Source organism: Molothrus ater, chromosome 6, assembly GCF_012460135.2.
Source record: "Molothrus ater isolate BHLD 08-10-18 breed brown headed cowbird chromosome 6, BPBGC_Mater_1.1, whole genome shotgun sequence".
In the NCBI taxonomy this organism is placed as follows: domain Eukaryota; kingdom Metazoa; phylum Chordata; class Aves; order Passeriformes; family Icteridae; genus Molothrus; species Molothrus ater.
In genome coordinates, this window is record NC_050483.2 from 57,305,304 (window position 1) to 57,427,199 (window position 121,896).

Sequence of the window (121,896 nt, forward strand, 5' to 3'; positions counted from 1 at the left end):
TCTCAACAGAGAAAACATTTGCTTGTAATTGAGATTGACTACATAACGAAAATGATGTTCTTTTTTAAATTCAGCTTGTTGAGGCCATGCTTTTTGTCTCCTGGCTCTCAAAACCCATCCCTGCTGGGAAAAGGGGCAAACATTGTACAAACTCAAACCTGTGGGTTTTTTTCCCTTCTTTTCACTGGGAGCACACACGCGCATGCATGCACGCACACGCATTCTGTGCCTAAATGGGCAAGATGGGCTCCTGAAGACTTAAACAAGTTTAAAAAAAAATGAGGAGACAAATAAGAAAATTGTGGAGTGTTTCTGTGTTGAAGGGAAGCTCCTTACTTCTGAATGGAGGCTGAGGTATGGAGGGCAGAATGTATTTTATAATTGTTCTGGCTGATAAAGGAGCAGCACTGTCTGAGGAAATGAGTTGTTTTATTCCCAAATCCACACAGTAAGTTATCAGCAAACTCAAGTATCACAGAAGGGTCTGGGTTTGAGGGCATCTCAAGGATCGTTTCTTTCCAAACCCCCTGCCAAGGGCAGAGATGTCACCCACTAATTCAGGTTGCTCCAAGCCCCATCCAGGTTGGCCTGGAACTATCCCAGGGATGGGGCAGCCACAGCTTCTGTGGGCAGCTTTTGCCAGTGCCTCACCACCCGTCACCGTCAAGAACTTCTTCCTCATATCCAAGGTAAACCTGCTCTGGCTCCCTGATTGCATTCCCAGACACACACATCCCTACACCTGCATCCAAGTCAGGACTGTGTTCTGAGGTAACAATTATCTAAATACCAAGAATAAAAAAGGGACTGAGTTTAAAAGATCTGAATTTTGACACGATGAACTCTACTATGGCCCATGGCAGAAGTTTTCTTGAGTGTTCCTCACAGAATGGCTGCTCCAGCAGGAGAGCTGAGGGAGCTGGACCAGCAGTGCCTTCCTAAGACTAATTGTTGGGTCTCATCTGAGTCCAGAAGGAAGCAAATGAGAGAAGGTAATGGCAGAGAAGCTAAAGCCCCATGCAGCTCACACAGAAGCCCACAGGAAACTCAGCAGAAGAAAACAAGCCCCTGGAGAGGGGTCTGGGTCCCATTGGGCTCTCAGCTGTTTGGGGTGGGAGTGGGTGCACCTTACTACAGCCAAGCATCAGCATCCTGGGAGCTCCACAAGTGCAGAAAATGGCAATAAATCGTGTCAAACTCTTCTGCTGACATCAACCAGCTGAGTCTGCAACTGTGCAGCTCCAGATGAACCAGTGGCAATGCCCAAAATCATCTGGAGTTCTTCCGCCTCCCACCAGACCAGGTGGCTCTGAACCACATCCAACCTGGCCTTGAACACTTCCAGGGATGGGGCATCCACAGCTTCTCTGAGCAGCCTGTGCCAGTGTTTTACCATCCTCATTGTAAAAACTTCTTCCTTACATCCAATCTCACTTGACCCTCTTTTAGTTTAAAACCACCACTGCTAAAAATTTTGTCACCATCCTTTGGTTCACAGTATCAAAAAAAGAGAGGTGGCTGTGCACCAGGAAATGCAGCAGTGCAATTTCTCCTCTGAAAAGCCACACAAAAGACTGAAAAAACACCTTGGTGCTCCAACTGAGAGAAAATGGAAAGGTGATTGTATGATTCATGACATGAAGCTCACAGAGCAGCATCACTTGGAGATTGTAGCTGGCCAGGGTGAGGCTGGTGGGTAAAAAACTTCATCCCAGGAAAACAAACCCACTTGGAATTTGCTCAAGCTCAGAAGTTTCCACCCGCAGCTCTCCTAGGAAGGGATGAAGGGCAAAGATCATCATTTACCCTATAAATTACATATTTCCAGGGATGGTAAAACACATTCCCCATTTGTATCTATAACCCCCTGAATATAACACAGAATATAACAAAGTTTGTTCAGGTTAAAGGATTGGGAAGGGCTGACATGAATATGTTATGCAGACACAACCAAGAAAAAATAGACTCTTATTTTTTAAGTTCTCTCTCTCTTAAAAGAGAACTTTTGTTCCTTTGGAACAATCAAATTGTTTTCAATAATTTTTCTCCCCTTTTAAACAACACAAAAAATTATTTTCAGTCAGAAAATATAAATTATACAAGAATTTATTTCAGCTGATAAATACAAACTTAAGGGAGGTCTTCAGGAACTGGGAATGTTCAGAAAGTAATGAGCAGCAGTGGGAAAGGAGGCTTTGTGAACCCCCTCAAGAGACACTGAAAATAAAAATCAGAAATAGCAGAAGGTTTAGAGGAATGCAATAGGGAAAAAAAGAAGATGTGAATAATTGTGGTGCAGGGGAAATACGTCTTGTTTTCTTCATAAACAATATAGTGTTGCTTACCATAGAATTTAAGACTCTCTGTCATTCAGAGAGTTCTTCAGACAGATTTCATAGACGTGACAAAGAAAATTCCCTGTTTGGGAGCTGGATCAATCCTAGAATATGCAGGAGTTCCAAACTACTGAAAAAGAAAAGAAAGGAAAAAACAATCTAAGCAGTAACTCCTAGTAATAAATAATTAAAAGAACACACAAAAAAAGTATTCCAACCAGTTTCTGGAGCTTTTAAATATAGTCTGCAGGGAAATCTGTTGAAATGCTCCTCCAGTAACAACCAGCGTAAATCTTGCCCTGGCTTAGCCCTGGGTAGCCCAAGCACACAAGCTGCAAAGGGGATCTTGTCTCCTAAAAGCAGGATTTCTGCTAAGCAGCATATGAATTTTCAGGTATAGTTTTTAGAGAAGTTTTCTCTCAGAAAAGCTAAAATTAAAGTGGACACTGGGGTCAACCCGGAATAGTTGGATCACGTCCTACCAAAAATAGGAATGGCGAGGGATTCTCCTGTTGATATTTTAAACTTTTGTTCATGCAAGTTTTAATCAATTAAAATGTATTATCTACCCTCTTAACTTTCTCAGAGAGGATTATCTGACATTTACTATTCACCAGTTTTGCTGAAAAGGTTAATAGTTCACGGGCTGGAGTTGGGGGTAAACAGAATTGATCATTCCTAATGCCCTGGCTGGAACGGAGGGGCTTTGTGTTGACAGGCTGGGAGATGTAATGAGCCTCTAGTACATTCTTAAGGCTTGTTTCATTTGCTCTGTGAATGGGGAAAGTAAAATTATAGTCTATAGGTGTTTTCCATGGTCCTTTCATAAGCAGGCCTCCTGACACCAATTAAAGAGATTATGTCATCAACTGAAAAGAAAGCTATAACCTTGTATGTTAATGCCGTGATTACTTAAGACAGGGTCACTGGACCCAATAGAACAGGGAATGACCTTGGTGAAATTAACTTCAGAGCTCAATTCCTAATTAACTGTTTTCAATGAAAGAATGTGTGATTTCAGGCTATTGGTTAAAATAGTCACTTTTTTCTGTACAAGGACTTTGCCACCAGAAATTGGTCTCCAGCAGCATTAAAAAAAAAAAAGAAAAAGAAAAAAAAATAGGAATAAGATTAGGAGATGGCAAACAGCATGTTCAGAGCTTTATGAAAGCAGATATTGTCCCCTGGATATTTTGCCTGAAAAACCTTTTTCTTTTGAGGCTTCTTTGCCCACAGTGCAAAATTTACCATCCTCGGGAGGAAATGACACATTTGAACACACATCCAGGGCAGGAGAAATTGAAAAAAAAATATTGAAAACACAGCACTACTAAAAAGTAACCATGTATAAAATACAAGCCTGTATTTGTAGCATTTTAAATTTAACGTTTTAAATAGAATTGCAGCATATATAAAACTTTGGCCAGGAAAGCTGTATTTTGTAGCATTGAAGGAATATAAAAAGAAGGCAGGGAAGGGTTTTAAGCAGCTGTCTCTCAGGGAAGGGTGGTAGTGAGGTTCCAGAAGGATGGCAGATTGCCAGGGCACCCAGGACTTTGAGCTCTATTGGAGATGCTCACTCAGAGATGCACTCTCAGTCCTGGTGAAGGCACTGGCAGGGGCTGCCCCTTGAAACCCTTTTTTGGCTCTGAACCCACCTTGGATCTCTGGCCTGCTTAACTTTCCCAGGAAGAAATACACACCTGAAAACATTTTCAACATTAATATCCAGCTGATCTGGTGGTAAAAAATAAGTTTAACCTGTCAGCTTTTTTCTACTTTCTTAAATAACTTTTTTAGGTGTAGTCCAAGTCATACTCAGACTGGGAGCACAAGTCCTGAAGGTGTTGCTAATCCAACACTCCAGCAAACAGCAAATTCCCTCTCAAAATGGTTCAAAGTTAATGGCAATTGCTTCATGTGTAGAAACACTTCAGACCTGAGCTACCCCTCTGAACAGGTTCCACTCCCAAAAGGTTTCACAGAATCATCGAATTGTTGGGGCTGGAAGGGACCTGGAAAGGCCCAATCCCCCTCCTCAGCTGTGGCTTACAGGGCTCCTTGTTATCTCTGAACAGGGCAGAGGTTCCTGCCTCTGAAGGCCCTGAGCAAGGCAAGCAGAGAGGATGTCCAGGATGTCACACACTGTCCATGGTGTCACACACTGTCCATGGTGTCACACTGTCCATGGTGTCCCTCTGTCCAGGGTGTCACACTGTCCATGGTGTCACCCTGTCCATGGTGTCACACACTGTCCATGGTGTCCCTCTGTCCAGGGTGTCACACTGTCCATGGTGTCACACACTGTCCATGGTGTCACACACTGTCCATGGTGTCACCCTGTCCATGGTGTCACTCTGTCCATGGTGTCCCTCTGTCCCCCTGTCCATGGTGTCACTCTGTCCATGGTGTCCCTCTGTCCAGGGTGTCACACTGTCCATGGTGTCACACACTGTCCATGGTGTCACACACTGTCCATGGTGTCCCTCTGTCCAGGGTGTCACACTGTCCATGGTGTCACACACTGTCCATGGTGTCACACTGTCCATGGTGTCCCTCTGTCCATGGTGTCACACACTGTCCAGGGTGTCACACACTGTCCATGGTGTCCCTCTGTCCATGGTATCACTCTGTCCAGGGTGTCACCCTGTCCATGGTGTCCCTCTGTCCAGGGTGTCACTCTGTCCATGGTGTCACACACTGTCCAGGGTGTCACACAGTGTCCATGGTGTCACACTGTCCATGGTGTCACACTGTCCATGGTATCACTCTGTCCAGGCTGTCACACACTGTCCATGGTGTCACTCTGTCCATGGTGTCACCCTGTCCATGGTGTCACTCTGTCCATGGTGTCACACTGTCCAGGATGTCACACACTGTCCATGGTGTCACCCTGTCCATGGTGTCCCTCTGTCCATGGTGTCACACTGTCTAGGGTGTCACTCTGTCCAGGCTGTCACACTGTCCCCACCCCAGGACAAGCCGTGGTGCCCTGGATGTGCTCCTGCTGCAGAACTGGCGGATGGAGCTCTCTCCCCTCTGCTGTCTGTGGTGGGGTGAACATTGAAGGGGAAGCAGGAACCTCTCCCATCTTCCCACATCTTATTCTAAAGAAGTGGTGCCACAAAATGTCCCAGAGAAGGTGGGAGTACCTGGTGCTCAGGCACAGCAGAGGAACCTCTGTGCCATGGGCAAGCCCCCAAAGGGAGCCTGCAGCAAAGCCAAGGATGAACCAGCTTCCTGAAACTCCACCTCTGTTCCCAATCCACATCTGTGCCAGCCACAGAGCATCACTGACTGACCCTGGGCCAGCTGCTCCTCTCCTCACGTGGAGCCAGAATCTGCCTGGGCTTGGGCACAGACATCCCTGTTCACGGGAGCACTCTGAATTATCAGAGTGCAAAAAAGACTTCTCCCACAGTGCCCAGGTCATCCAGCAGCCTGTTCCAGTGGGGACCCAGCTCTAGGGGACAGCTAAAGGGACTGACTGGCACTGGGAACAACTCTGCTGTGACCACTGATACCTGCCTGGAGATGTGGCCTCGGATGGGAAGGCGTCAATTAAACATAAAGGTCTGTGACCTTGTATTGCAGGCACAAAACACTCAATTCCCTTCAAACCCAACCAAATATGGGCAGCTGCTTTCTCTAAGAACCAAGAAAACAAAACCTCATAGGGCTTCCTGGCTTTATTTTCCTTCCAGGGCTAAAGCCTCCCCCTTAGACAGGGCATGGATGTAATCAAACAAGCCCCAGGGTTGGGTATCACCACCCTCCCAGAGCACACTTTGCATAACCACCCTTCACACCCCAGCCCCTGGCAAATAAATGGCAAAGGAGCAGTTGGTAAATTTGCTGAAAGGTGCAATTAAAAGCAAATAGAGACATTGTGCCTGCTGAAGGCAGTGTGTTCTTTGCTGCTTGTTTGTGGAGGAGGGAAAAGAAAAAGAAAGGAAAAGATTCCTCCCTTCCCTGTGGACCACCCATGGAACTTATTTGTCCCCTAATTCTGACACCAGAAGAAAAAGAGGTACTTGTTGCTCACAGCTCCCAAGCACACCCCTCCCAATACAGTAAGACTTTGGGAAGTTAATTGCATTAATGTGTTCCCTGAGTAAAAACAGGTGTTGTAACACCTGCATTTTCTAAAGCTGGATTTCCCTAAGAATGTGAATTTCCAGAGGGTTGGAGCATGTGGTTTATACAGAGGTGATATTTAAGGGACTTGGGACTGCACAGAACCACTGAATTGCAAAGGTTCCCAAATAATCCCCCAAATTATTGATGACCAGAGCTAAGCCTGGACAATTCCATCTCTCTGCAGGAATTCAGCATGGGCATGATTTTCAGGGAGTGGCCCTGTGTGTGATTCCCTTTTTGGCCAGTGCTTTAGCCCCTGCCTGGACCTGACAAAGAAATTCAGCACTTCACAGGATGCAGCTCCTCGGACAAAGCCCCTGAGCCCATGGGACTGAAACCTGCAGGCTCTGTGCCACACCTCCATTGAAGAGCCAGGCCAGAGTGCATGGGATGAGGCAGCTTTTAGGGAATAATATTATAGTAAAGAACATGTCAGCAACACCACTATGGCTGGAAAGCCTCCTGGCACCGAGGATTTTCTAGGAATAGGGAGCAGCTTAGAGGCTGCAAGGGCTGAGGTGGAAGATCTGCTTACTCACGTGAGTAAGGGCTGCCAGCAGCAGGAAGGATTGCAAGATTAAGCTCTTAAGGAATGAAGTGCTAATGGCTGTGACGGTGAAGTGGCTCTGCAGCTGCTCACACAGCTGAGGAGATGGCCTGTGACACAACAGGCTCAGCCATGCAAGCTCCATGTGTACATGTCCATGTCATATAACACCAGCAACCTGCTAAGTGCCCGCCACCACCCCTCCCAGCAGAGACACGGGGCTCGCCTCCTTGTAAAAAGCATGTTAAAATCCTGACAATGCCCACTGCCTCGTGCCAACACTCATCTGTACATTGAGTCATGTCAGGGGGATGCAGCTGGGGTGAGAAGCCCTTCCCTCAGCCCTCCCCCCCCACTTCGCTGGGTTTTTCTGTGAATTAAAGGTTCACAGCCACAGGAGAGGGTTTGGGAAGCTCTGGTAAGGGCAGGAAGATGATTCCTGCAGTGGAGACAGCAGGAGGTGGCTGAGATTTCACCTTCCAGGGACAAGTTCTGGTGCTGAGGGTGTGCAGAATCCAGACCATAAAGAGGCAAGGCACAGAACAAAGCTGAGTGATAATTAAGACAACTTAGGGAGATCATTCAAACACAAGTGGAACTGGGGCTTTCCTCGTGGTTGAGAATATTCAGAAAGCATTTAAAATCTGTGTTGCCTCAAATGTAACAGTGAGCATGAGTCCAGCTCTGTGTCCTTCTAATTACCATGGCCATATTTCATGCAGTGCTTCAAATTAATAATTAATACCTATTACTATTAGGTATATTAGTATTATTATTATTACTACTAATACTACTATTATTATTTTATTATCATCCTTGCTCACATCCAGCCTTATCATACTCTCATGATCTATAAATAAAGTGCTGCATGATTTCATTCCAACTCATTACAGTTTTTAGCCCAGTCAAACCTTTTGTAGAAAACTCTCAGTTGCCAGCAAACACAGAGGGAAATTCTGCTTTTTCCCCCACTGGGTGCACTGGGTTTTCTGGCTGGAATGCAGGACTTCCATGGGATGTTTGTTGTCCTGGACACACAGGCTAGAAACACACCACAAGGGAATTAGTTTAAATGCTGGTATCAGTCAAAACATTTAGTTCAAATGCTTTAGAGCACAGGAAATCAGTGGAAGGCTCTAAATATCTCCTCCAGAAAGCAGATTTACCTTGTAATGAATGTGGAATAAAATTTTCCAGGGGGAAATGAGAGATGAGCAGCAGAAATGACTGACATCCGTTTCCTTCCTTCTGTTGTGGGCTATTTTCAGTCATGGGTGACGATGTCTTTCCTTGCTTCCTCTGAAGTCCACTCTAGGAAATTCAGAATCACAGAACAGCAGAATTGTTTTGGTTGGACACAGCTCTAAGAGCACTGAGCCCAGCCATTAACCTGGCATTGCCAAGGCCAGCACCAACCCAAGCCCCCAAGTGCCACAGCCACACAAGTTTTAAATCCCTCCAGGGATGGTGACTCCACCACTTCCCTGGGCAGCTGTGCCAGTCATTGACAAACCCTTCAGTGAAAAATTACTCCTAATACCCAAAGTAAAACTATCCTGGCACAACTTGAGGCTGTTTTCTCTTGTCCTGTTGTTTGTACCCTGGGAGCAGAACCTGGCTCCACTCTCATGTCAGGGAGTTGTAGAGGGTGAGAAGGTGCCCCCTGAGCCTCCTTTTCTCCAGGCTGAGCTCCCTCACATCCCTCAGCCTCTCCTGGTGCTCCAGACCCTTCCCCAGCTCCCTTTCCTTCTCTGGACAGCTCCAGCCCCTCAATGTCCTTCTGAGGAGCCCAGAGCTGTCCCCAGGGACATTTTGAGGTGCAGCCTCAGCAGTGCCCAGCACAGGCACAGTGCCACAGCCCAGGTCCCAGTGGCTTCTCACACACCTGGGCTCACCCTCAGCCCCTGCTGAGCAGCACCCCAGTTTGACTGAGGGATTCTGTGTCTTCCTGAGCTGGCAACCCTGTCCCAGAGAGCCCCAAAGTCCCCTGCTGTCCTTTGGGGCAGCGCTGCTGGCAGCACACCCAGACCTGGGGCTGGGGAGGACACGGGGCTGGGTCAGGCTGGGGGCAGCCTCTGCTGACCTCTGAGATGCTGGAGCACAAACCCTGAGGCTCTCACACGATTTTATTCAGTCTCACAGAGGCTCCCACGCTGTGCTTGCTCCAGGTGTTCCCCTCCATCCCCTGGGCAGCCGGGCACAGACACGGTGTGAAAAACGCCAATCACTTGTTTTTAAAATGTTAAAAGTTTCATAGCAATAAAATGGTTATAAAAATAAGAATATGATTAGACTAATAATAATTTGGACAATTTGGATTAGGACAATATGAGACAGTAAGAATGAAGAGTTACAGACAGTCCGGGTACCTCTTTCTGGGCAAAATAAGCCTGAAAAAGGACCCACGTTAACAGAGGATTAACCCTGTTAAAAGCAATAACCTGTTGCATATTCATACATCTCATCCATGATGCATAAATTCCATTCAAACACAGGATTCTGTCTGGTCAGTGTCAGCTTCTTCCTCTGAATCCTGACAGCATCTTCAAGAATGAGCGAGGCAGGAAGAAGTTCATTTCTTCTGATAATGGAGCAATAAATTCTATTTCTCGGAGATTCAGGTGAAGATTCAGAGATTTATTCAAAGATTTAGGTGTCCTGTGGCTGCTATCTCACTGCAAGTACTTTCTTTAGAAAAAAAAGTATCCTACATAGCATAGTTTCTATTTTAACATTTTGTTATAATCTAAAACTATATTTAACACATTACTTCAGAAAATTAATACAGCATCACTTTCTAACATAACACATCTAATATTCATTTTAATATTTGCGAAAAGCCAATAATAAAATACACATTTTTTCACACACGGCATCTCCTGCCAGCTCTGTCAGTCCCAGCAAGGGCTGTTCCTCTCAGCCTCGCTGCTCTCTTCCCACTGATTTTTATTTATTTTTTTTTTTTTCCCCCTGACAAAAGGAGCTGGAGCCCTCTTGTGTTGAGTTCTGCGGCTTGCAAGGATCCCTTCGGAAATCCCTTCGGATGAAGGCACCGCAGCTTCACCGGGATGCTGCAGGCAAGCTGCTATTAATAGGAACCCATCTGCACTGCTTGTCTGTGCTTCTGTAGCAACGTTGCACATAATAATGGCAGGAAATGGATTTCAGCTTCCAAAGCCACGTGTTTAATTATGAAGAGACAAATAAAAATCCTGTGGTTTGAAGCCCTCCTACTCTAATCTAATCTTTTGAAAAAATGTGGCTTTTTCATAGACTCAGAGAATCACAGAATTGTTTGGGTTGGAAGAAACATTAAACATCATCCAGTTCCACCCTGAAGGTGTTCAGGAACTGGATGATGTTCCACTATCCCAGGTTGCTCCAAGTCTCATGCAATGTGGCCTTGAACACTTTCAGGGATGGAACAACCACAGCTCCTCTGAGCAATCTGTGCCAGAGCTTCACCACCCTCACAGAAAAGAATTTCTTCCTAAAATCTGACCTAACCCTGCCCTCTATCAGTGTGAAGCTATTCCCCCTTGTCCAAAGTCTCTCCAGCTCTCCTGGAGCGCCTTTAGGCCCTGGAAGGAGCTTTAAGGTCTCCCCAGAGCCTTCTCTTCCCCAGGTGAACACCCCCAGCTCCCTGCAGAGCAGCTCCAGCCCCCTGTGCATCCTCATGGCCTCTGGATTTGCTCCAACAGATCCATTTTTTAATCCCTGCTGTTTAATTAATAGGGTACAGTATGTACCAGATAGGTAGGAAGCCTGTGCTAGAAAGGTGACTGCAGGATTTGCAATTTCACTCGAATTTCAAAGGGGCATGAGATAATTCAATCTGCTCACGCCTGCCACAGAGCTGTGCCAAATGTCTGATTTCCACAGATTTCCTCTGATTTCCACTCAGTTTGCCTAAACCTGATCTTCCAGTTTGTGGCTATGGTAGGATAGCACACACATTTGGGAAGGGGCAGCACCTTAATGGCAGGGAATTCCTGAGATTATTGGTAACTGATGGAAATTTGGTGTTGCTTTTCATTATTTTTATGCATAAATAATGCATTTAGTAATATCAGCTTGACAGTGAAAGCTGATATTGAAACCACTTCAAATAGAAGCATCAGGATTTGATTTTGAGAAGTTATTACTTAAGCAACCACAATCATTAATTTGTTCAAAGTTGGGCAAAACCTGGGATGATTTTTGCTTTAGGTTTGTATGTTTGGAGATACTTATATTTGTTGTAATACACTTCTGACAAAAGATTCTCTGCAGCACTTGGAGCTTTCTGAGCTGATAGAACAAAAAAGGAATGTGGCTTTCTACGACCACCCCTCCCAAAATTCTTTTTAAGAATTTTAAATTTTTAAAGAATTTTAAATTTAAATTTTTAAGAAATTTAAAAATTCCTTTTAAGATACTTCTGGTTGTTTATTGGTGAAAAAAATATAAAAACTCCCCCAAACATTAATCACTAAAACAAAATCTGTCTACATTTGGTAGGAAATATAAATTCAGTACAGGTGAAGGTCATGTTTGATCTTTCTCTATTTTGCCTCCTGGTTCTCACCTCATGTCAAAGCCCTTGATTATAATCTGCCACAAAAGCATTTTTGGCAGGTGATGCATTTCCTCTGCTTGTGGTTAAGCACAACACCTACAGGCAAAATGATCTTTTTGTGGTTCAGGACTGCTGTGGAACACCTGGAAGAGGGGACTGGTTTGTATTTCAGCTTTTGTGCTCTGGGTTCCAGAGCCATCAGGGCCTGAACTGCAGTGAGCAGTGCCTGAGTCCCACCCCAGCACAGCTGAAATGGAAATAATTGATGCTGATGGTACCTTTAAGTGAGAGTCCTTAATCCCTCCTGCCAGCAGCAGCTGAGTGTCTGAGCCAGAGCAAGGAGGGAGGGCTCTGACAGAAGACATTATGGTAATGTACTCTAATGGGACTTGCTGATTTGAATAAAGTAGCATGTTAAACACTCCACAGCCTCCTTGCTGTGTGCCATGACCCTATTTACAACTCCATATTTAAGATATTTGCACTCAATACAATTTGAGACAAGCCAACACGCCCACTTTACAGTATTTTTCCATTTGTTTTATTCTTAAAAATTTAAAAAGGGTGCATAGAAACTTTGTCCCTTGGTGGAAACCTGACAGCTCAGAACAAGCTTTGCAGCAGCATTCCCATCATTTACCTCTTGGATGCATCTTTGGCAGTGAAATGCTTGTCCCAAGCCCAAGGTCAGCACAAAGTCACCTGTCACTTGTAGGCAGCACTACTGATCTCAGGAAAGAGCTAACACTTGGGTTTGTAGTTGTTAGAGCAATAAACATGCTTTATTACCCACTCCTAATGGAAAAGAAGAGCTAATATTAATAACTGTACATGCTGGTGGCTGCAGAGCACCGTAACCTGTGTTCACACAGGCCCTGGAGAGCATTGTGTTCCAGCTGAGTCAGAGCAGCCCAGGATGGGTGTGATGAAAATAATGATTAAATCACTAAAGATTACACTCTGCTGCTCCCCTGACCTGTGCAGGGCTTTGTTCTCCAAACACCCTTTGCAATGCAGCCTCTCCTTCCACATCCAGAGGGGAGCATCCGTTCTTCCTTCTCCTGCTGCACAGCCCCTGTCCCAAACACCTCCCTCCACCACCTTCACCTTCTGAAATCATGGCTGGCTTCATCACCAGAGGGGCAGGGGCTCTGGGTCCTGTCCTGTGATGGAGCTCCTCCTGCTCAGCCCCTGCACTGCTGGTCTTGGACCAGAGGAGAATTAGAGCCTGATCTTCTTCCCAGAGGAAAATTAGGGCCTGATCCTCTTCCCATCCCCTCCATCCCCTCAGATTGCAGCCTGCATTTATAAAAAGCCAGGTTTCATTAAGCTGCAAATGTCATTTGTAGTCTTAATTTAATCTTGTGTTTAACTTGAAATGGGAATCCTTTATTTTCCTCAAAGTTCCTTGACGCAACTCTCCTTAAAAATAAGGGATCTTAAAATGAAAAATTCTCATAGAAATAAAAAAGTTTAATATTACTACTGGCAAAATGGCTTTTATGAACAGCTTAATTGCATCAATATGATTTACAGCTTTCAGAAATATTTCAACCAGTGATTATTTGTTTACTCATTAGATACCCATCTTGGCCAAGACATTTTGAAGCTGAATCTTTCTCCCTCTTTTTCCTGGGGAGGCTGCTGAGCTCTCGTGCTCAGAGCTGTGTGTCACACAGGGATAGAATGGTTTGGGTTGGAAGGAACCTTAAAGATCATCTCATTCCAACCCCTGTCAAGGGCAGGGACGCCGTCCACCACCAGGCTGTCCACAGAAGTTGTGGCTGCTCCATTCCTGGGAGCCTTCAAGGCCAGCTTGGATGGGACCTGGAACCACCTGGGACAGTGAAGGATGTCCCTGCCCTTGGCATGGGGGTTGGAACAAGGTGATCCTTAAAGTCCTTTCCAACCCAAACCCTTTGATTTTGTGATTCCAGTTTGATGGCTGAGGGTTGTCTCTGGTGGCTGCAAATGGGTAACTTTAATCTTGAGAAGATCAGTGCTGATGAACAGGTTGCTGAAACCTGCTGAGCATGGCCAGCTGGGGAGCTCTGTGTGCAATTTCTCTGCTCTTTCTGAGAGGTGCAGATGGTTATGAGCTGACACCATCCACCACAGGATGCCATGGGATGTGCAGCTGAACAGGACAACCACCCCCAGAGCCTGTGGTGGGGCAGTGCCCAGCTTCTCCCACCTCCTGCTGCTCGAGGAACCTTCTGCAATGCAAGTGCTGGGATGGGAAGGCAGAGGGGAGCTCTGGGATGGAAGGCAGGCAGGGGCTGGCATGGGGGCAGGGGCAGCAGTGACACTGCACTGCAATGTCACAGGCTGCTGTTGCTGCTGCTGCTCCTGGGGCCCTGGAGAATTCATGAGAATTGACAGTGAGGTCAGGGAGATAATCTGAAGGAGCTAAAGCAGCTGGAAACCTGGAGAGAAAAATGACAAGTTCTTTTGCACTTTTTGAAGCTGAACCTTGTTTACTTCTGGGGACAGATGGTCAGATGGACTGATGCACACCAGGGGCTAAGGTGGAAATTCCAGGAGAGTAAGAGAGCATCCCTTTAGAAACAGTTGGGTTAGCAGAGGAAAATAGGCAAAGATAATTTTGGATCTGAGATCAATGCTACTGGAATTTTTCTTTTGATATAAGAAAATTTGCAGAAGATATCTCACTGTTCAGAAACCCCAAGCACACACCCAGATGCACTCAAGCATGGCTAGATCTGAAGTGTAATTCTCTCAGTGACACGAGCATCAACCTGGGCTTTTTTAGCAAATATGGGGCAGGAAGCAGACAGCAGGGAGGAAGAAGCTTCCCTGAAAAGGCAAATCTTTCATTTTGCATAAACCTAAGGTAATTCCATTCTTGTCACTGAATTCCTGGCTCATAGCCCTCTGTGAGCAGGTTTTTAGGGCACAGGTTTGTTCAACACAGAGAGGACTTGCTGAGTGCCCCAAGTTTAAGTGCATCACCTTTTGGGTTCTGTAAATACAGGAATACAAACTGGCCAACAAACTTTTGTGAATTGGACCATGAGTCATGATTAATTTATCAAGCTGTTCTAAATGCATCGACTGAAATAACAGAAATATAAACAGAAGTTATGTAATTCCTCCTTGCCTGTGCTTGGGCCTTGCCTGTGATGGTGGAAATATAAACTGAACTAGAGGGTTTTAAAACATTTCCAAGAAAAAGCCTTTGTTTAATGTTCCTATGCATCAGATATCCCACTTGCCTCCCAGACACATATATTCCAAATCATGCTTTTGCTGTCCACAGAAAATTCCCCCATCTATTTATACTTTCAAATCCATGATCTTATACATTAATAAATAGTAATGAAGTCCCCAAGTAAATACCAATGTGACTGTTTCACTGGAGATCTTGCTGACATTTATAAATATCTGCAGCTTTCATGGTTCAGGACACTGGCAGAGCTCACAGATTCTGTTAAACTTTATCATATAATTGTACATATGGTCCCTCTTTTGAAAGTATAATGCACAGGGCTGATGGAATATTTCTGTTAGGCAGCACTGCCTGTGTTTGCATGCTTTATGAAAAGCCATGTTCCTGTGCAGATGTATTTTAGCTAAACCCACCATTTTTCATCTCAGCTGACACCAAACAGCCCACACAGCCTGGACTTCCCCAAGCTATGGAAATGCTGCTATCTTGTGCTTACTCACTGCTCTGACTGAGTCATCCATTTCTATGTCTGTGCATTTATACTCCAGGAGATAATCCAACAGGACTAAAAGCCACTGCACTCCTTGTGTGTGCCCTTGTGTGTCAAAGGGATTACAGGGCTTGGGTCCCCATGGTGGAAAGTTCAGCTCAGTGACCCAAGAAACACTTTCCAATTGAATTCTGTCATTGCCCTGCTCCAAAAGGTAAGACAGAGGAATTTCACAGGACAGCCCAGGACTGAACCTTGCATGGGGCAATCCTGGGCCAGGGATTTTGTTGCTGGGATAAGCCAAGGTAAAGAGCTGCAAAGTAGCAATGGGTTTGAGTCCAGCTTTTCCAGGTATTTAGGTGACCAAGAACAAAGGACTTGAGATGGAAATTCAATTCAGCCTCACATTCAGGGGTGGCACAGGGATTTCTGAGCCAGTTTCTTGCTGGAAACATTCAGTACTGCCTAACTGTGCAAAAAGACAAATTTCTCAACAGAAAGAGCCCTACATAGTGTATGGGGAGGTGGGGAAGTGGGAGGGAATTCTCCACTCCAGAGAACTCTGACAAAGTAGGACTTTGCTCCTCATGCCAGCAGGGAAGGTCCTCACTGGCTTTAGTCTCCCAAAGCTCCTGTCATCTGAGCAGGAATCCAATAGTTGCCATCCCTGATGTCTGCTACAACTGGCAGGAAATGGATAACTTCCAGATAAAATAATGGCTAAAACTCCCTTTTTGTAAAATTTTCACACTCTGAGGGAGTTCTGTGCTCAGTCATCCCTCACCTGACATTTGGTGGAGGCCTTGGGACATCCAGAACAGAGGAACTGCTCAGAAAAAACTCCTCAGTTTGTGTGCAGATGAGACACAGACAGAGCTGCTCCCAGGAACTCTGGGATGGTGAAAGGAACTTCCATCTCCTCCTAGATGGATTCTGCCAGCACTTCTGGAGCCCCAGCACTGCTCACATTTAAGGTCAGTTTAAAGTGTTATGTGCCATCTCTCTGGGAAACTCCTTAAAAATGAACCTCTGGGAAGAGCTACTTTAATCCTCTGTCACTAGGGACATGAGACCTGTGGCAAGTCACTGCTGCTGCTGAGGGTGAGACTGGAAGAGAGCAGCCAAGGCAAATGGGGTGGGCTGCTGCTGAAGTAAACACTGAACCCCAGATCTGGTGGGATTTCTGCTTGCAGGCTGCAGGATGGAGGCTCACTGCACAAACCCAGCTTTTGCAAACAATGCACAAAGCACCTTTAGACTCTCTCCAGATTGCCAGAGATGTATTTATACTGGCCTAAACCAAATGTAACACAGAGGAAGGGAGAAGGGCTTGTGCATATGCCACAATACAGATCAAGTCAAGCGAAAAAGCCAGTGTTGGTGGCACATGAAAAATTAGATCCCTGGAGCAAAGTAGGCAACAACTTATTTATGCTGGCTGGAAAAACTGCTTGTTCTACACACTTGTTTTCCTCTTACCTACAGCTCTCCCCAGGTAAGGGTAACCAGCCTGGTAATTTTGCATGTCACATCTTTACATGCTGGTAATGTTTGCAGGCGCTGGATGTGCGACTTAAGCAGTGATTCACTGCCAAGTGATTTAAGACATGTAACCCATCCCCAGTTATCATTCTGATAAAGGGAGGAAAAGCAGTGATGAAAGTGTGTGCCTAAATGTCAGGATCTCTCGCTGGTCAGAGGGACCCCGAGAAGAGTTTGAAAGTCTCTTTTCCCAGCCTGGTGCTTGAAGAAGGAGCCAGGGCTCTTCATTTCTTGGTCTCAAGGTTGTTTATTGTATCTTATCTATAAAATATTTTCTCCTGTCCAGCCAAGGTCTGCTCAGCAGGGCAGTTCCAGGCACTCTGCCTGCCCCAGGGGCAGTGTTATGTCTTTATACCAAAAACTATGTGTACAATGTTTACAATTACTTTCCAATACCTATCACCTATGTTAGACAGTGAGCTTCTACTCTAAACCAATCTAAAAGTGCCAACATCACAGCAGAAGATGGAGGCCAAGAAGAAGAAGAAGGAGAAAGGCTGGACATGCCCAGATCCCTCCATCTTGCCCCCCTGAATCCCCATTCTAAAAACCCCAAAATCTGCTTTTTCACCTTGTGATAAATTCACTGTCATTCTACTTAATTTGTCATGGCTTGCAGATCTTCATCTAAGGTTGGTAACTTGCTCCAGGGGTCATAATCAAAACCACAGGGGCATCTTGGGCTCTGTGCCGGGGTCTCTGAGCCCCCTGGCAGGGGTCCTGGCTGCTCAGGACAGCCAGAGGGATGTCCTGGGTCCTGACACCTAAAAAAGCTTGTGAAGTCTTGTTCTGATCCATATCTCACAGAGTCACAGAATCAGAGTATCCTGAATTGGAAGGGGCCCACAAGGATCACCAAAGTCCAGCTCCTGGCCTTGCCTCTGCTTTGCCTCCTCTGTGGCTGAAGATTTTGTTCAGTTTGTAGACACGTGTGTGACCCCAACAAATGCTTCGTGTCACCATTTGAGACCCAGGGGCTGTGCAGGGCAGCTGGTTGGTACAACCTGCAGAACTGAAGTGTAGGATAACCTGGGGCAGGAGGGAAGGGTGAGGGCAGCTGGATGTGCCACCTCTGTATCCTACTGAGGGAAAGGTAACCAGGGGCAGGAGGGGTGGAAGGAGCCTCAGCTTGCACCAGGGGAGGTTTGAGATATATATTAGGAAAAAAATTCAGGACTGAAAAGGAAGCTGGGCATTGGAACAGGCTTCTCAGGACTGTGGTAGAATCACCATCCCTGGAAGGGCTCAAAAATGTGTGGATGTGGCACTTGGGGACACCATGGTTTTGTGGTCAACATGGTGGTGCTGTGTTAATGGTTGGACTCAGTACTTTAATTACTCCACGATTCTATGAATGCTGCTAAACATGACCACTGGAAAAATGAAGTTTAAACATGCTTAGGTGAACTCACCACATTAGTGCCCTGGTTCCCTCATTGCACTTTCTCAAGCTGTTCTCTTGCTAGCATGGATAATTACTCCCAGCTCAGAGAAGCCCAAAGGTACCAAAATAACATCCTTCCCACAATATATTTTTTTTTATATTTTGATTCTCCAAAGACGAGGTCTTTTAAAGGTCATATCTTGACAGAATTCCCCTTCCCACCCCCCTGTTGTGCTAAAGCAGATCAGTGTTATTGACCTTGACAACAATGCCTGAAAGGTTTAGTGACAATCCATTCTGTATCAGCGAGCACACAAAACTGCTGTTTATGGGCTGGGGCGCTCTCCCCGCGCAGAGATCGGCTTCTCCTGACAAGGCAGGGAGTAAAAAGATTTAATGTATCCATCTGAACGTGAATTGGATCGTACCCTCCTGACATGAGATCCCCAGCCCCGGGGAGAGCCCTGCCCGGGCTGTGGGGCCGCATTAGCGGCTCGAAATGGCCACGAGAAGAAACAGAGCATGACAAGAGGTAAAGAACATCAGAGCAGGGAATGGCCAGGGTTCCCCAGCCCCTCTGCTCCCCCAGACTTTTTAAAACCTGGAAAGCAATGAAATGCAACTAAAGGGGGTTTATTTTGCCTTTGAAACAGCTCTTTTTTTTTTTTTTTTTGAAATAAGCATTGTGGAGGTGGATGAAAAAAAGGATCCATGCACGGCTCGTGTTCAGCTGCTCTCCTGTGAAAAACACCAATCACCTGTTTTTAAAATGTTAAAAGTTTAATAATAATAATAAAATGTTTATAAAATAGCAATATAATTAGAGTAATAATAATTTGGACAATTTGGATTAGGACAATATGAGACAATAGAAACAAAGAGTTACAGACTGTCTGGGTACCTTTTCTGGGCAAAATAAGCCTGAAAAAGGACCTACGTCAACAGAGGATTAACCCTTAAAAACAACAGCCTGTTGCATATTCATACACCTCATCCATGATGCACAAATTCTATTTAAACATAGGATTCTGTCTGGTCAGTGTCAGCTTCTTCCTCTTAAGCCTGATGGCATCTTCAGGCCTGAGCAGAGACAGGAAATTTGGTTTTTTTTTGATACGAGAGCAATAAATTCTCTTTCTCTGAAAGATTCAGGTGTCCTGTGGCTGCTATCTTGGTGTGAGTCCTTTTTTTTCTTTAAAAAAAAGTATCCTACATAGCATAGTTTCTATTTTAACCTTATGTTATAACCTAAAACTATATTTAACACACTACTTAAGAAAATGAATACAGCATAACTTTCTAACATAACACATCTAATATTCATTTTAATATTTGTGAAAAGCCAATCATAAAATACACATTTTTCACATCTCCCACCCTTAACTCCAGCCCTCAGCCTGTGTGTGCTCTTACACCTGCTCTGGGGCAAGAGGTCCCTGTTAATGGAATTCTTCTTTTCCTCTTTTCTTCCTTGATGGCCTCTCCAAAATGATCAACAAAAATAAGAGTTGGATCTCTGGCCTCAACAAGGACAAATTGAATGTGCCCCTGGTGTCAGTGGGGGCAGGATTTCACTTGTTCAGTCAGAAACAGGTTCTGCCAGAATCCTGACTCTTTCCCCTCGAGTTATGGTGATTACTGGGGGAGAGGGGAAGGGGGAAGGGAGAGGGAAGAGCTATAATAGATAAAGAGGTGGATAAAACAAACAAAAAAAACCCACATACAGTGGTAAAATGTTCACTGACTATTGTTATTCTGGTGGTTTATAATAAAATTTGGAAAATGAAGCACATGAAGAAAAGAATACAAAATAAAAATTACGGGGTTTGTTTCAGAGTTTACCTTTCTCTGGTTTAAGGAGTTATAAATAATCTCTCCTAAAGGGCTGGGTTACCTCCCATCATCAGTCTTATCTCCACAATGCCTGTTCCATCATGTTCATTTCAGGGTCCAAAAATCCACCTTGAAAAGCCAGCAACACCCAGCAGATTTCCCTGAGATCCATGCAGGGAGACTTTTTGCCAGCCCTTCCACTATTCCAGCACTGGGAAACCAACCCAGGATTTGTGTGTTTGGCCTCAGGGTGCCTTTCCCTGGATCATTGTGGCTGGAAGCAGCATGGAAGCAAACTAACAGCTCTTCATGGTCTCTTCTGGAGATGCAGGATTGCTGCCCAAGGATTCTTCTCTTTTAATCCATATATTATTGAATTGGTATGATTTGAAACAACATTTGGGAAGAAGAAGGGTCACTCACTGCAGCACAAGTCCCAGGACTGGAGAACAGTGAGCACAGGGACATCATTGTCCAGGGAGGCTACAAAGGGGATCCAAGGGCTGGAGCCCCTGTGCTCTGGAGACAGGCTGAGAGAGCTGGGGCTGGTCAGCCTGGAGAAGAAAAGGTTCCAGGGAGACCTTAGAGCCCCTTCCAGGGCCTCAACTGGCCCCAGGAGAGCTGGAGAGGGAATGCTTGCAAAGGCATGGAGGGGTGGGACAAGGGGCAATGGCTTCAAACTGACAGAAGACAGTGCTGGATGGAATGTTGGGAAAAAATTCTTCCCTGTGAGGGTGGGGAGGCCCTGGCACAGGGTGCCCAGAGAAGCTGTGGCTGCTCCATCCCTGGAAGTGTCCAAGGCCATGTTGGACATTGGGGCTTGGAGCAACCTGGGATGGTGGAAGGTGTCCCTGCCATGGCAGGGGTGGCACTGGGTGGTTTTTAGGGTCCCTTCCAACCCAACCTAACCTGGCCTGGGACTCTCCCAGGGATGGGGCAGCCACAGCTTCCCTGGCAACCTGTGCCAGGGCATCTTTAAGGTTCCTTCCAGCCCAAACCATTCCCTGATTCTTCCCACCCGTATGGGGATGAGAGACTAAACTTGGATGAACGTTTGTTTGCATACACATTTCCAAGCCCCAGTGTTTATGCAGAGACCCCTAGAAATCCCACCCTCCTTTCTCAAAAGGAAGAGCACAAAAGGAAAATCCCTGCTTTCCCTTCACAAAAGGAGGAGCACAGTGTTACTCTCCCAGTTAAAGATGTTTCTCTACTTCATATTTCAGCCACATGAGCTCGTTTGATCCTGCAGTGGCAGAAAGTACAATGAATTGCCAAAAAAGAGCTTTGACCACAGTGAGCTCAGCAGCACTGCACATCCCTGGCAAGCAGAGAATCACCACCATCACTTACAGCATTAATTTAGTGCCACACAACTGCTGCAGGTCCAAGAAATCCAGCTTGGGTGGCTGGAGAAGCAAATTCCTGCTTCAGTCATTCAGCCAGTTTGCAGATCAAAGGGGTCCTGGTGAAAACTAAGGCACAGGTTATTTGAAATTCAATCTCAGCTGGAATAAGCCACTGTAGGGTTTCCTACCTCCAGTTGTTGCTCTGAGAATGAAAACGAAAAGGGGAGGTAGCAGAGGATGAACAAAACCTCCCAAAAGTCAAGGAAAGAAGGAGGAGGAAAAGAGAAAAGATGAATTATTCCATCAGCAGCAGACTCCTGGGCGGTCCATTTGTTCTTCCAGCAGGAAAAGTCCTTGCTTTGCCATCCACAGCAACCACCTGGCCTCTGGCTTGCCTTCAGCCCTTTCCCCACATTTCAAGCTGTAATTACCGGCTCCAGGTGCATCCTCCAGCCCATCCCTGGTGCATTCACAGGGAGGGATTGCAATTCCCTGGCCTCCCCCAGGGCTTTGTCCCGCCCGGCTGTAGCGCTGCATTGACCTGGGGCTCGGCACAAAGGGGAGGGAAATGGAATTTCCCGAGGGAACAAAGGGAATTAGAGGTCCACACTCCTGCCAGGTGACCCTGCAGAGCTGCCTGCGGGATCTCTGGGGAGGGACAAGGCTCAGGGCAGGGAAAATCTGAGCAGGGCAGGCAGGCTGTCCTAGGGTGGCGTTATGATGCTTGTACCCCCATTTGTGTGCTCTGTTTATGTTGGATATCATGTTCTGTACCTTCAAGACTGGCTCTGAAGAGTGAAAGTTTTGTTTGGGTTTTGTTATCAGCCGCTCCCCCTCGGCTGGCAGGACACAGGGCAGTACATGGTGCTGCTTTTGCTTTTTGCTTGGCTTTTCATTTGCTCTTGCTCTTGCTTCTGCTTTGCTTCTGCTCTTTGCTTCTGCTCGTTAGCTAGTTTAGCTAAACAGTCTGAATTTTTCCCTGGACTGTTTTCTCCTTTCCCTTTTTTGGACCCACTCGAGCCTGCTCCGGGCTGGGGCCTGGCAAACACCGAGAGTTTGCTCCTTGTGGCCGAGCGGGGCCTACTCTGGGCAGCAGCTGCCCCAGCGCCGGAGGGACTGAGAACAGAGCGAGCACCCCCAGAGAGACTTTCTGAATTTGTCATCTTTTTCAGAGCAGTGACAGAGTGGTGTCACCCAGTATTGTTCATTCTGTGTGCTGGGGGGTGCTGTGCCTGTTAAATAAACAGGTTCTTTCCACTTCTCTCTGAGGAATCCTTCCCGAACCTGTTGGGGGCAGGAGCTGTGTGGGTTTGCTTTCTGGAGGGGCCCCCTTTGGAGGCTTTCCCCCAAATTTGCCCACTCTGGAAAGAGTCACGAGTTTTCATAATTATCTTTTTAGCTTTCTCTAAGTATCCTTTCTGTAAGTATCCTTTCTGTAAGTATCCTTTCTGTATTCTTTAGTATAGTATAGTTTAGTATCCTTCAATATAATATATTATCATAAAGTAATAAATGAGCCTTCTGAGAAGATGGAGTCAGATTCATCATTCCTCCCTTTGTCTGGGGGGAACCCAAATACAATACTCCCCTGTTAGCCCTGGCTTTGTGGCACACATAGGATCATGAGTGGTTTATGTTGAAAGGACCTTAAGGATCATCTCCAATCCCTGCCAAAGGCAGGGACATCTTCCACTAGACCAGGCTGCCCAGGGCTCCACCCAGCCTGGCCATTCCACTGCATGAGAGATTTCTTGCAAGATTCTTACAATCTCTTTGCACCTACCTGAATCAAAGGTATGTCCTGTCTTTCCTGTTGGAAAAATCCCAACAAAAATCCCAATGGCCTTAAGCTGAAAGTCAGTAGGTTTACATGGGATATTAGGAAGGAATTCTTCCCTGTGAGGGTGGGGAGGCCCTGGCAGATGGTGCCCAGAGAAGCTGTGGATGCCCCTGGAAGTGTCCAAGGCCGGGTTGGACAGGGCTTGGAGCAGCCTGGGACAGTGGAAGGTGTCCCTGCCATGGCAGGAGGGTCAGAACGAGATCATCTTTAAGGTCCCTTCCAAGCCAAACCATCTGATAGTTCCTTGGTTCTGTGATCCAGGGGAGGGCAGCAGTGCTGAAGTTGCTTTCTCTGAATGTCCCCAAGGCAGCAGCTCACAGCAGATGAGGAGAGCAGCTCTGGGCTCTGCTGAGCTGAGCACAACCTCCCCCTAAACCCCTGAGCCAGCCCTGCCAGAGCTCTGCTCCCCCTGCCAGGAGCGTGCCCGCTGCTGGCTCGGGAAAACTCAGCTCAGGCACCTTCCTGCTCTTCCTGCAGATGCTTCTGACTCATGCTGATCTCCCAAAGATTAGGGAATCCAGCTTTTGAAGTGCTCTGAAACATGTGTTATAAAAGAAAATAAATTAATTGAAGCAAGATTGGTCTGAGCCCTATCAAGGCTGAAATCAGCCAGAGGCAGGAGGAATGTCCTTTTTTCCATGGCTCCCTCTGACCCATGGGCTGGAGGAGGAAGTGGGCAGATATTTTTAACAGAGACATTACATCACCATTTTTTTTATATTCTCCATCTGTATGAACTGTAGGACAAAGTGGAGCCAAGTGTAATTATTCCTAAAGAAATGGAGGCATGAGCACATGCCCAGCATCAAGGTGGAGACCCCAATATGGGAATCTTCTCCAGTTTGGGCCAAATGAAGATCTGTCCCTCCTTCCTCCACCTCCACCTCCTCCCTACAAACCTGCAGCTACCTGCAGAGCTCCCAGGACCATCTGTGCACTCACTGAGACTGGTGTGACTCAAAACCAGGAGTCACTGGGAAATCAATCTCTTGAGGGACACTCCTTTTCTTGGGTATTTGAAACAGCAGTCTCAGCCTTGCTATTTGGTGCAGTAAATACTTCTCCAATTAACAAGTTATTCAAAATTGGAAATTAACAGCATAAAAAAAGTAATAAAACCTGTCTCCGAGTTGGATTTGATGCCAAGCACTGTAGGAAATGGGCTCACCAGTGGGATGAGGATCTTATTCCATGTGAAGCCCTCACCAGGTTTTTGCCTGTTTCTCCAGGGTTTGCCCAGCTCACCCCACAATGACCCTTAGAGATTTTCCTCAGCTGCTGAAAGAGGAGCACAGAAGTGGGAAAGAGGCTGCACTGCAGCATTCTTGGAGTTTTCAGGTTCACCTGGATCCCAGACATGACAACAGCCTGTCTGCTTGTCCCTCCCCACTGCCTCACTCTGCCTGGCTCTCCCAGAAGAGGATTTTTCCAGCCCAGGAGCAGAACTGGAGACATCATTCCCATGGAAAGGCTTTGACATCTCTGCAAAAAGGAATTTGCTCAGTAAGAAGCACTGCAGACCACAGGTGTGGGTTTACCAGATTGCAACAGCCTGATTTTCTGAGCACACTGAAAATGCAAGGGTTTTTTTATCAGAGACTATGGGTTTAGCCTGTATGAATATAGGAGACCACCAGCTTTGGATTGTCTATTAATTTTCTATTTATTACATTTTATTTTCTATTAACTTTTTGTTAATTCTGTTTTTCTATAATCTTTCTATTAGTTTTTTCTATTTTGATTTTCTGTTTCATTTCCTCTGCTACTTTTTCATCATTCTGCTTTATAATCAGCTGAGATGAACAGACAGTTCTGGCCTCTTCCCATTGATTACATGGGACTGTTTTGGTTTCCATTACCTTTTTTCTCTCTTTTTGTCCTGGAAATCATACCCTGTCTGCAAAGAGAAAGAGAAGGCAAGAAGAGCATTTTGACCCTCAGATTTCTCTCCAGTTTTCTAGTGCTGAGATGTCTGGACCTTGTCTTCACATCAGCTGCTTTTCCCACTGCTCAGCTCAGCAGCAGCCAGACCTTGTGGCAGCATCCCAGGTTCAGCATTCCCCACTAAGCAGGAGAACGAGGCCATCCTCTTCTAGGACACCTCCCTGAGAACGCACAGACAATTATTTGAAGCACAGGAGGGAAAGGGGTGAGAAAACTTCAGCAGTGGGAGAGTGGCTGTTCCACAAGCATTTACAAGTCTCATTTATAAACAGGAGATTACTGCAGGGAAGTTCAGAGCTGGCTGGAAAAACCCCTCAAATATAGTTTCCTTTGACTCTCCCTTCTGCAACAGTTGAGACTCAGTCTGAAATTCAAATTAACTTTCATACAATTCCATTTTGTGCCCCAAAGCAAAATCTCCTGCATAATTGTGTGTATTTAGGTCACTTCTCCATTGTTTGCTTCTGCAAAGAAAATCGCTGATTTGCCAGTGGACAAAATTCCTAATACAGTTTTCCAAAGCACTTCTGCAATTAGAGATTGTGCTCCTAAATGAGACTGGAACATAGGCATGGATTTGCTTGGGTAATGTCTTGAGACTTTTTATGTCTGTTTTTGACAGCAGTGACTTCATTTAAACACAGACTGTATTTGACATTTATACAGGGCTGAGCTTGTTTGCCAAACTTTATTAAAAAGAAGTATTTATCCTACTTTCATACTTTAATCAAATATTAGCCATAAGTTTGCAATATTTGCAAATATTAATCTAACTAATTAACATTTAATCTAGAGAAATAACATCATCTTTTGCTGTTCTAAGGTGTTTTTCACCACAAATTTTCCCCTACACTTAATGTTGAGTGAAGTTCTTTTGTTTCTAAATTTCTGCTGGGGTTGGTATCTCCTGTTTATGCCTGACTGTACAGCACCAGCCACATGTATGGGCAGATCCATATAAACATTTTAACTGCTCCAGGTATCAAATTAAAATATTCTGAGCTGACTGCAATGACAAAGAAAGCTCTCCTGGAGGCTCAGTTAATTGGCTGAGACCAAGGATCTACACAAAGCAAAGCTGTATCTCTGGCTCTTGCAATGAACAAAGGAGCATGACTCAAAATTTATTTTTTTTTACATCTTAGAAACCCATGGCTTGTGGCTTCATAAATATATTTTGTGAATGTGCTCCAGAGCAGGCCCAGACATTGAGCAAAAGGCCCCACCAGGGCTGCACTTCAGGGCAATGACACCAAAGGTTGGGCGGTGGAAAGTCAGAAGCTGATGCTGCATGTACATTTCTGGACATTAATTAAAAAATCAAATCAAATCACTGCCACCCCACCCCCTCCAGACGCGTGCTAGGGACAACAAAGCAAGGCAGATCCACCTCAGGATGCTGGGAGAGAGGGGAAAAAGAATCAGGTCAGAGCACACAATGTACAAATCCTTGTGGTGCCGTAGGGCACAGCATGCAACGACCTCAGACTGTTCTGAAAATCGATTACAGAAGGCCTTCAGCTGAATGGAGTCAATGACCCTCTCCCTGCACAGCAACAGAAAACAGCCACATCTTCCCTGAGCTCATCCACAGAGGGGTCCCAGCCCAAGATCCTCGTGGTGGCAAGGAAAAGGGGATAATGATGGGAACAGCCCCTCCCAGCTACTCCTCCTCAGAGCAGGAGATGAAAATATGGGCTTTCTTTGCAAAAAGATTTGATTTCCATGAGATCAAAGTAGCTGAACCCCAGTTTTCCTCTTCCCCCATGGAAAAACATCACCAGCTGTGCTGGGGGTCAGGATGTAATAGCCAAAGAACGTGTTTAATTCAGGAACTACAACTGCCTAGTGAAATACATGTCAAAAGAGACAGCTGGCCTGAAGGCTTGGGCTGCCCTGTGCCTTTGTCTTAAGGTTGTCTCTGGCTATAAGTACAGGAGGGACTGGTGAAATGGGGAAGTTTCACAGGGTATGTCCAATTGCCAGTGTCAGCTTTTCTGCACTTACAGGATTTGTAACTCCTGCTCAGTTACAGCTGCTCTGCTCAGCCAGTGAGAGCTGTGACCAACACACAGTGATGAGGTTTGGTGCCAGGGAGCAGAACAGTCAGACACAGGAGAAACCCACTGAATCATTCTCTGGGGAGGATAGATTGGTGATTTGGGTAGCAAAGAAGTGGCAGTCCTCAGACTCTCAATGCTCCCAACAGACACAGAAAAATGAGTTTGGCTGTGTTACTGGTGGGCAGACACTCTGCTTCTGATAATTGTTTCCATCATCCTCATTAGAGTAGAACTGGTGAAGTTTTTGGTTCAGTGCCAAGCATTGAGGCTGCTCTCTCCATCAGGGCTGCACCTCAAATCCTTGGGTCAGTTCTGGGCCCCTCAGGACAAGAAGGACATTGAGGGGCTGGAGTTTGTCCAGGGAAGGGCAACAGAGCTGGGGAAAGGTCTGGAACACAAATCTGATGAGGAGCAGCTGAGGGAGCTGGGGGGGCTCAGCCTGGAGAAAAGGAGGCTCAGGGGGGACCTTCTGGCTCTGCACAGCTCCTGCCAGGAGGGTAGAGCAGCCAAGTGGGGCTCAGGCTCTGCTCCCAGGGAACAAGGGACAGGACAAGGGGAAAGGGCCTCGAGTTGTGCAAGGTGAGATTTAGATTGGGTTTTAGGGAAAAATTTCATCAGAAGGGTTGTCAAGCATTGGAACAGGGAAGTGATGGAGTCACCCACACTGGGGGTGTTTAAAAGATGTCTGAATGTGGCACTTGGGGACATGGGTTAGTGGTGGCCTGGCAGGGCTGGGTTAACAGCTGGACTTGGTGATCTTAGAGATCTTTTCCAATGCAAATGATTCTATGATCCAATGAACTGAGAATCGGGTTGGAGAGCATTACTTCCACAGAACTCGTAAACTGGAGCACAGGGATTACATCACTTAAAACCACACACTCTTCAAACACTGAGAACATGATACAGCAGCACCAGTTCACCAGACAAACATTTTCCAGGAAATTGTGCAAAAAACTTTTGAAGTCAACCAGTACTGAAATTAAAAAAAAAAAAAAATCAAAAAGGGTCAGAAGCAGCTCCATTAATCTTTTTTGCGTCAGCTAACACAGACTGTGCAACTGTGTCTTCTGTTGTTTCTCTTTCTTCTCTCAGAAAATCCCCCAGAGCAGCAGAAGCAGCAGAGGAAATGAGTTGTGAGCTCTGTGGCACACAAACATCTGAAGGGTTTTACTCTGAGCACGCGAGGAGCTGCCTGGCCCCAGCTGGGGACGGATGCTCAGCACATGCTGCAGGGATGCAGCCATGGCAATGGGCACAGCCTGCCCAGAAGGGCTGGGAGGGGGGCTCACACCATGCTGTGTGAGTTACCTGCCTGCAGCAAACTCACTTTGGCTTTTTAGCAGTGCCTCAAAGCCTGGGAGAGGGTCCAGCCTGCAGAGAATAGAGGAGAACCTCACCACTCTGCACAGCTACTGAGGGAGGGTGCAGCCAGGTAGGGCCATGGAGAATGACACTTGTCACTGACATATTTTATGAAAAATCCTTTTGTTAGGATTTTTTCTCCTGAGAAGCTGAGAGGCCTCAGAAACTAAATGTAAACAATAATTATCTGCTGCTGTGGAATGCAACAGGTGCATCTTTAATTGGTCTCATGTGGTTGTTTTTAATTAATGGCCAATTACAGTCCAGCTGTCTCGGACTCTTTGGTCAGACACAAGATTTTATTATCATTCCATTCTTTCTATTCCTTGCTAGCCTTCTGATGAAATCCTTTCTTCTATTCTTTTAGTATAGTTTTAATATATCATTTTCTTTTAATATAATATATATCATAAAATAATAAATCAGCCTTCTGAAACATGGAGTCAAGATTCTCATCTCTTCCCTCATCCTGGGACCCCTGCAAACACCACCACAGATACTATTCCTAGAACTATTTCTATTCCTAGAAAATGCAGAGAAGATGCAAGAGGGAACAAAGTTCCCAACACTGAGGGGACTTTCAGCCTTTTACAGAATAGTCTGGCAGCTTCAGGCCATAAAGAGATGGACAAGGGAGAAGAATCAAAGGGATCAGGTGCACAGGAGAGGTGGCAGGGGGAAGGTGCTTCACTGCATGCAGGGCAAGAGGCAGGCACAGGACAAGACCCAGCTGATCCCTGGGTAAAGGGAATATAAAAATCAGGCTAAAGGCTACAGTCTATCTAGAAACCAGGTGATAAGGTGAGTACACTCCTTATCAAGTGCCAATATGAAAGCTCAGTATTGGCTATTTGACAATAAAAGCTGGGCTGTGGCCTGGGGCAGGTTTATTGTGGCACTGAACCCATGCCCATGCTGAGGTTTTTGGGTGCAGGCAAACTGAGAACCTCAGCCTAATATCTGAAACAGAGCCCCTTGGGCTGGCACCTATCAATATTTCCTTCCAGAACAATAAAGTTTTCACACTGAAATTCCCATGAGCTTTAAGAGTGTAAAAGCATTAAGTTAATATATTTTTGCAATTAAATATTTACATTATTTTAATTCATGCTGCACATTTCATTGATATTACTATCACTAAAAGCCTTCTAAATCAGCCTTCTGCTTTGCTTTTATTTTCTCCCTGGAACTGATTCTTGACATCTGACCAGTGTCCAGCTCTTTACTGGGAGTTAACAACAACCAGCTGGGGGGGTGACTTCACTTGCTCTCCTATTCCAGTTACATATAGTTTGCTAAGACAGCTGTAGGTGAGCATTAAAATCCCAGAAATGAAAAAAAACACCAACTTTGTAACAACTGCAAATACAAAGATCCAAAAACCACTCTGAAGTGCACACTTCCAGATACTTACAACATGAGCTAAAACATTCTCAGGATTAAGACTGATTTAAGCTGACGGTGTCACTTCATATTCTTCAGGTAAAGACTCCTCCTGTAGCCCTGACAGGGATGATCACCAGAAGAATAAATTACTCTTCTAAAATAATACTTCAAAAGGCTTCTGGCATTTCGGAAAAGGTAATTTGGATAAGAGGGAAATGCAGGGAAAAAAAACCAACCCACAGCTTAACAGACTTGGAGGATAGGCTTGTTCAAATAATCCTATTCCTCTTGGCCCAGAAACTCCACAGGTTGTTTTCAAAACAGACCAGAAAATGTTTTGTTTCCTTTAAAGCCTTTAAAAAAAGTTTTATTGCATGCTTGTAATATACCCTGAATTGTCTTGCTACCTTCTTATAGTATGGGAGAGGAGTCAAATTTCAGAGGAAGGTGAGTGTTCTCACTGAGTTCCACTTGGTGCTCACGAGCCAGAACAAACTCTGGTGCTCTGCTCAGAGTAAGAGGGAAGAGCCATGGTGCAGCTCCAGCAAGGTGATACCTGCTAAAGAGATCAGCAGGACACTTGTGACACAGTGTCACAAACACTTCTATTGCTAAGGAGCAGAGGTAAAGACAAGAAAACACAGAGTTAATTGTATTTTCTTCATATCTGCTCTACTGTTCAAATAAACTCCCTGTTTCAAATGTCTGTTCAGCAAACCCTTCATTCCAGACAAGTCTAAGTTGTAGGACACAGAGTTTTCAGTCCTGTTTAATAGGATTAAAAACCTGTAGTAAGCATTTTCTTCAAGTAGAGCACATACCCCAGAAAAAGCTGCTAATTGGGAAAAGAGAATAAATCTCTCCCACAGCTGGGGCTAAGTAGGACCTTTGAAGGGCTGCAGATAATTTTAAACTCTCCCACTTCCAGTAAAAACACAGGAAAGTTTGCACTAAAATTGGTATGTACAAATTAACTTCATCAGTATAGGAAGTCTCATTATATTACATATATTATATATATATTATTATATATGTTATATATTATATAATAGATATTATATCCAGCCCTGCAAGCTCACAAATGAGAGCCAAGCACCATGTTCACCCAAGAACATGTCCCAGAGCCTCTCCTGGGTATGTGTATTTGCAGGGATAATTGTCTTAGTTATTTCTATCACAGAATCATGAAGGCTGGAAAAGACTCTGAGATTGAGTCAAACCTTCAGTAAATTTAAGATCTTTCTATTTTTTGCCAAATTCTCCTCTGTTCCTTCAGAAGTTGTTAGAGTAAAAATTGCTGAAGACTAAAACTGAGTGAAATGACTTAACCAGGCTTCAGGGTTCTGCCTCTTTTAAATTAGCTCACATAAATGCAGCCTCATGAAATTCAGCCACAATGAACATCTGCAGTTGGCCTAATATTCCTATCTAAACAGCTTGGATGGCAGTCAAATTTATTATTACATGTAAGGATTAAAAAAACCCATTTAAACAAACCAACAATGCCATTCAGAGGTATATTATTCTTTGGCTTTGAGGAAAAATACATTAAAATGCATACTTTCAGTTAGATAGGATAAACCAGTCCTTTTATACACTCTGAGCTGGAAAACACAGGGATATATTTTGTCTCCCATGTCTGCTCCATTCATGTGAACCAAGGCTAATAGTCAATCTTATCATAGCAATTCCATTTTTTTTAATCCACAGAAAATACTCTTTTCTTTTGCAAGACAATTCAGTGGCTCTGAGTTTTAATCCTTAAAGGGATGGGGCTGAATCTTTAAGTTCCTTTAATAGACAAGTTTGCTCCAGGTCTCAGGTGACAGCAGAATCCCCTCCTGCCCCCTCCCCAGATTTAATTCATTTAATCCATGTCAGAATCCTTCCAGTTCTGTCTATAAAGATTTCCACAGATGACAAATGTGAGCTGGTTACACCCAGGCTCATTATTCCTTCAAATCATAAAGGCTAAAACCATGTTTATTTTAGCCTTTAGCATCCTTAAATTCTTAGAAATTATATTACAAAGGTCTAGCTTTTTTTTTACAGTACTGAATCCAAATCAGGGCAAAAGATACAAATGTATTTTGCTCCTGTGTGATGAAGTATTCCAGAAGTTGGGCATCCTAATCCATCTCTAGTTCTCTTGGAAGCCCCAGACCAGGCAGCTCTGGGGAATGCTGGGGCTAGAGCCAAGCACATGCAGCTTTATCTTGGAATTTCAACATGAAAGGGAAAAAACAGCAAAAAGGAGGGAGTTTAATAATTGTAACTAAAAAGTGATCACGATAAGCCCTCAGTATTTCATTTTAATCTAACTCCCTTGAGCCAGAAAACTGAAGGAGGCCTGGAAAGTTTGTAAATCAGGGACAATAAGAGAGATGTGAGGATGGTTTGTGTAGCACTCAAATACACACACACGATGTAATTGCCTGTTTTATTTAGTGGAATCACTTTTGTAGATTAGAAATATTTCCAATTCCCGTTTTACTCCAATGCAAGCCTCCACCATCGACAGGCGTAACGCAGTTTGTTCAACTGATTCCAAACCAAAAAAAGAAAAATAAAGGAAAAAAAAAAAAAAGAAAAAAAAAAGTACAATCTCAAAAGTTAAGTTAGAAACTAAGTTCACACATTTTCTTTGGGACCAGGAATCTGTACATAGTACAAAATATACATTTATTGAACTTTCTGTAAACACACAGTTTGAATTGTGTAAAACTGTAAATAGTGGGTGAACTACGTGGAGAATAATTTATTATATATTGTTATACATTCTACTTAAGGAAAATAGTTATGCTCTTGTATATTACTCTGTTAAATTTATAAATTCCATAATGAAGCTGTGTAATCTGCAAACATGCTTTTCAAGCTTAAATCTCTCCATTCGTAACACACATTTATACAGGTCATCAATGAAAAAAGTTACACTTTCCACAAAATAGATATAAAGAGGTCATGATTTTCTAAAAAGACAGGCACAGCATGTCACTACAAACGAGACTCTTATGGTGTGGAGTCAATTCTGTGAGAAGACAGGTGAAAACTCTCTAATTCAGCATGTTTGTACGTGGTCTTAGGAACAAGACAGATGCTAGAACCCAAAATCTCTGCTTATAAAGATTTATCAAACAGCTGGTCCTGGAAGTCAAAGCTCACACTTTTCAGATATGCAGCACTCCCTGGCTGGGAGAACCTCAGCTTTTGTCTCCTATCAACTCTTGGTCACCAGTAATTGAGTTTTCCAAGCAGTGAAATACCCAGCACCATTTGCCAAGAACATTTGCATAATTCAGCACTTACTCCAAAAAGTGGATTCCTGGCACCGAAGAGTTAGATGTGGTTAATAAATACAATTTAACTCTTGGTGCCCAAGGTCATCAGCAAAACCAGGCTGGGAAACCCCAACTCCCATGGGCTGCAGGCCATTAACCCATGGAACGTGGGGTAACAGCATCCCAGCACTGGGGACTCTGCTGTGCAATGCCCAGTTTCCAATTTAAGGGGCTGGAAATTCCAAATTGCAGCAGCCTTCTCAGTCTGGCATCACTCAGCAAGAATAAAACGTTCTCCTATAAACATTGTCAAAGATCTTTTTACAGAATGGTCCATAGAATGGCTGGGTTGGAAGAGCCTAAAAGATGATCTAGTTCCAACCTCTCAGGAGTCCATCACTGGACATGGATGTAATTCTATGTAAATTCAGCACATTTATTCCTACATTTTCAAGGTTTCATTGTCTTTCCATCCTGGATACCTAATTTTGGATTTCATTTATTTGCAGCTAAAAGCACTGCATCAATGATCAAAACTCTTAAACTGTGCTCTTCTGAGGTTTTAAAAGCAAAAAAAATCTTAGACATTTAAAGAATTAAGAAATTATCTCAGATTAACCAAACATTTTGCTTTAACATTACCACTGTCTTCCCTTTGGCTTTGAAAGCTTTTTCAAATCCCAAACTGAATAAAGATTACATTTGGTTTTCATTCCAAGAGAAGTGGGATAGTTAAGGCTCCAACAACACGTGCAGAATTTGTATGTTGTGAGCAAAAACTCCACCAATGTCAGGAGGATGTGAATTAAAGTTTATGCCTGATTTTCCCAAGCCTATCTGACTCTAATTTTCCCCTGCAGTGTGAACAGAAATATTGTATTCCAGCCTGAAATCCCAACAGAGAAAATGAAATTGGGTACCCAGTATTTGCACTGCTCAGACTGGCTGGAATTCAGTAACAGCTGAATTGAAACTCTGGACCTTGCTCTACAGGCATCAATAGAATAAAAGTATTGATTGTTTGAGGACCTGCAGTTTGTTTTCTCATTATTCCTAAAGGTATTTATCAAAATAAATAACAATGGCAGCTCCTTCAAATCCAGAGGCCTCCTCACAACACACATGGGGAGTCCTGTCCACCTGGAAAAACCCCACATTCCCAGCAAGCTCTTCAGAGCCAACACTTCATGGAAAAAAAGGGAATTTCAGCTTTGCCTCAATGTTACTGAGCAAGCTGAGAAGTGCTGATGTTGTGCTCCTGGAGGAAAATGGTACAGGCCTGACACAGCATCCACCCCTCAGACAAATGGCTGGTCACACAGTAGTGAGGATCATTGGTTTTATTCTTCTTATTTTGGATAAAAAAGTAAAAATAAGAAAGGAGGTGCCTAGTGATATTTTAAAAAGTACTTGGGCAGGAATCAGTTCAAGTTATATGTAAAAATCTGGCTATGCATAAACCACTCTAGAAATCTGACCTGTCATCTCACTTCTACCCAAGTTTTGACACTTTCAGATTTTCTTGGTTCTATAAAAGGCATTTGTTAAGTTAAGCCCACTTTCCCAACTTTTGTGGTGCAAAAGTTGGAGAGTTTTGTGATCATTGCATTTAGAGCAAGCCTCTCCCAAAACCCTTTCCTAAGACATCAATATCACTCCTGTTCCCTTAGCCTGGAAGCAAAGACTTTAGAAGAATGTGTACAAGAGATGGGGAAAAGAAAGATCTGTATTACTGCTACTCAAAAAAACCCATCAAACAAAACACAGAGAAAATTAGGAATATGCACAAAGCCTAAGTGACTACAAGTCAACAACTCTGACACAATCAGGAGATTAAAGCTGCAGACATTTTTTTCACATATTAAGTAAATGTTAGAAGTAGTTGTCATTTCTCTAGAAACAAATTGTCAATGGGAGACAATGTAAACTCCACTTTTAACATGTCTATTTTTTTTTTCTACTTAAATGCATTTAGTGGTCCATGATGCTAAAGAGAGGCTTCAAGTTTTCCTACAGCTTCCTGACCTCCTGAGAACACGTGCCACAGCCCAGGCGGCTGCTACCTCATATATAAAGCAATGTTATTAAGCAAAATAAGGCCACAGAGTGCTTCAGATGTGCACACCTGGGTCTGCAGAAAACTGCAGACTGTGCAAGCACTCCAGAGAAAAAGCTCACAAAAGATTGGAGTCTCTGATCAGTATTTCAGACAGGTCAGTCAAAATTATTTAGCCACAGAGTGATACTTTTAAATTCTGCTTCTTTCTTACAGCCTCTATAGAAGGAATCACATTCATTTTTTGGTGCTACAGCATCCTGGAAATTCACATCTTGAGCCTCTTTTCACCAGTTAGAGAGTCAAAAAACCTCTCCAGCCAGATGGAGAGTTTACACCCTGAACTGGCCCATAAAGGCTCAGCTATGATCACCTCAGACACAGGTAGTGGTAGTAACAAGGAACCACACTCATTATCTAAGAGACATCATTTTCATAGCTGGTAAAGCTTGGCACCAAGTAACAATTCATTTTCTACACAAGAATGTCAGGTACAGCCCTGTAGCTCTACAGTTTTGCTGTCTCTGAGCCTATGCAAGGTACATCAGGTTTGTATCAAATACTGTATTTGCCAAAGGATGAGGAAAAGGGCACTGGCTTCCCTAAAGGTTAGCCCCTTTCAGACATGGCCAAGTTTAAATACCAAGGAACTGAAACACACCAAGTCCTTTGTGCACAAAAGCAGCTCAAGAAGGTGCAGGCAGAGATGGAGGTGAACATCTTGCCATGATGAAATCCTGATGTACATTGGACTAAGGTAAGCTGTAACAACCATATCATTAACATAATTGTGGCAGCCATGCTGTCTCCCACAGGACAGAGCTCCAAACTTCCAGAGAATGTGAACACAGAGGAAGGTTGTCAGCACAGAACTCACACACAAGACACTGAGACTGAAATTTGATGGTTCCAGTTTAAAGAAAAGAAACATTTATCAAAGTAAAATGTTTGTTTTAAGTGGGGAAAGATCTGCAAAGGCTGTGATGCTCCCTACACAGGCCATCATTTATCTGGGTGTGGTTTCCCAAACTGTGGCAGGAGGGGTGGGGCAAGCATTCCTTTGCTCTCAGTCCTGGCTCCCCACTCTCCATTTTTCCCCAGCACCAGCACCCTACAGCTGGATTATCAATTTACCCAGCTCAAAGGACAGTTGTTTTTTTTTTTTTTTTCTCCTAACTGCACACCCACTTAAGGACAATCACTGGCACAAAAAAAAGGCAGTAGGGGCAAACTAGGAGCAATGGTTTAGTCTTGGCCTAAGATCATGAAACTACATCCTTAGACCATAAACTACTAAAAATGGAATGCAATAGGAAGTGTCTCCTGTCCCATTGTATAAAATTAAGGTGGGATTCTTATCAGGGAATCAACTGAAGTGAAAACTGATCCCTAATTTTGTTAAATCATCTTAAGCTTCCAACTCCTGAACTGAGCAAAATGGCTCAGACACGAACCTATATAGTGACAGCACCAGCTTTGCAATAAATAATGTAATGGACATTGAAGTCAGTTTGCTACAAGTAAATGTTGAAAAGATCAGCTTTGGCACCTGCAGGAACTCCCAAGGTAAGTGCTCCCATGACTCATCTGCTGCTCAGTATTCACCAGGCACCTCGCTGACACAACCTACGCCTGCCGCAGCTCAGAGCAGTTTAACCACAAGCTGATGAAACTCCTCTCTCCAATTCTGACTCCAGCTCCAAGTTTAACTGAGTGATGGCTGTGCCTCAAGGTGGTGGTGCTGCTGCTCCTGGGCCAGTGAGAGCAAGCCCAGCTGAAAGGCTCAGGCTCTGCTCCTGCCCCAGCAGAGTACTGGGGTCTCTACGGATACAAAGGATTTACAAAGCCTTGCAAACCTAGGATCCTACTTAATGTCACTCCATTTAGTTCATCCAACATTGGTTTAAAGCACATTTTAGAAGCTTCTGTCTTGAACTTTTTTTTTGATGCTGAATTAGCGAGAATTGTTTGGAACAGTTGTCTATAAAGCAGTTACAGGTATTCTCCCAGAACGATCAGCCAAACATTTAATCTGACTATAACAAAACTCACAGAAACTGTAGCCAGTGAAGCTGTCAAATGTAGAAGGAAAACAAAGTTGCATGGCATACGAAGCAAAGTAGCTTTACAAATGTCATTTCCTTTTAAAAACAAGCAAATCGGGACCATCCTATTTGAACATGTATTTAAAAATACATCTGGTTAACATCACACAATTTTCATTTTTGTCACACATGAATCTTTTTCCAAGAGGGAAAGAAATAGCACACAATATTTCAAAATAAAAATTGCTGCCTTGCCCCTGAGGTGCTAATGTTTTTAGCATTTAAAAAAAAAGTTTCTGGTGCAAGAAGGAGATGCACAAAGGTGCAAAAGTGCCTTTTTTCTTTTCAGAGCAGTGAAAAAAGTACAGCTTGCCTCTTCTCTAGGATGCTTTATATACTTAACTGGTTTATTCTGTAGTCAAAGTCTGTATCTAAAATGGCAGTGTTTATGCATACATCACAATTCAGTGCTCTGAGCTCATCAAAACGCTGCTGAACGTAGGCAAGAGAGAGAAAGGCCTGAAACAGCCTTTCTGCCACTACCCTCAAACCTACTCACATCACCTGTAGCAACAGCAGAATTATTTTCTTTCTAACCTTCAGGAGACCTCGTCAGAAGAGGCTTCAAAAAATCTCCTTTGTCACTGAGACAGTTTAAGTGATTATGGTTTGAAGTATGGCTTTTCACACCACAGTTTTGCTTCCGATTGTTAAAGTTTAAAACTCAAAGGTTCCACAGTCCAGTTCAAGGTTTTGCAGTTTCCAAAACTAAACTTTAGTCTCTATGAAAAAAAAGGACAGAACTTTATCTGCCTAGTCCTAAATGAAGTTGAGCTTTTCGCACTAATACGCCATGTATTATTAAATATGCTCGTTAATTAGGTGCCTGTGAAGCTATAACTTAACATCATTATAGTTTTGCACTCTACAACAAAATTAGACATTTTAAGCATTTATTCATAGGTAGGTAAGGAACTGGTTCTTTAAGCAAAAATTGCTATAAATTTATAAATACAAATAGTGCTTATGTTTTCTTCATTCATGCTTGAACAGATTACAAACTGAATACAATGAAGTTACGTTTAAGCACCCCACATAGACAAGAGGGATAAAAGAAAAGTTTGCTGGTATATACTATACTTAGTTCCAAGACACTATAAGTTACTTTTTCACTGTTCAGTGTTCCCTAACTCTGCATTAGTTTTAAGGCTATATATACAAATATGTATATGTCAAAGTTAGGGAAAGACAAATATAGCAAAATGCATTGTACTACATTTTCCTATCAAAAAGTAATTATACACCAAGTTCTGATTCTGTTTAACTGCAGTAAATGTTACAATCTACTTGTTTTACTGATTTTCCTTTTGAGGAATCTGCCTACTAAATGAGTAAACTACATATTAAATACAATATTCTCAACCAAAAAGACAATACAAGGTGCACAAAACAGCAGTTTTGCAAACACGACTGACTTGAAAACTTAATTTTCGTATGCTCAATGGGAGAAAGCTAAGCTTAAATCAAATTAGTTTATTATCTTATAAAATTTTAAATTAGAATTTTAAACAACAAACAGTTAAATATTGTCAACATGCTATACCTCAAATCACAAGTACTGTTTAACCACTAGTCTCTCATTCTAAGTAAGTGGGTCAATTAAAAACACACACCATAAAATGTTAAAGATTGTCAGGCTTTGACAAATGTATTTTTATCAAACAGTAGGCAAATTCAAACCAATGCACATCTTCAGTAGGGAGGGGGAAAAAAAAACCACCAAAAAGCCTGAAAAAATCCACATTTGTAAAAAATAGGGTAACAGATTAATCCCACATCATCCTCTAGCATATGGCTATGTCTTGGGCAATAATCAAAATCCTTCCCATTTTAAAAATGGGCTACCAATTAAGAAAAATATTCTTCCACAAGTAAAATATCATTTAAAATGGCACTGACATTTTAAAAGGCAGGAAAAGAAGGAATTACACATTTATGGGTAAATGTCTTGTTTGTTAAATCAAGCTTTATTGATAAAATGGAATTCAAGAGTATTTTTCTTGGAACAGCAGCAGACCCAGCCAATCAGGATTGTAAAAATGCTGCAGACTCCTTCTTTATGTAGAAAGTTGTCTTCGTGCTCAGTGATTAGTAGTTTCAGGTAAGGGTTAATGAAAAAAGAGGTGCAAAGAACCAAGGTGCTCTAATTCCAAGATTGGTACATGTATGAACAGGATACTGTTAACAGGGCATGATTTAACTACCACTGAACTCCAAATCACAAATCCCTTCGACTCAACGTGAGAGCAGGAGTGCATCCAAGAAAATGATGTATGTTTGTTGAAGAATGTGCACTACTCCTAAGTTATTTTTCCATTGCCAAGCGAAATTCACACACTGTAATTTCTGGTAGGTTGCCCATGAGTGCAGCTTTCATATAAACCAAAAAAGTTCTCTTTAACAGTTTTGTGCACCTCTTGAGCACCTAGCTGGCTAGGCTGCTGCTCCTTGCAATCCAAAACCACAACATGATTTTTAAAAGGGGTATATATTGTTGCATCACACAAGCCAAAACATTTCTTCTAACCTTTATAGTGATTTAAAGCGGTTCATAATTAAATATGAGCATTTGTACAAAGACAATTGCACTTTACAAAAACAAAATCATACAACATAAATCGCTGGAGTCTGATTTACAACATGAATTTATGGTTTGAAATCACGTTTACAGAAGTCTGTTTTACAAAAAAAAGATCAGTTCCTGGGCTAGATGTTGTACTGCTGTAGTCACTCTCACCAACACATCATATTCCCTTCTTTAATTAAGGTTGAGGATGGATGTTAAGAAGGGCCACTGAGGTTGGGCTGCACTTTCGTTTGCAGGATGAAAGGTGAACTCCACAGCTAGATGAGCAGTTTTACCACATATCATCAGTTGAGGCAGAATCCTTAAAGAAAAAAGAAGGAACCCTTTAAAGTCTGGAGTGCCCATCCTTGCGGCCGTTTCTGGATAATCCAGACTGAAAAGGGTAAAGACTTAAATCATTTCAGGAGTCTCTTTTCTCTCCCCTTTCAGAAACAGCTTTTATAAAGGATCTAAACCCCACATATTCTTAATTAACAAAAACATTAGAATCAAGAAATTTCAAAATATGACCAAGTGTTTCATCAATCCTGAAAATAAGATCCTGGGCATGTTACTCAAAAGCATTTCCAGAGCCTTTCAAGCTATTTCTTGAGTAGTTAGAAGTAATACAAAATGGATACTCTCATCTCACAGGTGTGAGAAAAGAGCAGGATGTGCTCATGTCATGTGGTATCACCATTATCATCTTTTGTCTTCTCAGCCCTCCCTCGTTGCAGGGGAAGATACAGACATCAACTGACACCCTGTTATAACTCAGAGCTATTTTAACACTCTTAATTTAAGGTTACAGAAGTGTAGTTTAGGCAACTGAAGGAAATTGTAATTTTGGATGGTAATAAAACTGCAAGGGGAAAAAAAGAAATGTATGTAACAAAAATAAAAATATTGAAAGTAGAAACATGCTGTGCTCCAAATCATAATTGTACGGTCACACCACTCGGTATTTCAATCTATCCAATACCTGAGTGTCCCAAAAATTCATTCCATTTAGGCCCACAGGCAACAGCAGATTTTGTATAACTACCACAAGCCTGACAAATGTTTAACCAAATCCTGGTTTAACCAGTATTTAATTTTACCAAGTGTTTTTTAATCCATTTGACTTTGTGTCAGGCCTGTTCCCTTTTCCCTTGCTTAGACTGCTCTGTATTCAGCTTTCTCCACCTCATCAGGTGGGCTCACAGGTTAACCAAGAGCAAGTGGGGCCACAGCTCTGCAGCTGAATCAGCAGCACAGGAGTCAGAGCAAACTGCTCCTGTGCACCACCTTTGGGTTTCAGCAACACCTCCTCCTTTTCCCTAAGCAATTAAGGGGCAGGATAGGCTTTTACAACAGTTCATCCTGGTGCTTCCACAGCTACACCTCCCCATCATTACTGAGGCTGCAGGAGGTAGAAATATTACTTCTCTTCAAAAACACTGCCTTAGTGACTCCTTGGAGAGGAGAGAGGCTAATTAAGTCTCTAGCAATGCACACATGATAATTTCTTAGCACTGAAGTTCTGCACCCTTCATTCAATCTTGCACACAGAATCCATTGCAAACCAGAGAGGAACAGTTGGCACGGGGGTGTAGTTAAAAAAACACAAACTGAAATTGCCCTTTGCAAAAGTACCACCTCCAGCTTTTCCTTCAAGACCAGAAGTAGCAAAGGAGAGCAATTACATGAAAGAGTAAAATGGTTGTTTCAAGAATGAAGAATAAAAGCAGCATGAGTAAAAATGCAAGAGCTGCTTGCCAACTATTCCATATGCAAATTTCTGTATCCCAGTTGCCAACAAGATCACAAAGTTTGTGTACTGTGCATTTGTAGAACAGCAACATACTACAGAATGTATTTTGAAGGTAAAGCATCCTCTTTCAGCCCCAATTTAGGAATTTTAATGCTAAAAATAGAATGAAGGCTGCCAAATAAAACTAGTGCACAGTTGTAAGGCCAACGCACAATCTTCATGTCTGGCTGCGTTTCACTTCTGTCACATCCAAGCATGGAAGAAATTTCTGCTGATAGTTAAAGGATCAGTTTAACTGCTATGTGAGATATTGTATTTTCAGTGACAGAATGTTGTTTGTGCTGATCAAACTGCCACTGGAATCATGCTCATGTTCACTGTTTGGTTTATCTTCCCCCCATCCTGACAGTGGATTTATGTCTCTCTCAGCACTGACATGTAAGAACCCAAAGTGTTTGCTTGCTGTAAGATGCTCTATGCTTAAGAATAAAAGTGTTTACACAGTCCATTTGGTAAACTAATATATTCTTAACACATCCATTTAACCTTTAGATATAGCATTTTTCTTCTTGATATTTAGGAAAAAATGTGTCCTATAAAGAAGGGGGAAAAAAGGTCCCCCCATGACTCTTTCCACCATTTGGCAACACTTGGAAACCCAAGCAGGACTGAAATAATGAAATGCCAGAGGACAAATGAATCAACCCTACTGGAGTTTTGAGATGATGATGAGCAGAAAGCAGCAGAAAACAATTACAAAACACAGTCCAAAAAGCACAACAGTGTTAATCCTTTCTTGGGGGAAAGGGTCTTTAACAGGAATCTGCAATATCTTTCTTTACAAAACAGCTCAAATAATTGGGGTGGGGAGAAAGAGAATGTAAGAGAAAAGATACTTACAGCATCATCATTCCTGTAGGGGTTCAGTCTGTTATACACAGCTTCAATCACACTCCGTCTAGAGCAAAGAAAACAAAAAACCCACAGGATTTTAAGGCTGTGTTTTTCTTTTTTTTTCCAAGTTACATTTCCAATTTTAATTTAAATGCAAACTTTAGAAGATTCTAAATTCACAGAACCATTTTAACTGCAAGTTAGCACTTTAAAACTTTTTTTTTTTTTAAAAAAAGGATTTTTCAAAAAATCCTTTAAAACCTTTAGGCTTAAGACAAACAAGGCTGAATATCCCTTGGAATTCAGCAGGAGAAGGGCACAACCTGACAGTCAGGTCTTCCCTTTGAAAAAGGGCAGCAGAAACCTCAATGGACACTGAATGTCCTGGTCATTTGTGCCAAAAAAACACTGCTGTAGTAGTGTAGTATGGCATGTATTATGTATTACTTCCATAGGGGAACAGAGTTGTGTTATTTTCTGGACACAACACAAACAGAAATGTACTTCAGAATGTAATTTTTTTATGTCCTAAAAATGCACTTTCCATGTGCAAACATGAAAAAAATAGATCTAATAGATCTAGAACAGTATTCTTCTACAATGACATGGCCAATACTCTCCTGCAATTTTTTTATCAAAGGAGCCAACAAAACCAATACCAAAAATAATAAATAAATATATATATATATGTAAAAAAATTTGCAGGTTTGTGTATTGTATCTTCAGAATGAGATAAATTTTGTCTGGTAAAAAAATATAAAAACATTTATTCAAGCATTTTTTAGTAACCTCCTTTTAAAAAGGCCCTTGCTTAGCATTTTTAAGATAGCTTAAAATTAACCTTCATCTCTGGAATTCTTGACTTTTCTAATAGTGACAGAAAATCGGTAAGAAACAGATTGATGAAATATGAATACATTTGCAATCAACATGCAAATGAGCAACATGATTTTTATTTACTTCTTTTAACACAGGGTGAAAAACTGAGAGTCTAAAAACCCCTTGAAAACAGGTAATAAAAAAACCCAAAAAAACCAAAACACAAGTGAATGTGAGGCTGAAGGAAGAAGCTGCCTATGCCTTTCCTAGTATATAAGGAAAAAACTTTGAAGGGAGAACAGGAAGGAAAGAGGGGAGTAAAAAACAGAAATTACATATTGGACTTTAAATGCAACTTTCTTTTGGATCCCCTTCTGCAGAACCAAGTAAGATGAAGTGGCAGAGTGTGGTGCAAAGCAAAATTCAAAGAGCAACCTTTAAAGTGCTGATGAATGCATGCAGAGCAATCACAAAGGAGTGCAAGAAAGAAAAAAAGCAGATGACAAGCTTTGTAATCATCCTGTAACACTGAAGAGTCAGGAACTACCACGTTTAAACATCATAGTGAATGGTTATAGGGCACAAAAGAAGAGGTTGGATTTAAAGCAATAAAATCAAGCAATTACACACAAGGTACATTACACATATGGATTGGAAAGTTTCCCATATCTTTCAAGATATAGGTATCTTTGATTCTAAATACAGGCAGGTTTCTTGGAAAGCATTATTTTCCTTCCAAATTGGCAACAGTGCTTTAAGTTACATAAATATCCAATTAAATCAATATTTCTCCAAGTCCCTATTCAAACTAGCATCACTGATACCTAAAATCCTGCTGAAGTCACATCACTTCAGCATTTCTTCACAGCCATGATGCCACTTCCAGCCAAAGGAGATGAAGAAAAATCAATTTGTATGCTGCATTTTATGAGTAACTGACTCACTCATACTTCAACAGTACAGCAGCCCATCCTAAATAGATCCTATTATACTTTAAATTGCCATCTCTTCTTCTCCTAGTCAAACAGTTCCTATAGGAACAATATTGTTTTCTGGAAGCCATCTTTACAATGATCACTTTATAATTTGTTCAATTTATCCCTTCATAATTTGTTCAATTTATTAATTTATAATTTATTCAATTACGTGCCTAAAGTCCTGATGTTTTGGTGTAACAATACAAAAATCATGCTCTGAAAAGTCAAATATACTCTGTATCATATGTGCCCAATCCTTTTTAACACAGCACAGGCCCATGAAGAATCTTTTGAATCAAAAAGCTCTTGGTTTGGGGTGCAAACAAGCTGAGCACATTGCTTCCTTAAAGACTGAATATTTGAGAAACCACAGAGCATCACCACTGAACCCTTCAAGGACAAAGTCAGCTATATAAAGCTACAAATTTAACTTCCCACTTTTCTTTCTTAATAGATTTCTATCTCACTTTCAGATTTGTCACAAGCAGAGAGGAACAAAGGCAAATTTTTAAGCAATTACAACATGGCTACAGACAAGAAAAGAAAGCTGCCAAGCAAAACATTTTATGCATATCGCTTCTTGTTGAAGTGTATAACACTTCAACCCAAGTAATTAAAATCAGGGCATTATTTTCACATGTTCAAATGTAACATCCCCCCAGAAACCCCAGTTAATTACAAAAAACAGACACTCAGGCCACCCTTAAAAACTCCTCATTCCTTCCCAAAAACTACAGTTTGACATTTAATTTTCGCAATGATTCATAGTCAACTCCATTCTTAGGCTTGTCCTTTTCATCCAGAACAACTGAGTAATAAAAACTGGAGAACAGATCATCACCTTTTGTCCTGTGCCCTTCCTCCCTCCCTGTGCCCCCCAACTTTTTTAAGAGTGGCCTTGCAGTCACAAAGTGATTCAAATCAAACCCCACATGTACACGGATGTGAACTCACTTGCTTGCCAGCTCCCCCCCCGGCGGGAGGTTTGGGATGCTCTCAGTTGCTAACGTACGCATCACGTGGACTAAGTCTGGCACTCCTTCACCCTGCTTCTTTATGATCTCTGGGAATCAGAAGTACTTTTTTTGTAAGTGCAGTCCAAATTTTACTTCAAAAGATTGAAACACTCAGTTTTATCAAAAAAGGCAGCTTAACATTAAAAATAAAATTAAAAATTAAAGCGACAGACCGTACTCAACATGGTAATTGTTAACTTTGGTTCCATATGTAAAAATCTGTAACAGATTTGACACAGATTTACTGCTGTTCACATGCTGACTTGGTTTTAGAAATACACAGCTACCTAATAACAGTGGGGAAAAAAATCTTTAATGGCTTTCCTGCTATACATTAGACAGAAAATGTAATATCCTCCCAAGGCATGGGGCAGATATTAACATCAGCTTTATCACTGCAACACAAGATAAAATATTATTGCCATCACAGAAAACATAGTATTTTCAAGAAATAAAAGGTTAGACATGTCAGAAGTAATTCCCATGGCTGTATGTGTATTAACCAATACTTGTACCTCACTGCATTACAGTAACATGCAAATTTTAAGGACTATTACACATAAATTAAAAGCCAGGGACATCTAATTGCCAGTTTCATCCTCAACTCAGGAGATATTTAAATTCAGGGCAGAAACTTAAAGCTGATCCACTCCAGCTTCTGGGTGAAGAGAATCTGTATTGTAGCCACAGCCACATTTGTCAAGACTTTAATTCTTTAACTTTATTCTTAGGCCTGGTTGGTTTGGCTTTCTTTTTTTCATTTTTTCTTTTTTTTTTTTCTTTTTTTTTGTGTTTGCTTTTTTCACTTTTCTCCTCAAGTCAAAAGCACACAGTTTTATTTGAATTCAAGACATTCAAGATCATACCAGAAGAAGTATGAAGAGTCATTCCTTAAACAGGCATTTTATGAAATTTAAAGAACAAGAACATTTTTTAAAATGTATCTCATTCATTTCTCTGTAAACATGAGCTCTCAGAAGTTGCAAAACATGTGAATTATTAAGACCTGGTGCTTTTCATCTTCAAGTGAATACTGCAACATGCATACAATAATGTGTACATATGTGCACATCTACACATGCATGTATGTACATGCACACTGTTCTTCATCTAATAAAGCATTTACACAGTTTGAAAGTAGTTGGAATTCATCAGTACCACTTTTGAAAAATACTTAAGCATTCAGATTTTGCCCTAAATTCCAGAAGAACATACCAAGTTTCCATTTTATAATTTGTGAGATAAGGCACATTGAAAGCTTTTAAAACCAACACGTATCCAGTCCTTTTTAGTCAAAACAAAACAAAACCTAAAAAACAATTGTGAATTACTTTTTGTGTATGTAATGGTTTTTCAGGGCTGTGTGTGTTTACAAAAACCATCAGCTCTGTTCTGCAGTCAGGCTGTGTAAATTATTTGCAAGGTATAGGGGAAACACTGCCTAGTCCTGAACCAGCATCAAACTCTGCAGCACAAAGCTTTAAGCTGTTTACTTCAAAACTTAAATTTTAAATACATGACACTGCACACCAGAGACACCTCAAAAACTTGCCATTTCCTCAAAATCTACAGCCAAAGTTCATGTTACCATCTTACATTTAGCAAAGAAATAATCTATGAATCTTAAATCTGAATAAGAAGCCAAGATCTCAGATTTGGTTTGCCAAGTTCCTTTATTGTGCAATTTTGAACATCTAGAATATGCTACATTGTGCTAGTTCTAAAGTTCTGCTGTACAAAAATAAGGAATTTATAGTTGACCTATACTACACAGTTTCACAACCTGTAACTGCAGTACATTTAACATACAGTCTCCACTAAATGAATACATTTATATTTTGATAAAACTATAGATACAGACTGAATGAACACTGAAGACACAACAAATGGAGTCGGTCTGCTAGCTGTGTTTAATTTATTGGAATTTTCTTGTTTCAATACACCTTTAACCCTCCCCCCAGTCTTTAATTTACTTTTAAACCTTCTATACATTTTCATGGCATCAAGTACTGGAAAAATGTACTTACAACCCTAAAATAAAGGATTCAAAAATGGGAATTCCATACAAAGTTTAAGAAAAAGCCAGAACTTTGTTTATGTGAAAATTAGGGAAGGAACATATAACAGCTAACTTAGAATTATTTATCTCTACATAGGTATAAATATTGCAGGGAATATCTATTACGGAATGGTTTTATGTAAAAAAAAAATGAGAACAGAAAAAAAAAGCTTAGACAAGTTTCTTTTTAGAGTCAACACATTGATAACACATATTAGTGCAAATAATAGCAACACATTTTGGAATGACTGATCACTTCTACCATGAAGTTCACAAGATACTTTAGGAGTAACATTGATTTATTGCAAGTAATGGCACAAGGATGCTTCTCCACACTTGCTGCTTCTTCCATTATTTGTTGCAGCTACAAATCTGGACCACAAACACATCAGGAGAGTCTTAAGTGACATGGTAAGTAGAAAAGTTTCTACATTTTTTAAAATCTGAATCATCTCTCCTTATTCAAGATGACCATCATTATTAAATCCTATTCAGTCTTAAAATTTGCACTAGTTTTTAACAGTATAAAGGTGTATTCTGGGCTGAGGGGATAAAAATACAACCAGAAAAAAAAAGCACATTCGAAAGGATCAACTCTCATTACCTGTTGGACTTCAGTGAGTACTGAAGTTCATAAAAATATGTAATATGCATTTTAACCAAGTTTCCATCTTAATGAATTTTAAGTTTAAATTGATATTACAGATTACTAAGATGATTCTAAAAGTACTCTTTATATTTTTTAGTTCCTTCAGCCAAAAATCAGGCTTTTAAAGTTAAGCACTGCCACTCTTATAGTATCCTAAGATAAGAGCAAGATTATTCACTGTAGTGTATAAAGTTTCAGATGCTGTAGTAGTCCTACCTCACTAGTCAATAAGGCATTATCCACTTACTTCAGAAAAAATGCAATGGCACATTAATTAATTAATTAATTATATATTAAATAACAAAGTTATCATCAACTCCTGTTCGTGAAATTCTGCCTTGATTCAGGCCTTTCAACTTTCCTCATGCATAAGTCCTAAAAGGCCAAATTCTGCAAACAGCTGATACAAATCACTGCTGGGTTGAGTAGTATTTACTAAATATTCATTCATTTAAATAATATTTTTGTGCAACAACAGACAAAAGATTGAGGATAACTCTAAAAATTAAGCAAAGACCCTTGAGAGGAAGTACAGTAGATCTCCTCAAGTTGTTCAGACATCATCCCATTAAATTAGTATTAAAGTGCTTTATAACTACATACAGAATCCTTCTGCCTCTATGCAATTATCACACTTTGATCATTCCTGCAAATTTCCTATTTGTATAAATGCAAAGTACCAGCAGCCAAATTCCTTGTATGTACCATAACCACATGCAGGTCCAGTGTTTAGGCTGTTCCTTTACAAAATGAAGCAGCTGTACGAAAATGCCAGCTTTCCTCACTGTAACATTCCTGGGGTAGGATGAGGCCAGCTGAAGACGCAGCCTTGGCTTCATTGTATTTTCATATTCTAGGTCACGGGTTTGTCTGAGCTCAGACACACTATCTAAGATAAGAAGGCAGCACTTGCCCAGATAAGGAGAGTTACCAGGCTGTGAATCAATGTGTGAATGTACAGCACACTTGTTCTTCAGCAGATCTGTGGGTGGGCACACACAGAGAGCTCCTCCTGGTGCAAACCTGCTCCCTGCTCTGCTGACACCTCCCTCCCGCAGTGGGACTGCACGGGGACATTCCTGCCACGCTGCCAGGGACATTCACACCAGCACTGACTGCCACCAACCTCTCCTCTCCTCTCCTCTCAGGCAAGTGTGGGCATTAAAACACACAAATGTCTGCCTGGGCATTTGTTCAGGGGCAGAACAGATGCAGTTTTGCTGAGAGCTGGCAAGTGAGGCTTGGAAAAACGTGGTACTTTCTGCAAGAGCACCTACACAGGTTGTAAGTGCTTTAAAATCACACATGGATTTGTCTGAGCCCAAAATTCCCATGCAGGCAAGTTCCCTGTGAAATTTCTGGAGCTGCACTGTGTTACCATAAAGCAAGTTAAGGAGGAAAAAAGTGCATAGTGTACTCCTCTAACTTACTAACCACTGCTACCATAGTTGTGGAGAACTCTGCCTATCGTGCCCTGTGTGCTATTAAGGATTCCTGGAAGTATACACACACATAACTAGACTTGTAACATATAGAGGAGTCCACTTCAAAAATAGACTTAACCTATGCAAATAATGCATACAGCATGTCTTAGATTTCAGAAACAAACTCCAAGATGTAGTTGGTTTTAAATATCAAAAGGCACTATAAATGCAGTTTTAATCAGAAATCATTTGAATCTACTTGATTTCAAGTATCGTTTTTATGTGATCCAAAAAGCCCCAGACTCACAGTTTCAATTTAAAGTTTAAGAAAAATTTTAAAGTTACTATCAAGATGAGTACCCAGCTTTTGTTTGTCATGAATGCTTAAAGATTAGCTTTGACAAATTTCTGACGTACTTTCAAATAAGTAAATATGTAAGCAGGTGCTTAAAGATTATAGTAATTGAGTTGTAACCCTACTATTATTGGATAATAAAATATTACAGCTAACTGATTTGTACTTAACTATAAATAGCACTCAAATGACCATCTTCACAGACACTTTGTAAGATATTCTGATTATTTTCTTTAACTCCATGTGACAGGAACCAGGATTCACTGGTCTGAAGTTAGTGCTGTCAACAGACTCAGGAAGAACACTGGGCATAAATGAATTCTCTGCCATCCTGAATAATTTTCAGGGCTACAGGCTGCTGCACTTTCATAGCAGAACTTTTTCAGGATATATAGAGTGCCTTTTTCAGAGGTACACAGGATGGCCAATGGCACTTGAAGGTCTATTAAAAAGCCTGTATGTGTTAAGGGTTTAATTGTTGGAAGGGGAAGGGGGCCAGGGGTCTGTTTAGAAACAAAGTTACTTATTTTTTTTTAAATGATCCACCTTCTACTCTGCTTTCCAGGTACTTGTCCAACTCTGCCTCTCTTTTCACCGCCTCTGGTGATACCTTTGGTGCATTCGGAAAACAGATCAATATCACACTCATGTTGTCTCGACTTCCCTGGTGGAAAAGAAAAAATGATTTGAGAAATGTATACACACCAGGCTAAACACACATCAAAGCATTTTAAATACAGAAATTCACAAATCATATTGTATCAGAATCCAGCTTTCACTATTATGGATTAATATTATCATTAGAATTAATCTCCCTGTACCCCTTAGAGAATTCATTTGGTACAACTCTTCAGTCATTGTTTTTTCCACTTTTATGGTCTGAAGACTACATGGAGCCAGTTACAGACACCCCACTGTCATCTAAAAACTGACATTAGTAATGAGTGATGTATAATTACAAAGTTGTGTTCCATCTTGTTTTAAGTGCCATCCAATCATTTTGGGAAAACAGCTGAATGGGTGAACAAAACCATTACTGCTCAAAAGCACTAATCAGGAAGGTGCTAAATTCAGACAGTGCTTCCACTAAAAATCACAGCTATTAGGTTTTTTCCTTCTCCATTTCATTTAAAACAAGAAAGGTTGAAAGTGATAGAATTTGTTGAAAAAACAGCTGTAAGGTACCCAGATCTTTGCAAAAAATATTTACATTTAATACTCCAAATAAAGGAACCCCAATCCTTGAATATTTAAAAATACAAACACATTCTGCTTATGCAAAGTAAGTGTTTGGTTTACTTACAATACCCCTGTGCTTTGGCCTACAAACATGCATCCACAGGCTTAACTTTTAACAGTAATTAACTCCACTGATGTCAGCAAGAGCAAGAACAAGCCAGTGTGCACAACAACAGTATATGGGTATGGGGAGGTGCTGACAGCTGGCTCCTGCAAAGCTTACAGCATCCACAAGCCACTGCTCCCTTCCTGGTATTTGCTTTTAGGATTGCCAAAGAAAAATAGTAACCAAAAATGTAACCATTATCAATCTGCCAAGGTGTTGGAAAGCAATTCCAGTTTTTCAGATGGGAAACAACGATCCTGTTAGCCATGTGGGAAGAGCAGGGATGTTGTCTTGATTCTCTAGAAAAAAAGTTGGCTTTTTTCCTTTATGGCTGCCAGTTTGCCTTTGCAAAATAAGTATCAAGCTATGAAACTCAGTAACTGCATCACACTGCAACTTATTAATACAAAGTAGAAGTTAATGCAGACAAAGTTACATAGTTTTGTTAAACCAAATAGTCTCCATCTGCTAGAGCTGGTTTCAGAGCTGTATGATACAACAGTGAGTAAGAAATACAGTAATTAAACCAAACGAAAAACTAACTTAGGAAGCCAAGTCTTCAAAATACGAAGTCAAGGTTCACTGATTCTGCATTTATCTTGATGTAAATATGACAGTAATGTTAATACTATGTGCCCAAGAAAGCAGGGGAAGATTAGGAAGGGAAAATACACTCTCTAGCCTGATTAAGTCTTAAGAGTTGAGGTTTTGTAAAGAACATTATGAAACAGAAAAGGGCAGTTATTGTCTTTAGCTTGCCCATAAATTCCCATTAGCTTCTAGTTTTCCACTGATCACAGTGTATTTGTACATGATTATAACCTCTTAATTAACCAAAACCACCCAGAAAAATGTTTCTGCTGCGTGTTCATTTCCCCTCTACCACCATTTTTGCAGGAAACGTGGTCATCACTGTCAAAGTCATGTTACCATAAACCACTGAATATTTATAGACTGGAAGCAAAGTTATTATTAGCTTGCTCATAAACCTCTAATAGGGAAAGCACAGTAAACTCCTTCTCTCAAGTCTGGCTACCTTGTACAAGCAGGTGTCAACTATCTCATTGCAAACTTTCTCAAGGTCATCAGTGACTTCAAGTCTGGATCTTACAAAGTCACACAGCTCTTCATTTCCCATAACATCCCAGATACCGTCGCACGCCAGGATGATGAACTGATCATCTTCTTCTGATCTCTCAATTTCATAAACTTCAGGCTCGGGTGAGACCAGCTGTTCTGTAGGACCTTTCCCATGGACACATTTGTAATCAAAGTCCCCAAGTGCCCTTGAAACAGCAAGGGAGCCATTCACACGCTGAATCATGACGGAGCCACCTGCATTCTGGATCCGCTCCTTCTCCAGAGGGTTACTTGGTTTGTGATCCTGTGTGAAGAAGTGAACCTTCCTGTTTCGACAGAGCAAACCTCTCGAGTCTCCACAGTTGATGAAGTACGTGTGTTGGGGAGAAATCATGACACCCACAGCTGTTGACCCACTTCTGTCTGCGCCATGCTTCTTCTCAGAGATGACTCTCATGTGTTCGTCAATTTGCAGGAAACCTGTTCTGATGCCGCTCTTTACACTTTCCACAGACGGTGGCCCATCTGGCCCTTTAAAATCCTGGTTGCTCGTGATGTGATCTAATAAATGCTCACAGCAGTACTTGGCAACCTGGGATCCAGCGTGCCCATCATAGACAGCAAAAAACGACCATCCATCAAGTCCATTTGGCAAACCAATCACAGCCGTGTGTGCATCCTCCATTTCCACGCGCCAGCCCTGCATGCTGCTCAGCCCGTAACGCAGCCCATTCCCCTGCCCCTGGGCGTTATGCTTCTCCATCTTTGGCTTGTCTAAAAATGCTCCCATGGTGACCTTCCTTCAGTTCTGCAAAGGAAAAAAAAAAAAAGGATTATTAAGATATTTCTTAAAAATGCTGTTGGAAGATATTAAATAATGGTACAAGTAAGATGCCCAAAGTACACAGCTATAAAGCTGATTTTTCTGTGTCTCCAGTCAAATTTGCATTGCTTTCATCTAATTTAAACAAGGACGCTACTACTAGCTGAACTGCACTTTTCATATTTTTGTATTTTCAGCTGTTTTACTTGAAAAATTCATGTTCACTGTCATTCATGGTTCTGACAAAAGCCTCTAATAGAACTATGTATGAAACCACTTTCAAAGAGGACTTGTTAACTGGCACACATCTGAATGGCTGTTCCCTGCAACTACTGAGCCATGAAAGAGTTCAATGTTTCTAGGACACTGGCATTCCCTAGATCCCTACCTGCTGGCCACAAATTCCTGCTACCACTGCTTTTCTGGTAGTGATGGGAAAATCAAAGCAAACTGATTAGTTTTTTGGGTTTTTTTTTTAAGATGGGGATTTCAGTGGGTTTTGGGTTTGGTTGTTATTTGGCTTTTTTTAAACAGATAAATGATAATAACAACCAAGAGGATGCTAGAGTCTGCATAAAGGAAAAAGCAACATTGGATAAACTAGGACTGGGAAGGAACAGAGCAGCTGTCCCTTTAGGCAGCAGCAAGCCATTAGTTTGGCTCAGCCATCTTGTGAAAGCTCATCCTTAGATTTTCAGTTAAATTACGCAGCAGCTTCTCAGATGTCTGTGCTGCAGATTTACTTAAAACCCTCATGTATTCATGCTTCACTGAAAGGCAACTGCCCCTGACAAATCTGAGGAAATCTGTTTGGAAATAAAATCACAGGTATTGTATATTCTTGTGTGAATCAAGATTCAAGCCAGACCCATACACTGCACACCTTCTCCTCCTTGGGCTGTGATGCAGCAAATATTCATGCTGAAGAGAATAAGTGATATTTGCAGGCAGTGTAAACTGACTGGTTTATCTTCATGGTTTTCACACCCTAACCATCCAACCCACCCTTCTAATCCACATCGCTTTATTTGTGCATTCATTATTAAAAAATCGTACAAAATAGGTCACACATTTTACATACTTGCAAATTATGCCTTGGGAAGCATCAAAGAGTCTGCAAATCACTGTTATACAATACAAAGTAATGGAACAAAACTGTGAGCTTTTCTGTTTGAAGACTGTGGACAAAAATTAGCTGTGAAAAGAACCTCAAAAACAGATTTTACCTGAGGCCCCAACTAACAGCTGCACTAGCAGAAAAATCAGTACACCAGGGGTTTCAGGAATGCTTAGCTTGACCATGGAATATATTTGACCAGCTTTCTAAGTGACAGCATCATGTTTTTATAACATGCTTTTTTACTGCAATACAGCACCAGCCATTAATGACACCATATATCCAACAAAGCTCTTCACACTGTCTCTTCCAGCCACTGTCAACCTTTCTGAAACATCTGTGTTAAAATAAACAGTCAAGAAATGGTTATATTTGATCTCACCACAACAGTGATTCAAATGCGAGGCATGGGGACTGGTTATGCACTCTTTGGCTCACGTGCTTTGCTAACAAAAACAAAACACATACTTGAGCTGTAGGGGGATGGCAGCAGCGATTCACCTCTGCTTCCCCTCACCCCAAACTGGAGTTCTGTCTCTTCTCAAGTGAACACAAAATATTGATGCCCAAGCAAGCTGTAACTAACCAACAAAACAGAGTGTGCACCGTGTGTCTTGTGTCCCATGCACATGCAGGAGGTTCACATTACTGCAGTTGCTAGGAAAAAAATACGACTTAAGACTTTTTTATCTTCACATGCAACTCTAGTGAAGTCAGAGTGATCAAAATAATTACAGAATGCTGCTATAAATCACGTGGGTAATTATTTTGCTGAATAACACTTTTTATTCATTTTATGATAGGAGCAGAGTTTAACACTGAATGTTCTCTTTGTTGAGGAGATCATTAGACAGAATGCAGATATTCAACTTTTTCACCTTAATTTAGAGCTCAAAAAGCAGAAACTGTCCTGGCCAATATAATTCTGTGAAGTATTTGACATTATTGCTTTATTTAAAATAAAACAAATCTGGACTAAAAAGGGCCATTTTTCTCCTAACCTCTCACCTTAGTATGCACACAACATTCAGGGCTGTGCTTTGTAAACTGTTTGTCCTGCTCAGTAGTTTATCATGTAAATTAGAAATACTTACAGGCACTCTGTGTGAAGTTCTAAAAACTACAGAACTGTCAGCACACCTTCTAAGTTAACAAATCACTCTCCATTTAAACACCAAATTGCCTTATCCCTTCCCAGAATGAACCCTAAAAGCTGGTGGTCTTTGAAGCTAAGCTTTGTAGGTGAGATGTTGATCCAGGATTCTTCAGGGGTGAGAGTTGCCCACCATGGATGAGAATATAGCTGGGCAAAAGGAAAACCACAGAGTGGCCATGGAACAACTCCTTCAGAAGCTGCTCACAGCAGGAAGTGATCCCCCTCTGAAAACTGCAGTAACAGACTGCAGTTGTCTTCCCTGCCATATCCCAGCTAACCAGACTTTTACCAGAATAGCAGTCTAAACCTGCAGGAGAATAGGCCAAGTTTTCAAAATCCTCACTGTATCTGCAGAAAAAGCATTGTTTACTTGTGGATAGGATGAATGTGCCAGATCTTTAGGTTTTTACCCACAATTCCAATTCTCATTCAGAAAAAATTCAGTTAAAACTGACCCAACTGTGAATTCTGATGAATTGGACACTACCTGCTACTTCTCCCCCCATATCTTTAATGTGTAATCAAAACCTAAAGAATTTCAAGAGTCTTAGCTATGAACAAAAAGAATCTTAGTTTTACAAGAAGGGATGGACACACACAGAGAAATGCTGACATAAGAAAGCCACGCCTCCTTCCTACTAAAAATACCTTTTAGACCTGTTTTTGAGTTCATATCTATGGAAACATCTTTCACACACCGGTGTCTGCCTAAATTATGAGCACATTTGTCATTCTTTGATGAGGTGCTTTGTGCACTACAGTGACTGAGTTGGAATGACACCTTTGGTTAAGCACATAACTCTGCATGCAAATCTGATTAACCTATAGCAGTGCAAGTGCCCAAGTTACAGCATGACTTTGTTATGTAAAAACACAGACCCAGAACAGACTGCATGCAATACATAAAACAGATCCTGAACATGGCTTAACTCAGCCTCTCTTCATGTCTTTAGTCATCTTTCTTAAGAGGAGCCCTCATTTTATGATCTTTACTCTACAAGGAATTTTACTCTCTTAATCCAGTCACACATTTCTACAATCATGCCAGAAAACTGCAGTCTCGTGGCAGGAGACAGAACCAGTCCTCTACTCTGGAAGCCTCAACTTTTGGGATGCTTGAATGATGCACATATGTACTGAAGGAGACAGACATTCTTCCTATTAAAGGCAAAGTAAGAGAAAAGGCACTTTAATGATGAAGTTTAGTGGCAAAATATTTTTCCCCTTTTTTTTTCCTTAAAGCAGGACCATTCTGAACAGTATTGTAAGGGTGGTGCCTTGTAAAAAGGTCAGAGGTGCAACATTTTCTTCATAAATGGTGATTCTCACACATCATCTGGTGCTACAACTGCACAGCCATCAGCTGAACAATCTTCAATTTTAATCTAAGATGATTCTTGGATCACCATTTCCAAATCAGTGACTTCCGTTAGTTTTAGGTCCTAAAAGAGAAGAGCTTTCTGCAGTCTAAGTTTCTGGATTTTGGCTCTGAAGAAGAGAGAGGCAAAACTGAACAAAACTAGATGTGAAAATGGACCCCTGTGAACAGAAATGAATGTGCAGGGGGTGCATCTCTGCATCTACAAGTGCATTTTAACCACAATTTCTGAAGCACTGATTTTGTGGAGGTCAAACTGAAGGACAGCCTCTCCAGCAAGTGCACAGAAAACTCAAGTTGAAGTTTGCAGACAGAAAAGTAAGAATACTGTACACAAGAAAAATCAACACAAATAACAAGGTCTTGGATAAAACACAAGAGTGCTAAAATTCAAAGGACTGCAGCATTGGAAACAAAACTGAAATAATGAATGGAGCATGCCAAAGAGTCAGTAGCTAAAGTCCTTGAAAGTAGATGTAACTGGAGAACAGAGTGGCAAAGAAAAAGGAGGGTAATTAGTATCCCAGGCCATGGACAACCAGGGACAACCACAGATACATCACTGGAATGCATGAAATCTCTTTGCCCCTTCATTTGTTCCTCAAATTGTGCTATCCAGGCAGCACAACTGCAATGCTTTCTGCTACACAGGAAAATAAATTTTACTGGTTTGCTATTTGCTTGTTCATTTGCCTGAAGGTTCAAATGAACATAAGCCCTAAATTGTTCACAAAGGACAGTTAATGCAATTCCACATACCCCTACAGAAATACAAATTAACTCTCCAAGGAATTTGGACAAAGATTTGATCACTTTGTCTCAGAAAACTAACCACCCCCATCTGAAACTTTCACTTGAACAATATGTATATTAATAATCCTTTTTAAACAATTCCAAGCTGTATTCCTTCCACTGGGATAAGCTGCTTACATGAACCACACTGAAGTCACAGGCACTTGTTCTAACTAAGCTGAGAAATACCCCCACACTCCCATTTCCTGGAATAATTCTCCCAGTGACATTACACTCCGTGTCTTGTAATGAGGACCACAGAGAAAGATTACAACCTTTACTTGAACTACAGGACACAGAGCAAGTCACCAAATTATACAGACTGCTAGTGACTAGAAAAAGGGCATTTGTTCACTTCAACTGCAGCCTGATCTGCAGTACTGCTCCCTCTGCCTGGATGCAGTAGCAGACAGCATGTAACAGTGCAAACGTGGAAACATTTTCAGAAGTTACAGCCTCCTGAATGAAAAACTGACAGTACATACTGGATGCCCCAAATCAATTAATTTTAACAAACAACATGTCAGAGAACATCCCAGGGATCGGAAGAATGACTAAAATAAAACAGAACACGCAGATGAGGAGACATAATTACACCACAGTCATGGGCTGAATGAAGTCATGAAAAAGCTTCTTGCCAATGAAACTATTTAAAAGCTATTGGAGGCTATATGACTGAGTTCTGGCACTCACAGTTTGAAACATCAATAAAACACCAAAAAATTACAGTTGATGTTTCTGAATGTGTACTTTCAGACACAGGAATATATGGCAGCTAGGAGACATGAACTGTTTATGTAAAAGAAGTAAAAGAAATTAAATACAGAACTGGGGCTATTTCAATAAACACAGACTAACCCACCATTTCCCCACCAGATCATTTGTTTCTTGGGGATGCAGCTGTAGTCTGTGTTCTACTTCAGTAAGACAACTGCAAAAGGAAGAACATAAACCACCCATATGGGTAAGAAAATTTCTAGTAACATTAAGAACTTTTGGTTTAGAACAGATGTAGGAGGTATGGCTTGTGGCAGACTGAAAAAAAAAACAAAAACCAAAAAACAAAACAACAGAGGAAGCAAGTTAATAACTCTGTGTGTATGAAGGAAAGTATGATCTATTCCAAATTTCCCTAACTTATCCTCCCTCTCTCCCAGTAATTAATATGCAACAGTGATGGCTACTACAACTTCACAGCACAGCAGAAAATACTAAATCCCTGCACCTCTGATACAAACACCTATGAGTTCTGATCTCTTCATAGCTGGTCCACAGGCACTGCCATTTCACTGAGCTAAGTTGTTTGGAGAGTTGTTTTTTTTTAAACATAACTTCTGTTTAAAATCCCTTCTCCTTGCTAGGAGCTGACAGCCTTTCCAAATGCCTCCCTGTACTAAGCAGCAAAATATTTTATCCCACGTGGTGCATATGGCAGGGCAGGTAGGATTTAGGAGAGGATTATTAAAGCCTTCTGGAACACAGAAGGTAACCATTTCTAAGTTAACACCCTCCCTCCAACAACATGTTTCAGCTTCTTCTTAAAACATTATTTTCTGCTCCTACCTACCTTTCCTGCAGACAACTAAACCTGTTCCAAGGTTAAATGAGAAGCTTCTCAATATGAGTGTATTTTGGCTGAGGTTCAAACTCTCTCCAGCAGAGACATGTGTAATCTGATTTTTGTAAAAGGAAGCTCTGGACATTGAAATAGATAATTCACCTCTAACAAATTGTTCCTTCAGAAGTTTGAAAGATGGTGATGTAATTTCAAGAATTCTTTATGGAGTTAATTTTGCAATCTCGACAGTTATGGAAAAAACTAAAGTTCTTTCCAGAATCACCAAGAGCACTGCTGGGAATGAAAATTCACTACATTGATTCTGAGAGGAGATACAACTTGCATCCATGAGTGCCAGTCACTCATCAGGATCCTAACATGATGGGCAGAACATGATTAAATATTTCTTGGCCCAGACAGAATTCTTGCTTCTTTCTAAATATCTGTACTACAAATTAGAAGTGGGAAGGCATCAAAAAACCACAGCAGCATCAAAGTATGAGCAGCCCAATCACTATGAAAAACTGTGTAGACAACCAAAATGGCACTAACAAGAACTATGAAAATCAATGAGGTAGCTCTGCATAAATTCATGTGCTGCTGTCTGAACAGCATGAGAATGAAAAGGCCAAGGTCCTTGCTTGAAAGCATTAATAAGCAGAAAACATGTCCATGCTGCTGCTGAGTTCAGCACCTTTCTGGTTATATTTCATTTTCCAAAGATTTCTTACTTAGAAGTGTTGGAAAACAAACAAAAGACACCCATTTTAGACAAAAAGCTTAAACAAGTGCTTTGTTAACACTGCAGAAATTCCTGCAGGCTCCAGCCAAAATTCAGAGCCCCATTGAAAACAGAACAACAGAAAAAAAAGAACTGGAAGATCCAAGGAAGCTGCAGTCTGTGTAGACAGAATTTGGGAGAAAGAAAGGCCTTGCTTCAGTTTATGTATCAATGAGATGCAGTAAGATTCAAATTTTTTGAAAGAGCAAGGCAAACAAGTGAATTTAAGGATTCCAACCAAGCTGCTCATGACAGAAGGAGTACACTGTGCTACACAGCCTTTCCAACAGAACTCCACACAGCAGCAGTTTCACCACAAAGAAAACATGGGTGAAAAGGAAACAGAAAGAGACAACCCAGAAGAATGGAGCTATAGTAAGTCATGAAAGTTGAATTACAATTTTTTCCAGTATTTGTAATACCACGAGTGCTCTGCCACTGTCATTTCTCATCACTGCAGATCATTTCCCCACTCCTAAATATTCTGGGCCTAACTGAAAATTCCTACTTGAGTACAAGCCGCTCAGAGTGCAAGAATTTAACAAATCTGAACATATCAAATTATTCAAATAATAGCTAAAATCCTCCTTTTCTCTAAATTGCTTTTTTTGGATCTCTTATTTACAGCTTGAAGCCTCAATATCTTCATTCACTGTCAGTTTTACCAATCAAACAATACCTGCCACAAAAAAAAATAAAGTTAAAGATTCACAGAGGAATGTTTTTTTTAGAGGAAGGCTCACGTAATTCCACTGCATTTCTGTGGCAAAGGAAAAAAAACCCAAACCTAACCAAACAAAAAGCATTTACTTTTTTTAATCAAGTTCAATAAATCTATTCAGAAAAATCAAGACAACTGCAGAGTCCTAACCCATTCTGCCCCAACCCAAAAGAGTGAAGACATTGGGTAGAGCCTCTAGAGCAGAATAGGTTCTGTCCATGACTGTTCTGGTTGTTCAAATGCACCTGAAGTCAAGCTACTGCCAATTTGTCAGTGTTTTAGCTAAGTGTTAAAATAAACCAGGAAAAAGATGCTCCATGGAAAAAGGTCCCAATGGGATTATTTGCTGAGACTCCAAAGACAAAGGGAGGCTCAAATAACAATTTTAAAATCAGCAAAACAGCAACTGTATTAATTGAACTATTCCTGAAATATGGGGAAAAAATTATACTCACACAGTTACTCTCAGTTCAGGAAACTGCCATTTTTTTTACAGTTGATACTGTTTGTTGCCTGTGGCAATGTGTACAAATTCTTACAAAACCCCACCATCCCTCTGCTGTATGGTTTCACTGATAACCTCACCACAAACATCTTAACAATTTAATCAATACAGTCCTAAATAGTTCAAGAAAGCTGAACACATGGAAACATTCCTCTATCTGCTCCTTAATTTCTCTCTCTGCGTTTCTAGTTGCTCACCAATGTCACTGCTCCTTTTAAAAACTAATTATTTAAAGCTTTCAAACTTCAGATCTTCCTAACTTCAACAAGAAGCACCAGCCAATTGCTTATGGTTTGTCTTATGAGCAATTTATTTTAACAATATGGCTGAATGAAACCCAAGTGAAAATTAAGTTTATACAGACAGAGCTTGGGAGTAAAATAAAAATAAACTATTTTGAGAAAACACAACCAGTATGCGTGTGCCCAATAATTAGAAGATGATGTTTGCACAGAGGCCCCAAAACTTCCTGTTTAGTCAAGCACTCAATATTATGAAATAATGCACAAGCAATTTCCCAGACCCTTCACTTCACATGAAAACATTTGTGGGGTTCTAATCTCAGCAACATTAACACTATTCTGGTAAGGATACAGGAAAAGCAGCATACAGGAGAGACTTGAAACCTGATGACTACACACGGGAATAAAATGGTAATAAAATAGGAAATGCTCTGAAGTTACAGCTGGAACCTGGCTTTGCTTGCAAGGAAATGACATCAAAACTATGCCAGAAGCACATTAAGACCTGGAAGTTAAATCCTCAAAGCTTAGGAAAAGCTGGAGTTTGCTCTTTTGTACACACACAGAGCTTTTATTTACAAAGCTATTTTGCCCTCACGTCCCCAGCATTCCTATCTCATTAAAAGAACAAGGACAGACGATGACTGCTGCAATAAAACAGATTTTTCGCCCAAGACTACATAAAAAGAAACCAATGAAAAAAACAACCCTTGTTCTTAGCCTTTTATGCAGACAGAAGCTTTCAGGACTGAAGGCTTTCCTCTGAGGGCACAGTGATTGCCAAGCTCACTTCTATCACTACAAGCAGATTTGCCCATGACAGGCAGTAAAGGTGCTCCTCTCACTCCAGAGTTCATGACAGCTCTAAACAGTCTGGTCACTTAATGAGGACAATGTTGAATTCACCTGTTCTTCAAAAATCAAAGCAGTGCTAATGCCAGCATTTCCTAAGCTTACAGGGCCTTGCTCTGCAGCCTCAGAATGGTTTTTTACAGAGAGCAGCAGCAGTTGATTTTTAACAAGGGTCTGTCCAAATACTTACTGTAATTGACTGAGGGAACTAGAAAATTATTTACTGACAGCAACCGATTCCTTCTTCATTAAATTTTCCTACAATTTAATGCTAGCTGCTTAACCGCCCACGTTTTTCCACATTCTGCACTCCTTTCCAAAGACTGGGTTTTACTCAACAGCTGGAGAATTCCTTAAACTCATCCTTAAACACAAAGAACTCAGGCACAGTCTACACAGTTCTCGTGGCTACTGCATTTTAGAGCATTTCTAAGGAAAAAATACCACAGAACTTAATGGACAAATAGCTATGATATGATCAAGAGAATACAGGCTGCCATTTGAATTTCAGATGACAAGGACAGTTGGCAGTAAAAATGAATTGCACACATAGATACAGAAAATCCTTCAAGTTGCAGCTGAGACCCAAATATGAGAGCACATTTAATTCTCTAGGTCACAATCCAGCAAGGCATTGAAGATGAGAGCAACATCACAAATCTGAGCAGTCCCACATAATTCAGCTGCACGTGGCATATCACCACAAGCACACTGAAGTGCTTTGCTTTATTTAAACTGCAGCTATCAAAATACAAGTCATGTTACACTTGAGTTTGTTTGGTTTGTAAATTATTATCTTAGAAGACTTTAGAGACCTTTTTATCTACTAAAATATTCTTACTTTTGAGAACTAACCTGTTAGCAATGAAGAGGCTAATGTACTTTTTCCTCTCTCTGTAAACTGCATTTCTCTACGTTTCAATATTGAAACATGGGCAGCCAGTTTTGCTTTTTCCTTCCTGGCACTCTTAGAAGCTCTTTTGCTACATATAGATATATACTGCTTTCAAGTTTACACTCTAAGCAGTAGAAGTGTACTTCATTGCAACTGTGTGTCAGTGCAAGAAGTTTTTATTCTGTTGTTTTAGTCACATATAAACACCTTTCGAGAAGAGCCGTTAAAAAAATCTGAGCAACTGTTTCATGTATTTATAAACACACTCTGTTCTGTAGACTCCAACAGGCAGCTGAAATATCCATTAGTGAATTGTACTGGTATTTGTGTTTAAACACAAACAAAATAAATAAGAAAAAAGATAGCAACTTGACAGAAATCTGTAACTCGGTATGTGGTTTAACACAGACCAGAGTTTAGCACACAAATATAGAAAAGCAGACCTTGCAGCCGTAGCTTAACACCAGTAACACCCAGTGGTTACTGACTCTACCCAGGAACAAAAATCAGCCTGCTCACTCCCATGCTATCACCCTTGCTTTCTCCTCCTGCCCTGATTACAATTCCCTTGGCCTAAACATTCTTCCCAGTCTTAAGAGTCAAGTGATTTACTCTAGAAATATTAAATCTTATTAAATGCTAAATTGTTCCTTCACAGACAGACAGCAAACATAAAGAAGCTCCAAGTAGGAAACGTTATCTCCACTGTGATATGAACCATGTCATGGCTCAAATATATGAATCCTCCCTTAAAAATATTTTTTAGCACTGGTGAATGGAATGCACATAAAATGTACATTTATGCACGTTCCCTGGATCTTCTAAATATCCTAAGAACACTGACATTTTTTCAGGGATTACATATTGTATACACAGACTTGATACTTTGCATTTGCCATTCATTGAATGAAGAGGATTGTAGTTAAGAATGTGTAAATGTTACAGAAGTTTATTTCTTATCCTAGTATTCCTAACTGAAATTTGGATCATGTGATTAAAACTACAGAGATCAGTAAGAGTTCAGCAATCAAGTATTAGCCAGAAAGAGATTAATTTCCAAAAGAGCAAATGAGATTACAAGTTGCGTCATTTAGAGTGAAACAGATGATACATCAATTTTTTAAAATAAAAACTGAAAGTCAAGTATGATTTATGAGAAAAGAGGAGCAAAAATGACAAAGGTCCACACACCATAGAAGAATAAATGCAGTTTGGCTCAGGTTTAACTATGATAAACCACTATTGTCTTGAATTCAAACATTACTACTATTCAAGTCCTTAAAATGTCTCTGGGTTGCAGAAGCAAAACGAAAACAGTTATTTTACAGTACTTCCCATTCTAAAACTTGTTTATTTATTAGCACAACCTGCATCATTCCATCACTTAATTGCAATGCCGTTCTGCTCAGCCAATTACGTAAGATTTTGTACATCAGAATTGACCTGAACACATAAAAATTAAGCCAATAGCAATGTCAACATTTTAGTAAGAAATATGCTATTCTTGAATTATTTATATTTAGGTTATCTTGTAAAAGCAGCTGCTTTAGATTCTCTAGTTCCACTAAAAAAAAGTGCAATGAGATCTCTTATTGACAGCTGCATTCAAAAACATACCAGTTACATAAGTTTGCATAATTATACTGTGCCAGAGTTAAATATCTAAGCATTTTAACGACAGTTCTCAAAATGCTACCTCAGCAAGAATGACTCAACTCCACTGTATAAGCTGCACTCCAGATAAGAAGCAATGAGCTTGATTTTACAGAAAAAAAAAAAAAAAACCAACCAAAAAACAACAAACCCAACTTTTAGTATTCTGCTTTAATTCAAATTGCCCTGAGTGAGTTCTGCTTGTTTGGACCTGCAAGCTTCGCCAGTCATTTGGCATTTCCATCTCTCCTCGCTTTCAACAAAAGTATCCCAAGCATACCTAGAGACAGTTAAGGAAATACTTGGAAAACAGGAATAGTTTTCTACTGTACCTCCAGGGGAGAGATTTACCTGACAACCACCAGGCAGAGGACTAGACCTGTAAACCAGAGGTAAGCCTTGCTTGTATATGAGAAAACATGGCCATGCCAGAGGAGAGCAGAGGACAGACAAACTCTCTCCATGTTCATCTGAGGATTTTAACAAAGATCTCTGTGATGAAAACATTAATAACTGGCACTATACATCAGCAAGTCTTTTAGCCCAGTCTCATATATAAAAAGGAGACTCAGAAACTTTAGGGAGTGAAAACTTTAGGAGCAGCTAATGCTCCTAAAACAAACTTTAGGTGCACCAATCCAAGCTGCTGTCCTTTAACACCTTCCCTTTGAACACTGCTGTGATTGGATAGGTAGAGTGCAAAACTTCCCTGGCCCACGTTTTCTCTGCTGTTATTCACAGAAGAAACTATGAACAGCAACAGATGGGAAGCTATCAGAGAAGAAATGTGGCTAGAAATTGCAAAAGAATTGACCAAATTCTTGGTAATTTGGCAACTCAGGGTCCTGAGTTAAATCCAGCCTTAATTCCACCAGTACTGCACAAAACCTGCTTCAGCCACCTAATCACTGAACCAGCTCAGGAAAGTGCTACAAGGGCTCATGTTTGGAAACTCATTTCCTAGAATCACAAGAGTTAGAACTTCTACTTCATAAATTGATTCTGCTTACTCTGATGCTAAGTATCACAATCTAAGGAAAATGTATCACCTACCTTCTTTCCAACTACTGCTCTCGTGCTCTAAAACTGCCTTCTGCTTAACAACATAAAAATAAAACTTTCCTTTGGATGAAATAACTTAAGGACCTTAAACTTTAAGGTTTCCACAGAAGCCACCCCAGTGCACAGCACTTTTCAATTTGACATAAAAATATAGCTCAAAAAAATTTAGTTTTTCCCAAGTGCTACTGTAAACTTAAACATTAGTTCTGTACCTTCAAAATTTTGCCATCCACATGGCAACACTAAGAAATATTTTAATCGTACCAAATAAATACAAATACATATCGAACAGATGTCTGTAAAATCAATTCTCCTGAAACTGTCAACCTCTAGCTGTTGTATCGCAGCTACCAGAATACAATCTAATGTAACAAAAAGGTTAGACCTATGCTCAGAACCTCTGGCATTTCACAAGCAAGCCCAATTCCCCAGCACGTCGCCGCACAACTTTCTCACCGAGGCCAGCATTTTCTTCCACGGACTTTTACCACGCACGCCGTGACAGATCACAGATCGTCAGCGCAACCTTCGCTCACGACATTGTTTTCAGAGGCACCGAAACCTCTCACAAACTTTAAACGCCCGAAAGGCGTTGGCGAGGGAAAGCCGCCCGCTGCCTCACAATGTCACTACTTGGGGAGCGCTTGATGCTCCGACCCTCGCCAGGGTGGGGTGCTTTATAAATAGATGCGTGTTGTTGTTTTTTCTTTTTTTTTTTTCCTTTACACCCCCCCCCCCCCAGTCAGTGCCGTGCCCCGAGCGTCAGGGTGGCGATGGGAGAGGAGGCTGTTTATAGCCTTCATTAAATGAACTCTGGGCGAGGAAAGGAGGGGGCAGGGAGAAAGGGAAGCTGCTGCTCCTACCTGAGCCAGGCCCAGACCCCGCTGCTCACCCTCCCCCCGCCGTGCCCGGGGGGCTCCGGGGACACCCCCACCCTCAGCGGGCGCCTGCAATGCAGGGGCTGCGCAGGGGGCTCCCGGCAGCGGCATCCCAGCGGGATCGCTCCCCCCGTCCCCTTCCCCATCCATCTCCCTCCCTCCTGCGGCCGCCCGACCCGCTCCCAGCTGTGCCGCCGGGGATGGCGCCGAGCTCCCGCGCTCTCCGCGCTCCGCCGCCCCCGGTTGTTTACAGGCCCCGGGGCCCCGCAGCGCCCCGGCCCCGCCGCCCCCTCACCCCGCCCCGGCCCCGCACTGCGCAGCGCCACTTACCCCCCCGGCCGCGGCGTCGGCGCCGGCTGTGCGGGCAGGGCCGCGCTCCCGGCGGTGCGCGGGGGAGAAGGGGAAGGAGGGGGGGACAAGGAGGAGGAGGAGGAGAAGGAGGGGGGCACCCGGCTGGCGGCCTCGCCTCAGCTCATTCACAGGGCGGCTCTGTGCCCAGGGGGAGCCCAGCGCTCATCTCGCCCCCGCCGCCGCCGGCCCCCCCCCCCGTCCCCGTCTCCGTCCCCCGCCGGAGCTGCTCCGCGCCCACCCGCGCAGCGCCGCGCGGAGCGCCGGCCGCGGACGGACGGACGGACGGGCGGACGCACGGACACACACTCGCACTGCGCTGCCGCCGCCGCCGCCCCTCTGCGCAGGCGCGCACGCCGCAGGGGAGGGGAGGCGGGAGCGCGCGCGCGCGCGCCCCCGCGCCCTTTCCCTCCTCGCCACCTCCCCTCCCCCGTTAAAAAAAAAAAAAAGAAAAAAATCAAATAATTAGAACATCCAAAAAAGCGGCAAATGGAGCTTTTCAGATTAAAAAAAGAGAGAGTAAAAAAAATATATATAAGGCGGAAAAAAAAAAAAAAGCAGCACCCCGGCAGGGTACCCGGATGTCGGACGGAGCAGGGCCGTTACGGGTATTACATCACCCTCCGCCCCGGGTCCCGCGCCGCGCCGCGCGGGGCGGTGACGTCATCGGCCCCGCCCCTGCCCCTGAGGGGGAGAGGCTGGCGCGAGGGCCGGGGTGGGTGTTCCCCATCCCGATCCAAATCGCGATCGCAATCCCGATCCAAATCCCGATCCACATCCCGATCCACATCCCCATCCCCGTCCTGTTCCGATTCCAATCCGGATCGCAGTCCCGGTGCGGTGGCGGCGGCAGCTCAGCCCACCTGAGGACGATGGAGCGCACAGTGGGTCCCGAGGCGGGATCAGCCTCGTCTCCCTGGATCACAGAATCATTTAGGTTGGAAAAGATCTCTGGGATCATCGTGTCCAACACCACCGTGTCAACCAGACCATGGCACTGAGTGCCGTGTTCAGTCGTTCCCTATGGATTCCATCGCCTCCCTGCGCAGCCCGATCCAATGTCTAATCACCCTTTATGTGAAGAAATCCCTCCTGATGTGCAGCCTGGCACAGCCTGTCACTCTGTCCTCTGCTCCTGAGGGACTCACACTCGCCTGAGTCGGAGCCCCGCAGGATTTCCCCTTGGAAGCACGACCGCTGGCAGAATCAGCAGCGGATTACCAGTAATGAACGCATAATGGGTTTAATAATCCCACGGGTTTCAGCCCCCTTTGATGAAGGCCGGCCTGTGGACAAAAGACATGGGAGTGTGTTCATGGAGCGACTCCCCCACCAGCCTGCGGGGAGCACATTGAGAGGAGAAGCTTTTAGACAAATCTCTCTTTTGTCTCAAGGAGGGGAGGAGGGACGCCCAAGGAGGCTGCGATAGGAGGGGGTGATTCTGGGAGGAATGGCTGGTTCCAGCAAGCCAGGGTTAAACCTTGTGGCTGGGGATTTCTGAGGGGGAGTGGGTGCCAGGAGTGCTTCAAGGGGAGGATCAGGAATGCACAGGTAGCTCTGAGGATGTGAAGAAGGAATTGAATACAGAGGCAGAGATGCTGAGGACTGGGAAAGGTGAAGTGGGTGCTTGGCAAGGTTGTCTAGGTAGTTTCCATCTTGAACAGTAATGGCAGCAAACAGCCATATGTTAATGGCTTTAAACTGAGAGTAGATTTAGATTGGAAATGATGAAGAAATTCTTTATTGTGAGGGTGGTGAGGCCTTGGCACAGGGTGCCCACAGAAGCTGTGGCTTCTCCATCCCTGGAAATGTTCCAGACCAGATTGGACAGGGCTTGAAGCAACCTGGGATAGTGGAAGGTGTCCCTGCCCATGGCCAAGGGTTGGAACTGGTTGGTCTTTAAGGTCCTTTCCAAACCAAAGCATTCCCTAAACTGAACGTTTAGAGAGGTCTCCAATTGCAGGTTATGCTCCCACAGTCGACAGCCATTAGTGCAGTTCATCAGTGACTGAGGGCAGATTACAGCAAAACCTTGAGAGAGCTTAAAGAGCTGTGAAAATACAACCAAACCTCATTGCTCTATGGCTTTCCTGTGACAGATGAACTGACCGTGTTTTGGTACAATTGCAGAATCTCAATTTCCCCGTTGCTGCCTGTGGATGGATGGAATGTTTGGACCCAATCTCCCTGTATTCATCCTAATCGTGATCCTTATCACGATACTGAGCACTGCTCAGTCCTGCTCGATGTTCTGGTAACTATTAAGGGTCTTTAGTTTAGAAATTTCAGGCCTTTATAGTTAAATGCAGTGAAATTTGTTGGTGGAAACAGATCTTTAGAGACATTTAAATGTAAGCCCTAACTCTTCCCTTCCCATGATTACAGAGTTGTTCCTGCAGGCATGTGCCATGTTTCTTTACCTTCTCCATTTAAAAATAAATTTAATTTTTCACCCCTCTTTTCCACTTTAATAAAACTCTCCTAGCACTTTGAATTATATACAATCATGGATTTCATTTAGATTCCATGTTATGTACATGTGTGTTTTGAGTGCTTTTTTTTTTTTAATAAAACTGAATGAAAACATGGCCCTGTATCTTTTTGGCAATGCCCTCATTTTAAGCTGCAAGAATGTAATGACAGCAGAGAATTTGCTGCTCTCATTTGCTATTTATACACTTTTCAGGGGAAATTGGACTAAGTTAAATTACTACAATATTTTCTTAAAGCATAACTTTTTATTTAGCTCCCTAGATTTGCTTGGCCTGTTGCACTGACAATGGTAATAAATATTTGCAAGAAATTCAAGCATCACTTTTAATTAGGATAAAACAGCTGTGTATATAATATCCCTCTACTAAATGTATTTGTAGTTGATAAGACTACATCTCCCAATGTACAACTATTTATTTTCTCTTTAGCTGTACACCAAGTTGTGATACAGATGGTTGGGACCTGTAGTCACCATACTCATTAGCAACACAGTAACGAGAACCATTGTGAAACTCAACTCTGTATCATAAATCATTTATGAGTTATTGAGAAGGATCATATTTCACTGTTTGGAACAAGAAAGTTCTTTTAGCATTATAGTCATATTTAAAATGATATGCTGCTCCCCAGCCTATTTTTAGAAAATATTACTTTGGACAGTTTTAATTCTGTTTCCTGTTACAGCTTTTTAAAAGTCTCTGGATGGATGGTAGTTGCCAAGAGTATTTCTAAAAAAGAAATATAAACCCCTGTGTATCTAAATAAGCAGCTTTTTGTCACCAAAGCACACTCAGTTATTGCAGGCAGGAGGATGACTTTGTCCTGTCTATTCATTAAAACTCAATTTAGAAAATTCCACACTTGGCCCAGTGAAACTGTTCCCAATGACATCATTTCCCATAAAAGAGAAAATGGGGCCACAGTGGCTGCTGGGGTCACATGGCAATGGAACTGCACTTTGGAACCAGCTTCCATCACAGGGGCCATATTCTGTGTGAGCCTGCTGTAATCTCTGCATGCTGGATTGCCCAACACCCCTTTTAACTCTTCCTGGTTTAATACCAGTGATTAAACTTATTTTATTGTAAGGCATATCATGGAGTATCAGAGTTTTGTCTGTGTTTTTCTCAAATAAGGGACTTTTAATACCAATATCACAGAATCACAGGATCACAGAATCACACAATAGCCAGGTTGGAAAGAAGCTTTGGAGATCACCCAGTCCAACCCCCTGCCAAGGCAGGGTCACTTGGAGCAGTGACGCAGGAACACATCCAGGTGGGTTGGAATGTCTCCAGAGAGGGAGACTCCACAACCTTCCTGGGCAGTTTGTTCCAGTGCTCTGCCACTGTCAACCTGAGAAGTTCTTCCTCGTGTGGTGGTGAGCCTTGCTGTGTTTTAGTTCATGGTCTTTTCTCCTCATCCTGTCTCTGAGCATCACCAAAAAGAATCTGGCACGGTCCTCATGGCATCCACCTCTGAGATATTTTTATGCATTGATGAGATGCCCTCCAGGCTCTTCTGAGCTAAACAGGCCCACCTCCCTCATCTCTCCTCATCAGAGGGATGCTCCAGACTCTTGATCATCCTTGTGGCCTCTTCTGGACCATCTCCAGTTGCTCTTTGTCTTTCTTGAACTGAGGAGACCAGAACTGAATATTCCAGGAGTTCCCTTCTGCTACCCAAAACTAAGAAAAAGAAGCTCCAAGACTGCTCTAATTAATACCAGCACCTCAAAATGTTTCCTGCATTGCCCAGGATCAGGCAGAAAAGGGTGGTAGCACAGGTGTCAACCCAAAGATGTTCAGGAGAGTCACAAAAGACAATAATGGTTCATTTTGCATGGATTTGAGGTCTCCACATGTGGCCTCACTGGGGCAGAGTAGAGGTGGAGGATCATTGTTGTAACTGTGAACTGTTGTATTGCACCATTTAGATTTCTTGACTTCTCAGAGAAAAAAACTGAACTTCTCTCATCTGAAACCTTCATTTCAGCTTCCCTTACTTACTGTCCCTGTTCCTCCTCTCTTTTATGGTCTGCCATGAATATCTCATGTAGGTGGGAGATAATACATTTCAAGTTGCTCTGTAGCCTAAAAAGTTGGTAAACTGTGGTGTTTTGTTTGTAGAAGGATTTGTATCACCTGGTAATACTCATCTAAATATTAGATGTATAATCAAGCTGTTGTTCAGGTTGCCTTGGTTTGGTGGAAGGAGACAGGTGATCATTACTGTCATGTTTTTGCCAGTGCCTGGAGCAGGTTGGGTGAGTCCTTTGAAGGTGACTTTTTTCTCTTCTGTAGTTTCTGTGAGTTCAGAAGAAGCTGAGATGACTACTTAGACTAGATCCTTAATTTTTAGATAGCTAAAATTAATTCATTACCTTAGAGATACTTAGAGGTTATCTACAGAAATCTTCATATTAATGATATGTGGGACCTGTAATAATGGGATGTTGCCATAACTTCATGCTTGGCTTGGGAAGTACTGATCCCCATCCCTTCTCCAGGGGGCTGCACCTATTTTTGGGATCCCAAAGCCAGATGGACGATTACCCTGCAGGCTTCCCATCTTCCTGGTGCTATTCCTGCAGCACCCTGGTGTGATGGCACCTGGAGGGATCTGCTCAGGCAGCTGTGCCTTTGGGAACTCCATAAAATGCTGGCACTGTGGTGATGATTAATAATCACATGATGTTTAAATCATCAAAAGCACACACCTAGGGTGGATCCTGCATTCAACCTGAATTTATCTGAAGGATGTCACAAAGATTTTGGTCATCACATACAAACATCCTGCATTCCTGAAATGCAGCACTTTTGACTTAATTCCCTTTCTGCTGGACTTCTGAAAAGTGCTTCCCAACCTTTGTTGCCTCTGAGACCAGATCCATGCTCTGCTGATTGCTTTTAAAAACAACAGTTATGACCTCATTTAAAAACCAAATGCTGGTAATTTTCAAACTACAAAATTAGGTACAAAATCATTAGGGCATCACAATGTGGTTTTCTTATTTTAGCTGTAAGAGAAAGCAAATGATGCTCAGTCATGAGTTTTATTTTTCCAGGGAGAATTTGCCGATGGAAGTAACCTATAATTCAAGAAAATCAGCAAAAGCAAAGTACAGTAAAGACCAATGTATCAACAGAAGAATAATCCTCTTATGCCTGAAAATAAATATAAAATATATTCAATATAGAAGCATAATAAAAATACAAAGCTTGTAAAAATAAGCACAATAAAAATATAAAGCATATAAAATGCAAGCATACAAAATATATATTATAAATTAATAAAAGATAAAAAGGAGAATAAAGGTAATATATTTACCATGAATATAAATAAGTGTATGCAAGTATTAATAATATTCTAAAATACTGGGGAAGGGTCAGTCCTCCATTTGTATCTTTTTTGTATATGAAATATGGGAAATCATGGCATCTCCCAATTTCTTCAAAAGCCCAAAGATGACAAAAATCCAGGCAGCTCAGAAAGAGAAATGCAGTTTATCAAGGTTTTCAGAGCTCATCTGCAAAACACCTGCATTTCACATGCCTCCTTCTATCTGTAGCAAAATGTCACTGAAGGCCCAGTGGCTAGGAAAATTTGCTTTTCCTGTGGCACGGGGAAATTAAAAAAGAATGTCAATACAGTCTACAGGAATTTGAAAGAAAATGAAAAACGAGGGGAAAGAACAAAAACATTTAAAGTGATTTTTTCCCCTCTCCCTTTAGAACCTCTGCTGCCTAGGCAGTTGAAATGGAAAAGCCTTGCTAGAAAGCCTGTGTGTCCTGAACCTGTTATGGAAAAAGGGACAAAATGACCGTGTTTGATGTCTGAAGGAGTGCTGGCATGGCTTGCCTGGCTATGCCAATGCATTTTGGCCCCTGTCCCTGAGCTCTCCACCAGTTTCTCAGCAGTACGATGCATATGGGCTCTTTGGGACCATCTGTGCCTCTCCGCGGCACTGAAACCATCAATCAGCTTAAAGCCACGTTATGAGACAGCGTAAGTTGATTTGAAGTATTTAAAAGCCTGGGGCAGATTAGAACACACCAGGGCTCCAGCAGGGATACCTTCCACAGCTCCTTCCAGCATGGAGGGTACACTTCATTTAATCCTCATCACTGGGCACCAAGAAATGCCCGTGTCTTGGTATTCCTTTTCTCAAAGTCTGATTCTCTTAACAAGACCTTTTGCTACAAGACAAGCTGCGAGGTGGAGAACACCCAGAATATTTTATCAGCCATGATAAAAACGAGAGCAAGCTCTTGGTACTAAAGTGATTTCAGCTTTTATCGTAAGAAAAAGAAAGGCCTAAAGCCTTTCAGCTTTTATCGTAAGAAAAAGAAAGGCCTAAAGCAAGGGGGCCCGCGGGCTGAGCAGGAGCGTTCCCGTCGAGGATGCTCCAGCGCCGGCGCTGCGGCTTCATTTCAGCAGCGATGTAGCGACGTCCCAGATGGAGCGGCAGGCACTCAGTGGGTCAGAAGCCCTTTTTTATCCTGTTTTTTGTCCCTTTGGATTGGTTGCTTTTTGGATCCTTCATTTGCATGAAGTTTTAAGGCTCTTGATTAGCCCATTGCAGTTCTGTCCAGGCTGGCTTGTTTCGCCTGGGGGGTGGTGCACCTCACTGAGGTGTGTTATGGTACCTTGAGTACCTTATTTCTTATAACTCCCCTTTTAACCCCTTTTACAATACAATAACCAAACTAACAATACATGCTTAACCATCTATCAACAACAGTTTCTCAACTTTTTTTAACAAGCCAGGCTTTCGCCTATTCTGTTCATTAGACTCTCTCTTTTCAAAATGTGAGAGAATTTGCTGGTTTTGTTTCCTCTCGGTCCGTACAGGGAGCCCGGTGACAAAGCTGCCACTGACCTCGCAGGATCAATCCCCCAGTCATTAGCGCGTTGTAAAAACTGCTCTTAGCCAGCCAATTGTAATGGGCCTGCCCACAATTGCCGGGTGTTTAACCTAAGAATTAGCTTAGCAATCACAGCCGAAATTACATGAGAGACTGGCGATGCGTAAGAATACTTTATCCTGAGTCATCGAGAGTCTTATGATGCTCTTAGGGGGTTTATGATTATTAACATCCAGACAAGAGACACTGAAATTTGAAAAAGACTGAAATTTCCAGATGTGAGGGAGATTAGTTTGGATGGAAGGATAAGATTTATATTCTGTAAACTCCCTTTTTTTCCCTTTTGTCTTACCACTCCTTTTCTTTCAATATGTAGTCATCTTCTTTGTACAATCACACACAACTTATGCTTTGCTACGTTCATTCACATAAATGTGTTTAATCAGTTGTCTCTTTTAACAAGCTGTTAGCTGGGACACAGCTGAGCAGATGAATTTTTTTTTTGTGTCAATTAAACAGTTAAATTAAGCTGAAAGCAACATGTCTGAGTCAAATAAGCAAGGCAGGGAGATATTTAAAATCTAAACATTACTCAGTAGTTTGCAAAATAAGTTTTCTGTAGTACCAAGGACTCTGGAGAGCCCTGGATTTACAGGATAATCCTGGTCTGGAGCTGGATTTTTGCCACCCGTTCCTTTTTTTTTTATTTGACAGGATAACCAAAGTTTAAATTTAGTTTCATTACATAGGTGCTGAAGGGGTATGACTAAGAAGTAAAGACATTGTTTCATGTTTGCTGGCATAAGGGACATGGTAAAAATGGATATGAGATCACAAGTTCCATGTGTTGGCTTTCTTAGGAAAGCAAAACAAGCAGCAATTTGGATTTTTAGCATTTTATGACAACCCTCACCCTGCAGTGATGGTGTTCTGTTTCGTTTGGGATGGTGCAAAACAAAATATCAGCAAAACAACAGGGGCCATTATGAAAAGAACGTGCTTGTTGTGCATTTTAAACCCAGAGGTATCAGGAAAGGAAGATCTGTATTGCAGGTCACATTAGCATGCATTCTTTTGGAGAACATTTAAGGTGCAGCTTCATATCAGAGGATTACTCAAAACATCGATGCTACTTGGAGATAATCCAAGTCTCCACCCGTAACCAGAAAAGTATCCTTCCTTCTCAGGAAATTTCAGTTAATCCAAGGGATTAGGACAGCTACTTCTTGAGGGATTGTGAATGTAATTTCTTTTAAGGATTTGAAACAAGTTTGTTTCCTTGCTTGTTTTCTTTCTTTGTAGTATATGACTCCCATATTTATTAAAATAAATCTATGTTTCCACTCTCTTTGTGTGTGTAAAGGCATTCACTATGTTTTTACAAAGTCATTGGCCTTTTTTTCATTTTTAACCTTCATAGGAATTATCAAAATCATTGGCTAGTACTTGACATTTATTGTGTTGTAATTACTCCCTTGTGTTGTTTTCCTCTGTTTCATGTTGAAGATAAATAATAGGATCCCTTGTAAGAGACAAGATAAGGAAGGAAGAGGGGAAAAAGCTTGTCTTACAAAGAAAAATGATGAGGTGAAAAAGGGAAAGCAGTGGCCATGTTGATTCACAGCAGTCTGCTGAAAACAGGATTGGAACCATTAGCTCACTCTACAGAGGTCACAGGATTGCCATTCTGTGACATAAATTTCAATTATTATAGACAGTGTCTCCACACGAAAGCAGCAGTTGAACTGAGCTGAACCAACGTTAGACAAGAGGCTCATTACCTATAACACCTGGCAAATGGGAATTTTCCTGCAAGTGCAAACTGAAAAGTGGAGTTATATATATAAATACCTCCCCAGAACACTGAACAAACTCCTGCTCTGCTGGTGACCCTCTGGGCAGGATTTGTGACTTCTCAAAAGAGAGCAGTTCTCATCTAACTGCAGAGACAACCTATTGAGAAACTCATAGTTTAAAAATAAGGCAATTTCTAGTGTCACCCATAAAACCAAAGTTCAGTATCTTTTTTGAACATGAATTCTAAAAGCATTGAAGTTGATCCAGTGCCTTTCAAGTTAAGCTCAAGATTCCCACTGACTTCAGCGAGTCTGGATTGGGTATAAATTTCTAATTCACTCATTAGAACTGTCAAAGTAACTTCCATCAGGTTAAGCTGGATTAATGATCCAGTAGTCACTTACCATAAAATCATGGAATATTTTTGGTTGGAAGGCACTTCTGGAGGTCACCTGGTTCAATTCCTGGCTCAAAGCAGGTCCAATGAGGAGTTGCTTAGGTTTTTGTCCAGCTGAGCCATAGAATCTTGGTGTATCCTGAGTTAGAAGGATCATGGAATCCAGATCCTGACCCTGCACAGAACAACCCCAGGAATCCCACCCTGTGCCTGAGAGCATTGTCCAAATCCTCCTTGAGCTCTGGTGCTGTGACCACTGCCCTGGGGAGCCTGTTCAGTGCCCAGCCACTCTCTGGGTGAAGAACCTTTTCCTGATAACCAACCCAAATACCCTTGAGAATGGAAATCTCACCTGACTGGGCACTTGTTTTTGTTTCCCACCAGAATTTCCTGTGTCATAATTTGTGTTGTGTCTAATCACTATGTATCTCTGAAAAGAGTCTGTGCTTGAAGGCAGCAGTAAAACCTTCCCTTATCCTTCTGCCCATACAGCTGAGCAATGACAGCTCTCTAAGTCTCTCTCCACCATTGTTGCCTCCACTGCACTTTCTCCAGAACATTCATGAATTTACTTACCCAGAGCAGGTAACAGGAGGCTGCTTAAAGAGCTTTGATTTAAATACCCACGGCCAGGATCTTGCCTGTTGCTGTGACATGTGAAATGTTTTTTTTAACATAATTAAAAATCCTGCAAACCCATGCAAAATGAACCATTATTGTCTTTTGTGACTCTCCTGAACATCTTTGGGTTGACACCTGTGCTACCACCCTTTTCTGCCTGATCCTGGGCAATGCAGGAAACATTTTTAGGTGCTGGTATTAGTTACAGCAGTCTTGGAGCTTCTTTTTCTTAGTTTTGGGTAGCAGAAGGGAACTCCTGGAACAGCAGGTCCACCAAACTTCTATTCTCCCAATGCCAGCGTGTCCCTTCCTTCATCTGATTAAGAAAGCACTGTGCTTTATTAACTTCTCTGACATCCAGGGATTTCCCCAGATAATCAGATCTCTGTTTTACATGTTGCTGGAATGGGTGCTAATATTTAGCCACCTCCCTACCTGTTTATCTCCTTCAAATACGTGCTGTCTGAGCAGGACTGTGGCCTCTGGATTTTGTTAGCTGAGATACACAGCAAAACCCCATCCCCAGCAGCCTATGCTTCTCCAGCTCCTTACATAATATCTTCATTAAAATGCCAATCACAGAGTGCTGCTAAGAGCCAGATCGGGCTGGGATCAGCTTTTTAGGCCATGTTCACTTTTGGACTTTTTGCCTGAGAAATTCCACAGGTTCACATGCTTGATTATGCAATTATTTTCTTGAATTCATTTTAAAAACTGCCCCTGTGCTGAGTTCACAGCCCCAGAGCTGATCTTCCTTGTGATTTAATATCAGATAGTAAAAGGTTAAGAAAGAGAAATCTGGAATTTTCTCTTGAAAAGGTTTGTTGGTAATGAAAAATCCCTGGTATTTTGTGTTTTGCTTTGGGAAGACCAGCAGAGGGGGCCTAAGCCAGAGAGTAAACCCCGTCCCAGATTTGTGCTGGAGTTGTGAACAATATCAGTGTAAAAAACCCAAACCAGCCCCACTTTATTTTAGTTCTCTATTAAAACCAAAGCAGAATACACCTAAGAAAAGGAAGGGACAGTAGCTGTCTTAGGAAAACTGCACTATTAAGAGGCTGTCCGAAAAGTAGTACTAATTATTAAGGAAAAAAAAAGTTGGCAATTAGGAAAGAAATTTTAATTATATGATTCTGTCATTGGCTAAAAGCTACTAAAGAACTGACTCCTTGAAGTATCTTTTTTTGGAAGACATTCCCTCCACAAGCTACTCCTTACGTTACCTCTGTGTCAGGAGATGGAGGAAGAAAAAATCTTTCAGTGCAGGATTTAGAGCAGGCTCCCAACTTTATGTTCCCTGGCCACCCCCCTCGTGGAGTTTTTTTCTGCTGACTATTGCAGGTGCCCAGTGAGGCAAAACTCTGCAGAATCAGCCTTTTGGAAATACTCCTTTTCCTCCTCCTGCCCCTCACAATATTCAATGTTGCAAGAGAGAAAGTTTTCCCTGTTCCCTTTGAGTAATTCTTTCAGTTCTAGTGCACTGAGAGAGCCCACATGGAAAAAAAAACAAACCAAAAAAACCCTTCTAGAGTCATCACAGCAGATTTAAATGGAATAAATATTGTATATATACACATATGTAGAGATATATACATATATAAAATTCCAGATGTGGAAAGAGAATACAAACCTTTCCATTAAATTTGGTGACCTTGGAAAAACCACCCCAAGCTGACAGACACAAAACAGGGATCTAAGAATCAGAGTGTAAATAACAATGCTATTGTCTGCCTCTTCATCATGGAAGATGGTTTGGTCTGTAGCAAGAAAGCTGTTCCTTTAAAGCAAAACAGAATCAACAACTTCTATCTTGACTTCTTTGAATGTTTCTTTTGAATAATCAGAAAGAATTACGTAGAAGTAATGTCACACAAACAAAATGCTATTACCATCAAATGGGATTTTCTTCAATTTACCTGAACATGTTCTCTATTTCTGGTATTTAAATAAACACAGGTGATTTAGTCACACCCCTAATGTAAACTAAAAAAAGTATGTTATGAAAAGGAAATGGATAATATGACTCAAGGACTCTGGGTTTCATCACTCTCCCTTCTTAATAAACAAATCTTATCTTCATATAGATGGCCCATCTCCTGCAAACAAGGCTGAAGTTTTTCTGAATTTCTCTTTATTATTTCTCTGAGAAAAAGTGCTTTTAATGTCAATAAACAGGAAGAGAAGTCAAAATAGAGTGGTCTGGAGGGAATGTGCAGGTCTCAGGCAGACCTGACTTGAGTTCACCCTTATGTGAAGGACACATCTGGATCACTTCAGTCACAATAAAATATCCTTTTGGGTCAGGGGGAGACTTGATGTGCAGGAATTCTTTGTCTGGAGGCAAACATTGTCCTTTAAAAGCAATGTGCCTCTTTTAAACAAATACAGTTAATGTGGGTGTCAGTGAATGCTCCCAGAGCACTTTGCAAACAAAACCCAAAGCCAAGCAGTTTATAATCAAATTGAAAAGCCATGGATGTGAAATTGGGAAGAAGGGCAGGGCCAAGGGGAGCTGCAGGTGGCTGGGATCACTGCAGAGTTTTACTGCTTCAAACACAAGTGTCACACCAGGTACAAGGTGGAAAATGGCTCTTGCTTCTTATATTTTCTTTTCTTGAGGAAATCCTGCCCAGCGTATGCCACAAAAAGTCACTGACCAACACCCAGGAATCATCTTCTGTGCCTGAAGATGCTCCTATTTTTGTCCTGGCTGTCTGAATAAGCATTGTCTTACCCTTGTGTATTTTACATTGATATTTTTTATTTTTCTGTGATGGTTGTTATAAGACATTTTTCTATCTATTTTTCTATTTTTTTTTCCTGAGGAAGCAAACAGTGAGATGTAAGGAGGGGTGAGGAGGAGAAATTATTTACTCACAGTTACACTTCACTTATCTAAATAGCTGCAAAGACTTGTGTAATCACCTTTGCTCTGTCTTTGCTAGCAAGTAAAGCAAACTTTGAGCTTTCTAGTACTGAGATCAGCTGGACTGACCTGGCTTGTGTGTGTAGCTGATGTCCCTCAGACATGCCCCACATTCCTGGGGACAGTGCTTGTGTTCAAAGCCATACCAGGAACCTCAGAAAGAGACTGAAAGTGTGGATGACCATATGCCAGTGTACAACTCCACACCCTGGCCCTGTTTGACTGACTCGTACAGATGCAGCTCACTCTGACAAGAAAAAAAGTGCAATGTCTCTAGTTTACCATCTACTGCTTGGGAACAGGCTGTGTGAACTGTAAAACAGTGGCTCACAGCTGTATTTACTGTTTTACCAATGGATAGAAGACACAGTATTTCATCTTGTCCTAATTGTTCAGCCTGGAGAAGGGAAGGCTTCAGGGAGTCCTTAGGGAACCTTCCAGTGCCTAAAGAGGCTCCAAGAGAGCTGGAGAGGAACTTTGGGCAAGGGCCTGGAGTGACAGGATAAAGGGGAATGGCTTTACACTGACTGAGGTTAGATTAGAATTTAGGAAGAAATTCTTCCCTGTGAGGGTGGGGAGGCCCTGGCACAGGGTGCCCAGAGAAGCTGTGGCTGCTCCATCTCTGGAAGTCTCCCAAGTTAGGCTGGATGGGGCTTGGAGCAACCTGGGATAGTGGAAGGTGTCCCTGCCCATGGCAGAGGGGTTGGGTTTGAGTGATCTTTAAGGTCATTTCCAACCCAAACCATTCTATGATTCTATGATAATTAGAATTGGACTGTTATTTTTATTTTAAGTTTTAAATTGATGGGAGCTCACACACAAAAGTTTAACTAAACAAAGCGAAATGAAATGGATGCAAGTCATAAGCAAAATTAAGGAATGATTTGAAGGAAGAAAAGATGGGAGTTATTTTCCTCAAGTCTCTAAATTGCCTGAGAAAGGCAGCAGGCAGAAGGGGTTATATGTGAAAAAACATGAAGGTGGAACAACATGCTGCTAAAAGCTGAAATGAGAGGCAATTAGGGGAGATAGGAATGCAGAGGCTTAAGTGCTGAAAACCTCAGAGACTTGAACTCCAGAAGGTAACTTGGATACAGAGAGCAGAGGTGCTTGTGCTGTTTGTAAGCAAGAGGAAAAATTTCATTGACAGTGTGCCAGCAGAATTGTTCCTTGAATCAACATCAGATCACGATTGCCACATTTAAAGGGCTCAAATGGATGATTCTTACCTAGGATACAGTTTTAGGTTTTCAGTAAATGCTATTACAAAGGAGATGACACTTCCTGAAATAGTAATTTGTGGTTAAACAAGGTATAAAATAAAATCAATAGGGGGAAGGTACATATCCATTGTCTGATCAGACAGACGTATGTAAAAAGTATTTTTGGCACTCTGTTACATTTACATGGGACTGTCTTTGCCTGGATGTGTGTTTGTTTGTCTCCTCTTCAGGCAACACTAAACCATACAGCACAGATCACATTCTGAAGCAGATAGGATGGACACATGGCCTGACTTCACTTGCATTCATTTTATGACAGATCCTCCATAAAGTTTTGTTTTCCTAAACAAAGCAAAGAGCTTTTCTCCTTATGAAGTATTCTGTTTTGCTCATGGTGAAAGATAAAATAGAGGAAGAGGGTGCTCTACTTACTGCTGTTCATTTTAGTGTTGTTGTACTCTCATAAATAATTAAGTGAAGTAAGAGCATTTTTCAAATCTATGTTTTACACAGACACTGAAATAATCTCAGATAATTGCTCTGGAGCTTTATTCACTCTAATGTGGATCAAAGAAATTGCATCACAGCACTGTGGAAAATACTCACACCCATGCTGTCACAGTATTATTAGCAGGGCTGGCAGCAAGTCATGCGAGGCCCACCTTGTGAACATTCCAAGAGGAAGCACTTCACCCATAAATCTGTGCAAATTTACTCATTTTATAGAATCACAGAATGTTTGGGGTTGGAATGGACCTGAATGACCATCTCATTTCAACCTCCTGCCATGGGCAGGGACACCTTCCACCAGACCAGGCTGGTCCAGCCTGGCCTGGAATACTTCCAAAGCAGGGGCAGCCACAGCTCCTCTGTGCAACCTCATCATCCTCACAAGGAAGAATTTCTTAATATCTAATCTAACCCTGCCCTCTTTCAGTTTCAAACTGTAGCCCCTTGTCCTGACACCACATCTTTTGTAAATTTTGTGTTTCTTAGAAGTCCCTTTATATATTAACAGGTCACAATAAGGTGTCCATGGAACCTTCTCTCCTTCCAGGTGAGCAACTGCAACTCCCTCAGCCTTTTGCCACAGGAGAGGTGTCTCAGCCCACTGACCATTTTCATGGGCCTCCTCCAACAGGTCCACACATTTTTTGTGGTCCCAGAAATCCATAGCAGGACACAGATCTTCAGTCTCCCCAGTGCAGAGTAGAGGTGGAAAATGTGGGCTGCAAGATCATATTGCTGGGTCATATCCAATTTTTCACCCATCAGTATCCCCAAGTCTTTCTCTGCAGGACAGCTCTCAGTCCTTCCATCCCTCAGTTCTACTTCTGCACAAAGTCTCCTCAACACTGCACAGCTGGAGAAAATAAAAATGTAGAAAGAGCAATCCAATCAAATCTATATTTCTGCCATATTGCTTTAGAGACAGAAGGCAGCTTATCTTGCTTTTATTTACACTAAGTGTGTCAATATCATTTGTGTAACTCTTGAGAATAAGGCTCGTTATCATATTATGTGCTGAGTTTAATTGACCTGCTGTCTGCTGCCACTGACACAGCAGGGGAACCTCAGCAGGGTTCATGGAGGGTGTGGGGCAAGACTGTGACCTCCCACACCAGTAACTGCTTGTGATTTTGTTTTCAGGGCCTTGCACTCCAGCTCTACATTGGCTCTTGCACTGCCCAGCTGGAGTTAAGCACGTTGTGCAGATATTAGAATGTGTTTGCTGAACTCCAAAGTGCCATCTGCATCAGCCATGGGGCAAAGTGCAGCAGAGCTGTCACTCCTGCTGCTGATGTGCAGGTTGACTTTGGTTGACTTTTAAAAGCTGTTAGCAGTGATGGCCTCTTCAGAAAGTGAAAATTAGTTTCTCATGTGGAAACTAAGTTGAGGCATTATAAGGAGAAAATTTTTTTGGTCTTCTTTGGAAATGAAGATGTTGGTCAAATCCAAGGGCTCCATTATGATGTGATCCTTTCAGAAATCATAGAATAGACTTAAATAGAAAATTCCTTAAAAATTTTCTCAACAATTCCTTAAGAATTCTCCCAGCCTAGCTTGGGAGACTTCCAGGGATGGAGCAGCCACAGTTTCTCTGGATAACCTCAAGATTTACTTACCTCTCATTAAGATAAGACTAACGAGATGAGTGTATTTACTTTTTATAAGTTGTAAAACAGCAAGAATGGACATTACCTTGTAGAGGATGTTTTAAGTTTTCCAAGTGCTCTCCTTCCCAAGCTCAGGTTTACATCAAGCAGGAACTTCATGCTTGTCTCAGGGCAGGACATAAAGTCTCCACTGATGGAGACTGTGCAGGTGTTCAAATGCACAAAACCTCCCTGAATTAACCTTTTTTTTTTAACAAGAGAAATATATTTTACTCAGTTTTGCTGAAAAAGAAGGGTTGAAGCACAGAGTTAACACAATAAATTCTCACCACCAACCAATCACAAGATGCTTGTGAATTTCTCCTACTCATCTTTTCTGTGCTCAGTCCCAGCTGCTGCATTCCTGTGTCTTTGGAGATATCTGGGAAAACCCTCACTGTGCAGCTGCAGTTTACATCCTTTTCCAGCTTTATACTGCCTGTTTGGTTGCACTGTGGCTCAAAGCTCCACAATTGTGTGTGCACCCCCTGCATGTAGCACAAGTAGGAAATGAGACCCAGAAAACAGTTTAATTACTTGCTATTTATTTATATTTATATTTTCTACGACATTAAGGTTTCATTACACTGGGCATTGCATTAACACAAGATAAATAGTTCTCAACTCAGTAAAACAGGAGAAAACAGAGGAATATAAAGAATAGCTGTTACCAATAACTGTGTAACCGTGAACATTCATAGTTCTGTGACTTCCTTTATAACCTTCAGAGGCCTGTTTCTATTCTGAATTACCACAAACATTTAATTTACATTTATTAGTTTGGACATGGTTGATGACTGGGGCTATTTACAGAAACAAAGTACGGTGATGGTGTATTTTTATTTTCTGTCACCTTTCCCTTGTCATGTGTATTAGGTTTGGACTGATTTGCTGAAAAATCAGTAGGAGCCCAAAGGTTCAAAGGTAGACCATGGCTGTGTTTTGCCTCAAAAAGCTGTAATGCAAATTTTATGGTAATTCAGGAGATGATTCATGAATTCTTTGCTCACTGGTGTAGCTGGAACAGACCAAGCAGCTGCATGTGGTAAAGAGCCACCCTGTGCTGCATCTGCTGACAGATCAGGGGCCTGAGCCTGTGAGATTTTGGGAACAGGATGTATGTCCTGTCCTACAGAAGCTCTGCATGCATTTGTGTCATATCTGGTGAGGAGCCAGGAATTACTGTGGGTTACCCTTTTCACAGAATCATAGAACAGTTTGGGTTGAAAGAGACCTCACAGATCATCTTGTTCCAGCCCTGCTGCCATGGGCAGGGACAGCTTCCACTATCCCAGGTTCTCCAGGCCCCATCCAAGCTGGCCTGGAGCACTGCCAGGGATGGGGCAGCCACAGCTTCTGCGGGCAACCTGTGCCAGGATCTCACCACCCTCACAGGGGAGAATTTCTTCCTAATATCAAATCCAAACCTACCCTCCTTTAGCTAAAGGCCATTCTTGCTTGTCCTATCACTGTATGTCCTTGTAAAAAGTCCCTCTCCAGCCTCTTTTGCATTTATACCTCCTCTTGTGAAATTCTTTGGTACATCAGGGCAGTAAGAACAGAGTTTTTTCACCTCTGCACATAAGCACTAACAAATCTGTTATTAAGAACTGTCCATGAGTGACGTGATGACCAGAAATGCTGCAGTCCCTGGTGTTTTTAGTACTTGGGGGTATCCACCAGCACAAATTTTGGAGCCCAAGGCCTGAAACTTTGGCCAGAGTGGGTACATGTGAGAACTGGGTTTGCATTCACAGGTGGGGAAGCAGGAGGCATGTCCAAGGGCAGCATTCCTGCAGGAACCTGGCTGGGAAAGGATGTGACCTGTTGTGCTGGGCTGACTCTATGATGCTTTTATCCCCAATCATCTTGTCCTGTTGATGCTGAATAATAAGTTTTGCACCCTTAAGACTTGTTCCAGAGAGTGAAGGGGGCAGAGAAGAAGCTGCAGTTTGTTTTCAGACACTGCACTCCTCCTCATTCCTGCTCCTGGACTGTGTTGTCTGCGGATGGACAGACAGAGGGACAGAGCTCTCCTTTGTTTTAGTTAGTTTAGCTAGCTGAGGCAAAGAAGTTCACTTACCTGTAGGGTTTTTTTTTTCCCTTTTCTTTAGACCTGTTTAAACCTGCTCTAAACTAAACACCAAAAAAAACCACCAGCGACTCACACCTGTAGCCCACCGGGCTGGGCCTGAGCCACAGTGTTTCCAGCACGAAAAAGACTGATAAGAATCTGAGTAAGCTGAGCTGCAACCCAGAAAAGAAACTTTCTGAGTTTGTCATCTCTTTTAGAGCAACAAAAAATTTTATTCTTTAATAAACAAGTTTTTTTTCCCACTTTTCTCAAAAAAAAAAAATTCTTCTAGACCAGTTAAGGAAAGAAACCAATTAAATCTACTTTCCTGTGAAAAATGCCAATCACTTGTTTTTAAAATTTTAAAAGTTTAATAGTAATAAAATGGTTATAAAAATAGCAATACAATTAGATTAATAATAATTTGGACAATTTGAATTAGGACAATATGAGACAATAGAGACAAAGGGTTACAGATGTTCTGGGTACCTTTTTCTGGGCAGCACGAGCCCGAAAAAGGACCCACTGTTAACAGAGGATTAACCCTTAAAAACAACAGCCTGTTGCATATTCATACACCTCATACATGATGCTTAAATTCCATTCAAACACAGGATTCTGTCTGGTCATCTCAACTTCTTCCTCTGAATCCTAACAGCGCCTTTGAGGTGGGAAGAAGTTCGTTTCTCCTGATAATGGAGCAATAAATTCTTTTTCTCTGAAAGATTCAGGTGTCCTGTGGCTGCCATCTCGCTGTGAGTCCTTTCTTTAAAAAAAAGTGTCCTACATAGCATAGTTTCTATTTTAACATTTTTTTATAACCTAAAGCTATATTTAACACAGTACTTAAGAGAATTAATACAGCATTACTTTCTAACACAACACATCTAATATTCATTTTAATTTTGCGAAAAGCCAATCATAAAATACATGCATTTTCACATTTCCTAAAAAAAAACCCCTTTAAAAAGTTCTCTCCAAAATTTACCCTAAACCAAAACAAATACGCCTGGGACTGGGCGGGGGGTTACAGGGGCTGGAGGTGACTGCAGCTGGACTGGAAGCCCTCGGAGAGCTCCAGAGAGAAAAGGAATCGCCGGTGTCTCGCAGGCACAGCCAGGAGGAAAACGGGAAACTGGTTTTTATTCTCGGAGCAGCGTTCGGTCTCTGCACACCGAAGCCAAGCCCTGGATGCTATCCCGCTGCCCGGGACGTGCGGTGGGCAGCGGGGAAAGGTCGGGCAGCCCTGGGGGCACGGCCAGGAGGGGAAACAAAGCGGTTCCGCTCCCAGAGCCCGGCCTTGACCCCCGGCGGCACGCTCGGCCTGTGCCCCACGGAGCCCGCGCTTATCGCCGCAGCCTTGGCGGCCGCGGGGCCCGGCGGGGAGCGACGGGGAAGGGAGGGACGGGGCTGGAAGGGAAGGGAGGGAGGGAGGCGGGGAGGAGGGGAGGAGGCCGGCGCTGGCTGCGGGCAGCGGGGCGGCTCCCGATAAAGGGGCGCCGTGAGGGTGGGCCGCGGTGCGCTGGCCATGGCGTGGGGCTGCGCGCTGTGCCTGGCGCTGGCCGGAGGGGCCCTCCTGGCGCTGCTGGTGCAGCTGCTGCGATGGCTGAGGGCCGACGGGGACCTCACGCTGCTCTGGGCCGAGAGGTGGGGGAAGAAGCCAGGTAATGTCACCCGCTCGGAAAGGGGGTGGCGGGGAGCACAGCGGTGCTGGTGGCATCGGCTGTCCCGTGGGGTTGTCCATAAATATACTCCGAAAGTGTAATTTTCCTGGATAAAGTGAGGCAGAGTAGGCATTCTCTAAGGTAGAAATCCGTTTTAATTTAGGTAGAATGTACATCTTTAAGTTAAGTATGCAGCTTGCTGTGTAGTCTGACTGCAAAAAGGCTGAGCTCAGAGAAGCTGCTTCAGTGAAAGACAGAGATAAGGAAGGGAGAGATAGAGACAGAAACTGCCGTGAGAGCAGGTCAACCTGACCTAAGAATTCTTTCTGAAAGAAAGAAAAAACTACTGACAAACGTCACGCAAAATTCGTATGTATGAGCCTGTTGTGAAATTGTATGCATATGTATTTGAGAAGAAGATAAAATAAAGGACCCGATGTTCCCAGAAGTACACATGTCATTTTAAAGAAACGATTCCCACATGCGTCCAGTGCGGTAATAAACATACCAGCTTCACAAAAGTTGTAGAGTTTTGTTTATCTCTGAAAGATAAAGGTGCGTGGTGCCCCTCGTGCTGGCCAAGCGGCTCCCAAAAAGTCACTTCGGGAGCTCCGTGGGTCGAGGGCTGGTTCCTTTGGGCCAGAACTGTTTGTTTTGCAGTTTCTGGGCAGGTTCCCAGTCCTGGCAGGGCCCCACGGGGCAGCTGAGCACAGGGACAGTGTGGGAGGAAGGCTGGGGAAGGGATGGGGTGCCTGGCCCCTGTGGCCGGGATGAGTGGCTTTGGAGCCTATTTAGCTGCTGCTCCAGCCTGTTCTGCGATCTTCAAGCTGATATTGCTTTCCCAGGGCTGTGGGCAGTGAAGTAAGCATGAATATGGTTAATGCTGGGGCTGACAGGGTTTCCTGTTCTGTGGATTGTGCTCTGAACGGCTCCAGGGAGCAGCCCCGGCACGGGATGCTGATGGGGACTGTCCCTGCATCTCTGAAAGGTGCTGCCATGCTCACCTGGGGGACAAAAGTTCAGTGAAACATTGTCAGACAGGCACTTTCAGTTCTTGCTCCCGTTGAGCTTTCTATTCTGACTGCGAGTCTCCCTATTTCTGGACCTAGAAACCTAAACAAAACCTAGAAATCACAGGTTTTGTTTGCTTCTAGCTCTTGGTCAGAAAAGGCACAAATTTGTGAATATCCCCCCTTGGTTTAGCCTGCTGGGGTGATCTGTGCCTGCTGTGGGCTGCTGGCTGTGGGTGCTTTAGGTGGAGACTGGGGACAGAAGGTGGGATGAGAGGCACTTATAAGATATCCCATGTGGGAACTGAAACTGAATATCCCATGTGGGAACTGAAATGGGTTGTAGGGTTGAGATAGGGAGAAGGGACTGCATGGAATGAAGGTGGACCAGGAGTGGTGGAGTGAAGGTTTGAGCTTGGGACCATGGTTCCTTAGGGGATGGTGCTGCAGGTGAAGTTTGGTGTGAGGAACAGCTGGAGAGAAGAGTAGAACAAACTTGAGGCATCCTTGTCTCCTGCTCTCAGTAGAAGTTTCCTGCAAGTGTGCATCCTTTTCTGTTCTCCATTAGATGGACTAGCACAAGTAATAAAGCTCTAAGAAATACTGCATTTAAATCAGTGTGAACAATCTCTCAGCTGCTTAGGTACTCAACCCAAACTCTTTATCAACTCCATCAGAACATTCCCTTGCTGTAACAAAACTGCAAAAAACCTTAGTGTATGGACTTCATAAAGAGCATGGAAAGAATCAGGGCAGAGAAGTAAGATAAATCTTGACTTCTTGACTAATACAAGCAGAATTGAGGTTTTGTCCTGAAGGATCTATGTGCAATATGCATCAAGATCTAGGAGCTCTCTTGGGCAGACAAAGTGTTATTTGAATGTAGCCTTCAGAATTACTGAAGGCCTGGAAACCCTTTAAGTAGTCTAAAAATTCACATGCAAAGACCAGTGTAGTGTAATTTTATGGTGGGGTTGTTTTAACATGTAATATAAAAAAATCAGGCAAAAATTCGTCAACATAAGAGGTCAGCTGTGTTTTGGCCACCTCCCCTTTCCCCCCAGCCTCTGTGCTTGTTATTAAGTAAAATATTTAACTGAAATGGTACCATTTAACAAACCAGGCAGGAAAACAGAAGAGACAAACATAGAAAAGTTGTTTCATCAAATAACTTCTCCCTTTTCCTTCTCCCCATATTGTGCATGTAGTGTAGGATGCCTAGGTAAATAATGTGTGGATCCCTTAATTTTTAATTAAAGGTGTTGTTAGAGCTATCACTCTTGCAGTCACTATTTTGTGTTATCACTTCTACAACATTATTATGGGTGTTGAAGTTCTTGGAGATGAATGTATTTAGCAGAAAGTGGACTGATCTCCTGTGTTTCTTGTGCTATAAATTATAATTACAAAGAAAGGCCTTAATATAGGTAAGACTTGTTCCAATCCAGTGATCCAATTTTATAGGGAAATTTGACTTTTGGATTTATTCATTGGCAGGTGCTGGATTGCTTCCCATCCTCTGAATACGTGTGTGATCAGGACAGAAGGATTTTTGGGTGCTGGATGCCTTTCCTTCTGTGTTGTGTTTTTCTGAGTGCACAGAAGTCACCCTAAACCCTGTGCTTTTCACAGGCAGCTTAATATTATCAAGCTAAGGGTGAACCTTCCATGAACATGAACCTTCCATGTCTGAAAGCCCTGCTCTTAAATTTAGGAATAATGCTATGATCCTTTAGGGCTCTGGGGTAGATGTTCTGTTTTAAACTTCTCCACTTCTAATAATTTTCCTGAAAGTAATGACCTGGCAACCTTGTGCTATAAGAGCTATGAAATGTTGGGAAAAACTCTAAGCAGAACTACAACCCAACTTTTTGGGTTACTTGCAGTGCTAGTCAGTTCAGGCTCTCATTTGTTATGCTTGTAGCACAGTAGTTAATGGTTAGTAATGGCATAACCTACTTTTATTTTTTAATTTGGCATGGTTAATTTTTAAACTTAGTTCCAGCAACAACAGGACATTTATTCTGGAGCAAAGTTGATGGTTTGGTACTGGTTCTGCACCACCAGCATTTGAGATTTCCCATTGTGTTAACTCTCAGCAGCTCAGTGCTCGGTAAAGATCAGCTCTGGGGAATTGGTGGGAAAACTCTCCTTATCTCAGTTAATTATTCTGTTCACAGAACAAGATCCTGAATAACTGCTGAGAAGCTGCCCAAGACAGGTTGGGAACAGGGAAACTAAGTGGTAGGAGGAGGAAGCCCATTTGTTTTCAGTAGCAAGAGGAATGAGTGTGGTAAGCAGGGCTGAAATTACATTCATGTGTTGTTTTGAAATGACATTCATGTGTTTTGTTTGTGTAGTGTTTGTCTGCCTGGGTTTTCAGGAAAAAAATGTTGTAGGAGAGGCAAACTCCCGAGTTTATTGTGTTTAATTCAATAAATTTGGAATATGTTGGAATAAAACTGTAGGGAAAGGGTGTGGATAACCTTTACAGACTACAGCCATTTGTTCTAATGATGAACACAGTGGATATTTCTGCAACTTCAACAGAATCTCTTTCCACATCCCTAGTTCATAACCTTAGAATACATCTCTCCCTTGGGAAGTGACTCCTGCTGCTGTTGTTAGTGTTTTTAGAAACAAGAAACTCCAAACAACCCCAAGCCACAAAAGCCTGGGTTTAGGAGGGATTTTTTTGGCTGAAATGCAGTCAGCTTAAGAGAAGACAAATAATACTTACTGCCAGCCCCACAAAGTCAAGCTGAGCTCTGACAGCCAGTTTTGAGTGCTCACTGCTTTTGTCTGAAGGGTTTTGGTGCTGGTCTCTTTGTGGGATTTGTGTCATTAGGACTCCAAAAGTAGAAATTTGAAACACAGTGTGGTGTAGAGAGAACCAGGAACTGATGACTGGAGAGAGCAGGAACTAGAAGCAGTGTCAGCCACAGTGAAAAAGAGTATTTTTTTCTAAATTAAATTAGTGCTTAAATTTCAGTGAGCTGAAAAATGCTACTCTGAGCCTTTTCAGAATGGAACTGGCTTTAAGTCTCAGGAACTGCATTTGGCTCTGATATTTAAATTATGCCTTGAAATCTTTCTTGGTTGGCTAGATGTTGGAATGCACAAACTTGAGAAACAGAGGGAAGAGCTCCTGTCAGCAGTGCTCTGAGTGAGTCAGATTTTCCCCAAGACTGATATTCACTGTGGCTGATCTTGAGGAACACAGACACGTGTCAGGCAATGATTCCTTCTGGAAAGCGCTCTGACACTTGTGATCTTTCATCCCTTAATCATGTTCTGGAATTAACTGAGTGATTTTTCAGCCATCTGTGGTATTGGATGATTTTGGATGTAGGTCTGGAGGGCAAAGGCTTTTCCCAGTGCCCAGGTGTACCATGGAGTGGGGATGGTTGTAGACAAGTGGGAACAGGCATTATCAGCAGAGCTGTGAACAGAGCAAGATGCTCTTAATTTTACTGCAGGTTAAAAAAGCGTGTCAGGGCAGGAGCTGGGGAATCCAGGTGTGAATTTACACCTTGGGAACTCTGTGTACTGTGCCCTGGCCAGTGCAGGAGCTAACCTGCAGCAGATCCTAAACAAAGAGGATGGAAACCCATTTTTTGTGATTAGCTGTCTTTCTGTTCAGAGAATTTTACTCAGTCAGCAATTACCCTGGAACATTTTTTGGGATGAAACATTATTTGGAAAGAATTGCTTAGGCTTTTGTTTGTATTTGCAGTACAGTAACTGTTTCCTGTCAATTCCAAGAATTTTCTTTCCCCTTTTTCTCTGAAACGGTTTTTGATGAGGTTAGTGGAATTTTTATGTGTGGATGGCCTGCAGAAATGCAATCAGATTCCTTCCCTCAGGTAAATAACTCGTGTTTATTCAGATCAGCCTTGGAACAAAGTTCAAATGGCAACAGAACAACTATGAACAATTTCACAACTGCATGTGACTAAAACATAAAGAAGTCAGCATTCTGTAATACCCCCCAAAATGAGCATATTTCTTAAAAACAGCACCAGATTCCACCCCTGCAGTGAGTTAGATGCTTATCCTAGCATTGGCAATGTGTGAACTGCTGTCTTGGTTCTTTTGCTAGAACATGAACTGCGTGGCAAGGTTGTCTGGGTGACGGGAGCCTCGAGTGGCATCGGAGAAGAGCTGTCTTACCAGCTGGCAAAGCTGGGAGCCTTGCTTGCCATCTCTGCCAGGAGGGAGGATGAGCTGCAGAGAGTGAAAAAGAAATGCCTTCGTAAGTACAACTTGGCACTCCATGCCAGCAGTTCCACCCTGGCTGGGCTGGAATTGCCACAGGAACACTAACCCACATATCACCAGAATAAATTTAGTGAGGAAATTCAACTTTGTACAGAGCTGGTATCTTCTTTTTGGAGAGTGAGAAGCCTTTGTATAGACATGCATTTCAACTTCCTACATAAGGCACTGCTACCTAAAAATCTCATTATCAGTTGCAAGTGCTCTTGTAAGGTATTAAATTAAGAAATGGAATAAAGACTGTGGGGAATGGAGGAAACAATCCCAGGGGTACCATCCTGTAAAGAACCAAACCACCTAGCTGCTTGCTGCTAAGAAATATTCTTTCTTCAGGTTTGTGCATGTTACAGGCAGAGAGAAAACTGACTTTGCTCTTTGGAAAAGACTAATAAAAATGTTCAGAAAAAGTTGTTCTAAGAATGTGGAAGAAGGAGGATCTCCTGTAATCAAGAAGAAAAATAGTGGAGCAAAATTTTTAACTATTCCAGTTATCTTCCAGTTAGTTTTCATACGCCTGATGACTCAATGATCTGGCTTCATTCCTCCTGTTTCTCTTTTTCCCTCCTGTTTTCTGGCTTGGCAGCAAGAGGAATAGGCAGTTAATTCACACTGATAGATAGAGGGTTTGAACATGATTAACATTATGCATTTTTTCAGACTATTTATCCTCTATAGCTCAGGATGTAGTATTTTATGTGGAATGTGTTATCACACCAAGAGTTCAGTCTTAGCAATGTTGACAGAATGTCCACAGTCTACTTGGAATGTGTGCTAGAGAATAATCAGATGTTTTTCTTGGATTAGCACCTAGACATGTCTAGAAAGCTGAAAGTTGCAGCAGCCTACTCAGAAAAGCTTTCAAGGAACTTTCAAAAATGCACAACTCCTTTTATCCTGGTTTTATTTTCTGAGGGCTCCAAAAAGCAGTCACCTGAAGAGTCTGATCTTTAAAAAGAGGCAGGGGACATGTGATGACAGTGTGGTGAAGTGGCAATTGTGACAAAATCCCAGTGCTGTGTGATGCAATGGTCAGCAGAAATCTGCAACGCCGTTTGCGTCCATGGCTGTTTGTTGTGATTGCAAAATTGATGACATGAGGCAGGCTGGCAGCAGCTGCAATCCTGGATGGGCACTTTCAGGAAATACCTGTGGGATGTGCTAAGGAATATTCAGAAATACTATTTCAAGTCATGTGGGCTAAGAGCATTGATTTATCTGAGATGATTTCTGTTGCCCTGATTTTTTTAAGTTTTTCTAAGCCTTCTGATGTTTACATTCTTGTAACAAACTTTCTCACACACTTTCTGTAAATAACTTATTGTTTTGCATTCTTTTATGGAGGAGGAGAAATTTGATGGACTGTTGGTTTGTCCAGTGTCATTGGAGAGGTGGCACTGTCACCCTCCAATCCACTGTCACTTTTGGAAAACTATAAATGTTGGAGTCAGAAATTAAAAGTGCTCTTTACCTTGGGAGAGCTGTGTGTGCATCGTGTTATTTCGTGTCCTATAGTGAAAGATTTCTGCCTCTGCCAACTTCCACTGGCCCTGTGAATGCCTGATCTGTGCCACACATATCCTTGGAAGTCTTATTTAGCCCTGTGCTTTGCAAGTGTTTGCTCATGAACTTTGCTTTAACTGGAGGTCTGATTAGTAGGAATATTGGAAACTCTTCAGTGACACAGGAACATAACCAGGGCAGGAAGTGACAGGACAAGGGGGAATGGCTTTAAACTGACAGAAACCAGGTTTGGATTAGATATTTGGAAGAAATTCTTTCTTTTGAGGCTGGTGAGGCCCTGGGACAGGTTACCCAAAGTGGCTGTGCCATCCCTGGCAGCATCCAAGGCCAGGATGGATGATTCTTTGAGCAACCTAGCCTAGTGGAAGGTGTCCCCCTCCATGGCAGGGGTTTAGAATGAGGTCACATTTAAGGTCCCTTCCAACCTAAACTATTCTGTGATAGTTCCTGTTTTCTACAGCCAGCTTCTATGTCCTGTCATAGGTGTGAAAATCTGCATTTTAATTAATGGAGCTTAATGAGGTTTGTCAAACTATTCTTTGAACTTGTTAAGGTGCCTCTGCATGGCAGTCCAGCCCTGCAGCAGGACTGCTCCTCTGAACTTGATGTTAAATCAAAATTTTATGAAAATCTGTAGTTTTTTTTCCCATCATCTGGGTCATTAGCAAAGATATTCCAACATATTGATCATGGAGGGATGCCACAGCTGATCACAAAAAGCAATTGAGTTGGTCAGGCAGTATATGGCCATGCTAAATCCACGGTGGGTTTTCCCACACACCTTCTTGTCCTCCGCTTCCTTGGAAATTGCTTTCAGGAGGAATTGCCATGTCATTTTCCCAAGGACTGAGGTTAGGCTTTGTGGCATTTGTTTTCTTGCTGTCCCTGGGGTGCTACTCCACTTAGAAAATTCCAAAAAGGAGGGACATTGGTCAGCTCTTGTAAATCACAGATGCAGATTTTGCCCTCCTTGTAGGTGCATTTTGTCCCTAATTTGTCTGACTCTGGTAGTGTTTCTTTCCCCAGAGTGTAGCCTCAGGAGTGTGGGAGACCTGAAAGGAGATCTTGCCAGAGAAGACTGGGGCAAAGAAGGCATTGAGTACCTCAGGTTTTTCTGTGCATTTCATTTCTTCCTCACCATCCCTGTCCAGCTGTGAGCTCACCCTGTCTTTGGCCTCCCTTTTGTTGCTGTTGCACCTGAGAAGCCTTTGCTGCCTTTCACGTTCCTCAACTCCAGTGGAAATTTCAGTTTCAGCTCCGCCTGGGTGTTGCTCTCCCTGATTCCATCTCTGCATGCTTGTCCATGTGCTTCCTGGGTGGCCTGTGTCTGCTTCCACCTGCATGTTTTCTCTTGGCAGCTGAGTTCAGGACTGTCCTGTAAGGTTTGAGTGGGGTGGGTGAAGCCTGAGCAGCAATGTGCAACATCAGTGTGAATTTGGCTGATTTATGGGGCATAACTGGAGCTCATGTGCTGCAACACGCCCGCTGAAGAGGTTGGACACTGCAGCAACTGAGCTGTGTCAGAAACAAGCACATATATCTTGTTCAAAGTTTAGTGACACCACCCTGTGGTACAGGTTTGTGCATTCTACACTGCTTAAAAGCTGAGGGGGAGAAAGAGAGAGTGAGGGAGAGGTAATCCCTGTTGAGTCATGCATATGCCAATTCAACACTTCACTGCACTTGGACATGAGGGAGAGAAAACAACTTGTATAACTCACTCAGCTCCTGCAAGAGGCTTCTCTATTTCCCCCAACCACTCTTTCTTTTCTCAGAAATGTTGTAGGCTGTTCTCTCTCAAAAACCCTAAAAAGAAAAAAAAAGTAGGAGGAGATGTTTCTCTGTTTGGCAAAGGTCAAATATGATTTAATTATGGATAGGCCAAATGAGTGACAGGCAACCTATAAGTTCAAGAATTATACAGTAATTGAGGTTGAAATGGACCCCAAGAGGTCATGTTGATTAGCCCCTGCTGAAAGCTCAGCCTCTGTTGAAGGGCATTTATACAAGGGAGAAAGAAAAGAAAGAAGAGGAAATGCAGAAGAGCTGGAAAATACTACACTGAGCTATGGTGTTTATCATGTTATGAGAAACTGCTGCCTGGGATTAACATGTATTGAAAAGAGTTGCTGATCTGAAATCCAAGCAATGAACTTTAAATTAAGGTCTCCCACTGGGGACCAAGTGTTTTTTCTGTATTTCATAATTGTTCCCTTAAAAACCTCACTTTGGCAGCAGGCAAGAGGAGCAGTGGAATATTAGGGTTTGTAGGTAAAAGCAACGAGGAGCACCATTCTGGCAGTGCAGAAATTGGGACCTTCTGCACCAGGCACAGTGCTGGTCATCAGCCAGAAAAACAATGGCACAGTGAATGGGAGAAGGGGTTCAGAAAAGGGTAACAGGAATGGTTTTTGTAAAAGCTGTCTGAGGAGTGCCTGAATTAAGGACCCCTCCCCCTAGAAAGAACTAAGGAAGCTGCTGGAGATGCACAGTTTGAATGTGGAAATCCTGTTCAAGGTTTCTGGTTTAAAGTTTCCTGATGTCAGACGTTTCTAACATCTTATAAAAGAGCACTTCCTTCCTTACCAGCAGCCTGTGTCTCTTGCTCTGCTCTTTCCTTTCTCCCCTGTGTAGATTTTGTGGCTGGGCTGGCCCTGTGGTCTTGTTAACCCATGGCAGAAATATCCACACCCCAGCAGGTGCCAGCTGTGCCAATCTGCTTCAGGCAGCACAGGCAGAGGTGTGCCCCTGAGAGGGCAGCTTCAACTACATTTTACTGCTGTATTTCTGGAAGAAATGGAGGAGAAAATGCACATGGAGCCGTTGGAGGGAGCAATAAATGGAAACATTGCTAACATTAAGCCAGACAGTTTGGTTTATTATTTATTTATTTAACCAGTGGCTAAAATACTAATGACCTTTGAACAGAGGCAACTTGTGGGTTTAAGTAACCTCTTTATTTCTATATCACTGTTAAGACAAAGTTCAACTTGCTCTCTATTTGCAAGAAGTAGTAATTAAAAAGTCAAAGCTTGGGGCTCTGAAGAGGGAAGCTGCTTAAAGGGGAGCAGCCACACCTAGATGTGGTTAGGAATTGATTTAGGAAAAAAATTAGCCCTAACAAAGTAATAGAAATCATGTAAAAATTCTTGTTAGATGTAGTTTAAAAAAAGCTTGAAATGATGAAGATTTTGTTTTTGTGAGTCATCTGCCCCAAAACCCCAGGGTAACAAATCACTGCTCAAGAAATGCCTTCTGTGGAAAAGGTCAGTTGTTCTGAAGAGACAGTGGGGGAAAAACGTGACAAAAAGGCTGGAACTTGATGGCAGCTGACTTTTATTTCAGGGCATGGATATGTTAAAAGCTGTCAGTTAAACAAAAGCCATTTACCTCCTCCCAAAAAATCCCCAAAATTCAGCTTCTATAGGCTTTACCTCATAGCTGCTCAGGTTTGTATGCTGTGTTTTGGGTGTGAATTGTACAAGTCCTGTTGTCAGGAATAAACATGCTTGACCTGTTGACATCCCTGTCAGGGCCCCCAATATGCTTCTGAATCCCCCAGTGAAAAGTTTCAGCTGGATTTTACTCCTAACTATTGCAATTTATTTGGAGAAGTGAAACTTCTGTATTGTGCTACAAAGCCTGTTTATAAAGTCAGGCTTTTCAAATACAAAAACATAGTGGAAAAAAACATTTGGCAGGAACAGATTAAAAATAGATTCTGTGTGGGGGTCAAAATGAAAACAAAGCAAGCATTTTATTTCCAGCTTGATGTTATGGTTTCTTGGTGTCTTCTTTGTGAAAATGTGGTGTTGAAAAGCATATTATGTTTCCCACAGTTCTGACTTTGGGAATCTTATCAGCTCCCATTCCCTTATGGTTGTTTTTTAGAGATTAGCAGCCTGAGTGAAAATGATATCCTAGTTCTGCGTCTCGACCTGACTGACAGATCCTCTCATGAAGCTGCCACCAACAGTGTGCTCAAGCACTTTGGCAAGGTAAGATGTGCTTCTGGGGTTAAACTTTTATTTCTTTGTCTCCTGCACCTGCATTTATGCTCATATGTCACTGTATGATAAATTCAGAAGTGTCTACACCTTTCTTCAGCATTAAACTTGCCCAAAAAGTACCTGCATTTTTATCCCTTCTCTTGCTTGCTTCTGGTTTTCAGCAACAAACAAATAATCACTGGTCCTTCCCAAGGACTAAACTGAACTGAATTGCCTGAGGAAGCACAAATATTAAAGGGAATTGTGTTTATATTAATTTATCCTCTCATCTCTCTGGAGATTGATGTTCTGGTCAACAATGGTGGGCGCTCACAGCGCTCCTTGTTCGTGGACACCAACCTGGATGTCTACAATGCCATCATTGAGCTCAACTACCTGGGCACCATCTCCCTGACGAAGTATGTCCTGAACCACATGATCCAGAGGAAGAAAGGGAAGATTGTCACTGTCAGCAGTGTGATGGGCATCATGGGAGCTCCTCTTGCCACCGGCTACTGTGCCAGCAAGCACGCGCTGCAGGTGAGTTACAGGCTGGAAGTTAATTAAGTTAATTAAGAGGACCAGTGCCAGTGCTGCCGCAGAGGGGTTTGTTCTGTGCAGAAAACACAAGTCTCACCTGAAATTTCACACAGCATAGAGCAACATGCTCAGGTACTGGAAGTTCCTTTAGAATTAATTTGCTCTGAAATGTGAAATAGCTGCCACTGTAGATTTTTTTCCCCTGACTGGAATGGAAGTGCCAGCTTAGTTGGTTCTAACCATTACATGGTGAAATATCAGTGTGAAATTCCACAAAACCTCAGCCTCTGGCCTCAGGTGAGGGAATACCTCTATGAGAGCATTATTCTGTTGTATATAGAGCCCTAAAGTTCTCAATTATTTTAGGGAGAGTCACTGGTGAGAGTTTTACAACTTGAGGAGATTTTTAGGACAGTGAAATGAGAGCAGTGAGTGGTAAGGCAGACTGCTCAGAGAAATGAGAGCTCCTGATCCATCTGGGAGCAGCTGAAAGACTCTTCCCAAGAGTTGTGTCTTTCTGTGGTGTGAAGAGATGGCAGCTCCCAGTGCCATAGGAAGTTACCTTCTGCCTGACACTTAGCACTCAACATTGCCTGGAAAAAGTTTTTGAAAGCAGTGTCACTGGAGTAGAAAAACATAAAAGAGGAGTTCAGAAAACTTTCTGCCTGTATCATTGAGGAATCTCTTGTTTAACTTGTAAATTTGTTTGGGCATATTTGTCTTTCACCACTGTTTGGCCTCCTGCTAATGTACATCTTGATGTCAGTAAAACAAACTTCAGCTGTGCTCAGTGGTGGTTTAAAAACTGGCAGCTTCTTACTCCCTGCTGCATTTCAGCACGTGAACAGAACAAACAACTGCTTAAGCCAAGGGATCAATATCTTTTTGACAATTTGACCAGCAACAACAAAAATGTAACAAGTGGCTGACACTGCAAAGCCTCTTGAAAATATAAGATGTAGAATATGGTGACAGATCTCTGCTAAAAAACATTTTCAGTTAGTGATGGGGAGAGATCTGCTGCTTTTCCCTGGGGTGGCAATGCTGGAATTGCCCATTACAGGCCAGCTTTTGGGTTAAGCCTGGTAGATTAAAATTAGAAGAATGCAATGAGCAGAAGCCTGACTTCCCTTCATGCTCTTTTATTTATTAAATGTTCTTTCAGTTGAATTATCTTTGGGTGTGGTGCAGCTGGGCTAAGCATGGCTAATTAATTGCAGAGCACGAGGAATTCATGTGTTGCTTTAAAAATACTCAGAATTCTCAATCTCATGTTAAGATTGAGAGCACAGATAAAGCTTTAAAGAGATAGTTTACTAAAATTAATTAAAATAAGCTGACTGAACTGCTTCTATCTTTATTAGCTTCTATCTCTACTCAATAACTAGGCCAGACTCCAACCTCCTTCCTTATTTCTTTCCCAGTAAGTCTAGAAAGACTAATTGCAGGTGTTGAAACAGGACTTGCAATATTGGCTTTGGAAATACTCTGCCTGAGAGTGTTTGATCAGTCTGGAGTTACAGCTAGATGAGGGCATGAAGCTCCCAAAAACAAGAAAAAACTTTTTTGAAAGAACAAACTTCACCAGGGCAGTTCAGATAAAGGAATTCTGTAGGAATGGCAGAATTCCTTAGCCCTGTAGCCCATTTCTGATGGTGACCAAAAAGAGAGACTGGAAGAAGGGAGGGGAAAAATAAGCCAAAGCAAAAAGTGGTGCTTTTCCTGTTCAGGTTTCCTAGCATGTATCCACCTGTCCTGTATTATAAGATCTTCTTGAGGGTTGTGTTTTGGCCACCAGTTATTAAATATGTGAGCCCATCTGACATGGATTTGTCTGTTGTGTTTTTTGGCTTGTTTTGGTATTTTTTTTTTAATTCATGCCTTGAAGTCTATCACAACTGACACACGTAATGCTGCAAAGTTAATTACACCTGTTTTTGAAAAAATCCTTCCTTTTACTTGGTTTTGTTTGGTTTTGGTTTTTTTGGTTTTTTTTCTTGTTGTTGTTTTTTTTTTTCTTGTGGTTTTTTTTTCCCTTGGTTTTTTTCCTTGCTTTTTTTTCTTGTTGGTTTTTTTTCTTGTGGTTTTTTTTTCTTGTTGTGTTTCTTTTTCTTTTTCTTTTTTTTTTTCTTGTTGGTTTTTTGGTTTGGGTTTATTTTTGGGGTTTAAAAAAATTCCTTTAAATGGCAGTTGTAGGAGGAAGGAAGGAATTCTGCCTGGAATTAGAATCTGTCCTTGAAACAATCATGCTTTGATTCCTGCCAACTGGAATTCTTCATAACAATGTTCTACTGATGAAATTACCCTTTATTCCAGTGCTGGGAGTGCTGTAAGAGCATGAGTCAAGCCCACAGGAGTCTGCATCTGCCTGGTGCAGTTTTCCTCCTGGAGGGATGATGCTCATGGAGCTCCTGTGCCATTCACCCAGCTGTAATTCATCTGCCTGGTGCCATGGATCAGGAATGGTGGCCTTCAAAATGTTCCTTCATCAGGAACTTGTCTCAGCACATGGACTGGGCAGCAGCAGCTCCTCTCTCTGTTCACTGTCTGGTTTTTAGTGGAATTTCTTCAGTCTGGGCTTGGTGGAAACACTCAGGTTCTTCCTCTTGCACTGGAGTTCCTCTACTGCTCCCAAACCTGGATCTGGCCCTGCCTGAATTTCAATAAGAGGAAGCCCTTATTTTTCTTGCTGAGGAATTTAAAGCTTCTCTTCTGGGAGGAAGCAGAGGAATTTCATACCAGCTATCTTTGAATATCAGGGATAAGTGCTGGAATTAAAAAACATGTCCCCAGAGGGGACTGAGTCTGTGTGAGATTCTGGTTTTCAGGAGGCCTTTGGCAGTGTGCCTCAGCCAGGATTTAGGGTGGGTGAGTGTCCTGGCCCTCCTGTGTTGCTGGTGAGCCTGTGCCACTTGTCTGGTGGAGCTGCAGCACGAGGGAAGGATGAGGGACAGCAGAATGGCTGCAGAGCAGGACCAGGAGCTTGCTGGCACCTCTGGCTACTTGCATTTCATGTTTACAGGCTGTGCAGCCTTTAATGGAATCACCCTGGCGCCCTGGCAGTGCCCTGGAGCTGCCTGCTGCTGCTCTGTGCCTCTGTGTGGCTGCTCAAGTGCCCAGTTTTAGGTACAGCTTGGATCCCAGGAGCCTCCCAGCATCTGAGCAGGTGGAGGAGCTTTGTCAAAAGTGACTGAGCCATGCTCTGGCTTCCCTTCCATCCCAGCATTCCCAGACAAATGCTCTTCCACCTTCCTGACTCCTGGAAGTGCATCTTGAGTGTGTTCCCTTCAGGCAAAATGGGAGCCAGTTCTGTTCCTCACCTCCAGTGGGCAGGGAGTGGTGGGCAAGTGGGGGTTTGTGTGCCTTTTTAGGTGTGATTTAGTGTGCCTTTTTAGGTGTGATTTAGTGTGCCTTTTTAGGTGTGATTTAATGTGCCTTTTTAGGTGTGATTTTGTCCTCAGCTGGACTGAGTCCCCACCTTTGTGACAGCACTGCACAACCTGGGGGTTTGGGGATTTTCTGGAACAAGTGGGCTCAGGGTCCCTCAGGGAAGGAAGGGGATAGGGAAAGTGCAGGTTGGGATGTAGGATTAGCCTGGACTGCTGGATAAAACTGCCCTGCTTGTGCACACGAGGGTGGGGGAACCAGGGGAGGGCCTGGATTTTTAAACCAAAACTGTTGGGTGTCCAGGAGCATATTCCCATCTGTCCAGCAGCACATCAGTTTCCAGTATTAGGATTTAATCCTCTCCAGGCTTTGCTGACATGCTGTGAAGATCCAGCCCCAGATCTGGGGCCTGTGGGTACTCACAATTTTAAATTCTTGCTCAGTGTTTTTAGGAACTGAACTGCAAAGCCTGTATGGAATCCATCAATTGGAATTAGCCAGCAGCCACTGGGAAACTGGAGCCCCTGCTGTTGGTCAGAGTGTGCTGCTCCTTGCTGAGCTTTGGTGGCTTGTCCCAGCTGCTGGTTCTGTGTCACCACAGGCCCAAATCTGACTGGTTTTAGTCTCTGTTGCTGCTCAGGGAAGAGCTCTGGGGCAGCCAGCCCTCCTCCCAAGCTGGATGGGAGTAAAGTGATAAAATTTTACCACAGTGGGAGAAGTTTATCAGCCTGTGCTCACTCTGTGTCTCTGCTGTGACACAGAATTATGTGTTGCAATAGATACAGGGGGCTGCTGGTAGCCAGGCCAAAGATAAGACATGATGGTGTGGTGGCTAAATCATCCTCCAGAGTGCTTGACCACAGCTTTGGTGCAATGCACCCTTCTGAACTGGCCATGTTTCCCATAATAGTTGCTGTCTAAATATGCATTGCTACAGAGATTCAGAAAACCTTGTATTCTCTTAGCTTACAGAAAAGAAGTACTTGCAATTTTTGTAATTTTAGTTTAACTTGGATCCACTGGTAGCATATTCCTGAGCTGAAATAAGATTTGTATCTATGTGACTGACAATTTCAAACTCTGTAGCAAATTCAGTGCTGCAAATTAACCCCCTGAAGCATCAGGGTGCATTTTTGACTTTGCTATGTGAAAATTTTCATCCTTTTCTTACATAAACCAGTGTCACTTACTTCATAGAAACTATATAAATTCTTTACTGTGACCCCAAACAGCAATTGACCTGCAAAAGGTAATTTCCATGATATTGCAATACTTAGGATTGGTGGCATTTGCACTGCCAAACAGTAGGGCTTGTCCTCAGTACAGGGACAGCAGAATTTGGCTGTAGTTTAGAGAAATTACTGGGTATTTGGTCAGATGAGGATGGATTCCTCACTGGTTTATAGATCAATGTCTGTAACTGCTGATAAAATCCTAAATTAGTCATTGAGTGTGAAAAGTCAAAGAAAATAGAAGGAATTGCTTGTAGTGGAATCTTGTTATCTTTACAGTATAAATTTGTATGATAAGATGTCATCAGCTAAACCTTGCAGAAGACATGGGAAAGGAATATTTAACTCTATTTTTGTCTTCTAGGGGTTCTTTAATTCTCTGAGGACTGAGCTGACTGACTACCCTGAGATAAGCATAATCCAAATCTGCCCAGGGCCTGTGCAGTCCCAGATCATCCAAAATGTCTTTACTGAGAATCTTGCAAAGGTAAGGACTCAGTTCTGCTGTGACAAACCCAACTTCTGCTGTGGGGCCAGTGATCCTTTTGTGGGGTATTTTGTCTGGTTTTGTCCTCCCTGCAAACACTAACCTCGTCTTCTTACCAAGAAATGCTCTGAGTGGTGCAGAACTGTGTATATCTTGTAATTCTTGGTGGTATCAAGTTTGATAATTGCTATTCCTTCTCTCTTCCAACACAAACAACCCAAGTAAAGTAAAATGTGCTGTACAGCCCCTGTGCTGCAGTTCTGGGGGGGAAAGCCAGGATTTTCTGGAGACAGTTCTGCTGGGGAGTGCTGTCCTTGCTGCACAGGTAGGGTTTTGTTTGCCCTGGTCACGCTGTGCCCTGCTGGGTGACGCTGCTGGCACAGCCCTGGCTCAGCTGACACGAGCTGTGCATTCCTTTCCTGTTAGGGATTGTTCCAGGAGGAAAAGCAAAACCTTCCAACTGCACAATGGCTTTTAGTAAAGGCTGTCTGACAAAGCAGCTGGCAAAAATTGCTACTGTGATACATCAAACTGTAATCTGCCCTAAATTCAATCGATTTCAAGCTCAGGATGACCCACCAGTGAGGGGGAGGGGATCTCCCATTGTTGAATCGAGTTCTGGAACGATTTTTGTGTTGCAAAACTTCTGACTTGCGTGAAAGAAAAAATGTACTTTTTGAACAATGGTGAAAGTTGCAAAACACATTCCTCAGATTTCAGTGTGGCAGAAGACCAGGGAGGAGGAGCAAATCTAGATCAGGACTGCTTCTGCCCTGTGAAAAGGAAGGACAGATTGCTAGAGTAGCCTGTTATTGCTGAGTGAAATGTGCACAAGTTCACAGGGCTGTGGTTTGTGTTCACTACATAATGCAGTGACAAGACAGGCTGATGTCCCTGCTCCAAAACAGCTGGCTGCTTCTCTCTTGGTTGAGATGGAGAGAACTGGCAGGAATATTTAAGTTTATGGGGAATGTGACCTCACCTACTCACTTGGGTACTTGAGTAACTTGTAGTGTAAAATGGGGCAGGCACAGCTGGGAACTGGGGAGTTCCCATTCCTCGGAGCTGCAGATGGGGGAATTTGTTCAACAATCCCCATCAAGTGGAAGCCCTGCTGAAGCAGAATAGAGCTTGGAGATGCATTTTTGTTAACCTTTGACCCATCAGTAGAGGTATTAATTAAAAGGGTTAAAATTTGAGCAAAAGGAAGGTGGAAAGTGTTCCCACACTGAAAACCAGAGGATAGTGAGGGATGTGTTCCCCTCCCCAGTCTCTGGGCGGGTTCTTGTGGGGAAGCAAGGAGGAATGTATCTGTGGCATGGAGCGTGTCCCTTTTCCTCCCTCCGTCAGTGCCAGGGCTGCAGTTCTAACCCCTCCCTGCTCTGTGCCCCCCTCAGTCCATCGAGAACAGCGGGGACCAGTCCCACAAGATGCCCACGGATCGCTGTGCCCGCCTCACCCTGGTGAGCGTGGCCAACGACGTGAAGGAGGCCTGGATCAGCGACCACCCCTACCTGGCCGTGTGCTACCTGTGGCAGTACGCGCCCACCTGGGCCTGGTGGCTCATGAACAGGATGGGCAAGAGGAGGATTCAGAACTTCAAGAGTGGAATTGTGAGTGTGCAGAGTGCCCCTCTCCCCCCCTGCTTGCTTGTTGCACTCTGCTGTGGGAATGTTTGTTGGGATTGCGTTGCTCCTCAGTCACACTTAGAGCCCTGATGCGCGGGGCAGGATCATTGCTTAAGACTTTTGGGATGGAAAGTGTTGCAGTTATCCATAGTGTGTACATTTATTGACCCCAAATGACAGAAATTAAATGCATATATGACAGTAAGAATAGGCTGTAGACCCATTGGAGGAGCTCTTCTGAGAGCAGGGAAAGGGTGACTGAGCCTGTGTCTCACCCAAGGAGCCTGGGGACACGTGGAGAGCTGAAGTACAGCTCCACAAAAGCACCTCAAGTAAATAATCAAGTACAGGAAACAGAAAAGTAAGGGTGGCACATGCAGCTTAAAACTTTGTGTTTTCACAGTCTAACTGCCCATGGACACAAGCTGTTTCAAAGGAAGTCTTTCACTCACAGTGTTGTTTTTAACACAGGGTGGGGAAATACTGATTTGATCTCCTCTCTCCCCAGGATGCTGATGCCTCCTATTCAAGGAAGAGGAAGTAAGGACGAGTGTGTAAGAAATCCTGCTGTACTTGGGCTAAGGCTGAGAAACTTTTCATATTGCATGACTGCAAACAACAGCTTTTTTTTTGGTTTTGTTATGTCTCTGTCATCCTGTAACTTGACAGATCTACCAAGCTGATGACATACTTGACTAAATAAAAATCTCTTTCTAAACACACCTGTTTCATGTCAAATTCCCACAGGCTGAATTTTTAAGCTTACAAGGACTGAAACACATGAGAGGCTGGGCTACTTCTCTAACACAGGTAAATGCCTGGTGAGCAGCCTAAAATGATAGACCCCAGGATCCTGCTTCCCTCACTTTCATTCTTAATTCACATTGATTAACAAAACCCCACCAGAAGAAGGCTGTGGTATAGAGGGCAAGGGTGTCTGGCCTGTGCTTGGGATGTGTTCCTGGAGCAAAATGTGTGTTCAGGGCTAAATCCTTTCATTTCTGACACAACATCAGGACTTACCTTCTGGCCCCTTTCTCAGCTCTGCTGCCCTTACACTGCCCTGTGTGTGATCAACATCACAATCTAAAGCAAGGAGGTGTTGGGAAGAACTAAATGAAGCTCTGCACACACCTGGTTAGAAAACAGAGGTCACCAGGGATAACAGTGGGTCCCAAGCTCAGTCCCACTGCTGAGAGCAGGATGCCATCAGTAATCCCAACAGCAGCCTGTGAGCACAGACAAGGCCAGGGTTGAAGGTGCTCCAATTCCTGAATTCCAGATAAATCAAAGAAATGCTCCAAACCAAACAAACCAGCTGAACAGGGGCACTCAGCTGCACAGATCTGAGACAGAACAAAAGCTTTATCTCCTGTTTCTGCCAAGAGCAGGATGCAGACAGGTTTAAGGTGAGGGTACTGTGCCTCAGGGCTGTGCCAAGGGGCTCTGTGAGCAGTGACTGCAGGGGACAGGATGTGGCAGGGCAGCACAGCCCAGCTCCACGTTCCTGTGCTCCAGCAGGAACTCTGCCCATTGCCTATTGTGCTGCTCCATCTGGTGCCAATCAGGATCTCTGCTGGAGCACTGGGCCCAGTTATCAGCAGCTCTCCTCAAGGCTGGGGAGCAGATGGACAGAACCCAGAGAAAGGAAGGGAAAAGGATCACAGCTCTCTTCAGCTCTTTCTCAACTGGTTTATTCAGTTTACAAAAGACAGAGGATGAGGGCAGAAATTACAGCCATCTTTGACTGCTGCAAAAAAAAAGATAATTAAATTTTCTGTGACCATATGGAAGACAAGTAGTAAGAAATTTACAATGGGGCAAGGGAGGGTTAATTAGTTTTAGGAAATAGCTCCAACTTTCCAGCTGCTGCAAGAGCAGCAAAGAACTGGAATTGCTTGAGGAGCTCATGACACTCCTTGCCTTGGAAGTTTTAAATCAGAGTAAACATTTGCCTCCTTGTGAGAGGTAGCTGAAATAGGTGCTCTCTGTAAGCCCCTTCCACATCACTGCCATGGCTCTGTATTTCCAGATGCAGCTCAGGGCCCAGGACCAACCTGCTTTAGAAATCCACCACACCACTTGCATAGTTTTAAAAAACCCTTTCTGGCCACTATCTAAAGGAACAGCTGTGAACCAGGACAAGGTTCTGTGGCAAATTTCATATGAGACAAAAGGTCTTAAAGGTGAGGAGTAAAAGTAATAAATGTGCTTGGACTCAGACAAGGCTGGGTGTTCTAAACCAGTACTGCTTCAGTTATGGAGCATCTCTGATTTAAATTGATTCTGCAGGAGTAGGAAATACAATTACCAACTCCCTGCTCAGCATTTGCCTACAGTGTAACCACTGTAGTGCTGAGAAAACACAGTTATGTGCTAAGACTGGTGGTAGTGAACAGGATAAATGAGCCACTGGAAACTGGCCCTGGACCTGTTTTCAAGGTGACCTGTAATGTTACAAACCAGCTGTCCAGGTCTGTTCCAGCCTGTAGTAAGGTTAAAAAAATAAATACTTCTAGCTGGATTTCAACCCACCCCCCATCATGAAGCTCTCACTGCATTTGTGGAAGACTGGTTAGGGAGGTGGAGAGAGGTTTAAAGTAACAACATATATACACAGATATATAAAATATATATCATATATATGGATACTGGAAGAAGGAGATGAAATCATAGCATTTGTTCTTAAAATTTCCTCTGTCCCCTAATTATATACATTTACTTCTTTCATCAATAGTCACCCAGGCTATCAATGTGTCAGAGCACACACTGGTTTGTATAAAATTCTTTTTACCAAAACAAGTAGTTTGGTAAAAATTGTCCCTTAGAATTTAGTTAAAGCATGGCTGATAACTTACTACACATAAGGAAGATCAGTGAGAGTCATATAACAAATGCTAGAACTGAACTCAGTCCAATATAAAATGGCCAGAATAAAAAAATTCATATAAATAGTCCTATGTACACTTTGGCCAACACTACAAGAGGCCATAACCTGACTGGCAGTGCAGGTCACCTGTCCACAGAAAAAAAAAAAAGTAAAACTAAATCAGAATGCACCAAAAATAGTTAATGATCAGAATTATGGTAATGATAAGAATTATGTTGCTTTAAGCTGGAGAAGAGAATTTCAGCATGTGGCTCACCAGCCACAAGGGCAATGGTGTCTCATGTTCCAGCAGCAAGAAACCAGACCCCACCTTCCTGCCTGCTGCAGGCTCTGGCCAGCACCACCTCTGTACCAAGGACATGCACCGGCCTGGCACCGCCGCCCTGAGAGGAACACCCGATCTGTAGCACACAGGGGAGCGTGGACATTGGATGGCAACACACAGAGGAAAAGGACAAACCAGCAACAGCCATGACTGAGGAAGGAGAGCCTAGAAGAGAGGCAGCTGCAGGAGCTGTGAGGAGTAGACGGGGTAGCCCAGGGGCGGGTCGGCCGCCTGCACGGTCAGGTTGCGCAGCAGGGCCGGGTGTGCCTGGATGCTGTAGCGCTCCTCGTCGTCGTTGGTGGCGTAGAGCAGCTCCCAGGACAGGTTGGCCCACTGGCCTCTCACAGCTTCAGCATTGAGCTTTCCCACCTGGACTAACAGCTCCTGCAGAGTGAGGACTCGCCCTGTGTAAATTCCCTGCAAGAACAAACAGATGAGGATGTCCAGGACATTGTCTGACAAGAGACAAGAGCGTTTTGGTTACAAAGCACTGAGCGAAGCTTTGGGGTTGTGTGGTATTTTTGGGGTTTTCAGGATGAAGGAGGAATTGAACTTGACTCTATGTTTTTAGAAGGTTAATTTATATAATATAATATGATAAAATAATAAAAGAATGCTATACTAAAACTATACTAAAGAATAGAGAAAGTATCTTGTTAAACCTTCTGTAAGTATCCTAACTAAAAGGAGTCATGACTGACTCCCCAGAGTGACACACAGCCTGATGGTGATTGGTCATTAAGTAAAAACAATTCACATGAAACCAATCAAACAACCACCTGTTGGATAAACAATTTCTAAACCACATTCTAAAGCAGCAAAACACAGGAAAAGCAAAATGAGATAATTATTGTTTTCATTTTTCTCTGAGGCTTCTCAGCTTCCCAGGAGAAAATCCTGGGCAAAAGAATTTTTCAAAAAACATGACAGTGACAGGGCTGCACTCTATGAACACTTTAAACACAGCAAAGTCTAAACCAGTCCCCTCAGTTCAATGCCTCCACTGGAATATAATCAGGAAATATTGCTGCATCTAAAGAACAGTGCAGTGGGGTTTTCAACAACAGTGGTGCCAGCTCCTCTTTAGTCTCTTTAGTACAAACCAACCTTGCAGAGCCTTCATGTTTTAGAACACAATTACAAGAGGGGGAAAAAACAGTGAAAAAGAAACCCAAACTTTGACTGAGTAATTTTTCTCCTTACCATGCTTGGATCATGCCCCAGTGAGAACAGGTATGGCTTTTCCTGCAGAACTGCTTGCTGCCACTCCAGGTCTGACACCAGCCCAATGTACCAATCGCTTTCGTATCCCTCCAGGTAATTCACCAGCTCTCTGAAGTTCTCCACTGGGCCCAGGCTGGCTTTGTCCAGCATAAGTTTAAAGGTGTATCTGAAAGGTGCAGAGCATCATGCAGTCAGTTGTGTGGCAAAGACAGGAGGAAGAAAGCTCTTCAGGCCACAGAGGATGGAGAGGCTCCACCAACTCTGTCAGTCACTTCTTGCCAGCTGAGTCACTGCCAGTCAGTCTGGTTGTGCTTTTAGCTCACCCACATGTGAAACACATCAGCTTAAACACCTCTCATTCACTTCCAACACTTCCCCAGTGCCTGACAATGGTTACTGCCAAATATCTAAATCCAGCACAACTGCTGAGATCTGGGGTCAATGAAAACAGGTTGTTTTTCCCCATTTAACACAGCAGATTGGAGGCAGCTGCTGTGGAGAAGAAAGAAGAACCTCCATACCACAGGCTTCACTGTCTGGAGTCCCAGGCAGTATTTATATAGGAAAAACCTACAAATAAATTTGAATTATATGGGTTTAACAAAACATTAATGAAATGACACTTCTCTATATAAATTTCTAATCTCAGGAAACTGTTTTCTTTTACCTGAATGCTTTTAATGCCAGCTGGAAGAGCTCTGGTTTGCCTGTGAGCCAGTCCAAGCCAGCAGACCAGGGGATGCCACCAGTGTATGCCCTGAAGACGTGGCGAGGGGCAGGCACGGCGTTATCCAGCCCAAACAGACCAAAGCAGCACGACAGCACCCCGTGGATGTACAGCTCTTTCAGAGCTTGATCTTTCATCAGGTCTGTGAGTAAACTGGAAGGCTTCTCTTTCAAATGAAAAAAGTCCAGCTGGCTCAAAACAAAGTGGTACCATTCCTCAGGAAACCTCTGCCTCATTTCACTGACTTTGGAAGAAGGCACTGGAGCTGTTCTCCATTCTTCCGGGATGCTCAGCAGCTCCGAGTAAGAGCAACTGAATTCTACACGAGGTAAAACTTCTGGCTGTTTCCCTTTGTCCATAGCAGGCAGCCCAAGCACCATAGCCCTGTTTAATTTATCTTCTGGAGACATTTCTTGTAGGAAGTCTTGGCTCTGTGTTTCTATAGACCCTGGAATAGACAGGTGCACTTTGGGTGTCAGTCCCAACTGCCCAGGATCTTTTCTGTCTCTTGTTCTGCTACTGGGTTCAAAATCAAAAATGTCACTCTCATCAGTCCAGTCCTCCACTGTATCAACACTAAAGCTGTCTTCTTCCCTCAGAGCTCTGGATCCTTTCACTGCACCACTATGCTGATTTTCTGGAAGTGATTCTTGTTTGTTCTTGTTGGCACTGCCTGGGCTTTCCCACGTCTTGGATTTTTTATAACAATACTGGACAAGCATCCATACAAGGACTTTCACAAAATCATCTTTCAGGTGCTTTAAATTCTCATGGGAATCGATTATTCCAGATAACACATTCCTGGCATCAGAATACAGCCGCACAGGAACCACAGTACAGGGAGTCAGGATGTGTCCAAAATGGGGATTGGGAGACAGAATCCTTGTGTGCTCCTGATGTTCAAAGGCCATTTCAAAAATTTCATCCACTCTGTGAGCTTCAGCAGCATGGCAGGATGTTTCCTGCAGTTCTAGCCCCTAAAGCACACATGAAAACAGCTTCCTGTTAGTCTTCACCAGGACATAACTTTAATGCTAGCAAGCATTGCAACAGAATTATTCTGAACAAGATGATTGTCAGTATTTCCACAACTGAAGCTACAAATCTATCCAGAGATAATAGCAATAACAAAGCACTCACTGCAATATCAGGCACAGATCAATGTCTTAAATAAATCTTTGCTTGATGCAAATCTTATTAGCCAGCTTATTAAAGCTATTCTGTCACAAGCTAAATGATAAAAAATTTCACATCTGCTACTCATGTAAATTGCAAGGCTAATTAGTACAACACTCATCTTAGAAAATTAAATGTAAATCAGTTACACTGCTGAAATGTTACACAGCAAAATGTTTGCACGATTTCCAAACATCAACATCTCAGTGCTCAGCATGCAATTACCTTAATGTTAACACCACAGTAGGTGAAGCCTTTTTCCAGCACCAATATCCACATCAGCCTGTCCTGAAAGCGGCACAAGTAATGAGACCCAGGCAGAGAGAGACCTGGGCAAGAAAATAAACCAAACAAAAAACTACATATTACCTTTACTACATGACAAGGAAAGGACTCAAAAGCAAACACAAAATATTTCTGCATCAGCATTGCAATCAGTTAACACTGGCTAACCTGAGAATCTTGAAAAAACTGGCTGAAATTGCAGCTTTGAAAAAGCTGTGGAAAGTTGGAAAACCTCACACAACTGCAGGACTACATTATTCACACCAGACCAGGGTTAAACAACTCCACCCTCAAATCCCTTTGCAGAGATGACTTTCATGATTAAAGATCATTTTTTGGCTGCATTTCCAACCACACAGTTCCCACTGGAGTGTTCTCTGGAGACCTAAAGTCCTCCTTACTGAGAATACATTAAAGAATCATTATATACCACAGGAGTTTCCCAATGGCCCAATTTGCTGTGGAGTAGGAAGTTTATTTGTTATCAGAGAAATAAAAATATAACTGGACTGGAATTTGAAAATCAGGTCTATAACAACAGCAAATTAGTACTCAAAAAAAAAAAAACACCAAAATAAACCAGCCCAAACTTTTTCTTTTTTTAACCTATGTCACAAAAAAAGCAATGCCAAAATTCCTAAAAACTGATGGTTATACTGTATTTGAACTATAGCTGAATGTCAAGCCCCATAACACAATGGTTCTATTCTTAAGCATGACATTTGCTGCCAGTTTATGAACTGCTTCTGCTGTCACTCATGTCTGGTGACCACTCACTTGCAGAACATTTTAGTTTTAAAATGTTGTAAGGTGAAATCAGTGAAACCAACCATTAAACAGCAGTTAAATTTTAAGTAACCTTTTCTAACCCACTGAGCTAATGAAGTGCCTTTTCTTGCTAACATTTTGCAAAGACTTTAATTCCTTTCTTGCTAGCAGTTAAAACTACTAAAACTCCTTTACACAGAAAAAACTCTGGGTTTAAATTAGTGACACACAAAGTGCTATCGCTTCCTTTTGAACTCATCTGAGAACACCACAGTTTTTCTTGCTTCAAGACATTCATTCACAGATTTTCCCATTAAAGAAGAGACTTTTTACCCCTCAAGACTAGTGTTTTAAATTATTTATTCTAAGGCATACATGCTACGACAGTCATGATGGCAATGGGGGAAAAAACCCCTATTAAAATACTTATATATATAAAATATAGATAGATATAAAAGATAGGTAACATATGTATATATATATATTTATGACAGATAGCTATATATTATTATAATAAATATATCTATTGTAAATAGAAAACATAATGGACTAATGCAGTAGACAAACTGAAGTATTCTTGAGAGAAAAAAACTTCATGGTTTTATTTAGTACCTCTCTCTAACCAGTGATGCAAGTGCAGCACATATTTCCTAGTAAAGCACCTGGATATTTTCTTCAGAAAAGCATGATTAAGGTTAACTTCCACTGCCTTCAAACATTAGGCCACTTTTTCCAGCCATAAGCCATTTTCTAAGAGGCTTATGTAAATATTTGCCTCTTGTCTAAGGGCTACAATCTTTTGATTATTTAGGTTACACAAAGGCTGTTTCTCAAAAAAATGACCTTGCAATTTTAAAACAGTTACTCTGTCTCCAGCTGGGAAAAAGACTGGGCATTTCTTCACCTCTGTCTCTGTAATTCTGTGAAAAGCCCATCACAATGCCTTTACCAGGCTGTAAATCCACAAGTGCTGCTACAATCCCACCTCAACTGCCTGCACAAGATATGACATTAAATCTTATCAATGGGTTTGTTCTCAGCTGTTTACTTAGGCTACATCATGTATTTCACAAATATCCAGTATTCACCATAACAAATTAACATAGCCAAATTAGCAAAGTCACCTTCTGGATGCTGAGTAATGGGATTGATGCAGAGACAGACAGACTTACAGAGAGCAGTCTGACACACATCCTTCTCTATGCTGTCTGGCTAAAGAGCCCAATTTACTGCCTCCAGCTAGGTGGGATCAATGCATTCCATCCTTTTTATTCTGTAAAGATTAGGGTTGATACTGTTTCACCACCATTTAGTCTCCCCTTAAAGGTAACAAAAGAGTTATTTTTTACTAGGATTGTAACAAGTAGACATAGTAGAATCATTAGCTGGGAAAGATCTCCCAGATCATCAAGCCCAGCCTTTGACTGAATACCACCATGTCCATGAAACCATTTCACAAACTGCTACATCTCCTTGTTTCCTGGATGCTCCCAGGGATGGGGCCACCACCACCTCCCTGGGGAGCCTGTTCCAATGCTTAACCATTTGTCCAGGGAAGAAATTTTTCCCAAAATCCAACCTGAACCTCCCCTGCTGCAACTTGTAGCTCTTCTATTCTTTTCTATTCTTCCCCTTTGTCCTATTGTTGGTTGTACAAGAAGGATAAAAGTAACCACTTTTTCCTGAGCAATCTCTGAATATCAGATTTAACCCAGCTGTGAAACTTGGTTTTCAAGCACCTGATTCTCCTCCCTTCGGAGGGATCCAATCCCAAGGGTTTTAGAGCATTGGGAGGGATCTGATCCCAAGGGTTTTAGGGCACTCGGAGGGATCTGATCCTAACCTTTTTGGAGCCTTGGGAGGGATCTGATCCAAACTTTTTGGAGCCTTGGGAGGGATCTGATCCCAAGGGTTTTGGGGCACTGGGAGGGATCTGATCCCAAGGCTTTTGGGGAACTGGGGGGGATCTGATCCCAAGGCTTTTGGGGAACTGGGGGGGATCTGATCCCAAGGCTCTTGGGGCACTGGGGGGGATCCGATCCCATGGGGTTTTGGGGCATTGGGGGGGATCCGATCCCATGGGGTTTTGGGGCATTGGGGGGGATCTGATCCCAAGGCTTTTGGGGCATTGGGAGGGATCTGATCCCATGGGGTTTTGGGGCATTGGGAGGGATCTGATCCCAACGGTTTTGAGGCCTTGGGAGGGATTTGATACCAAGGGGTTTAAGGCCTTGGGAGGGATCTGATCCCAATGGGTTTGGGGCGCTGGGAGGGATCCAATGCCAAGGTTTTGGGTGGAAAGCCCCATTTGCTGCACTGTTTAGCTGCATTATTTCAGTGCTCCCTGTACGTACCCAGGCCGCCGGCCGCCAGCGCAGACTGCAGTGCGGCGGCCAGGCCGGGCACCAGCTGCCGGTAGTAGACGGTGTCGGAGCAGACGCAGGCGGTGCCGCCCGCGGGGCCCGGCCAGCTCCGCAGGGGCCGGGGGAAGCCCACCAGGAACACGGGCAGGGTGAAGAGGGGCAGCAGGGGCGAGGACAGCAGCGCTGAGACGGCCACCAGGGCCAGCAGGACGGGGAAGAAGGCGACGTTGAGCGCGATCAGGGCGGCGCTGGATCTGCGGCGCTGCTTCTTCTCCGTCCACGAGGTGAGGAGGATGGCGATGGCAAAGTGCAGCTTGGACAGGAACTGGAGCAGCCGATCCCGCAGGAGACCGACCTGCGGCACACGGGCAGGAAGCGCACGGTTTGTAGCCTGCAGCACACTCGGCACAGATACAGTAATTTAAAGAAAATGAAGCATGGCTATCATTGCTTGGTGTGAGACTATATCTTACACATATACAGATTTTAGCTTCTGTCTGCTGCTGGGTCCTGGCCCCTGCTGTAATTCTCCAACAGAAACAGAGACTTCAGATAACAATTATCTGCTAAATTTTACAATATGACCATTACCTGTTGGGGAAGATGAAACAGGAAAGCCTTATAAATATGATTGTCTGGCAAAAGATTTTGAGAATATAGAAACTATAAGTGAGATTGAACTGAAAGCAAGCTTTGAGATACCTCAGTTACTGAACAACTGGAAAACAATGGTGTGGCCAGCTGAAGGTAATCCCCTTTTGATGAAACAATACCCTCTGCCTGCAGACAGGTCCAAGGGTCAGAGCAAACCCTACTAGCTTGGCAGAAGGGGTCCAAAGAGGGGTTTTTAGGGTTTAAAATGTAACACAATATGGTAATGTAATGATTCTTATAGGCTGTATGTAAATGCTATAGGATTTGTATATTGTACTAGATTGGTTAGTGAGAATTAGAATATTCAACACAGAAGAAGATTTATTGTATTGTAACAGGAACCTCACTCTCTTACCTTTTTTACTCCCTTATGCTCTTCCCCTCTTACTGTCTCACCCTCTCATCCTCTCTCCCCTCTCTTCTCTCGGGCCTGCTCTGAGCTGTGGCTGGCAGCTCCCAGCAGGGCCCTGCACCCAGGCCCTTTGCAATAAACCCCAGGTTCCTCAACCTGGCTGCAGAGATCTCTCATCTCCGACCCCCCACCCATCCCAAGGCTCCTACAATTACCAGCAAGAGTTTGATTCCTGTATCAAGGCTCCTGTTCCACCAGAGGTCTGGATTAAACACCAACATTTGTGCTGCTGAGACAACCACCATGTCTAGTAAGGCATTTTCTGTATTTTGCCAGACCTAAAATAGAGATATGTTAGAAATACATTAAAAACCACATCTATTATCTCATGCTTTCATGACCTGGAATATTTCTTCCAGGTCACCTTGGTTCTCAAGTCATGTAGAAGAGCATTTCTAAGGCTAACATATTTAAAATTTAAATTACCATTCTGAACATCCTTGTGAATCCAATGGAAACAGACACGGAATGTAGGTTTTGTAGGGAATGGTCAAGTGACAGGAATGCTATCATAGCAAATGGAGACACTGCAATTGAAACAAAAGAATCACTGACCTTCCAAAAACACAACAAAAGTCAACAGAGGTAAGCAGTCTTATTGCAGGATGGAAATCCCAGCACAAAAAGAGAAACCTTCCCTTCATCATCACAAACTCCTCTTTGTATTACACTCCCATGATATCAAACAATTTATTTGCACTAATAGCCCAGGACAACAAACATTTACATTGATGCTTAGCTCTTACTTGCTATTAGTTCCTTTATCCTTTATTTGTTTCTCCAAGAGAATAGTCAAATAAGTAAAAATAAACATGGAATAGCAGTCATCAATGTATTTCCCCAAACTAATGCTTCTTTATGAAATGAAATAATTTAAATCGATTTTTTATTCCCTCAAAGTAGATGCATTTGTTTCTAACCTACCAGAAAGGAGGCTCTTCCCTTTACTAGCAAGCTCTAAGAACCAAATATTTGGTCAGCTTGAAGACTTTCAACTCATTTTGTTTCCAAGTACATATTTTTAAAAGTTGGTACTGCAGTTGTAACTAAAATCCTTTAAAAGGCCCTGCTTTCTCAGCTGGGCTTTTAAAAGGCTCAGTTTTTTAGGTTCACCCCTATAAAAGATATAAATCAAATCACTTCCAAATTTAATCACTTTCAAATATGTTGGACCAGTAACTGAACTCAATGCACAGTTTAACAAGACATAAACAAGTATTTCCAGCCACTTGGTTTCCCTTGGTTCATTCACAGAATCTTGCACATACAGCAATTCTAGAGTTTCAATCTCCCTACAAGCATCATCTAACAAACAAGAGACAGTGGTGTATTCCTACCTAGTGTTAGTAAAATCCTCCTGACAACACCAACTTTCATTAGCCTTCTTTGCTTCTCCATGAACACAGCCACAGTCCTGACATCCTTTGGGTAAAAGGGGTTTCTGAAGACTCCAAACAAGTACACTCTCTGAATCTCTCTAAGAATCCACATAATTACAAGTAATAGGATCAGAATGTAACTTGCTATGGCCTGGGGTCTGGCTTGGGAAAATGATGAGGAGCCTGCAAATTGATGCAGCAAACTCGCTTCTGTGAGAGCAAATGCCAACACAGCCACATAGAAAATAAATTCCCTCCATCCAAATTGTATTCTAAGACCCCTGTGAGCATTTTTAGCTTTGCTGGAGGCTAAATGGCTGATCATGGTGTGTTTGAGGGCAAACCCAATCTCACTTAGGTTAAGACTCAGTATGAACCCAAATCCAGTCATGAAGAGGATCACACCGAGGGGGCTGGGAATGAAATACGATGCTATTGCTGTTCCAGCAGAAATGAGAAACATTACTAACAACCTGTGAAGGAGAAAATAAAGAAGATTTGCTTGAAAAGAAAAAGGTTATAAACAATACTGATGTATTTTACAATTGTATAAACATTTACTTGGTGTTACTTGACATAGGTGAACCTCCTAGTCCAAACTCCAACAGTTGTTCCATTCCCCAGAGAAAAAGTGCATCAAGTGGGGGCAGAATTCCCATTGCCCACAAGAATGGCAGAAAAAGAAACAGGATGTGCAAAATCTGGTTTGTCTGCTCTAGAATGGGTGCGTTGACAGCAAACCTGGATAAAAGAAGAAATGGATTTGACTTCTGTGAAAGGAAAAATAACTTCCATGTGGGAAGACTTCTTGTTTAATTACTACAGCAAATCCCAAAGTAAAAACCTTACACATTCAACCTATAAAACCTAATGAGTATCTTTTAAAAGGAAAAAATAAGGACATATATTTATGCTTGGGACAATAACACATTAATTAGGACACCAGAACACAGACTAAATTTTCATTTAAAAGTTTTTGAAGCCTTCAGATGAATACAGTGATGTAATTATCCCAATTATTTTTGTTACTGCTGTGATAATATACTGAAAAAATACTTGTGCAAAAAAGAAAGGTCCACAGGCTCCAAAGCCTCAACTGTTTAACAAAAAATTATAAAGTATTTTTTCAGAGACACAAAAGCAAACTTTCATGCAATTTCAAGGCCCATGATCTAAGCTTTAACACTAGAACTGGCACGTTGCCTGTACACCTACAGATAATACTGTATCTTCCTAAACTGATTTATTTCTACATAAAAATGTCAAAATCTTCCTGCAAAATCACAAAGATCAGTATTAGAAATTTGCATAAATTCTAATCCATATGTAGTTTACCAGTTAAAGGTGGTGGACTGCCAAAATATTTGGTTTCTCTCTCCTTTTTAATAAGTAAGCAAGCCTCACAGGAATTTTATCAAGAATTTTGACAATGTCTTAATCTTCTCCTCAGGAAATTGGATAGAAGAATTTGGAGTCCAAGACCACATGTATAATTTTTGTACCTCATCTGAAGTGGCAATTAGGGTAAATCATTAACAAGGACATCTCCCAGTGCAAAACTAGCAAATTCAAACATGCCTTTTTTTAATGTATCTGAAGTAACCCACCCATAAAATATGTACATGTGACAAAGTGCTATAGATATCACCTGACAGGGAGAAAGAACGCAGAGAGTAAATCTAAAAGTATCTTGTTTTAGGAGCCTCAAACTACAAATACTTCAGCTAAGACACTCATCTGAAAAACAGAAATGTGACTCTCCTAATTTATAGACTGACACAGCTCTTTCATATTGGAAAAGCAATTAAAAATCCAAGTTCAGAATCTGTATCATAAAGTCACAGCAATATTCCCATTCGCTTATCCATTCATTAAAACCAAATTCAGAGGTTTTTGGCTTTTTTTGCCTGTTGTATAAAAGCCTCTGCTATCACTTTATGGAGCTTTAATTAGGAAGCATTCCAGGATGAAATCTGGACATAAATCCAGTAATCCTGAGCTTGCAGTGTTTACATTTATGATTCCAGGTCAGGAACATGTGTTTTCAAAACACATCCTTTAAAAGGATATATTTCCAAATGCTCCAATACAAAAATATGAAAAATGACGTGGTAGAAGATAGCTAAAACTATCTCTTACTTACAAACTGCTCTTCCTAGTTTACATGGGATGCTATAAAAATTTAAGAGCCTTTTATACACAGCATAGAACCTCAATTTTTATCATATATGCATCAACTCTCCTTTGAAGTTACTACAGCTGATTAGAATCTCAAAATAAATTTTTCCTCAGAAGAATAATTTAACCTTTCCCATCAAAAATACACAGAATAACCATCACTTTAAGTGGCTAAATGCATTATTACGTTTACCTGTGTGCAAGATCCACTGCAATAAAGACAAAAATGTAGAAAGGTCTCATCAGAGCAGTGATTTCATAAGTATCCAGTGCTTGGAAAGTGGCTGTTTCAGTGGCTGTGTTTATGATTAATGAATACTCTCCTATACATATGGTCACCCATCCAAACACAAAGATCACAACAGTTCCTCCAATGTTGTTATATAACAAGGTTATTCTGTTTGGCAGCAAATACCAAGTTCCCAGCCCACACAATACCCCTGCCAGAAGGGAATGGAATACAGTGTTGATTATGTACTTCTTGCCAGGAATAATAAATTTTACTGTCTCTGAACCTACACAGCTGGAAAATTCAAACTCATCTTCATCTGTCAGGGTATTCTGAATTTGCATTCTTTCTACTGTCACTGTTTTCTGCTTTGCATAGAGGTTTGTCATCTGAAGAGCAAGTGCAGTAACAAACATGAGTCCTCCCGACAGCGCTGCTGTGCACGAGTCCTTCATCACCCCCAGCTGGTACAGGAGTGTTCCCACTCCTCCCCAAAGCCATGGTGTCAGGAAAAGGATGATCTGGTTCACATAGATGTAGGGAGGGGCACAGTAGCCTAATTTGAACCTGGGACCTCCCAGCAGAGTCTGAGGGAAGCGCTTCAAGAAGAACTCCTGCTTGTAGTCATTGAGCAGGGGGACATCTGGCCCCATCCTCGTGGCTCAGGAGTGCTGGCTGGGGATCATCTTTCCTGTAGGAGAACAGGAAGGAATACATGGATACATTACTGATTCTGGAACTCAGAACCCAGGGAATTCTTGTGTCTTCTTTTTATTTACCAAGCTACAGTGGAATTCTGACATGTTGCCGTTAGAATTTCTCAGAATACAACTACTAAGAAAACATCTGTTTTAAAATGTGAACACATTCTTTCAGCTGAAGGTTGCAAATAAAAATATATGTGATTGGGACATGACAAAACCAACCCATCTCCCCATCAGAATGCCTTCCTAAAACTGACATTCTTCCCACTCAATCTGATTGCAATCACACCTTGCCACAGCCCTCCAATTCCAAATCCTGTTAAGGATCTCTGTACACAGAGCCTGTGTTTCCAGTGACCAGTCACACAAGTGCAGAGACTCAGGCACACAGAGGTCCCTGTAAAAAAAAAAAAAAAGAAAATTAAAACTTTATGCAATAAAGCTTTTTCTACATAAATATCTTAAAGTATTACATGCAATAAAGCTTTTTTTACAGAAATATGTTAAAGTATTACAAATTGTTTTCCACATCAGCATTGTTACTGTCCTCCCTATACAGCCCAGCTGCAGGACAGGATCTCACTATAAAGTAAAATAAGCAGTTCCCTTTCTGCTTCCTAAAACTTATAAATTAAAAAAAAAAAAAAAACCAAACACAATACTTGTGACTTTTAGCAGAATTAGGATATATTCTTCATGGTGCCAATGGAAAAAGCTTAAAGAAAGGAAAAAAAGATACCTGTATACATTTACAACAACCCATCAAACAGAAATAGGTTTGAATGCTCATTCAGAGAGGATCAGGCAATGTAGAAACAATGAATGTAAGGTGATAACTGTGATATTCAAATATAATTCTGTGCTACTAATCATGAAAGCAAGAATCTAGGAGTGACAGCAGAAGTATTCAAGCTAAGAAACAGGGTGAAAAAAACTGCACAAAAAAAGCAGTGCCAATGTCACTAATAATAACTCTATAAAAGAGATAGTGTGTATTAGGAGATGTGCAAGGACAGAAATTCTGACTGACTTTCTTCCCCTGGAGCTGTACAATCTGATGAATATCCATTGCCATCACTGGTGAGACATTAAAAATTAAACATCTGGCTGCCACAGAGTCCTCAAATTACTGTGATCCCTTTTTGCTACAATACCAAACCTTTCTGAGCCCTTCTGAGGACAATTCA

At 42.4% G+C, this 121,896-nt stretch overlaps 3 protein-coding genes across 6 annotated transcripts; 1 reads left to right on the forward strand and 2 right to left on the reverse strand.

Moving 5' to 3' along the window:
• Positions 1-32,628: 32,628 nt before the first annotated feature.
• On the reverse strand, positions 32,629-67,265 carry PPM1A (protein phosphatase, Mg2+/Mn2+ dependent 1A). 2 transcript variants are annotated; one of them, XM_036384529.2, is made up of 6 exons: positions 67,087-67,265; positions 52,300-53,151; positions 50,465-50,582; positions 45,370-45,478; positions 42,626-42,683; positions 32,629-40,294 (listed from the first exon to the last, which is right to left on the reverse strand). In XM_036384529.2, the coding sequence occupies exons 2-6, from the start codon at positions 53,131-53,133 to the stop codon at positions 40,265-40,267; spliced, it is 1,149 nt and encodes a 382-aa protein (XP_036240422.1). In that variant the 5' UTR covers positions 53,134-53,151; positions 67,087-67,265; the 3' UTR covers positions 32,629-40,264. The 2 variants fall into 2 exon arrangements, with proteins under 2 accessions (XP_036240422.1, XP_036240421.1); XM_036384528.2 differs by having other exon boundaries at positions 40,255-40,366.
• A 19,893-nt stretch (positions 67,266-87,158) lies between these two features.
• DHRS7 (dehydrogenase/reductase 7) lies at positions 87,159-106,115 on the forward strand. The gene is made up of 7 exons (XM_036384957.1): positions 87,159-87,323; positions 92,436-92,588; positions 98,024-98,130; positions 98,422-98,661; positions 103,645-103,767; positions 105,165-105,380; positions 105,904-106,115. Exons 1-7 carry the CDS (start codon positions 87,188-87,190, stop codon positions 105,937-105,939), a joined length of 1,011 nt encoding a protein of 336 aa, XP_036240850.1. The 5' UTR covers positions 87,159-87,187; the 3' UTR covers positions 105,940-106,115.
• Positions 106,116-107,073: 958 nt separating this feature from the next.
• PCNX4 (pecanex 4) lies at positions 107,074-121,107 on the reverse strand. 3 transcript variants are annotated; one of them, XM_036384445.2, is made up of 11 exons: positions 120,999-121,107; positions 119,970-120,696; positions 118,160-118,339; positions 117,557-118,071; positions 116,646-116,746; positions 116,375-116,497; positions 115,145-115,508; positions 111,963-112,066; positions 110,502-111,538; positions 109,814-110,000; positions 107,074-109,027 (listed from the first exon to the last, which is right to left on the reverse strand). In XM_036384445.2, exons 2-11 carry the CDS (start codon positions 120,656-120,658, stop codon positions 108,776-108,778), a joined length of 3,552 nt encoding a protein of 1,183 aa, XP_036240338.1. In that variant the 5' UTR covers positions 120,659-120,696; positions 120,999-121,107; the 3' UTR covers positions 107,074-108,775. The 3 variants fall into 3 exon arrangements, with proteins under 3 accessions (XP_036240338.1, XP_036240337.1, XP_036240339.1); XM_036384444.2 differs by having other exon boundaries at positions 115,145-115,544; XM_036384446.2 differs by lacking the exon at positions 118,160-118,339 and having other exon boundaries at positions 115,145-115,544.
• Between the last annotated feature and the right edge of the window lie 789 nt (positions 121,108-121,896).

Bases quoted from the DNA above. Each gene is read 5' to 3' on its own strand.
- PPM1A (XM_036384528.2), bottom strand. From the start codon at position 53,133: ATGGGAGCATTTTTAGACAAGCCAAAGATGGAGAAGCATAACGCCCAG. The intron at 42,684-45,369 runs GTGAGTTCACAT...TCTTTGCTCTAG, and splicing joins GGGGGGGAGCTGGCAAGCAA to ACGGAGTGTGATTGAAGCTG. The intron at 40,367-42,625 runs GTAAGTATCTTT...TACCCTTTTCAG, and splicing joins CCTACAGGAATGATGATGCT to TCTGGATTATCCAGAAACGG.
- DHRS7 (XM_036384957.1), top strand. From the start codon at position 87,188: ATGGCGTGGGGCTGCGCGCTGTGCCTGGCGCTGGCCGGAGGGGCCCTC. The intron at 98,131-98,421 runs GTAAGATGTGCT...ATCTCTCTGGAG, and splicing joins TGCTCAAGCACTTTGGCAAG to ATTGATGTTCTGGTCAACAA. The intron at 105,381-105,903 runs GTGAGTGTGCAG...CTCTCTCCCCAG, and splicing joins AGAACTTCAAGAGTGGAATT to GATGCTGATGCCTCCTATTC.
- PCNX4 (XM_036384444.2), bottom strand. From the start codon at position 120,658: ATGGGGCCAGATGTCCCCCTGCTCAATGACTACAAGCAGGAGTTCTTC. The intron at 118,072-118,159 runs GTAAATGTTTAT...TCTCCTTCACAG, and splicing joins CCTATGTCAAGTAACACCAA to GTTGTTAGTAATGTTTCTCA. The intron at 116,498-116,645 runs GTAATTTAAATT...TCTCTATTTTAG, and splicing joins TCACAAGGATGTTCAGAATG to GTCTGGCAAAATACAGAAAA.